At 49.5% G+C, this 137,491-nt stretch overlaps 2 protein-coding genes across 2 annotated transcripts in view; both read right to left on the bottom strand.

Moving 5' to 3' along the window:
• Positions 1–10,040, bottom strand: part of LOC137332622 (uncharacterized) — a 17,203-nt gene extending 7,163 nt beyond the window's left edge. The window contains exon 1 of the mRNA XM_067996579.1: positions 9,973–10,040. Coding sequence (XP_067852680.1) covers positions 9,973–10,040 — 68 coding nt within the window. The remainder of the gene's footprint in view (positions 1–9,972) is intronic.
• Positions 10,041–42,929: 32,889 nt separating this feature from the next.
• On the bottom strand, positions 42,930–120,154 carry LOC137332243 (15-hydroxyprostaglandin dehydrogenase [NAD(+)]-like). Its single transcript, XM_067995935.1, has 7 exons — positions 119,975–120,154; positions 102,603–102,726; positions 101,768–101,874; positions 96,002–96,098; positions 90,673–90,749; positions 61,700–61,860; positions 42,930–44,754 (listed from the first exon to the last, which is right to left on the bottom strand). Exons 1-7 carry the CDS (start codon positions 120,065–120,067, stop codon positions 44,625–44,627), a joined length of 789 nt encoding a protein of 262 aa, XP_067852036.1. The 5' UTR covers positions 120,068–120,154; the 3' UTR covers positions 42,930–44,624.
• Positions 120,155–137,491: the final 17,337 nt, after the last annotated feature.

Raw genomic sequence — 137,491 nt, forward strand, 5'->3', positions numbered from 1 at the left:
TAACTGAGATGAGGAGAAACTTCTTCACTCAGAGGGTGGTGGGTCTGTGGAATTTGCTGCCCCAGGAAGCTGTGGAAGCTACATCATTAAATACATTTAAAACAGAAATCGACAGTTTCCTGGAAGTAAAGGGAATTAGGGGTTACGGGGAGCGGGCAGGAAATTGGACATGATTTTAGATTTGAGGTTAGGATCAGATCAGACATGATCTTATTGAATGGCGGAGCAGGCTCGAGGGGCCAATTGGCCTACTCCTGCTCCTATTTCTTATGTTCTTATGTTCTTAAAGGGAGTAACTAACGAGCTTAATCTAAGGCAAGTCATGGCAGCAGAGCTCGCACCCGTGAGATGCTCTTCCTGCACGATGTGGGAAGTCACGGACACTACAGGTGTCCCTGGTGACCATGTGTGCAGGTAAAGATTACGCAGGCAGAAAGGAAATGGGTGACCACCAAGCAGAGTAAAAGGAGGAGGCAGGTAGAGGAGGAGTCCCCTGGGGCCATCTCCCTCTCAAACAGATATACCGCTTTGGATACTGTTGGGGGAGATGGCTTATCAGGGGAAAGCAGCAAGAGCCAGGTTCGGGGCACCACGGATGGCTCTGCTGCACAGGAGGGGAGGAAGAAGAGTGGCAGGGCTATAGTGATAGGGGATTCAATTGTAAGGGGAACAGATAGGCGTTTCTGCGGCCGCAAACGTGACTCCAGGATGGTATGTTGCCTCCCTGGTGCTGGGGTCAAGGATGTCACGGAGCGGCTGCAGGGCATTCTGGAGGGGGAGGGTGAACAGCCAGTAGTCATGGTCCATATCGGTACCAACGACATAGGTAAAAAAAGGGATGAGGTCCTGCAAGGTGAATTTAAGGAGTTGGAGATAAATTAAAAAGCAGGACTTCAAAGGTAGTGATCTCAGGATTACTACCGGTGCCACGTGCTAGTGAGTATAGGAACAGGAGAATAGACTGGATGAATGCGCGGCTGCAGGGATGGTGTAGGAGGGAGGGATTTAGATTCCTGGGACATTGGGACCGATTCTGGGGAAGGTGGGACCTGTACAAGCGGGACGGGTTACACCCGAGCAGGACCGGGACCGATGTCCTCGCGGGGGTGTTTGCTGGTGCTGTTGGGGAAGGTTTAAACTAGAATGGCAGGGGGATGGGAACCTGAGCAGGGAGACAGAGGAGGGGGAAACAAGGATAGAAACAAAAGACAGAAAGGGAAGAAGCAATAGTGGAAGGCAGAGAAAACAAGGGCGAAAAACAAATAGGGCCATAGTGCAAAATAAAACTAAGATGACTAGCAATCTTAAAAAAACAAGTCTAAAGGCATTGTGTCTTAATGCGCGGAGCATTCGCAATAAGGTCGATGAATTAACAGCGCAGATAGATATTGACGGTTATGATATAGTTGCGATTACGGAGACATGGCTGCAGGGTGACCAAGGATGGGAACTGAACATCCAGGGGTATTCAATATTTAGGAAGGACAGGAAAAAAGGGAAAGGAGGTGGGGTAGCGTTGTTAGTAAAGGAGGAAATCAATGCAATAGTGAGGAAGGATATTGGCTCGGAAAATCACGATGTGGAATCTGTATGGGTGGAGCTAAGAAACACCAAGGGGCAGAAAACGTTGGTGGGGGTTGTCTATAGGCCCCCAAACAGTAGTGGAGATGTAGGGGAGGGCATTAAACAGGAAATTAGAGATGCATGCAAGAAGGGTACAACTATAATCATGGGTGACTTTAATCTGCACATAGATTGGTCAAACCAAATTAGCAATAATACTGTGGGGGAGGAATTCCTGGAGTGTGTACGTGATGGTTTTCTAGACCAATATGTTGAGGAACCAACTAGAGAACAGGCGATCCTAGACTGGGTATTGTGCAATGAGAAAGGATTAATTAACAATCTTCTTGTGCGGGGTCCCTTAGGGAAGAGCGACCATAACATGATAGAATTCCTCATTAAGATGGAGAGTGAAGGAGTTGAATCCGAAACTAGAGTCCTGAATCTAAATAAAGGAAATTACGAAAGTATGAGGTGTGAGTTGGCTATGATAGATTGGGAAACTTTACTAAAAGGGATGACGGTGGATAGGCAATGGCTAATATTTAAAGAACGTGTGCAGGAATTACAACAATTATTCATTCTTGTCTGGTGCAAAAATAAAACAGGAAAGGTGGCTCAACCATGGCTTACAAAAGAAATTAGGGATAGTATTAGATCCAAAGAGGAGACATATAAAATTACCAGAAAAAGCAGCAAACCTGAGGATTGGGAGCAGTTCAGAATTCAGCAAAGGAGGACAAAGAGATTGATTAAGAGGGGAAAAATAGAGTATGAGAGTAAACTAGCAGGGAACATAAAAACTGACTGTAAAAGCTTCTATAAATATGTCAAGAGAAAAAGATTAGTGAAGACAAATGTAGGTCCCTTACAGTCAGAAATGGGGGAAATTATAATGGGGAACAAAGAAATGGCAGAACAATTAAACACATACTTTGTTTCTGTCTTCACAAAGGAGGACACAAATAACCTCCCAGAAATGTTAGGGAACCAAGGGTCTAGTGAGAGGGAGGAACTGAAGGAAACCAGTATTAGTAAAAAAATAGTGCTCGGGAAATTAATGGGGCTAAAGGCTGACAAATCCCCAGGGCCTGATAATCAACATCCCAGAGTACGAAAGGAAGTGGCCCTGGAAATAGTGGATGCATTGGTGATCATCTTCCAAAATTCTATAGACTCTGGAACAGTTCCTACAGATTGGAAGGTGGCAAATGTAACCCCACTATTTAAAAAAGGAGGGAGAGAAAAAACAGGGAATTACAGACCAGTTAGCCTAACATCAGTAATGGGGAAAATGCTAGAGTCTATTATAAAAGATGTGAGAACAGAACACTTGGAGGGCATTAACGGGATTGGACAAAGTCAGCATGGGTTTATGAAAGGGAAATCATGCTTAACAAATCTACTGGAGTTTTTTGAGGATGTAACTAGTAGAATAGATAGGGGAGAACCAGTGGATGTGGTGTATTTGGATTTTCAGAGGCATTTGATAAGGTCCCACACAAGAGGTTAGTGTGCAAAATTAAAGCACATGGGATTGGGGGGAATATACTGGCATGGATTGAGAATTGGTTATAGAATCATAGAATCATAGAAGTTTACAACATGGAAACAGGCCCTTCGGCCCAACATGTCCATGTCGCCCAGTTTATACCACTAAGCTAGTCCCAATTGCCTGCACTTGGCCCATATCCCTCTATACCCATCTTACCCATGTAACTGTCCAAATGCTTTTTAAAAGACAAAATTGTACCCGCCTCTACTACTGCCTCTGGCAGCTCGTTCCAGACACTCACCACCCTTTGAGTGAAAAAATTGCCCCTCTGGACCCTTTTGTATCTCTCCCCTCTCACCTTAAATCTATGCCTCCTCGTTATAGACTCCCCTACCTTTGGGAAAAGATTTTGACTATCTACCTTATCTATGCCCCTCATTATTTTATAGACTTCTATAAGATCACCCCTTAACCTCCTACTCTCCAGGGAAAAAAGTCTCAGCCTATCCAACCTCTCCCTATAAGTCAAACCATCAAGTCCCGGTAGCATCCTAGTAAATCTTTTCTGCACTCTTTCTAGTTTAATAATATCCCTTCTATAATAGGGTGACCAGAACTGTACACAGTATTCCAAGTGTGGCCTTACTAATGTCTTGTACAACTTCAACAAGACATCCCAACTCCTGTATTCAATGTTCTGACCAATGAAACCAAGCATGCTGAATGCCTTCTTCACCACCCTATCCACCTGTGACTCCACTTTCAAGGAGCTATGAACCTGTACTCCTAGATCTCTTTGTTCTATAACTCTCCCCAACGCCCTACCATTAACGGAGTAGGTCCTGGCCCGATTCGATCTACCAAAATGCATCACCTCACATTTATCTAAATTAAACTCCATCTGCCATTCATCGGCCCACTGGCCCAATTTATCAAGATCCTGTTGCAATCCTAGATAACCTTCTTCACTGTCCACAATGCCACCAATCTTGGTGTCATCTGCAAACTTACTAACCATGCCTCCTAAATTCTCATCCAAATCATTAATATAAATAACAAATAACAGCGGACCCAGCACCGATCCCTGAGGCACACCGCTGGTCACAGGCCTCCAGTTTGACAGACAGGAAACAGAGAGTAGGAATAAACGGGTCTTTTTCCGGGTGGCAGGCAGTGACTAGTGGGATATCGCAGGGATCAGTGCTTGGGCCCCAGCTATTCACAATATATATCAATGATTTGGATGAGGGAACTGAATGTAACATTTCCAAGTTTGCAGACGACACAAAGCTGGGGTGGAATGTGAGCTGTGAGGAGGATGCAAAGAGGCTCCAATGTGATTTAGACAAGTTGGGTGAGTGGGCAAGAACATGGCAGATGCAGTATAATGTGGATAAATGTGAGGTTATCCACTTTGGTTGTAAAAACAGAAAGACAGATTATTATCTGAATGGTGATAGATTGGGAAAAGGGGAGGTGCAACGAGACCTGGGTGTCCTTGTACACCAGCCACTGAAATTGAGCATTCAGGTGCAGCAAGCAGTTAGGAAGGCGAATGGTATGTTGGCCTTCATTGCAAGAGGATTTGAGTACAGGAGCAGGGATGTTTTACTGCAGTTATACAGGGCCTTGGTGAGACCACATCTGGAGTATTGTGTGCAGTTTTGGTCTCCTTATCTGAGGAAGGATGTCCTTGCCATGGAGGGAGTGCAACGAAGGTTTACCAGACTGATTCCTGGCATGGCAGGACTGACGTATGAGGAGAGATTGGGTCGACTAGGCCTATATTCAGTAGAGTTTAGAAGAATGAGAGGGGATCTCATCGAAACATATAAAATTCTAACAGGACTGGACAGACTAGATGCAGGGAGGATGTTCCTGATGGATGGGGAGTCCAGAACGAGGGGTCGCAGTCTCAGGATACGGGGTATGCCATTAGAACCGAGATGAGGAGAAATTTCTTCACTCAGAGGGTGGTGAACCTGTGGAATTCTCTACCACAGAAGGCAGTGGAGGCCAAGTCATTAGATGTATTCAAGAAGGAGATAGATATATTTCTTAATGCTAAAGGGATCAAGGGATATGGGGAAAAAGCAGGAACAGGGTACTGAGTTAGACGATCAGCCATGATTATTTTGAATGGCGGAGCAGACCCGAAGGGCCGAATGGCCTACTCTTGCTCCTATTTTCTATGTTTCTATGTTCATTCACTCACTCACTGACATTCTCTGACGTTCACTCACACCCACTCACTGACACACACCCACTCACTGACACACACCCACTCACTGACACACACCCTGACGCACTCTCACTGACACACACCCACTCACTGACACACACCCACTCACTGACACACACCCACTCACTGACACACACCCTGACGCACTCTCACTGACACGCTCTTTCATATTCACACACACTCACTTACTGGGGTGTAAGTCAGTGAGTGTGTGTCAGTGATTCACAATCACTCCCTCACTCAGTCTTTTACACAATCACTCAATCACACTTTCTCTCACTCACTCACTGATTGACTCACTCACTCCCACGCCCTCTCAGTAACTCACCCCGTTACTTATTCAGTTACTCTCTCACACTCATTCACTGTTACTCTCTCTCTCACTCACTGTTATTCTCTCTCACTCACTGTTACTCTCTCACTCACTCACTGTTACACTCTCTCACTCACTCACTTACTCTCTCTCACTCACTGTTACTCTCTCACTCACTCACTGTTACTCTCTCTCACTCACTGTTACTCTCTCACTCACTCACTGTTACACTCTCTCACTCACTGTTACTCTCTCTCTCACTCACTCTTACTCTCTCACTCACTCACTGTTACACTCTCTCACTCACTCACTGTTACACTCTCTCACTCACTGTTACTCTCTCTCTCACTCACTCTTACTCTCTCACTCACTCACTGTTACACTCTCTCACTCACTCACTGTTACACTCTCTCTCTCACTCACTCTTACTCTCTCTCTCTCTCTCTCACTCACACATTCTCCAGGCCCCTCAGTGAATCCAAATCATGAGCAACAGCACTGAGTTTCGGAGAATGAGAAGTGATCTCACTCTGAGAGGGTTTGACAGGGTCGATCCTGAGAGGATGTTTCCCCCGGCAGGAGAGTCTAGAACTAGGGGGCATGGTCTTCGGAAGAATTTCTTCACTCAGAGGGTTGTGAATCTTCGGAATTCTCTACCCCAGGGGGCTGTGGATGCTCAGTCATTGAAAATATTCAAGGCTGAGATCGATAGATTTTTGGACTGTCGGGGAATCAAGGGATATGGGGATCGGGCAGGAAAGTGGAGTTGAGGTCAAAGATCAGCCATGATCTTATTAAATGGCGGGGCAGGCTCGAGGGGCCGAATGGCCTACTCGTGCTCCTATTTCCCATGTTTTTATGTGTTAAGAGATTCAGTCCTGGGAGGGGAATGATTGAGGGGGCCGTGGTCAGTGAGTTTCAATATAGGAAGGAGTAGAGATGGATGTGAGGGGGGGTGGGGTAGAGATCAGTGTGGGGGGTAGAGATGGGTGTGGGGGGTAGAGATGGGTGTGGGGGTAGAGATGGGTGTGGGGGTAGAGATGGGTGTGGGGGGGTAGAGATGGGTGTGGGGGGTAGAGATTGACGTGGGGGGTAGAGATGGGTGGGGGGGTGTAGAGATGGGTGGGGGGGGGTAGAGATGGGTGTGGGGGGGTAGAGATGGGGGTGGGGGTAGAGATGGATTTGGGGGGGTGTAGAGAGGGGGTGTAGGAATCTTCTGGTTAGTGAAACACGAGAAACTCTCTGCTGTTTGTGCTAAAATCATGAACAAAGACTTGATGCTGAGTCACTGAGGATATTCAAGGCCGAGATCGATAGATTTTTGGACTCTCGGGGAATCGAGGGATATGGGGATCGGGCGGGAAAGTGGAGTTGAGGTCGAAGATCAGCCATGATCTGATTGAATGGGGGAGCAGGCTCGAGGGGCCGAATGGTCTACTCCTGCTCCTATTTCTTATGTTCTTATATTCTTATAAAGACTGAAAAATAAAATTATTTCATCAATCTTTCACGACCCAAATAACTCGTTAATATAGTTTGCAGGAGGGATTGAGATAGAGTGCAGGAAGGCATCTCACAATTGTTGGAAACAGCCAGAGTGACCACAGAACTCAATTCTGGTTTGTACATTTGATGTTCCAACATGTAGCTCTGCAGTCCTGCCACATCCAGTCTTGAATGGTGGTGGACAATTAAACAACTAACGGGAGGAGGAGGTTCTGTAAACATCCCCATCCTCAATGATGGCGGAGTCCAGCACGTGAGTGCAAAAGACAAGGCTGAAGTGTTTGCAACCATCTTCAGCCAGAAGTGCCGAGTGGATGATCCATCTCAGCCTCCTCCCGATATCCCCACCATCACAGAAGCCAGTCATCAGCCAATTCGATTTACTCCACATGATATCAAGAAACGGCTGAGTGCACTGGATACAGCAAAGGCTATGGGCCCCGACAACATCCCGGCTGTAGTGCTGAAGACTTGTGCTCCAGAACTAGCTGCGCCTCTAGCCAAGCTGTTCCAGTACAGCTACAACACTGGCATCTACCCGACAATGTGGAAAATTGCCCAGGTATGTCCTGTCCACAAAAAGCAGGACAAATCTAATCCGGCCAATTACCGCCCCATCAGTCTACTCTCAATCATCAGCAAAGTGATGGAAGGTGTCGTCGACAGTGCTATCAAGCGGCACTTACTCACCAATAACCTGCTCACTGACGTTTGGGTTCCGCCAGGACCACTCGGCTCCAGGCCTCATTACAGCCTTGGTCCAAACATGGACAAAAGAGCTGAATTCCAGAGGTGAGGTGAGAGTGACTGCCCTTGACATCAAGGCAGCGTTTGACCGAGTGTGGCACCAAGGAGCCCGAGTAAAATTGAAGTCAATGGGAATCGGGGGAAAACTCTCCAGTGGCTGGAGTCATAACTAGCACAAAGGAAGATGGTAGTGGTTGTTGGAGACCAATCATCTCAGCCCCAGGACATTGCTGCAGGAGTTGCTCAGGGCAGTGTCCTAGGCCCAACCATCTTCAGCTGCTTCATCAATGACCTTCCCTCCATCATAAGGTCAGAAATGGAGATGTTCGCTGATGATTGCACAGTGTTCAGTTCCATTCACAACCCCTCAGATAATGAAGCAGTCCGTGCCCACATGCAGCAAGACCTGGACAACATCCAGGCTTGGGCTGATAAGTGGCAAATAACATTCGCACCAGATAAGTGCCAGGCAATGACCATCTCCAACAAGAGAGAGTCTAACTACCTCCCCTTGATTTTCAATGGCATTACCATCGCCGAATCCCCCACCATCAACATCCTGGGGGTCACCATTGACCAGAAACATAACTGGGCCAGCCATATAAATATTGTGACTGCAAGAGCAGGTCAGAGGCTGGGTATTCTGTGGCGAGTGACTCACCTCCTGACTCCCCAAAGCCTTTCCACCATCTACAAGGCACAAGTCAGGAGTGTGATGGAATACTCTCCACTTGCCTGGATGAGTGCAGCTCCAACAACACTCAAGAAGCTCAACACCATCCAGGACAAAGCAGCCCGCTTGATTGGCACCCCATCCACCACCCGAAACATTCACTCCCTTCACCATCGGCGCACAGTGGCTGCAGTGTGTACCATCCACAGGATGCACTGCAGCAACTCGCCAAGGCTTCTTCGACAGCACCTCCCAAACCCGCGACCTCTACCACCTAGAAGGACAAGGGCAGCAGGCACATGGGAACAACACCACCTGCACGTTCCCCTCCAAGTCACACACCATCCCGACTTGGAAATATATCGCCGTTCCTTCATCATCGCTGGGTCAAAATCCTGGAACTCCCTTCCTAACAGCACTGTGGGAGAACCTTCACCACACGGACTGCAGCGGTTCAAGAAGGCGGCTCACCACCACCTTCTCAAGGACAATTAGGGATGGGCAATAAATGCCGGCCTCGTCAGGGACCCCCACATCCCGTGAACGAATAAAAAAAAACATTATTTTCACCCAGACCTGTGAGGATTTCAGATCTGTCACCTGTAAAGGAAGCTGACTCAGAGAGGCAGTACTGTATGAAATCGCTGTGGTCAATCAGATAAATGTAAGGAGTCACACAACACCAGGTTATAGTCCATCACCGGCATCTCCACATCATGTCAATCAGATAGACACACACACATTTTAAAATCTCAAAATCACAATGGATTCAAATCGCAGATCCACAGGAGCTGCTGATTATGAAGAACACCATTAACTGTATATAAGTACTGCCGATTTAATTACTCTCAAACTGAATTAGTTCCCATAAAAGGTCTCCGTCTGCACCTTCCTGCTTCCAGCTGAATGTGATGGCAATTAATTCAACTCAATGGTGTCTGTGTTATATTATTTCAGCGGCAGGTTAATTGCAGCTATATTTTGAACACGTTGCTTTTTAAATAATGAATAACATGAAGTGGCCGTTTCATTTCTTTCCATTGCCTGTAGTGCTGAGCAAACACCATTATTCCATTAACTAACCCATTGTAAATTTTCCAAAGTAATGAAAAGTGTGTGGGCTGGTTGGTCATTTAATGGGAGGGCAATAAACACAATTTCAAAAACAAACTCTCTTTGCTAGTGACATGGTGTATTGTGGGTGTATTTATGTATTTTTGTTTCTGGGCAGTGGGAGGTCAGTTACAGCATGGATAAGATACAGTTAAGTTAGCCACGGTGATAATGATAGTTTCTCCATCATTGCTGATGACGACAGCCAATGATTCAGCTCCAATGAATACAGGTTTAAGGCTCTCACGTGACCGAGCTCTGATTTGTTCAGGGATATTTCCCACACACGACATCACAAGGGCTGATCTTTCCTGATTTACTTTGGACTCTTTTCTTTGACTAACTGGATGCGACTTGCTTCGAGCTTTGTCATGCCATTGTGAATCATCTTTTCTCACTTTTTCCTGTCGCAAACATCATGTGTCAGTTTAGATGCCACATATTTTAGATTGGTCTTTAGGCACCTTTGCATCTGAAGAGCTGTGACCTGCAGGGCTACGGACCAAATGCAGGGAAGTGGGATTCGGCTGAGTGGCTCGTGTCTCAGCTGGCGCGGACACGATGGGCCGAATGGCCTCCTTCCGTGCTGTAGATTTTCTATAATTCTATGATTCTATGAAACAATACAAGATCTAAAATAGCCTGTTCCCTGGTTGGTTCCATGACGCATTGCTCTAGGAAACTGTCTCGAATGCATTCCATGAACTCATCCTCCAAACTACCTTTGCCGATTTGATTTGCCCAGTCTATATGAAGTTTAAAGTGCCCCACGATTATTGCATTACCTTTGTTACAAGCTCCTATTATTTCATGATTAATACTCTGTCCAATGGTATTGTTACTGTTCGGGGGCCTGTAAACTACTCCCAGTGTTCTCTGCCCCTTGTTAATTCTTATTTCCACCCCGACTGATTCTACTTCCTGATTTTCCGAGCCGAGATCCTTTCTCACCACTGTCCTTATCTCATCCTTTATTATCAGGGCTACACCCCCTCAATTCCATTCTGCCCGTCTTTTCTAAACATCGTGAACCCTGGAATATTTAGTTCCCAATCTTGATCACTTTGCAACCATGTCTCTGTAATGGCGATTGGATCAAACCCACTTATCTCTATTTGTGCAACAAATTCCTCGATCTTGTTACGAATGCTCTGTGCATTCTGATAAAGAGAATTTCATTTTAACTTTTTACCATTTTTTCCTGCTTTGACATTATTTGCTGTTGCACCATTATTGGTAAACTCTCTGTCACTTCCTGCCACACTCTGCTTACCTTTACCCAAATCACTACACTGTTCTATTTCCTTGACTTCCCGATCAGATTTCTAAATTTCCCCTCACCTGACACCCACCCTTTTTAGTTTAAAGCCCTAACTACAGCTCTAGTTATTCGATTCGCCAGAACGCTGGTCCCAGCTCCCAGTTAAGTGGAGCCCGTCCCATCGGAACAGCTCCCTCTTTCCCCAGTCCTGGTGCCAGTGCCCCATGAATCGAAACCCCTGTCTCCCACACCACTCTTTCAGCTACACATTTAACTCTCTGATCTGTTTGTCCCAATGCCAATTTGTACGTGGCTCAGGTAGTAATCCAGAGATTATTACCTTTGAGGTTCTGCTTATTAATTTAGACCCTCGTTCCTCAAACTGTCTCTCAGAACCCCATTCTTAGTTCTATCGATATCATTGGTTTCTACGTGGACCACGACAACTGGATCCTCCCCCCTCATGCTCCAAGTTCTTTTCCAGCCGTGATGAGATGTCCTTAAACTCGGCACCGGGCAGGCCACACAGCCTTCGGGACTCTCGGTCGCGGCTGCAGAGAACAGAGTCTATCCCCCTGACTATACTATCCCCTACCATTACCACATTCCTTTTACTCCCCCGACTTGAATGGCCCCCTGTACCACGGTGCTGTGGTCAGTTTCTCCATCCTCCCCACAGTTCTTGTTCTTATCCGTACAGTTAGCAAGTACCTTGTACCTGTTGGACAAGGTCAAAGGTTGAGGTTCCTCCATCACTGGATCCTGTCCCCAGACCTGCCTGACTCGCAGTCACACCCTCCTCTCCCTGACCACTCAACGAATCGAAACCACTGCCTGACCCAAGGGGTGTGACAGCCTCCTGGATCAAAGTGTCCCGATAACTCTCCCCCTCCCTGGTGCATTGCAATATCTGCAGCTCGGACTCCAGCTCAATAACTCTGAGCCGAAGCTCCTCGAGTTGCAGACACTTCCTGCAGATGTGGTCACTCGGGATCTCGCTGGTCTCCACAAACTCCCACAATGCTGCAGTTACGACACATCACCTGCCCGGCCATCGCTTTCAAACATCGTTTTATATATTTAATTAGTTAAAGTTTTTATTCAAGTGTTTATTTTTTAATTTTATTAACTAATTAGTTTATCTAGTTTAAGTTATTATTTAATAAAATATTAGCAAGTTATAGTTTACCAGCTCTGAGTTTAACCCAATCCCTGAACTCACAGAACAAAAAAATACGGTTATACTCACAGCCAATCACCTCCCTGCTGTCCTGTGACATCACGCCTTGATTCATCGAATTAACGGCCCGTCCGCTCTCTCCCCCCGACCCCCGACCCCCGACCCCCAGACCGCTCTCTCCCCCCGACCCCCGACCCCCAGACCGCTCTCTCCCCCCGACCGTGCTCTCCCCCCGACCCCCGACCCCCGACCCCCAGACCGCTCTCTCCCCCCGACCCCCCGACCCCTCTAACCCCCCGACCGCTCTAACCCCCCGACCGCTCTAACCCCCCGACCGCTCTAACCCCCCGACCGCTCTAACCCCCCGACCGCTCTAACCCCCCGACCGCTCTCTCCCCCCGACCGCTCTCTCCCCCCGACCGCGCTCTCCCCCCGACCGTGCTCTCCCCCCGACCGCTCTCTCCCCCCGATCGCTCTCTCCCCCCGACCGCTCTCTCCCCCCGACCGCTCTCTCCCCCCGATCGCTCTCTCCCCCCGATCGCTCTCTCCCCCCGACCGTGCTCTCCCCCCGACCGCTCTAACCCCCCGATCGCTCTCTCCCCCCGACCGCTCTCTCCCCCCGACCGCTCTCTCCCCCCGACCGTGCTCTCCCCCCGACCGCTCTCTCCCCCCGACCGCTCTAACCCCCCGACCGCTCTCTCCCCCCGACCGCTCTCTCCCCCCGACCGCTCTCTCCCCCCGACCGCTCTCTCCCCCCGACCGCTCTCTCCCCCCGACCGCTCTCTCCCCCCGACCGCTCTCTCCCCCCGACCGCTCTCTCCCCCCGACCGCTCTCTCCCCCCGACCGCTCTCTCCCCCCGACCGTGCTCTCCCCCCGACCGCTCTCTCCCCCCGACCGCTCTAACCCCCCGACCGCTCTCTCCCCCCGACCGCTCTCTCCCCCCGACCGCTCTCTCCCCCCGACCGTGCTCTCCCCCCGACCGCTCTCTCCCCCCGACCGCTCTAACCCCCCGACCGCTCTCTCCCCCCGACCGCTCTCTCCCCCCGACCGTGCTCTCCCCCCGACCGCTCTCTCCCCCCGACCGTGCTCTCCCCCCGACCGCTCTCTCCCCCCGACCGTGCTCTCCCCCCGACCGCTCTCTCCCCCCGACCGCTCTCTCCCCCCGACCGCTCTCTCCCCCCGACCGCTCTCTCCCCCCGACCGCTCTCTCCCCCCGACCGTGCTCTCCCCCCGACCGTGCTCTCCCCCCGACCGCTCTCTCCCCCCGACCGCTCTCTCCCCCCGACCGCTCTCTCCCCCCGACCGCTCTCTCCCCCCGACCGTGCTCTCCCCCCGACCGTGCTCTCCCCCCGACCGCTCTAACCCCCCGACCGTGCTCTCCCCCCGACCGCTCTCTCCCCCCGACCGCTCTCTCCCCCCGACCGCTCTAACCCCCAGACCGCTCTCTCCCCCCGACCGCTCTCTCCCCCCGACCGCTCTCTCCCCCCGACCGCTCTCTCCCCCCGACCGCTCTCTCCCCCCGACCGCTCTCTCCCCCCGACCGTGCTCTCCCCCCGACCGCTCTCTCCCCCCGACCGCTCTCTCCCCCCGACCGTGCTCTCCCCCCGACTGTGCTCTCCCCCCGACCGCTCTAACCCCCCGACCGCTCTCTCCCCCCGACCGCTCTAACCCCCCGACCGCTCTCTCCCCCCGACCGCTCTAACCCCCCGACCGCTCTCTCCCCCCGACCGCTCTCTCCCCCCGACCGTGCTCTCCCCCCGACCGCTCTCTCCCCCCGACCGCTCTCTCCCCCCGACCGCTCTCTCCCCCCGACCGCTCTCTCCCCCCGACCGTGCTCTCCCCCCGACCGCTCTCTCCCCCCGACCGCTCTCTCCCCCTGACCGTGCTCTCCCCCCAACCGCTCTCTCCCCCCGACCGCTCTCTCCCCCCGACCGCTCTAACCCCCCGACCGCTCTAACCCCCCGACCGCTCTCTCCCCCCGACCGCTCTCTCGCCCCGACCGTGCTCTCCCCCCAACCGCTCTCCCCTGACCACTCTACCCTGACCGTTCTACCCTGACCGCTCTCCCCCTGACCGCTCTCCCCCTGATCGCACTCTCCCCCGACCGCTCTCCCCTGACCGCTCTCCCCTGACCACTTTCCTCCTGACCGCTCTCTCCACTGACCGCTCTCTCCCCGACCGCTCTCCCCCGACCGCTCTCCCCCGACCGCTTTCCTCCTGACCGCTCTCCCCTGACCGCTCTCCCCTGACCACTCTCTCCCCTGATCGCTCTCTCCCCTGACCGCTCTCTCCCCTGACCGCTCTCCCCTGACCGCTCTCTCCCCCGACCGCTCTCCCCTGACCGCTCTCTCCCCGTCCATCCGCCGCTACTGTGCCGCCTCTCAGGTCTGCCTTCGATGATCTGTTTAATGAATCCCTCTTTTCTTAAGAAACACGTCTCCCTGTGTAACCGTCGCAGTCGGGGGTCTTGGTGATGGAGTCGATATGGGGTCGGAAGTTCATCTCAGGGTCAAATAGGAGGCCAAGATTGCGAACGGTCTGGTTGAGCCTCAGACTGTGGCCGGGGAGAGCGATGGAGTGGGTGTTTGGGGAGAGGGATGGAGTGGGTGTTTGGGGAGAGGGATGGAGTCGGTGTTTGGGGAGAGGGATGGAGTGGGTGTTTGGGGAGAGGGATGGAGTCGGTGTTTGGGGAGAGGGATGGAGTCGGTGTTTGGGGAGAGGGATGGAGTCGGTGTTTGGGGAGAGGGATGGAGTCGGTGTTTGGGGAGAGGGATGGAGTCGGTGTTTGGGGAGAGGGATGGAGTCGGTGTTTGGGGAGAGGGATGGAGTCGGTGTTTGGGGAGGGATGGAGTCGGTGTTTGGGGAGAGGGATGGAGTCCGTGTTTGGGGAGGGATGGAGTCGGTGTTTGGGGAGGGATGGAGTCGGTGTTTGGGGAGAGGGATGGAGTCGGTGTTTGGGGAGAGGGATGGAGTCGGTGTTTGGGGAGAGGGATGGAGTCGGTGTTTGGGGAGAGGGATGGAGTCGGTGTTTGGGGAGAGGGATGGAGTCGGTGTTTGGGGAGAGGGATGGAGTCTGAGTTTGGGGAGAGGGATGGAGTCGGTGTTTGGGGAGAGGGATGGAGTCTGAGTTTGGGGAGAGGGATGGAGTCGGTGTTTGGGGAGAGGGATGGAGTCGGTGTTTGGGGAGAGCGATGGAGTCGGTGTTTGGGGAGAGGGATGGAGTCGGTGTTTGGGGAGAGGGATGGAGTGGGTGTTTGGGGAGAGGGATGGAGTCGGTGTTTGGGGAGAGGGATGGAGTCGGTGTTTGGGGAGAGGGATGGAGTCGGTGTTTGGGGAGGGATGGAGTCGGTGTTTGGGGAGAGGGATGGAGTCGGTGTTTGGGGAGAGGGATGGAGTCGGTGTTTGGGGAGAGGGATGGAGTGGGTGTTTGGGGAGAGGGATGGAGTCGGTGTTTGGGGAGGGATGGAGTCGGTGTTTGGGGAGAGGGATGGAGTCGGTGTTTGGGGAGAGGGATGGAGTCGGTGTTTGGGGAGAGGGAAGGAGTCGGTGACCAGGGAGAGGGATGGAGTCGGTGTTTGGGGAGAGGGATGGAGTCGGTGACCAGGGAGAGGGATGGAGTCGGTGTTTGGGGAGAGGGATGGAGTCGGTGTTTGGGGAGGGATGGAGTCGGTGTTTGGGGAGGGATGGAGTCGGTGTTTGGGGAGAGGGATGGAGTCGGTGTTTGGGGAGAGGGACGGAGTCGGTGTTTGGGGAGAGGGATGGAGTCTGAGTTTGGGGAGAGGGATGGAGTCGGTGTTTGGGGAGAGGGATGGAGTCGGTGTTTGGGGAGAGGGATGGAGTCGGTGTTTGGGGAGAGGGATGGAGTCGGTGTTTGGGGAGAGGGATGGAGTCGGTGTTTGGGGAGAGGGAAGGAGTCGGTGACCAGGGAGAGGGATGGAGTCGGTGTTTGGGGAGAGGGATGGAGTCGGTGACCAGGGAGAGGGATGGAGTCGGTGTTTGGGGAGAGGGATGGAGTCGGTGTTTGGGGAGGGATGGAGTCGGTGTTTGGGGAGGGATGGAGTCGGTGTTTGGGGAGAGGGATGGAGTCGGTGTTTGGGGAGAGGGACGGAGTCGGTGTTTGGGGAGAGGGATGGAGTCGGTGTTTGGGGAGAGGGATGGAGTCGGTGACCAGGGAGAGGGATGGAGTCGGTGTTTGGGGAGAGGGACGGAGTGGGTGTTTGGGGAGAGGGATGGAGTCGGTGTTTGGGGAGAGGGATGGAGTGGGTGTTTGGGGAGAGGGATGGAGTCGGTGTTTGGGGAGAGGGATGGAGTCGGTGTTTGGGGAGAGGGATGGAGTCGGTGTTTGGGGAGAGGGATGGAGTCGGTGTTTGGGGAGAGGGATGGAGTCGGTGTTTGGGGAGAGGGATGGAGTCGGTGTTTGGGGAGAGGGATGGAGTCGGTGTTTGGGGAGAGGGATGGAGTCGGTGTTTGGGGAGAGGGATGGAGTCGGTGTTTGGGGAGAGGGATGGAGTCGGTGTTTGGGGAGAGGGATGGAGTCGGTGGCCGGGGAGAGGGATGGAGTCGGTGTTTGGGGAGGGATGGAGTCGGTGTTTGGGGAGAGGGATGGAGTCGGTGTTTGGAGAGAGGGATGGAGTCGGTGTTTGGGGAGAGGGATGGAGTCTGAGTTTGGGGAGAGGGATGGAGTCGGTGTTTGGGGAGAGGGATGGAGTCGGTGTTTGGGGAGAGGGATGGAGTGGGTGTTTGGGGAGAGGGATGGAGTCGGTGTTTGGGGAGAGGGATGGAGTCGGTGTTTGGGGAGAGGGATGGAGTCGGTGTTTGGGGAGGGATGGAGTCGGTGTTTGGGGAGAGGGATGGAGTCGGTGTTTGGGGAGAGGGATGGAGTGGGTGTTTGGGGAGAGGGATGGAGTGGGTGTTTGGGGAGAGGGATGGAGTCGGTGTTTGGGGAGGGATGGAGTCGGTGTTTGGGGAGAGGGATGGAGTCGGTGTTTGGGGAGAGGGATGGAGTCGGTGTTTGGGGAGAGGGAAGGAGTCGGTGACCAGGGAGAGGGATGGAGTCGGTGTTTGGGGAGAGGGATGGAGTCGGTGACCAGGGAGAGGGATGGAGTCGGTGTTTGGGGAGAGGGATGGAGTCGGTGTTTGGGGAGAGGGATGGAGTCGGTGTTTGGGGAGGGATGGAGTCGGTGTTTGGGGAGGGATGGAGTCGGTGTTTGGGGAGAGGGATGGAGTCGGTGTTTGGGGAGAGGGACGGAGTCGGTGTTTGGGGAGAGGGATGGAGTCGGTGACCAGGGAGAGGGATGGAGTCGGTGTTTGGGGAGAGCGATGGAGTCGGTGTTTGGGGAGAGGGACGGAGTCGGTGTTTGGGGAGAGGGATGGAGTCGGTGACCAGGGAGAGGGATGGAGTCGGTGTTTGGGGAGAGCGATGGAGTCGGTGTTTGGGGAGAGGGACGGAGTCGGTGTTTGGGGAGAGGGATGGAGTCGGTGTTTGGGGAGGGATGGAGTCGGTGTTTGGGGAGAGGGATGGAGTCGGTGTTTGGGGAGAGGGATGGAGTCGGTGTTTGGGGAGAGGGATGGAGTCGGTGTTTGGGGAGAGCGATGGAGTCGGTGTTTGGGGAGAGGGACGGAGTCGGTGTTTGGGGAGAGGGATGGAGTCGGTGTTTGGGGAGAGGGATGGAGTGGGTGTTTGGGGAGAGGGATGGAGTCGGTGTTTGAGGAGGGATGGAGTCGGTGTTTGGGGAGAGGGATGGAGTCGGTGTTTGGGGAGAGGGATGGAGTCGGTGTTTGGGGAGGGATGGAGTCGGTGTTTGGGGAGAGGGATGGAGTCGGTGTTTGGGGAGAGGGATGGAGTCGGTGTTTGGGGAGAGGGAAGGAGTCGGTGACCAGGGAGAGGGATGGAGTCGGTGTTTGGGGAGAGGGATGGAGTCGGTGACCAGGGAGAGGGATGGAGTCGGTGTTTGGGGAGAGGGATGGAGTCGGTGTTTGGGGAGAGGGATGGAGTCAGTGTTTGGAGAGGGATGGAGTCGGTGTTTGGGGAGAGGGATGGAGTCGGTGTTTGGGGAGGGATGGAGTCGGTGTTTGGGGAGAGGGATGGAGTCGGTGTTTGGGGAGAGGGATGGAGTCGGTGTTTGGGGAGAGGGATGGAGTCGGTGTTTGGGGAGAGCGATGGAGTCGGTGTTTGGGGAGAGGGACGGAGTCGGTGTTTGGGGAGAGGGATGGAGTCGGTGTTTGGGGAGAGGGATGGAGTGGGTGTTTGGGGAGAGGGATGGAGTCGGTGTTTGGGGAGGGATGGAGTCGGTGTTTGGGGAGAGGGATGGAGTCGGTGTTTGGGGAGAGGGATGGAGTCGGTGTTTGGGGAGAGGGAAGGAGTCGGTGACCAGGGAGAGGGATGGAGTCGGTGTTTGGGGAGAGGGATGGAGTCGGTGACCAGGGAGAGGGATGGAGTCGGTGTTTGGGGAGAGGGATGGAGTCGGTGTTTGGGGAGAGGGATGGAGTCAGTGTTTGGAGAGGGATGGAGTCGGTGTTTGGGGAGAGGGATGGAGTCGGTGTTTGGGGAGAGGGATGGAGTCGGTGTTTGGGGAGGGATGGAGTCGGTGTTTGGGGAGGGATGGAGTCGGAGTTTGGGGAGAGGGATGGAGTCGGTGACCAGGGAGAGGGATGGAGTCGGTGTTTGGGGAGGGATGGAGTCGGTGTTTGGGGAGAGGGATGGAGTCGGTGTTTGGGGAGAGGGATGGAGTCAGTGTTTGGAGAGGGATGGAGTCGGTGTTTGGGGAGAGGGATGGAGTCGGTGTTTGGGGAGAGGGATGGAGTCGGTGTTTGGGGAGGGATGGAGTCGGTGTTTGGGGAGAGGGATGGAGTGGGTGTTTGGGGAGAGGGATGGAGTCGGTGTTTGGGGAGAGGGATGGAGTCGGTGTTTGGGGAGGGATGGAGTCGGTGTTTGGGGAGAGGGATGGAGTCGGTGACCAGGGAGAGGGATGGAGTCGGTATTTGGGGAGAGGGATGGAGTCGGTGTTTGGGGAGAGGGATGGAGTCGGTGTTTGGGGAGGGATGGAGTCGGTGTTTGGGGAGAGGGATGGAGTCGGTGTTTGGGGAGAGGGATGGAGTCGGTGTTTGGGGAGAGGGATGGAGTCGGTGTTTGGGGAGAGGGATGGAGTCGGTGTTTGGGGAGAGGGATGGAGTCGGTGTTTGGGGAGAGGGATGGAGTCGGTGTTTGGGGAGAGGGATGGAGTCGGTGTTTGGGGAGAGGGATGGAGTCGGTGTTTGGGGAGGGATGGAGTCGGTGTTTGGGGAGAGGGATGGAGTCGGTGTTTGGGGAGAGGGATGGAGTGGGTGTTTGGGGAGAGGGATGGAGTCGGTGTTTGGGGAGGGATGGAGTCGGTGTTTGGGGAGGGATGGAGTCGGTGTTTGGGGAGAGGGATGGAGTCGGTGTCTGGGGAGAGGGATGGAGTCGGTGTTTGGGGAGAGGGATGGAGTCGGTGTTTGGGGAGGGATGGAGTCGGTGTTTGGGGAGAGGGATGGAGTGGGTGTTTGGGGAGAGGGATGGAGTGGGTGTTTGGGGAGAGGGATGGAGTGGGTGTTTGGGGAGAGGGATGGAGTCGGTGTTTGGGGAGAGGGATGGAGTCGGTGTTTGGGGAGAGGGATGGAGTCGGTGTTTGGGGAGGGATGGAGTCGGTGTTTGGGGAGAGGGATGGAGTCGGTGTTTGGGGAGAGGGACGGAGTCGGTGTTTGGGGAGAGGGATGGAGTCGGTGTTTGGGGAGAGGGATGGAGTCGGTGTTTGGGGAGAGGGATGGAGTCGGTGACGAGGGAACAGAGTTTGTGGTGGGGACCAAAGACAGTGGCCTCGGTCTTTCCAATATTTAATTGGTGGTAATTTTTGCTCGCAGACCAGCATTGTGACAAATGAGAGAGGCCGAGGGAGGTGGTCAGTGAGGTCGAGCTCGGGGTCGTCAGTGTACATGAGGTTCCAATGGGGTGAAATGGCACTGGCCCTGAAGCAGGGGGTCAGGAGCTTGAGTCTCGAGTCTGTGTTGTGTTCTACACACAACGACTTTTTCAGATTCTCTGCGGATTGTGTGAGAAGCAGGTTACGTGAGGCAGATACACAGATCTTAAAAGCTTCTCAATGCTGCTGTTGAGGGATTTAAATGAATTACTGACATCAATAAATGGGAAACAGTTGGAGCTTTAAGATTCTATGACCGACGGTGACTTCCTGTAAACCCAGTCGACATTTCCCGCTGTCAAAGTACATGACAGAATATTAGTGCAGTGTGTCGGATATATCTCCACATTGTTGAATTATTTGACCCATTCAGTTATTGAACATTCAGATTTTTGCTGCCGTTTGTTGCAAATGACAAAATATTTGTTTTTAATAACCCGAGGGCCTAATAATAGCCGACTGGTCCTCGATCCCAAGGCCCAGCGCTGTATTACAGTCACATTTCAGTGAAAATCGTTTCAATCCCCGACTGAACTGATAAACATTCGGACAATCGAGGGGTCGAATTGTCAAATCACAGCTTTTGATGTGAGAATCAGGAGGAGCCTGAGTCTCTAAATGAATTTTCCTGATGTGAACATTTCATTCATTGGTGTAATGTTCCTCTGTAATGGGCACTAAACTATTTAAAATAAGCAGCTCAGTGATTCTGTAAAAACAGCAGACAGAATTCGTCTGTAGCAGTGACCCTGCTCTGCCTGTCCATGCGGGTCCCCACTCTCCACGATGGTCTGTTCCTGGCCCCCCCTCCAGGATGTTTCTGTTCCTGGCCCCCACTCTCCACGATGGTCTGTTCCTGGCCCCACCTCTCCAGGATGGTCTGTTCCAGCGCCCCCCCCTCCAGGATGGTCTGTTCCAGGCCCCCCCACCTCCAGGATGGTCTGTTCCAGCCCCCCCCCCCCTCCAGGATGGTCTGTTCCAGGGCCCCCCCCCCCCCACCTCCAGGATGGTCTGTTCCGGGCCTCCCCCCCCCACCTCCAGGATGGTCTGTTCCGGGCCCCCTCTCCAGGATGGTCTGTTCCAGGCCCCCCCCCCCTCCAGGATGGTCTGTTCCGGGCCCCCTCTCCAGGATGGTCTGTTCCAGGCCCCCCCCCCCCTCTCCGGGATGGTCTGTTCCGGCTGTCTGACAAGGGGCCAGCGCTACAGATCCCTTTAACCAATGGCGGACCAGCGCTACAGATCCCTTTAACCAATGGCGGACCAGCGCTACAGATCCCTTTAACCAATGGCGGACCAGCGCTACAGATTCCTTTAACCAATGGCGGACCAGCGCTACAGATCCCTTTAACCAATGGCGGACCAGCGCTACAGATCCCTTTAACCAATGGCGGACCAGCGCTACAGATCCCTTTAACCAATGGCGGACCAGCGCTACAGATCCCTTTAACCAATGGTGGGCCAGCGCTACAGATCCCTTTAACCAATGGCGGGCCAGCGCTACAGATCCCTTTAACCAATGGCGGGCCAGCACAGCTCTGATATTCCACACGCATAGTTCAGACCATCAGACCAGAGCAAATCATGACCCCTGACCCCAACCTCCGACCCCGACCCCGACCCCAACCCCCCACGCTGACTATGACCCCAGATTCCAAACCCCAAACCCAACCCCCAACTCCCACCCCCAATCCCGACCACCCCACCAGTCGGGGCCCGACCCCCAACCTCCAACCCCGACCCCGTCCCCGACCCAAACCCCAAACCCCTGACCCTGATCCCAGCCCCAACCCCTGCACGATGTCGGGGCCAGGGTCAGTGCTGGGATCGGGGTCGGGGTCAAAGCCGGGGTCAGGGTCGGGGCTGGGGTCAGGGTCGGGGCTGGGGTTCGGGGTTGGGAGTCGGGGTCAGAGCCAGGGTCGGGGTCAGGAGTCAGGGGTTGGGGACTGGGTCGAGGGTTAGGGTTGAGGGTCGGGTGTCAGGGTGGGGTGTCGGGGATCATGGCTGGAGTTGGGCCGGGGTCAGGGGTCGGGGCCGGGGGTTGAGGGTCATGGGTTGGGGTCAAGGTCAGGGTCAGGGTTGAAGGCCGGGGTCTAATGGTAAGATGGGCTCCCATATTCCCCAAAATAAAGCAGTTTCCCATCAGGTTCAATCATCACGGGGGACAGAGCCTTTGGAGAGGCCCAGGGGGACCCCGACCCTGACCCTCCTCTCGACCTGAGGGACTCACACTGATTCCGGTGTCAGAATCCAGTCGGAGTCCCAATGGAAGACGTGGGTGCCAGTGACTTGTTCATAAGTCGCCCAGAATTAGGAAGTGTGGTGAGAGGTTCACGTAGACGCCATTCTGTAATATGAAGAAATATTCAGACAGCCCTGATCCCCGAGGCCCTTTCACTATCAGTCATCGCAGAAACTCACCAAATAAATTCCAACCTAATCACCCGAGGTTTGCTGAACAATATGATTTGCTGATAGGCCTTTCATTGCTTATTTACTGTTTTGACCTGTGAAAGGTCTGTGCAGACTCCATCCCATAATGAAACCTGCTTGAAATCTGTTCGATATTAGAGTATTCAGCAGCAACAAATGAAAAGCAAGACAGACTGAGCTTGTACGCGATTTCCACAAGGATGGGAATATCTTAATGCTTTTCATTCATAAAACGCCATGCAGTTCTTGGCATTTTATTGAACAGAAAAACTAATGATTTCTGTGTAAACACAGCCCAGGAACCCAGGTTAATTCTGGCCAGGGAGCATTTTGTTCAAACTTGAGTCTAATGGAGCCAAACAAGGAGCTAGGTCTGTGAGCTCTTGAGAACACAAGCAACATTCAAATTATGGAAATAAAAAGACTATTTCATGCTGCTCCAGATTGGCCACATCTTCAGCCTATTAACATTCCTTTAAGGTTTTACAGCTTGCAGCATGGACCCTGACTTCAATATCACCTCATAAAAACACAAACATCAATTCAGGCAAACCATTACTGTCATTATAATCGCATTAAAGCAACATGCCCAGGAGTTACTGCACAGCTCTAAGACAAAACAGATGAGATTGGAGGAACCGGCAAGTGTTCCTGTGACTCACTCAGATACGAATAGATCGCATTGTTGCAATACATGTTGAACAAGATGACCCCTTATCTCTGGGGTTGCTCTGAAGCTTGGCTTTGCAGACTGATAGCACAGTGTGTGCAGCTGCCTGACGCTCCCTCACTGTTATCTGTGAGCTGCGGACCTGTCACTGGTTAAACAGAGGAAGGAAAGTCCTGTTAGAACAGATTTAATAATGTGTGTGGGTCACAGGTCATGGCCTAATAGCTCACATCTTTATTTTGTCAGAGCTTCTAAACTATTTGGAAAAAGTAAAATGATTCTGGATATTGTAGCACGAGAACAAACAAACTTCAGCTTAATTCAAGGCGCCAGTTTCCCAATCCTGCCCCTTGCTGGGGACAAACAGCACCTCACATTCCAGCGTGATCAACTATGCAAGGCAGCATGGGTCGATCGTAGGATGGGTCGATTACAGGAATGGCCGATCGTAGGATGGGTCGATTGCACGAATGGTTGATCGTAGGATGGGTCAATCGAAGGCTGGGTCAATCGTAGGATGGGTCAATTGAAGGCTGGGTCAATCGTAGGATGGGTCAATTGAAGGCTGGGTCAATCGTAGGATGCGTTGATTGTACGAAGGGTCGATCGTAGGATGGGTCCATCGTCGGATGGATCAATCAAAGGATAGATAGATGGTAAGTTGGGTCGAGCGTAGAATGGGTCGGTTGTAGGATGGGTCGATCATAGGATGGATCAATCGAAGAATAGATCGATTGTAAGTTGGGTCGAGCGTAGAATGGGTCGAGTGTAAGATGGGTCAATCTAACGATGGGTCGGTCATGGGTTGGGTCGATCGTAGGATGGGTTGAATATAGGGCAGGTCGAATGGAGGGTGGTTCAGTGGAGGATAGGCTGATCGTAGGATAGGTCGATTGTAACAATGGGCCAATTGTACGATGGGCTGATCATAGGGTGGATCGATCGTAGGATGGGTCAATCTAGGATGGGTCGATCGTAGGATGGGTCGATCATAGGATGGGTCGATTGAAAGATAGATTGATTGTAAGATGGGTCAATCATATGATGGGTCAATCGTGGGATGGGTTGATCATACATAGGGTCAATAGTAGAATGGGTCAATCGTATGATGGGTCGATCGTAGGATGGGTCGATCGTAGGATGGGTCGATCGTAGGATGGGTCGAGTGGAGGGTGGGTCGAGTGGAGGGTGGGTCGATGGTAGGGTGGGTCGATCGTAGGATGGGTCGATCGTAGGATGGGTCGATGGTAGGATGGGTCGAGTGGAGGATGGGTCGAGTGGAGGATGGGTCGATCGTAGGATGGGTCGATCGTAGGATGGTTCGATCGTAGGATGGGTTGATCGTAGGATGGTTCGATCGTAGGATGGTTCGATCGTAGGATGGGTCGATGGTAGGATGGGTCGATCGTAGGATGGGTCGATCGTAGGATGGGTCGATCGTAGGATGGGTCGAGTGGAGGATGGCTTGATCATAACATGAGTCAATCGTAGCATGGGTCAATCATCAGATAGGTCGATCATAGGATGGGTCAATCGTAGGATGGGTCGATCGTAGGATGGGTCGAGTGGAGGATGGGTCGATCATAGGATGGGTTGATGGTAGGATGGGTCGATCGTAGGATGGTTCGATCGTAGGATGGGTTGATGGTAGGATGGGTCGATCGTAGGATGGTTCGATCGTAGGATGGGTCCAGTGGAGGATGGATCGATCGTAGGATGGGTCGATCGTAGGATGGGTCGATCATAGGATGGGTCGATCGTAGGATGGGTCGATGGTAGGATGGGTCGATGGTAGAATGGATCGATCGTAGGATGGATCGATCGTAGGATGGGTCGAGTGGAGGATGGCTTGATCATAACATGAGTCAATTGTAGCATGGGTCAATCATCAGATAGGTCGATCATAGGATGGGTTAATCGTAGGATGGGTCGATGGTAGGATGGGTCGATGGTAGGATGGGTCGATGGTAGGATGGATCGATCGTAGGATGGGTCGAGTGGAGGATGGCTTGATCATAACATGAGTCAATTGTAGCATGGGTCAATCATCAGATAGGTCGATCATAGGATGGGTCAATCGTAGGATGGGTCGATCGTAGGATGGGTCGATTGCACGAATGGCCGATCGTAGGATGGGTCGATTGCACGAATGGTTGATCATAGGATGGGTCAATCGAAGGCTGGGTCAATCGTAGGATGCGTTGATTGTACAAAGGGTCGATCGTAGGATGGGTCCATCATAGGATGGATCAATCAAAGAGTAGATAGATTGTAAGTTGGGTCGAGCGTAGAATGGGTCGGTTGTAGGATGGGTCGATCATTGGATGGATCAATCGAAGAATAGATCGATTGTAAGTTGGGTCGAGCGTAGAATGGGTCGAGTGTAAGATGGGTCAATCTAACGATGGGTCGGTCATGGGTTGGGTCGATCGTAGGATGGGTTGAATATAGGGCAGGTCGAATGGAGGGTGGTTCAGTGGAGGATAGGCTGATCGTAGGATAGGTCGATTGTAACAATGGGCCAATTGTACGACAGGCTGATCATAGGGTGGATCGATCGTAGGATGGGTCAACCTAGGATGGGTCGATCATATGATAGGTCGATCTTAGGATGGGTTGAGTGTAGAATGAATCGATTGTAGGATGGTTCAAGCAGAGGATGGATCGATCGTAGTGTGGGTCGAACGTAGAATGGGTCGATCGTAGGATGGGTCGATCGAAAGATAGATCGATTGTAAGATAGGTCAATCATATGATGGGTCAATCGTGGGATGGGTTGATCGTACAGGGTATGGTAGCGTAGTGGTTATGTTACTGGACTAGTAATCCAGAGGCCTGGACTGTAATCCAGAGGCCTGGACTAAAATCCAGAATCACGAGTTCAAATCCCGCCACGGCGGCTGGAGAATTTAAATTCAATTAATTAAATAAAAATCTGGAATTAAAATACTAGTATCAGTAATGATGGCCATGAAACTACCGGATTGTCGTAAAAATCCATCTGGTTCACTAATGTCCTTTAGGGAAGGAAACCTGCCGTCCTTACCCGGTCTGGCCGATATGTGACTCCAGACCCACAGCAATGTGGTTGATTCTGAAATGGCCGAGCAAGCCACTCAGTTGTAAAAATCTTGCTAGGGATGGGCAATAAATGCCGGCCTTGCCAGTGACGCCCACATCCTGTGAACGAATAAAAAAAAAACATTGGGTCGATGGTAGGATGGGTCGATGGTAGGGTGGGTCGAGTGGAGGATGGGTCGAGTGGAGGATGGGTTGAGTGGAGGGTGGGTCGAGTGGAGGACGGCTTGATCATAGGATGGGTCGAGTGGAGGGTGGGTCGAGTGGAGGGTGGGTCGAGTGGAGGGTGGGTCGAGTGGAGGGTGGGTCGAGTGGAGGGTGGGTCGAGTGGAGGGTGGGTCGAGTGGAGGGTGGGTCGAGTGGAGGGCAATCACAATGACATGAGGACAGTGCTGGATAAAGTGGGCTGGGTAAATGGTTTGATGGTCTGATGGTGGATAATGAGAGGCAAACGTTTAAAAATATATTCTATGATTCTCAACAAAAATATATCCCTGTGAGGAGGAAAGACTCCATGAGATGGCTAACTAAGAAAGTTAACGACGGTACCAAGTTAAAAGATTACTGGAAAGCCCGAAGATTGGGAAAACATTAGAATCAGCAAAGGATGACTAAAAAAATAATAAAGAAGGAGAAAATAAATTATGAGAGTAAACTAGCCAGAAATATAAAAACTGACAGTAAAAGCTTGTACAAGTATATAAAAAGGAAGAGGGTAGCTAAAGTAAACATTGGTCCCTTAGAGGATGAGACTGGGGAAATAATAATGGAAAACAAGGAAATGGCAGAGGAATTGAACAGATATTTTGTATCTGTCTTCACAGTAGAAGACACTAATAACATACCAATAATAGTAGAAAATCAAGGGGCAAAGGGGAGGGAGGAACTAAAAACAATCACTATCACTAGAGAAAAAGTACTAGGTAAACTAATGGGTCTAAAGGCTGACAAGTCCCCTGGACCTGATGGCTTGCATCCGAGGGTCTTAAAGGAAGTGGCTACAGAGATAGTGGTTGTAATCTTCCAGAATTCACTAGATTCTGGAAAAGTCCCAGCGGATTGGAAAACCACAAACTTAACACCCCTATTCAAGAAGGGAGTCATGATGTGGAGATGCCGGTGATGGACTGGGGTTGACAATTGTAAACAATTTTACAACACCAAGTTATAGTCCAGCAATTTTATTTTAAATTCACAAGCTTTCGGAGGCTTCCTCCTTCCTCAGGTGAACATCGTTCACCTGACGAAGGAGGAAGCCTCTGAAAGCTTGTGAATTTAAAATAAAATTGCTGGACTATAACTTGGTGTTGTAAAATTGTTTACAAGAAGGGAGTGAGACAGAAAGCAGGTAACTATAGACCAGTTAGCCTAACATCTGTCATTGGGAAAATGCTAGAATCCATTATTAAGGAAGTAGTAGCAGGACATTTGGAGACTCATAATACAATCAAGGAGAGTCAACATGGTTTTATGAAGGGGAAATCATGTCTGACAAATTTATTAGAGTTCTTTGAGGAAGTAACAGGCAGGGTGGATAAAGGGGAACCAATGGATGCAGTATATTTGGATTTCCAAAAGGCTTTCGATAAGGTGCCACATAAAAGATTACTGCACAAGATAAGAGCTCATGGTGTTGGGGGTAATATACTGGCATGGATAGAGGATTGGCTAACTAACAGAAAACAAAGAGTCGGGATAAAAGGGTCATTTTCAAAATGGCAATCTGTAACTAGTGGGGTGCCGCAGGGCTCAGTGCTGGGGCCTCAACTATTTACAATCTATATCAATGACTTGGATGAAGTTACCTGCTTTCTGTCTCACTCCCTTCTTGAATAGGGGTGTTACATTTGCGATTTTCCAATCCGCTGGGACCTTTCCAGAATCTAGTGAATTTTGGAAGATTACAACCAGAGTGTCTTGTGGCCAAATTTGCTGATGATACAAAGACAGGTGGAAAAGTAAATTGTGATGAGGAAACAAAGTGTCTGCAAAGGGATATTGACAGGTTAAGCGAGTGGGCAAAAATTTGGCAGATGGAATCTAATGTGGGAAAATGTGAAGTCATTCACTTTGGTAGGAAGAATAAAAAAACAAAATATTATATAAATGGGGAAAGACTACAGAATGCTGCGGTACAGAGGGATTTGGGTGTCCATGAGACACAGAAAGTTAGCATATAGTGCAGCAGGTAATTGGGAAGGCAAACGGAATATTGGCCTTTATTTCTAGGGGGATGGAGTATAAAAGCAGGGAAGTCATGCTACAACTGTACAGGGTGCTGATGAGACCACACCTGGAGTACTGCGTACAGTTCAGGTGCCCTTATTTAAGGAAGGACATACTTGCATTGGAGGCAGTTCATTAGGTTGTTTCCGGATATGGAATGGTTTTCTTATGAGGAAAGATTGAGCAGGTTGGGCCTATGGGTGGATGGGTCAATCGTAGGATGAGTCGATCAAAGGATAGATCAATCGTGTGATGGATTGAGTGTAGAATGGTTTAGAAAGGTTCGAGTGTAAGATGGGTCAATCATTGGAGGGTACGGTAGTTCAGTGGTTAAATTACTGGACTTGTAATCCAAAGGCCTGGGCTAATAATCCAGAGAATGTGAGTTCAAATCCCACCATGGCAGTTTGAAGATTTGAATTCAGTTTTCTGAGGATCATTTTCCAATCCTCACTCGATACAGGGGAGGTACCGGAGGACTGGAAGACTGCAAACATAGTACCATTGTTTAAAAAGGGTACGAGGGAAAGGCCGAACAATTATAGAAACATAGAAACATAGAAAATAGGAGCAAGAGTAGGCCATTCGGCCCTTCGGGCCTGCTCCACCATTCAAAATGATCATGGCTGATCGTCTAACTCAGTACCCTGTTCCCGCTTTTTCCCCATATCCCTTGATCCCTTTAGCATTAAGAAATATATCTATCTCCTTCTTGAATACATCTAATGACTTGGCCTCCACAGCCTTCTGTGGTAGAGAATTCCACAGGTTCACCACCCTCTGAGTGAAGAAATTTCTCCTCGTCTCGGTTCTAAATGGCATACCCCGTATCCTGAGACTGTGACCCCTGGTTCTGGACTCCCCAGCCATCGGGAACATCCTCCCTGCATCTAGTCTGTCTAGTCCTGTTAGAATTTTATATGTTTCGATGAGATCACCTCTCATTCTTCTAAACTCTAGTGAATATAGGCCTAGTCGACCCAATCTCTCCTCATACGTCAGTCCTGCCATCCCAGGAATCAGTCTGGTAAACCTTCGTTGCACTCCCTCCATGGCAAGGACATCCTTCCTCAGATAAGGAGACCAAAACTGCACACAATACTCCAGATGTGGTCTCACCAAGGCCCTGTATAACTGCAGTAAGACATCCCTGCTCCTGTACTCAAATCCTCTTGCAATGAAGGCCAACATACCATTCGCCTTCTTAACTGCTTGCTGCACCTGAATGCTCACTTTCAGCGACTGGTGTACAAGGACACCCAGGTCTCGTTGCACCTCCCCTTTTCCCAATCTATCACCATTCAGATAATAATCTGCCTTTCTGTTTTTACAACCAAAGTGGATAACCTCACATTTATCCATGTTATACTGCACCTGCCATGTTCTTGCCCACTCACCCAACTTGTCTAAATCACATTGGAGCCTCTTTGCATCCTCCTCACAGCTCACATTCCACCCCAGCTTTGTGTCTGCAAACTTGGAAATGTTACGTTTAGTTCCCTCATCCAAATCATTGATATATATTGTGAATAGCTGGGGCCCAAGCACTGATCCCTGCGGTACCCCATTAGTCACTGCCTGCCACCCGGAAAAAGACCCGTTTATTCCTACTCTCTGTTTCCTGTCTGTCAACCAATTCTCAATCCATGCCAGTATATTCCCCCCAATCCCACGTGCTTTAATTTTGCACACTAACCTCTTGTGTGGGATCTTATCAAAAGCCTTCTGAAAATCCAAATACACCACATCCACTGGTTCTCCCCTATCTATTCTACTCGTTACATCCTCAAAAAACTCCAGTAGATTTGTTAAGCATGATTTCCCTTTCATAAACCCATGCTGACTTTGTCCAATCCTGTTAATGCCTTATTATAGGCTGGTCAGTCTTACCTCGGTGGTGGGCAAACTATTAGAATCAATACTGAGAGATAGGATAAACTGTCACTTGGAAAGGCATGGTTTAATCAGGGATAGTCAGCATGGATTTGTTCAGGGAAGGTCATGCCTTACAAATCTGATTGAATTCTTTGAGGAAGTGACAAGGAGGATTGATGAGGGTAGTGCAGTGGATGTTGTCTACATGGATTTTAGTAAGGCATGTGACAAGGTCTCACATGGCAGACTGGTCAGAAAGGTAAAAGCCCATGGGATACAGGGAAATGTGGCGAATTGGATCCAAAATTGGCTCAGTAACAGGAAACAAAGGGTAAAAGTCGATGGATGTCTTTGCGAATGGAAATCCGTTTCCAGTGGTGTGCCACAGGGCTCAGTGTTGGGTCCCTTGCTGTTTGTGGTATATATTAATGATTTGGACTTGAATGTAGGGGGCATGATTGGCAAATTTGCAGACGACACAAAAATTGGCCGTGTAGTTGATAGTGAAGAGGATAGCTGTAGACTCCAAGAAGATATCAATGGGTTGGTGGAGTGGGCAGAAAAGTGGCAAATGGAGTTCAACCCGGAGAAGTGTGAGGTAATGCACTTAGGGAGGGCAAACAGTAAAAGGGAATACGCAGTAAACGGGAATATATTGAGAGGGGTAGAGGAAGTGAGAGACCTTGGAGTGCATGTGCACAGGTCCCTGAAGGTGGCAGTACAGGTAGATAAGGTTGTGAAGAAGGCATACGGAATGCTCTCGTAGGATGGGTCGATCGTAGGATGGGTCGATCGTAGGATGGGTCGATCGTAGGATGGGTCGATCGCAGGATGGGCCAATTGTAGGGTGAGCCGAGTGTAGCACGGCTCGAGTGTCGGATGGGCCGAGTGTAGGGTGAGCCGAGTGTAGCATGGCTCGAGTGTCGGATGGGCCGATTGTAGGGTGAGCCGAGTGTAGCATGGCTCGAGTGTCGGATGGGCCGAGTGTAGGGTGAGCCGAGTGTAGCATGGCTCGAGTGTCGGATGGGCCGAGTGTAGGGTGAGCCGAGTGTAGCATGGCTCGAGTGTCGGATGGGCCGATTGTAGGGTGAGCCGAGTGTAGCATGGCTCGAGTGTCGGATGGGCCGAGTGTAGGGTGAGCCGAGTGTAGCATGGCTCGAGTGTCGGATGGGCCGATTGTAGGGTGAGCCGAGTGTAGCACGGCTCGAGTGTCGGATGGGCCGATTGTAGGGTGAGCCGAGTGTAGCATGGCTCGAGTGTCGGATGGGCCGATTGTAGGGTGAGCCGAGTGTAGCATGGCTCGAGTGTCGGATGGGCCGATTGTAGGGTGAGCCGAGTGTAGCATGGCTCGAGTGTCGGATGGGCCGATTATACGATGGGTCAATTGTAGGATAGGTTGATCATAGGATGGGTTGGGTAGAGGATGGATAGGCCATAAAGTGGGTCGATCGTAGGCTGGTGAATCGCATGAAGGGTCCATCGTAGCATGAGTCCATTGTACGATGGGTATAACGAAGGCTGTGTCAATTGTAGGATGCGTTGATCGTAGGATGGATTGAACTTAGGATTGGTCGGTCATAGGATGAGGCGATCGTACAATGGTCGATCGTAGGGTGGGTCGAGTGGAGGATGAGTCGATGTTAGGATGGATTGATTGAAGGATAGATCAATCATAGGATGGGCTGAGTGTAGAATGGGTCGAGTGTAAGATGGGTCAATCATAGGAGGAGTCGATCATAGGATGGGCTGATCATAGGATGGGTCAATCGTAGGATGGGTTGATCGTAGTAGAGGTCGATTGTAGGATGGGTCAATGTTACAATGGGTCATTCGTAGGATGGCGTGAACGTACGATGGGTCTGGATGGATCGATTGTAGAATGGGTCGATCATAGGATGAGACGATCATGCAATGGGTCGATCGTAGGATGGGTCGATCATAGGATTGGTCGATCGTACGATGGGTCAAGTGTAGGATGGTCGATCATAAGATGGGTTGAGTGGAGGATGGATAGAACGTAATGTGGGTCGATCGTAGGTTGGGTCAATCGCATGAAGGCTCCATCATAGCATGAGTCCATTGTACGATGGATGTATCTAAGGCTGAGTCGATTGTAGGATGCGTCAATCGTAGGATAGATTGAACATAAGATTGGTCGATCATAGGATGAGGCGATCATAGGGTGGGTCGAGTGAAGGATGGGTCGATGGCAGGTTGAGTCGATTGAAGGGTAGATCGATCATAAGATGGATTGAGTGTAGAATGAGTCGAGTGTAAGATGGGTCGATCATACGATGGGTCTGTGTTATGATAGGTCGATCGTAGGAAGGGGTGATCGTGCAATAGGTCAATTGTAGGATGGGTTAATCATAGGATGGGTCGAGTGTGGAATGGGTCGAGTGCAAGGTGGATCATTCATACGATGGGTCGATCGTAGGATGGGTCGAGTGTAGAATGGGTCAAGTGTAGGATGGGTTAATCATAGGATGGGTCGAGTGTAGAATGGGTCAAGTGTAGGATGGACCAATCATAGCACGGGTTCATCGTACCATGGGTCCATCATAGGCTGAGTCGATTGTAGGATGCATTGATCGTACGAAGGGTCGATCGAAGGATGAGTCCATCAAGGGCAATTAGGGATGGGCAATAAATGCCGGCCTCGCCAGTGATGCCCACATCCCATGGACGAATAAAACAAAAGGATGGGTCAAAGGTAGGATGGAGCGATCACAGGATGAGGCGATTGTACGATGGTTCAATTGTAGGATGGGTCGAGTGGAGGCTGGGTCGATCGTAATATGCATCGTTTGTAGGATGGGTCAATTGTAGGATGGGTCAAGTGTAGGATGGGCCGATTGTAGGATGGGTTGAGTGTAGAATGCGTCGATCATAGGATGGGATTATGTTATGGTGGGTCGACATAGGATGGGTCCATCGTAGCACGAGTCCATTGTACGATGGGTCCATCGTAGGCTGAGTCGATTGTAGGATGTGTTGATTATACAAAGGGTCAATCATAGGTTGGGTCGATCATGCAATAGGTCGATTGTAGGGTGGGTGAGTTTAGGATGGGGTGAGTGTAGGATGGACCAATCGTAGCATGGGTTCATCGTACGATGGGTCCATCATAGGCTGAATCAATTGTAGGATGCATTGATCATACGAAGGGTCAATCGAAGGATGGATCCATCATAGGATGGGTCAAACTTAGAATGGGGCGATCACAGATGAGGCAATTGTACGATGGTTCAATTGTAGGATGGGTCGAGTGTAGGATGGATTGAGTGTAAGATGGGTCAATCATAGGATGGATCGATCAGAGGATGGGTCAATCGTAGGATGGATCGATCAGAGGATGGGTCAATCGTAGGATGGGTTGAGTGTAGGATGGGTCGAGTGTAGAATGGGTCGAGTGTAGGATGGACCAATCGTAGCATGGGTTCATCGTACGATGGGTCCATCATAAGCTGAATCAATTGTAGGATGCGTTGATCGTACGAAGGGTCGATCGAAGGATGAGTCCATCATAGGATGGGTCAAAGGGAGGATGGGGTGATCACAGGATGAGGCGATTATACGATGGTTCAATTGTAGTATGGGTCAAGTGGAGGATGGGTCAATCGTAGGATGGGTCGATTGTACGAAGGGTCGATTGAAGGATACGTCCATCTTAGGATGGATCGAACGTAGCATGGGGCAATCGTAGGATGGGTCGGGTGGAGGATGGGTCGATCGTAGTATGTGTCAATCGTAGGATGGGTCGATCGTAAATGGGTCGATTGTAGAATAGGTCAATGATAGGATATGCCGATCTTAGGATGGGTTGAGTGTGGAAAGGGTCAATTGTAGGATGGGTCGATTGTAGAATGGGTCAATCGTAGGATGGGTCAATCGTAGGATGGGTCGATTGTAGAATGGGTCAATCGTAGGATGGGTCGATTGTGGGATGATCGAGTGCAGGATGAGTTGATCATAATATCGGTCAATCGTAGGATGGGTCGATGGTACGATGGGTCTATTGTAGGATGTGTCGATCATAGGATAGATCGACCTTAGGATCGGTTGAGTGTAGAATGGGTCAAGTGTAAGATTGGCCAATCAATAGGATGGGTCGATCGCATGATGGTCGATCGTAGGATGGGGTAATCGTATGATGGGTCGATTGTAGGTTGGGTCGATTGTAGGATGGGCCAAGTGTAGGATGGTTCGAGTGAAGGATGGGCCGATCGTAGTATGTGTCGTTCATACGATGGGTCGACTGTAGCATGGGTCAAGTGGAGGATGGGTCAATTGTAGTATGGGTCAATCATAGGATGGGTTGATCATAGGATGGGTCGTTCATACGATGGGTCCATTGCAGGGTGGGTCGAGTGTAAGATGTGTCGAGTGTTGGATGGGTCGATCGAAGGGTGGGTCAAGTGAAGGATGGGTCAATTGTAGTTTGAGTCGATCGTAGGCTGGGTCAATCACAGGATGGGTTCATCGTAGCATATGTCCATCAAATGATGGGTCCATCACAGGCTGACTCGATTGTTGGTTGCGTCGATCGTATGATTCAATCATACGATGAGGTGATCGTAGAATGGGTCGATTGAAGGATATTTCGATCGTAAGCTGGGTTGAGTGTGGAATGGGTCGAGTGTAAGATGGGTCAATCGTAGGATGGGTTGGTGTTACAATGGGTTGATCATAGGATGGGGCGATCGTTTGATAGGTTGATCGTAGGATGGGTTGAGTGTAGAATGGGTTGAGTGTAGGTTCGGCCAATCGTAGGATGGGTCAATCGTAGGATGGGTCAATCGTAGGATGGGTCGAGTGTGGAATGGGCCGAGGGGAGGATTGTGACCACCCAATGTCCAGTGCTGACCCCCCCGTGTCCAGTGCTGACCCCCCGTGCCCAGTGCTGACCCCCCCGTGCCCAGTGCTGACCCCCCGTGCCCAGTGCTGACCCCCCGTGCCCAGTGCTGACCCCCCGTGCCCAGTGCTGACCACCCCGTGCCCAGTGCTGACCCCCCGTGCCCAGTGCTGACCCCCCGTGCCCAGTGCTGACCCCCCGTGCCCAGTGCTCAGGACCCAGGGCCTGGTGATCAGTAACCGGAAGATTTTAGTGGATTTGGTGCCATCTGCTGGTGGTGGAGGGGAACTGCCTTTACCAAGAGGCTCGAAATCGACCGGAATCTTCCCATCCCCTCGATTCCTCGGCACCTCCGCCGAGATTCACCACAAGCCTCACTCCCTCCCTCACACTTCCCACCACCCACGGACTGCACCGACTCCATTCCCTTCAACTAGTTTCTCCCTCACATCTGCTCCATATCCCGAGCCCCTCACCCTCAACTCCCACTCCCTCCTCTCCCTCCACTCTCCCCACTCCCTCCACTCTCCCCACTCCCTCCACTCTCCCCACTCCCTCCACTCCCTCCACTCTCCCCACTCCCTCCACTCTCCCCACTCCCTCCACTCTCCCCACTCCCTCCACTCCAACCACTCTCCCCACTCCCTCCACTCTCCCCACTCTCCCCACTCCCTCCACTCCCTCCACTCTCCCCACTCCCTCCACTCTCCCCACTCCCTCCACTCTCCCCACTCCCTCCACTCCCTCCACTCTCCCCACTCCCTCCACTCTCCCCACTCCCTCCACTCCAACCACTCTCCCCACTCCCTCCACTCTCCCCACTCCCTCCACTCCAACCACTCTCCCCACTCCCTCCACTCTCCCCACTCCCTCCACTCTCCCCACTCCCTCCACTCTCCCCACTCCCTCCACTCCATCCACTCTCCCCACTCCCTCCACTCCATCCACTCTCCCCACTCCCTCCACTCCAACCACTCCATCCACTCTCCCCACTCCCTTCACTCTCCCCACTCTCCCTCCACTCTCCCCACTCCCTCCACTCTCCCCACTCCATCCACTCTCCCCACTCCCTCCACTCTCCCCACTCCCTCCACTCTCCCCACTCCCTCCACTCCATCCACTCTCCCCACTCCCTCCACTCTCCCCACTCCCTCCACTCCATCCACTCTCCCCACTCCCTCCACTCTCCCCACTCCCTCCACTCTCCCCACTCCCTCCACTCCATCCACTCTCCCCACTCCCTCCACTCTCCCCACTCCCTCCACTCCATCCACTCTCCCCACTCCCTCCACTCCAACCACTCTCCCCACTCCCTCCACTCTCCCCACTCACTCCACTCTCCCCACTCCCTCCACTCCAACCACTCTCCCCACTCCCTCCACTCTCCCCACTCCCTCCACTCTCCCCACTCCCTCCACTCTCCCCACTCCCTCCACTCTCCCCACTCCATCCACTCTCCCCACTCCCTCCACTCCAACCACTCTCCCCACTCCCTCCACTCTCCCCACTCCCTCCTCTCCGTCCACTCTCCCCACTCCCTCCACTCTCCCCACTCCCTCCACTCTCCCCACTCCCTCCACTCCATCCACTCTCCCCACTCCCTCCACTCCAACCACTCTCCCCACTCCCTCCACTCTCCCCACTCCCTCCACTCTCCCCACTCCCTCCACTCTCCCCACTCCCTCCACTCCATCCACTCTCCCCACTCCCTCCACTCCATCCACTCTCCCCACTCCCTCCACTCCAACCACTCCATCCACTCTCCCCACTCCCTTCACTCTCCCCACTCCCTCCACTCCATCCACTCTCCCCACTCCCTCCACTCCCTCCACTCCCTCCACTCTCCCCACTCCCTCCACTCCAACCACTCCATCCACTCTCCCCACTCCCTTCACTCTCCCCACTCCCTCCACTCCATCCACTCTCCCCACTCCCTTCACTCTCCCCACTCCCTCCACTCCCTCCACTCCCTCCACTCTCCCCACTCCATCCACTCCAACCACTCTCCCCACTCCCTCCACTCTCCCTCCACTCTCCCCACTCCCTCCACTCTCCCTGCACTCCCTCCATTCTCCCCACTCCCTCCACTCTCCCCACTCCCTCCACTCTCCGCACTCCCTCCACTCCATCCACTCTCCCCACTCCCTCCACTCTCCACACTCCCTCCACTCCAACCACTCTCCCCACTCCCTCCACTCTCCCTCCATTCTCCCCACTCCCTCCACTCTCCCCACTCCCTCCACTCTCCGCACTCCCTCCACTCCATCCACTCTCCCCACTCCCTCCACTCTCCCCACTCCCTCCACTCTCCGCACTCCCTCCACTCTCCCCACTCCCTCCACTCTCCCCACTCCCTCCACTCTCCCCACTCCCTCCACTCCATCCACTCTCCCCACTCCCTCCACTCTCCCCACTCCCTCCACTCTCCCCATTCGTTCTGCTCCCTCCACTCTCCCCACTCCCTCCACTCCATCCACTCTCCCCACTCCCTCCACTCTCCCCACTCCCTCCACTCTCCCCATTCGTTCTGCTCCCTCCACTCTCCCCACTCCCTCCACTCCATCCACTCTCCCCACTCCATCCACTCTCCCCACTCCCTCCACTCTCCCTCCACTCTCCCCACTCCATCCACTCTCCCCAGTCCCTCTGCTCCCTCCACTCTCCCCACTCCCTCCGCTCCCTCCACTCTCCCCACTCCCTCCACTCCATCCTCTCCCCACTCCCTCCACTCTCCCCACTCCATCCACTCTCCCCACTCCCTCCACTCTCCCCACTCCCTCCACTCTCCCCACTCCCTCCACTCTCCGTACTCCCTCCACTCTCCCCACTCCCTCCACTCTCCCCACTCCCTCCACTCTCCCCACTCCATCCACTCTCCCCACTCCCTCCACTCTCCCCATTCGTTCTGCTCCCTCCACTCTCCCCACTCCCTCCACTCTCCCTCCACTCTCCCCACTCCATCCACTCTCCCCAGTCCCTCTGCTCCCTCCACTCTCCCCACTCCCTCCGCTCCCTCCACTCTCCCCACTCCCTCCACTCCATCCTCTCCCCACTCCCTCCACTCTCCCCACTCCCTCCACTCCATCCTCTCCCCACTCCCTCCACTCTCCCCACTCCATCCACTCCCTCCACTCTCCCCACTCCCTCCACTCTCCGCACTCCCTCCACTCTCCCCACTCCCTCCACTCTCCCTGCACTCCCTCCACTCTCCCCACTCCCTCCACTCTCCGCACTCCCTCCACTCTCCCCACTCCCTCCACTCTCCCCACACCCTCCACTCTCCGCACTCCCTCCACTCCATCCACTCTCCCCACTCCCTCCACTCTCCCCACTCCCTCCACTCTCCGAACTCCCTCCACTCTCCCCACTCCCTCCACTCTCCCTGCACTCCCTCCACTCCATCCACTCCCTCCACTCCCTCCACTCTCCCCACTCCCTCCACTCTCCCCACTCCCTCCACTCTCCCCACTCCCTCCACTCTCCCCACTCCCTCCACTCCAAACCCCTTCCACTCCCTCCAGTCCTCTAAGTCTGGGCTATTCCCTGACCCCAGCCTCTTCATCCTGCTCCTTGGGTCTGTTTGGTTCTGTTGCCACTTTTAATTCAGTCTCGGGATTTATTGCCCGTCCCTAGTTGCCACAACTAAGTTTCTTGCTAGACCATTTCAGAGGGCAATTGAGAATCAACCACATTGTTGTGGGTCTGGAGTCACATATAGGCCAGACTGGGTAAGGACGGCAGGTTTCCTTCCCTAAAGGACATTAGTGAACCAGATGGGTTTTTACAACAATCTGACAGTTTCATGGTCACTTTTACTGAGACCAGATTCATCAAACCGAATTCAAATTCTGAAACTATCATGGCTGGATTTGAACTCCCGGTCTCTGGATTACTGGTCTTTGGATTACTGGTCTCTGGATTACTGGTCCCAGTCTTTGGATTACTGGTCCCTGGATTACTGGTCCCAGTCTCTGGATTACTGCTCTCTGGATTACTGGTCCCAGTCTCTGGATTACTGGTCTCTGGATTACTGGTCTCTGGATTACTGGTCCCAGTCTCTGGATTACTGGTCTCTGGATTACTGGTCCCAGTCTCTGGATTACTGGTCTCTGGATTACTGGTCCCAGTCTCTGGATTACTGCTCTCTGGATTACTGGTCCCAGTCTCTGGATTACTGGTCTCTGGATTACTGGTCCCAGTCTCTGGATTAATGGTCTCTGGATTACTGGTCCCAGTCTCTGGATTACTGGTCCATGTCTCTGGATTACTGGTCAATGGATTACGGGTCTCGATCTCTGGATTACTGGTCCCTGTCTCTGGATTACTGGCCTCTGGATTATTGGTCCCTGTCTCTGGATTACTGGTCTCTGGATTACTGGTCCCTGTCTCTGGATTACTGGTCTCTGGAATACTGGTCCCTGTCTCTGGAATACTGGTCTCTGGATTACTGGTCCCTGTCTCTGGATTACTGGTCTCTGGATTACTGGTCCCTGTCTCTGGATTACTGGTCCCTGTCTCTGGATTACTGGCCTCTGGATTATTGGTCCCTGTCTCTGGATTACTGGTCAATGGATTACGGGTCTCGATCTCTGGATTACTGGTCCCTGTCTCTGGATTACTGGCCTCTGGATTATTGGTCGCTGTCTCTGGATTACTGGTCTCTGGATTACTGGTCCCTGTCTCTGGATTACTGGTCTCTGGATTACTGGTCCCTGTCTCTGGATTACTGGTCCCTGTCTCTGGATTACTGGCCTCTGGATTATTGGTCCCTGTCTCTGGATTACTGGTCAATGGATTACGGGTCTCGATCTCTGGATTACTGGTCCCTGTCTCTGGATTACTGGCCTCTGGATTACTGGCCTCTGGATTACTGGTCCCTGTCTCTGGATTACTGGTCTCTGGATTACTGGTCTCTGGATTACTGGTCTCTGGATTACTGGTCCCTGTCTCTGGATTACTGGTCTCTGGATTACTGGTCCCTGTCTCTGGATTACTGGTCCCTGGATTACTGGTCCCTGTCTCTGGATTACTGGTCTCTGGATTACTGGTCCCTGTCTCTGGATTACTGGTCCCTGGATTACTGGTCCCTGTCTCTGGATTACTGGTCTCTGGATTACTGGTCCCTGTCTCTGGATTACTGGTCTCTGGATTATTGGTCTCTGGATTACTGGTCCCTGTCTCTGGATTATTGGTCTCTGGATTACTGGTCCCTATCTCTGGATTACTGGTCTCTGGATTACTGGTCCCTGTCTCTGGATTAATGGTCCCTGTCTCTGGATTACTAGTCTCTGGATTACTGGTCCCTGTCTCTGGATTACTGGCCTCTGGATTATTGGTCCCGGTCTCTGGATTACTGGTCTCTGGATTACTGGTCCCTGTCTCTGGATTACTGGTCTCTGGATTACTGGTCCCTGTCTCTGCATTACTGGTCCCTGTCTCTGGATTACTGGTCTCTGGATTACTGGTCTCTGTCTCTGGATTACTGGTTTCTGGATTACTGGTTTCTGGATTACTGGTCCCTGTCTCTGGATTACTGGTCTCTGCATTACTGGTCCCTGTCTCTGGATTACTGGTCTCTGAATTACTGGTCCCTGTCTCTGGATTACTGGTCTCTGGATTACTGGTCCCTGTCTCTGGATTACTAGTCCCTGTCTCTGGATTACTGGTCTCTGGATTACTGGTCCCTGTCTCTGGATTACTGGTTTCTGGATTACTGGTCTCTGGATTACTGGTCTCTGGATTACTGGTCTCTGGATTACTGGTCCCTGTCTCTGGATTACTGGTTTCTGGATTACTGGTCCCTGTCTCTGGATTACTGGTCTCTGGATTACTGGTCCCTGTCTCTGGATTACTGGTCTCTGGATTACTGGTCTCTGGATTATTGGTCCCTGTCTCTGGATTACTGGTCCCTGTCTCTGGATTACTGGTCTCTGGATTACTGGTCTCTGGATTACTGGTCCCTGTCTCTGGATTACTGGTCCCTGTCTCTGGATTACTGGTCCCTGTCTCTGGATTACTGGTCTCTGGATTACTGGTCCCTGTCTCTGGTTTACTGGTCTCTGGATTACTGGTCCCTGTCTCTGGATTACTGGTCTCTGGATTACTGGTCTCTGGATTACTGGTCCCTGTCTCTGGATTACTGGTCTCTGGATTACTGGTCCCTGTCTCTGGATTAATGGTCCCTGTCTCTGGATTACTAGTCTCTGGATTACTGGTCCCTGTCTCTGGATTACTGGCCTCTGGATTATTGGTCCCTGTCTCTGGATTACTGGTCAATGGATTACGGGTCTCGATCTCTGGATTACTGGTCCCTGTCTCTGGATTACTGGCCTCTGGATTATTGGTCCCTGTCTCTGGATTACTGGTCTCTGGATTACTGGTCCCTGTCTCTGGATTACTGGTCCCTGTCTCTGGATTACTGGTCCCTGTCTCTGGATTACTGGTCTCTGGATTACTGGTCCCTATCTCTGGATTACTGGTCTCTGGATTACTGGTCTCTGGATTACTGGTCCCTGTCTCTGGATTACTGGTTTCTGGATTACTGGTCCCTGTCTCTGGATTACTGGTCTCTGGATTACTGGTCCCTGTCTCTGGATTACTGGTCTCTGGATTACTGGTCCCTGTCTCTGGATTACTGGTCCCTGTCTCTGGATTACTGGTCTCTGGATTACTGGTCTCTGGATTACTGGTCCCTGTCTCTGGATTACTGGTCCCCGTCTCTGGATTACTGGTCTCTGGATTACTGGTCTCGATCTCTGGATTACTGGTCCTTGTCTCTGGATTACTGGTCTCTGGATTACTGGTCCCTGTCTCTGGATTACTGGTCTCTGGATTACTGGTCCCTGTCTCTGGATTACTGGTCCCTGTCTCTGGATTACTGGTCTCGATCTCTGGATTACTGGTCTCTGGATTACTGGTCTCTGCATTACTGGTCCTGGTCTCTGGATTACTGGAGTGCCACGTTCAAGGTGTTACTGGTCCAGTAACTGAACCACTGCACTATCGAACCAAACAAATTCCCTCCCTGCCTGTCAAAACCCCTTCAACTCTGCTGATGGCCCTTCCCAAACCCTAACTCTCTCCTTTTCCCTTTCTCCCCCTAGTTTCGTCTTGTTAGCTAAAATTAAAGCTCATGGAATTGAAGGCAAATTATTGGCCTGGTTAGGAGACTGGTTCGGCGGTTATTGGCCTGGTTAGGAGACTGGTTCGGCGGTTATTGGCCTGGTTAGGAGATTGGTTTGGCGGTTATTGGCCTGGTTAGGAGATTGGTTTGGCGGTTATTGGCCTGGTTAGGAGATTGGTTTGGCGGTTATTGGCCTGGTTAGGAGATTGGTTTGGCGGTTATTGGCCTGGTTAGGAGATTGGTTTGGCGGTTATTGGCCTGGTTAGGAGACTGGTTCGGCGGTTATTGGCCTGGTTAGGAGATTGGTTCGGCGGTTATTGGTCTGGTTAGGAGATTGGTTTGGCGGTTATTGGCCTGGTTAGGAGATTGGTTTGGCGGTTATTGGCCTGGTTAGGAGATTGGTTCGGCGGTTATTGGTCTGGTTAGGAGATTGGTTTGGCGGTTATTGGCCTGGTTAGGAGATTGGTTTGGCGGTTATTGGTCTGGTTAGGAGACTGGTTTGGCGGTAGAAGACAGAGAGTGGGGATAATGGGTCTGTGCTCAAATTGGAAGGAAGTGACTAGTGGTGTCCCACAAGGATCTGTGCTGGGGCCTCAACTATTCACTATATTTATTAATGTAAGGAATCTTACAACACCAGGTTATAGTCCAACAGTTTTATTTGAAAATTACAAGCTTTCGGAGCTTACCTCCTTCGTCAGGTGAGTGAGACACCACAATAGAGAGCCAGATATCCAAGTTTGCCAATGATACAGAGATTGGTGGCACATTAAGTAGTGCAGACGGGAGCATAAAATTACAAAGAGACATTGATAGATTAAGTGAGTGGGCAAAACTGTGGCAGATGGATTTCAACACAGGTCGTCCATTTTGGACCAAACAAGGATAAATCCGAGTATTTTTTAAATGGTGAAAAGCTCGAAACATTAATAAATATAGTGGGGGTCCAAAGAGATTTAGGGGTCCATGTACACAGATCACTGAAATATAATAGTCAGGTACGGAAAATAATTAAAAAGGCTAATGGAATGTTAGCCTTTATAACTAGAGGGCTAGAATATAAAGGAGAGGATGTTTTGCTACAGCTGCATAAAGCCCTGGTTAGACCACATCTGGAGCACTGGGTACAGTTCTGGGCACCGCACCTTCGGAAGGATATATTGGCCTTGGAAGGAGTGCAGTGCAGATTCACCAGAATATTACCAGGCTCCAAGGGTTAGATTATGAGGAGAGATTCCATAAACTCGGCTTGTATCCCCTGGAATATAGAAGGTTAAGGGGTGATTTGATTGAGGTTTTTAGGATTTTGAAAGGAATTTATTGGGTAGAGAGAAACTTTTTCTGCTGGTGGGGGAGTCTAGGACAAGGGGACATAACCTTAAAATCAGAGCCAGGCCATTCAGGAGAGAAGTTCGGAAACACTTCTTCACACAAAGGGTGGGAGAAGTGTGGAACTCTCTCCCACTAAAAGCAGTAGATGCTCAATTAATAATTTTAAATCTGAGATCGATGGATTTTTGCTAACCGAGGGTATCAGGGATATGGGACCAAGGTGGGTGGATGGAGTTAGGATACAGATCATCCATGATTTGACTGAATGGCAGAACAGGCTCAAGGGGCTGAATGGCCTCCTCCTGTCCAGTGTGCCTCTTGTGTTTGTCTCCTCCTTGATATAAAGCCCAGTGCTGATTGTAACATTAAATTTGATCAGTTGAAGCCATGGACCTGAGATTCCGATTGGTTTGTTGTGCTGCAGATGGGGCAGGGTGGTCCTATAGCATGTTGATGCCTGACGATGAGGGAGGGGAGTGCTGTCGATGTACCCTGAGGAGGTGGTCTGCAACAATAAGGGTCAATCAGGGCCGCATGTTCTGATAGAGGCCAGAAAATCTGCGGTGGCCAGTGCTGGATCAAGTTCAGGGTCTCTCGTTGAGCAGAGCAGGTGTGGGAAACTTCTCCCCTTCACCGCGAGAGGGAATCGACCCCTCCTCCCCCACACCCGAGTCATTCCGGAGCTTTCACTGGGCCTCTCTTCATTGGGCTGCACAGGTGGTGGGCTTGGCATTCCTGGGGATCCTGGTCCCAACATGCCCCTCAAGGTGGGTGGAGTGGGGGGGAGTGGGACTGGTGGGAGATCCACACTGTCCCCCCCTCCCCGCCCACCCCAAATTTCCCGGCCTCCTCCCCAATAATCCAATCACAGGTTCAGGTTCCAAATCCCTCAATGTGTAAACAGTAAAAGCTCCAATGCAATTAAAGGGTTAATCATTTAAATCCCGACAGATTCTGAACATTCCATTATTATCAGTGATTCGTTGCTCGAGCTTGTGAGATCTTTACTGAGATTTCTGAATTTCTGCAGGGATCTCATACTCGTTCTTGCCATCTCTCAAGATCTTCAACATTGCCCCATTCCTGGTCTGGTCCATCACCACCTGCAAGAATCCTGCTGCCACCTGGGAGGGCCTGGAAAATCAGAAAGGATTCCTGAACATTCACCCAATCACTTTAAAAATGCCCCACAGAAACGATCTCAGCACCTTCCGGATTCCAGGAGCTGTTGCTCACTCTGCGGTCGGGTCGGATTATTGAGGACATCATCAGGCAACTTCCTCGATGTAAACATTCAACTTCAGGGGTTAATTCCAGAGGAATGTTCAAACAGTTCTGTGTCCATCTTAATCCCTTCAAGGACACCGGCCCAGAAAGTACAGTGTGATATTTGTGGACAAATGCTTCAAACGGTGCTTATTAATCACGATTTTAAATTAGCTGCTGAGAATGGGGGTTCATGGCTGTTCAAATAACACAGAGCCAAATGCACAGGGATACAGTGACTGGGGTATCGCACACAGGGATACAGTGACTGGGGTATCACACACAGGGATACAGTGACTGGGGTATCACACACAGGGATACAGTAACTGGGGTATCACACACAGGGATACAGTGACTGGGGTATCACACACAGGGATACAGTGACTGGAGTATCAGACACAGGGATACAGTGACTGGGGTATCACACACAGGGATACAGTGACTGGAGTATCAGACACAGGGATACAGTGACTGGGGTATCACACAGGGATACAGTGACTAGGGTATCGCAAACAGGGATACAGTGACTGGAGTATCACACACAGGGATACAGTGACAGGGATATCACACACAGGGATAAAGTGACAGGGATATCATACACAGGGATACAGTGACAGGGGTATCATACATAGGGATAAAGTGACAGGAATATCACAACCAGGGATACATTGACAGGAATATCACAACCAGGGATACAGTGACAGGGATATCACACACAGGGATAAAGTGACAGGGATATCACACACAGGGATACAGTGACAGGGATATCACACACAGGGATACAGTGACAGGGATATCACATACAGGGATACAGTGACAGGGATATCACACACGGGGATACAGTGACAGGGATATCACACACAGGGATACAGTGACTGGGGTATCGCACAGGGATACAATGACTGGGGTATCGCACACAGGGATACAGTGACTGGGTTATCACACCCAGGGATACAGTGACAGGGATATCATAAACAAGGATACAGTGACAGGGATATCACACACAGGAATACAGTGACAGGGATCTCACACACAGGGATACAGTGACAGGGATATCACACACAGGGATACAGTGACAGGGATATCATACACAGTGATACAGGGACAGGGATATCACACACAGGGATACAGTGACAGGGATATCACACACAGGGATACAGTGACAGGGATATCACATACAGGGATACAGTGACAGGGATATCACACACAGGGATACAGTGACTGGGGTATCGCACAGGGATACAATGACTGGGGTATCGCACACAGGGATACAGTGACTGGGGTATCACACAGGGATACAGTGACTGGGGTATCGCACACAGGGATACAGTGACTGGGGTATCACACCCAGGGATACTGTGACTGGAGTATCACACACAGGGATACAGTGACTGGAGTATCACACACAGGGATACAGTGACTGGGGTATCAGACACAGGTTTACAGTGACTGGAGTATCACACACAGGGATACAGTGACTGGGGTATCACACACTGGGATACATTGACTGGAGTATCGTACACAGGGATACAGTGACTGGAGTATCACACAGGGATACAGTGACAGGGATATCACATACAGGGATACAGTGACAGGGATATCACATACAGGGATACAGTGACTGGAGTATCACACACAGGGATACAGTGACTGGAGTATCACACAGGGATACAGTGACAGGGATATCACACACAGGGATACAGTGACAGGGATATCACATACAGGGAGACAGTGACAGGGATATCACACACAGGGATACAGTGACTGGGGTATCACACACAGGGATACAGTGACAGGGATATCACACACAGGGATACAGTGACAGGGATATCACATACAGGGATACAGTGACAGGGATATCACACACAGGGATACAGTGACAGGGATATCACACACAGGGATACAGTGACTGGGGTATCGCACACAGGGATACAGTGACTGGGGTATCACACAGGGATACAGTGACTGGAGTATCGCACCCAGGGATACAGTGACTGGGGTATCGCACACAGGGATACAGTGACTGGAGTATCACACACAGGGATACAGTGACTGGGGTATCAGACACAGGTTTACAGTGACTGGGGTATCACACACAGGGATACAGTGACTGGGGTATCACACCGGGATATAGTGACTGGAGTATCACATACAGGGATACAGTGACTGGGGTATCATACACAGGGATACAGTGACTGGGGTATCAGACACAGGTTTACAGTGACTGGAGTATCACATACAGGGATACAGTGACTGGGGTATCATACACAGGGATACAGTGACTGGGGTATCAGACACAGGGATACAGTGACTGGAGTATCAGACACAGGAATACAGGGACTGGAGTATCACAACCAGGGATACAGTGACAGGAATATCACACGCAGGGATAAAGTGACAGGGATATCATACACAGTGATACAGTGACAGGGATATCACACGCAGGGATAAAGTGACAGGGATATCACACACAGGGATACAGTGACAGGGATATCACACGCAGGGATAAAGTGACAGGGATATCATACACAGTGATACAGTGACAGGGATATCACACACAGGGATACAGTGACAGGGATATCACACACAGGGATACAGTGACAGGGATATCACATACAGGGATACAGTGACAGGGATATCACACACGGGGATACAGTGACAGGGATATCACACCCAGGGATACAGTGACAGGGATATCATAAACAAGGATACAGTGACAGGGATATCACACACAGGAATACAGTGACAGGGATCTCACACACAGGGATACAGTGACAGGGATATCAAATACAGGGATACAGTGACAGGGATATCACACACAGGGATACAGTGACAGGCATATCATACACAGTGATACAGGGACAGGGATATCACACACAGGGATACAGTGACAGGGATATCACACACAGGGATACAGTGACAGGGATATCACATACAGGGATACAGTGACAGGGATATCACACACAGGGATACAGTGACTGGGGTATCGCACAGGGATACAATGACTGGGGTATCGCACACAGGGATACAGTGACTGGGGTATCATACACAGGGATACAGTGACTGGGGTATCGCACAGGGATACAATGACTGGGGTATCGCACACAGGGATACAGTGTCTGGGATATCGCACACAGGGATACAGTGACTGGGGTATCACACCCAGGGATACTGTGACTGGAGTATCACACACAGGGATACAGTGACTGGGGTATCACACACAGGGATACAGTGACTGGAGTATCACACACAGGGATACAGTGACTGGGGTATCACACAGGGATACAGTGACTGGAGTATCACACACAGGGATACAGTGACTGGGGTATCAGACACAGGGATACAGTGACTGGAGTATCACACACAGGGATACAGTGACTGGGGTATCACACACAGGGATACAGTGACTGGAGTATCACACACAGGGATACAGTGACTGGGGTATCACACACAGTGATACAGTGACTGGAGTATCACACACAGGGATACAGTGACTGGAGTATCACACACAGGGATACAGGGACTGGGGTATCACACACAGGGATACAGGGACTGGAGTATCACACACAGGGATACAGGGACTGGAGTATCACACACAGGGATACAGTGACTGGAGTATCACACACAGGGATACAGTGACTGGAGTATCACACACAGGGATACAGTGACTGGGGTATCACACACAGTGATACAGTGACTGGAGTATCACACACAGGGATACAGTGACTGGAGTATCACACACAGGGATACAGGGACTGGGGTATCACACACAGGGATACAGGGACTGGAGTATCACACACAGGGATACAGTGACTGGAGTATCACACACAGGGATACAGTGACTGGAGTATCACACACAGGGATACAGTGACTGGGGTATCACACACAGTGATACAGTGACTGGAGTATCACACACAGGGATACAGTGACTGGAGTATCACACACAGGGATACAGGGACTGGGGTATCACACACAGGGATACAGGGACTGGAGTATCACACACAGGGATACAGTGACTGGGGTATCACACACAGGGACACAGTGACTGGAGTATCACAGCCAGGGATACAGTGACTGGAGTATCACACAGGGATACAGTGACTGGGGTATCGCACACAGGGATACAGTGACTGGAGTATCACACACAGGGATACAGTGACTGGGGTATCGCACACAGGGATACAGTGACTGGAGTATCACACAGGGATACAGTGACTGGGGTATCGCACACAGGGATACAGTGTCTGGGGTATCATACACAGGGATACAGTGACTGGAGTATCGTGCACAGGGATACAGTGACTGGGGTATCATACACAGGGATACAGTGACTGGAGTATCAGACACAGGGATACAGTGACAGGGATATCATAAACAAGGATACAGTGACAGGGATATCACACACAGGGATACAGTGACAGGAATCTCATTCACAGGGATACAGTGACAGGGATATCACACACAGGGATACAGTGACAGGAATCTCACACACAGGGATACAGTGACAGGGATATCACATACAGGGATACAGTGACAGGGATATCACACACAGGGATACAGTGACAGGGATATCATACACAGTGATACAGTGACAGGGATATCACACACAGGGATACAGTGACAGGGATATCACACACAGGGATACAGTGACAGGGATATCATACACAGTGATACAGTGACAGGGATATCACACACAGGGATACAGTGACAGGGATATCACACACAGGGATACAGTGACAGTGGTATCATATAAAAACTTAAGAAATAGGAGCAGGAGTAGGCCAATCGGCCCCTCGAGCCTGCTCCGCCATTCAATAAGATCATAGCTGATCTTCAACCTCAACTTCACTTTCCTGCCCGATCCCCATATCCCTTGATTCCCCTAGAGTCCAAAAATCTATCGATCTCAGCCTTGAATATCCTCAATGACTCAGCATCCACAGCCCTCTGAGAATTCCAAAAATTCACAACCCACTCAGTGAAGAAATTCCTTCTCATCTCAGTCCTAAATGGCCGACCCCTTATCCTGAGACTATGCCCTCTCGTTCTAGACTCTCCAGCCAGGGGATACAGCCTCTCAGCATCTACGCTGATAAGCTCCCTCAGAATCTTATATGTTTCAATGAGATCACCTCTCATTCTTCTAAACTCCAGAGAGTACAGGTCCACACAGGGTTACAGTGACTAGGGTATCACACAGGGATACAGTGACTGGGGTATCACACAGGGATACAGTGACTGGGGTATCACACAGGGATACAGTGACTGGGGTATCACACAGGGATACAGTGACTGGGGTATCGCACACAGGGATACAGTGACTGGGGTATCACACAGGGATACAGTGACTGGGGTATCACACAGGGATACAGTGACTGTAGTATCACACACTGGGTACCAGACTGGGTACGGTAGCATAGTGGTTATGTTACTGGGCTAATAATCCAGAGGCCTGGACTAAAATCCAGAGTCATGAGTTCAAATCCCGCCACGACAGCTGGAGAATTTAAATTCAATTAATTAAATTCAATTAATTAAATAAAAATCTGGAATTAAAATACTAGTATCAGTAATGATGGCCATGAAACTACAGGATTGTCGTAAAAACCCATCTGGTTCACTAATGTCCTTTAGGGAAGGAAACCTGCCGTCCTTACCCGGTCTGGCCAAGATGTGACTCCAGACCCACAGCAATGTGGTTGATTCTTAATTGCCCTCTGAAATGGCCCAGCAAGCCACTCAGTTGTAAAATCTCGCTACGAAAAGTTATAAGAATAAAACCGGACGGACCACAAGGCACCGGACACGACAACGGCAAAACACCAAGCCCAGTCGACCCTGCAAGGTCCTCTGCACGAACATCTGGGGACTTGTGCCAAAATTGGGAGAGCTGTCCCACAGACGAGTCAAGCAACAGCCTGACATAGCCATACTTACAGAATCATATCTTTCAGCCAACGTCCCAGACTCTTCCATCACCATCCCTGGGTATGTCCTGTCCCACCGGCAGGACAGACCCACCAGAGGTGGCGGTACAGTGATATACAGTCAGGAGGGAGTGGCCCTCGGAGTCCTCAACATTGACTCTGGACCCCATGAAATCTCATGGCATCAGGTCAAACATGGGCAAGGAAACCTCCTGCTGATTACCACCTACCGTCCTCCCTCAGCTGATGAATCAGTCCTCCTCCATGTTGAACACCACTTGGATGGAAGCACTGAGGGTAGCAAGGGCACAAAATGTACTCTGGGTGGGGGACTTCAATGTCCATCACCAAGAGTGGCTCGGTAGCACCACTACTGACCGAGCTGGCCGAGTCCTGAAGGACATAGCTGCGAGACTGGGCCTGCGGCAGGTGGTGAGCGAACCAACACGAGGGAAAAACTTACTTGACCTCGTCCTCACCAATCTACCTGTCGCAAATGCATCTGTCCATGACAGTATTGGTAGGAGTGACCACCGCACAGTCCTCGTGGAGATGAAGTCCCGTCTTCGCACTGAGGACACCATCCAACGTGTTGTGTGGCACTACCACCGTGTTAAATGGGATAGATTCAGAACAGATCCAGCAGCTCAAAACTGGGCATCCATGAGGCGCTGTGGGCCATCAGCAGCAGCCGAATTGTATTCCAGCACAATCTGTAACCTCATGGCCCGGCATATTCCTCACTCTACCATTACCAACAAGCCAGGGGATCAACCCTGGTTCAATGAGGAGTGCAGAAGAGCATGCCAGGAGCAGCACCAGGCGTACCTAAAAATGAGGTGCCAACCTGGTGAAGCTACAACTCAGGACTACATGCATGCTAAACAGCGGAAGCAACATGCTATGGACAGAGCTAAGCAATTCCACAACCAACGGATCAGATCAAAGCTCTGCAGTCCTGCCACATCCAGTCGTGAATGGTGGTGGACAATTGAACAACTAACGGGAGGAGGAGGCTCTGCAAACATCCCCATTCTCAATGATGGCGGAGTCCAGCACGTGAGTGCAAAAGACAAGGCTGAAGCGTTTGCAACCATCTTCAGCCAGAAGTGCCGAGTGGATGATCCATCTCAGCCTCCTCCCGATATCCCCATCATCACGGAAGCCAGTCTTCGGCCAATTCGATTCACTCCACGTGATATCAAGAAACGGCTGAGTGCACTGGATACAGCAAAGGCTATGGGCCCCGACAACATCCCAGCTGTAGTGCTGAAGACTTGTGCTCCAGAACTAGCTGCGCCTCGAGCCAAGCTGTTCCAGTACAGCTACAACACTGGCATCTACCTGACAATGTGGAAAATTGCCTAGGTATGTCCCGTCCACAAAAAGCAGGACAAATCCAATCCGGCCAATTACCGCCCCATCAGTCTACTCTCAATCATCAGCAAAGTGATGGAAGGTGTCATCGACAGTGCTATCAAGCGGCACTTACTCACCAATAACCTGCTCACCGATGCTCAGTTTGGGTTCCGCCAGGACCACTCGGCTCCAGACCTCATTACAGCCTTGGTCCAAACATGGACAAAAGAGCTGAATTCCAGAGGTGAGGTGAGAGTGACTGCCCTTGACATCAAGGCAGCATTTGACCGAGTGTGGCACCAAGGAGCCCTCGTAAAATTGAAGTCAATGGGAATCAGGGGGAAAACTCTCCAGTGGCTGAGTCATACCGAGCACAAAGGAAGATGGTAGTGGTTGTTGGAGGCCAATCATCTCAGCCCCAGGGCATTGCTGCAGGAGTTCCTCAGGGCAGTGTCCGAGGCCCAACCATATTCAGCTGCTTCATCAATGAACTTCCCTCCATCATAAGGTCAGAAATGGGGATGTTCGCTGATGACTGCACAGTGTTCAGTTCCATTCGCAACCCCTGACTAATTTGATTGAATTTTTTGAGGGGGTGACTAGGCGTGTGGATGAGGGTAACGCAGTGGATGTGGTGTACATGGATTTCAGTAAGGCCTTCGATAAAGTCCCCCACAGGAGACTGGTCAAGAAGGTACGAGCCCATGGAATCCAGGGTGCCTTGGCACTTTGGATACAAAACTGGCTTAGTGGCAGAAGGCAGAGGGTGATGGTCGAAGGTTGTTTTTGTGACTGGAAGCCTGTGGCCAGTGGGGTACCACAGGGATCGGTGCTGGGTCCCTTGCTGTTTGTGGTCTACATTAATGACTTGGATATGAGGTTTTCATTTTCACATCGTTCACCTGACGAAGGAGGAAGCCTCCGAAAGCTTGTGAATTTAAAATAAAATTGCTGGACTATAACTTGGTGTTGTAAAATTGTTTACAATTGGATATGAATGTAAAAGGTATGATCAGTAAGTTCGCTGATGATACAAAAATTGGTAGGGTGGTAAATAGCGAGGAGGATAGCCTCAGTCTGCAGGACGATATAGATGGGTTGGTCAGATGGGCGGAACAGTGGCAAATGGAATTTAACCCGGAAAAGTGCGAGGTGATGCACTTTGGAGGGACTAACAAGGCAAGGGAATACACAATGAATGGGAGGACCCTAGGCAAGACAGAGGGTCAGAGGGATCTTGGTGTGCAAGTTCACAGATCCCTGAAGGCGGCGGAACAGGTAGATAAGGTGGTAAAGAAGGCATATGGGATACTTGCCTTTATTAGCCGAGGCATAGAATATAAGAGCAAGGAGGTTATGATGGAGCTGTATAAAACACTGGTTAGGCCACAGCTGGAGTACTGTGTGCAGTTCTGGTCGCCACACTACAGGAAGGATGTGATCGCTTTGGAGAGGGTGCAGAGGAGATTCACCAGGATGTTACCAGGGCTGGAGCGCTTCAGCTATGAAGAGAGACTGGGAAGATTGGGTTTGTTTTCCTTGGAGCAGAGGAGGCTGAGGGGGGACATGATTGAGGTGTACAAAATTATGAGGGGCATAGATAGGATGGATACTAAGGAGCTTTTTCCCTTCGTTGAGGGTTCTATAACAAGGGGACATAGATTCAAGGTAAAAGGCGGGAGGTTTAGAGGGGATTTGAGAAAGAACTTTTTCGCCCAGAGGGTGGTTGGAGTCTGGAACTCACTGCCTGAGAGGGTTGTGGAGGCAGGAACCCTCACAACATTCAAGAAGCATTTGGATGAGCACTTGAAATGCCATAGCATACAAGGCTACGGACCAAATGCTGGAATATGGGATTAGAGTAGACAGGGCTGATGGCCGGCGCGGACACGAAGGGCCGAAGGGCCTCTATCCGTGCTGTATAACTCTATGACTCGATGACTCTATGACCCTCAGATAATGAAGCAGTCCGAGCCCACATGCAGCAAGACCTGGACAACATCCAGGCTTGGGCTCATAAGTGGCAAGTAACATTCGTGCCAGATAAGTGCCAGGCAATGACCATCTCCAACAAGAGAGAGTCTAACCACCTCCCCTTGACATTCAACGGCATTACCATCGCCGAATCCCCCATCGTTAACATCCTGGGGGTCACCATTGACCAGAAACTTAACTGGACCAGCCATATAAATACTGTGGCTACGAGAGCAGGTCAGAGGCTGGGTATTCTGCGGCGAGTGACTCACCTCCTGACTCCCCAAAGCCTTTCCACCATCTACAAGGCACAAGTCAGGAGTGTGATGGAATACTTTCCACTTGCCTGGATGAGTGCAGCTCCAACAACACTCAAGAAGCTCGACACCATCCAGGACAAAGCAGCCCGCTTGATTGGCACCCCATCCACCACCCTAAACATTCACTCCCTTCACCACCGGCGCACTGTGGCTGCAGTGAGCACCATCCACAGGATGCACTGCAGCAACTCGCCAAGGCTTCTTCGACAGCACCTCCCAAACCCGCGACCTCTACCACCTAGAAGGACAAGAGCAGCAGGCGCATGGGAACACCACCACCTGCACGTTCCCCTCCAAGTCACCATCCTGACTTGGAAATATATCGCCGTTCCTTCATCGTCGCTGGGTCAAAATCCTGGAACTGCCTTCCTAACAGCACTGTGGGAGAACCTTCACCACACGGACTGCAACGGTTCAAGAAGGCGGCTCACCACCACCTTCTCGAGGGCAATTAGGGATGGGCAATAAATGCCGGCCTTGCCAGCGACGCCCACATCCCGTGAACGAATAAAAAAAAAACACAGGGATACAGTGACTGGAGTATCAGACACAGGGATACAGTGACTGGGGTATCACACACAGGGATACAGTGACAGGGATATCACACACAGGGATACAGTGACTGGGGTATCACACAGGGATACAGTGACAGGGATATCACACACAGGGATACAGTGACTGGGGAAACACATTCAGTCATTGCCAGGATACTAGCCCTAACTTGCAAATTAAAGCATACACTCGTCGATTTGCGTAAGGTGACACATGGGGAATCGAGACCAGAGGCAGGCTTCTGGTACGAGGGGTTAAGCAGGTGGGGGTTAATTAGTCAAGGGTCAAATGGGGGCTGGACACTGGAGGCCAGAGCGCAGAAGGGAAGGTGGAGCAGTGAGGGGGTTGGGGCGAGGTACAGGGGGAGGTGAGAGATGGTAGAATGGGCAGGGGAGGTGGGGAATGGGGGAAGGTGGAGCAGAATGGGAGAGGAAATAAGTAAAGTGGGGAAAGGGTGGCGTTGAATTAGAGTGGGTGGGGAGGTCATGTTTAGAGGTTGGAGGAGAGTTTGGGGCTGGGGTGGGAGGGGAGCTGGAACCAGTTACACAAGAACAGTGATCCCAGTAATCAGAAGATGGGGGAGGGTCTGAGGGGCAGAGATGGAGAGGGGATAGGAGTAGGGAGAGGGGGTGGCTGAGGGGTGAGAGGGGGAGGCAAAGAGAGAGACTGGGAAAGGGAGGGTGCTCGCTGGTGAGGAATGGTGAAAGTACAAACACCATCCACCCGACAGTCAGTAATTGTTGAACAGTGGGGTCGGAATCAGCCGGGCCGACAAAGGACTCAAAACGAGCACTGACCGAGGGCGGTGGGAGTCACTGGCCCAATACAGGGGTAAGAGTTGACCATTACAGGGGGCACTGGCACGTTACAGGGGGCACTGCCTCATTACAAGGGGCACTGCCCCATTACAGGGGGCACTGGCCCATTACAGGGGGCACTGGTTTTTTACAGAGGGGGCACTGCCTCATTACAAGGGGCACTGGCCCATTACAGGGGGGCACTGGTCCTTTACAGGGGGCGCTGGCCCATTTCAGGGGGCACTAGCCCATCACTGGCCCACCAGAGGCCAAGATAAAAGGGAATCCAAAAGGTTTCTTTGGCATGTAAACATTAAACGGATAGTAAGCGGAGGGGCGGGGCCGATCAGGGACCAAAAAGGAGATTGACGCATGGAGGCAGAGGGCATGGCCGAGGTACTAAATGAGTCTTTACCAAGGAAGAAGATGCTGCCAGAGTCTCAGTGAAGGAAGATGTAATTGGGATGCTGGATGGGCTAAAATTGATAAGGAAAAGTTACTGGAAAGGCTGGCTGTATTTAAAGTAGATAAGTCACCCGGTCCGGATGGGATGCATCCTAGGTTGATGAGGGAAGTAAGGGTGGAAATTGCGGAGGTACTGGCCATAATCTTCCAAACATCCTTAGATACAGGGGTGGTGCCAGAGGACTGGAGAATTACAAATGTTACACCCTTGTTCAAAAAAGGGTGTAAGGATAAACCCAGCAACTACAGGCCAGTCAGTTTAACCTCGGTGGCGGGAAAACTTTTAGAAACGATAATCCGGGACAGAATTAACAGTCACTTGGACGAATGTGGATTGATTGGGGAAAGCCAGCACGGATTTGTTTAAGGCAAATCGTGTTTAAATAACCTGATAGAATTTTTTGATGAAGTAACAGAGAGGGTAGATGAGGGCAATGCGGTTGATGTGGTGTTTACGGACTTTCAAAAGGCGTTTGATAAAGTGACACACGGTAGGCTTATCATCAAGATTGCAGCCCATGGAATAAAGGGGGCTGTAGCAACATGGATACAGAATTGGCTAAGGGACAGGAAACAGAGAGTAGTGGTGAACGGTTATTTTTCGGACTGGAGGGAGGCGTACAGTGGTGTTCCCCAGGGGTCGGTGCTGGGACCACTGCTTTTCTTGATATATATTAATGACTTGGACTTGGGTGTACAGGGCACAATTTCCAAATTTGCAGATGATACAAAACTTGGAAGTGTAGTGAACAGTGAGGAGGATAGTGATAGACTTCAAGAGGATATAGACGGGCTGGTGGAATGGGCGGACACGTGACAGATGAAATTTAACGGAGAAAAATGCAAGGCAATACATTTCGGTAGGAAGAACGAGGAGAGGCAATATAAACTGGAGGGCACAATTCTAAAAGGGGTACAGGAACAGAGAGATCTGGGGGTATATGTGCACAAATCGTTGAAGGTGGCAGGGCAGGTTGAGAAAGTGGTTAAAAAAGCATACAGGATCCTGGGCTTTATAAATAGAGGCATAGAGTACAAAAGTATGGAAGTCATGATGAACCTTTATAAAACACTGGTTCGGCCACAACTGGAGTATTGTGTCCAGTTCTGGGCACCGCACTTTAGGAAAGATGTGAAGGCCTTAGAGAGGGTGCAGAAGAGATTTACTAGAATGATTCCAGGGATGAAGGACTTTAGTTATGTGGATAGACTGGAGAAGCTGGGATTGTTCTCCTTGGAACAGAGACGGTTGCGAGGAGATTTGATCGAGGTATTCAAAATCATGAAGGGTCTAGGCAGAGTAGATAGAGAGAAACTGTTCCCATTGGCGGAAGGGTCAAGAGCCAGAGGGCATAGATTTAAGGTGATTTGCAAAAGAACCAAAAGTGACATGAGGAAAAGTTTTTTTTACACAGCGAGTGGGCAGGATCTGGAATGCACTGCCCGAGGGGGTGGTGGAGGCAGATTCAATCATGGCCTTCAAAAGGGAACTGGATAAGTACTTGAAAGGAAAAATATTTGCAGGGCTACAGGGATAGGGTGGGGGAGTGGGACTAGCTGGATTGCTCTTGCATAGAGCCGGCATGGACTCGATTGGCCGAATGGCCTCCTTCCGTGCTGCAACCTTTCTATGATTCTATGATCTTATTGAATGGCAGAACAGGCTCGAGGGGCCATATGGCCTAGTCCTGCTCCTATTTCTTATGTTCTTATGTTCAAAATTATGAGGGGTCTTGACAGAGCAAGTAGGGAGAAACAGTTTCCTCTGGCAAATCTCCTCTCAACCTTCTCTGTTCCAAGGGAGAACAACCCCAGCTCCTCCAGTCTATCCACATGACTGAAGTCCCTCATCCCTGGAATCATTCCAGTAAATCTCTTCTGCACCCTCTCTAAGGCCTTCACATCTTTCCTAAAGTGCGATGCCCAGAACTGGACACAATGCTCCAGTTGTGGCCGAACCAGTGTTTTATAAAGGGTCAGTAATCAGAGGTCGTAGATTTAAAATAATTGGCAAAAGAACTAGAGAGGAAATTAGGAAACATCTTTCACACAGAGGGCTGTTAAGATCTGGAATTAACTCCCTGAAAGGAACCAGATTCCATCGGAACTTTCAAAAGGCAATTGGCCATGTGCTTGAAGAGGATTAATTTGCAGGGTTATGGGGGAAAAAGCTGTGGTGTGGGACTAAATTGGACAACTCTTTCAAAGAGCCAGCACAGGCATGATGGGCCGAATGGCCTCCTTCTGGGCTGTAGGATTCTATGATTCTAAGGACTGGATGAAGAATGGAGGGAGGAGGCTCGTGTGGAGCATAAACACCGGCATGGACCAGTTGGGCCGAATGGCCTGTTTCCGTGCTGTACATTCTCTGTAATTCGATGTGACATTTCCACCCATTTTCAAGTAGACATTCGGCTCTGACCACTGCGTGTCTGTAAAACACAGACTGGGGACAGATTGTTTGTATCAATATGGCTCCCCTCAGCTTTCCCAATCAAAATTCATGTAAACATACAGCACTGAAGGAGGCCGTCCGGCCCATCGTGCCTGTGCCGGCTCTTTGAAAGAGCTATCCAATTAGTCCCACTCCCCTGCTCTTTCCTCATATACCTGTAAATTATCCCCGTGAAGCATTTATCCAATTCCCTTTTGAAAGTTATTATTGAATCTGCTTCCACCGCCCTTTCAGGCAGCGCATTCCAGATCAGAACAACTCGCTGTGTAAAAAAAATTCTCCTCATCTCCCCTCTGGCTCTTTTGCCAATTAACTTAAATCTGTGTCCTCTGGTTACCGACCCTTCTGCCACTGGGAACAGTTTCTCCTTATTTACTCTATCAAAACCCTTCATGATTTTCTCCTCTTAATCTTCTCTGCTGTAAGGAGAACAATCCCAGCTTCTCCAGTCTCTCCACGTAACTGAAGTCCCTCATCCCTGGAACCATTCCAGTAAATCTCCTCTGCACCCTCTCTATGGCCTTCACATCCTTCCTAAAGCGACTGAACACAATACTCCAGCAGGGGGCCTAACCAGTGTTTATAAAGGTTCAGCATAACTTCCTTGTTTTGTACTCTGTGCCTCTATTAATAAAGCCCAGGATCCCATTTGCTTTTTAACAGCCTTCTCAACTTCTCCTGCCACCTTCAAAGATTTGTGTACATTCACCCCCAGGTCTCTCTGTTCCTGCACTACCTTTAAAATTGTACCATTTAGTTTGTATTGCCTCTCCTCATTCTTCATGCCAAAATACATCACTTCACAATTCTCTGTGTTAAGAATCATCTGCCATGTGTCTGCCTATTTCTAGAAACAATCTGCTTCTATCTAACTTATCCCGTCCTTTCATAATTTTAAACATTTCCATCACATCACTCCATAATCTGTGTTGTTCGAACAAGAAAAAGCTACAATTTTTCCAAGTCTTTCTTTGTATCTGCATTTCATTTTTCCTTCCAAAGTGTATCACTTCACACTTCTCATGGAATCATAGAATCATAGAAAAGTTACAGCACGGAAGGAGGCCATTCGGGCAACAATCCCATGCCAGCTCTATTAATGAGCAATCCAGCTAGTCCCACTCCCCCGCCCTATCCACTTAGCCCTGCAAATTTTTTCCATTCAAGTACTTATCCAGTTCCCTTTTGAAGGCCATGATTGAATCTGCCTCCACCACCCCCTCGGGCAGTGCATTCCAGATCATAACCACTCGCTGAGTAAAAAAGTTTTTCCTCATGTCACCTTTGGTTCTTTTGCTAAACACCTTAAATCTATGTCCTCTGGTTCTTGACCCTTCCGCCAATGGGAACAGTTTCTCTCTATCTACTCTGTCTAGACCCTTCATGATTTTGAATACCTCGATCAAATCTCCTCGCAACCATCTCTGTTCTAAGGAGAACAACCCCAGCTTCTCCAGTTTATATTGCCTCTCCTGCATCAACTGCATTGTCCTCATCTACCCTCTCTGCTACCTCATCAAGAAACTCTATCAGGTTAGTTAAACACGATTTGCCTTTAACAAATCCGTGCCGGCTTTCCCCAATCTGCATTAAATTGAATCAGCCATGTGTCTGCCCATTTAGCCCGTCTGTCTATGTCCTTCCTAGTGAAATATATCACTTTGCATTTTTCTGCGTTAAATTTCATCTGTAACTAAAGTCCCTCATCCCTGGAACCATTCTGGTAAATCTCTTCTGCACCCTCTCTAAGGCCTTCACATCCTTCCTAAAGTGCGGCGCCCAGAACTGGACACAATACTCCAGGCCGAACCAGTGTTTTATAAAGGTTCATCATGACTTTGATACTTTTGTACTCTGTGCCTCTATTTATAAAGCCCAGGATCCCGTATACTTTTTTAACCGCTTTCTCAACCTGCCCTGCTACCTTCAACGATTTGTGCACATATACCCGCAGATCTCTCTGTTCCTGTACCCCTTTTAGATTTGTACCCTCTAGTTTATATTGCCTCTCCTCGTTCTTCCTAGTGAAATGTATCACTTTTCATTTTTCTCCGTTAAATTTCATCTGTCACGTGTCAGCCCATTTCACCAGCCTGTCTATATCCTCTTGAAGTCTATCACTATCCTCCTCACTGTTCACTACCCTTCCATGTTTTGAGTCATCTGCAAGTTTTGAAATTGTGCCCTGTACACCCAAGTCATTAATATATACCAAGAAAAGCAGTGATCCCAGCACTGACCCCTGGGGAACACCACTGTACACCTCCCTCCAGTCTGAAAAACAACCGTTCACCACTACTCTCTGTTTCCTGTCCCTCAGCCAATTCTGTATCCATGTTGCTACAGCCCCCTTTATTCCATGGGCCACAATCTTGATGATAGGCCTACAATGCGGCAAACACTTTTTGAAAATCCATATACACATCAACTGTATTGCCCTCATCTACCCTCTCTGTTACCTCATCAAGAAACTCTATCAGGTTAGTTAAACACGATTTGCCTTTAACAAATCCGTGCCGGCTTTCCCCAATCTGCATTAAATTGAATCAGCCATGTGTCTGCCCATTTAGCCCGTCTGTCTATGTCCTCCTGAAGTTTGCAACTGTCCTCCACATTGTTTACTAAATTTCATGTTTACTTTCTTCCCCAATATCACATGATAAGCACAGATTGAGCAGGCCAAGTACAGGGTTCAGCTCCATTGCTCTGAAGGGAGGCATCTTTTTTAATCAACGTGTAAAGTTACATCGGAAACGTCAGCTTTAAAATGCAATTAAGTTCAGATATTACACATGGGAAATAAACTGATAGAAATGAGTTCAGTTAACAAAGGTCCCATTGGTGAATGTCAGGACTGAGGGGGACTGAGTGAGCGAACTAACCCTGGTGAATTTCTGGAGCATTCATCTGAACGGTGTCTATCCAGGAATTAACTCGCACCTTTCTGATTGCTTTTATACTCACTTTACTACTCCAAAGTCTGCAATGAGACTATTAACTTTCTCCTTCAGGAATGCAAACTGAGCCAAATTCTCATCCGATTGCAGATTTTCCAAAAGTAAAGTATCAACAAAAGTGGGGCACACGGCATTGATTCGAACTCCGTGCTTCTCCAGGCAGCTCATCTGAAAACAGAAATTCTGTAATGTCACAAAGTCTCTGATCTTAATAGAATCAGACAAGTGAGGGAGAAACCAGGAAACGACAGACCTGTCAGTTTAACATCCCTTGTGGGGAAGTTACTGGAATCTATCATCAGAGACAGAGAGATTGAGACTTGGACAAGTATAATCTGATCAGTGTGAGTCAGCGTGGATTTGTGACGGGGAGGTCACATCTGGCTAATCCAGATGAATGTTTTGAGGAGGTCACTAACATGGTAGATAAGGGAGTGTCTACGGATGTTGTCTATATGAACTTCCAGAGGGCATTTGATAAGGTTCCACACAAGAGATTATTAGCAAAAATGAGAGTGCAAGGAATTGGAGGTAACCTTGCCACACAGGTTAGTATTTGGTTGGGAGGTAGGAGACAGAGAGTGGGGAATAAAGGGTTCGTTCTCTGATTAGAATCATAGAATCATCGAAAGGTTACAGCACAGAAGGAGGCCATTTGGCCCATCGAGTCCATGCTGGCTCTATGCAAGAGCAATCCAGCTGGTCCCACTCCCCCGCCCTTTCCCCGTAGTCCTGAAAATTTTTTCCTTTCAAGTCTCGGAGCGGCTGCAGGACATTCTGGAGGGGGAGGGTGAACAGCCAGTTGTCGTGGTGCATATAGGTACCAACGATATAGGTAAAAAACAGGATGAGGTCCTACAAGCTGAATTTAGGGAGTTAGGAGTTAAACTAAAGAGTAGTACCTCAAAGGTAGTAATCTCAGGATTGCTACCAGTACCACGGGTTAGTCAGAGTAGGAATGACAGGATAGCTAGGATGAATACGTGGCTTGAGAGATGGTGCAAGAGGGAGGGATTCAAATTCCTGGGCCATTGGAACCGGTTCTGGGGGAGGTGGGACCAGTACAAATTGGACGGTCTGCATCTGGGCAGGACTGGAACCAATGTCCTAGGGGGAGTGTTTGCCAGTGCTGTTGGGAGGGTTTAAACTAATGTGGCAGGGGGATGGGAACCGATGCAGGAAGTCAGTGGGAAGTAAAGTGGTGACAGAAACAAAAGGCAGTAAGGGAGAATGTACAGAACATGACCGGACAGATGGTCTGAGAAAGCAGGGCAAAGACCAAGGGAAGTCTAGATTAAACTGCATTTATTTCAATGCAAGAAGTCTGATGGGCAAGGCAGATGAACTCAGGGCATGGATGGGTACATGGGACTGGGATGTTATAGCTATTACTGAAACATGGCTAAGGGAGGGGCAGGACTGGCAGCTCAATGTTCCAGGGTACAGATGCTATAGGAAAGATAGAGCAGGAGGTAAGAGAGGAGGGGGAGTTGCGTTCTTGATTAGGGAGAACATCACGGCAGTAGTGAGAGGGGATATATCCGAGGGTTCGCCCACTGAGTCTATATGGGTAGAACTGAAAAATAAGAAAGGAGAGATCACTTTGATAGGATTGTACTACAGACCCCCAAATAGTCAACGGGAAATTGAGGAGCAAATATGTAAGGAGATTACAGACAGCTGCAAGAAAAATAGGGTGGTAATAGTAGGGGACTTTAACTTTCCCAACATTGACTGGGACAGCCATAGCATTAGGGGCTTGGATGGAGAGAAATTTGTTGAGTGTATTCAGGAGGAATTTCTCATTCAGTATGTGGATGGCCCGACTAGAGAGGGGGCAAAACTTGACCTCCTCTTGGGAAATAAGGAAGGGCAGGTAACAGAAGTGTTAGTGAGGGATCACTTTGGGACCAGTGATCACAATTCCATTAGTTTTAAGATAGCTATGGAGAATGATAGGTCTGGCCCAAAAGTTAAAATTCTAAATTGGGGAAAGGCCAATTTTGATGGTATTAGACAGGAACTTTCAGAAGTTGATTGGGAGAGTCTGTTGGCAGGCAAAGGGACGTCTGGTAAGTGGGAGGCTTTCAAAAGTGTGTTAACCAGGGTTCAGGGTAAGCACATTCCTTATAAAGTGAAGGGCAAGGCTGGTAGAACTAGGGAACCTTGGATGACTCGGGAGATTGAGGGCCTAGTCAAAAAGAAGAAGGAGGCATATGACATGCATAGGCAGCTGGGATCAAGTGGATCCCTTGAAGAGTATAGAGATTGCCGGAGTAGAGTTAAGAGAGAAATCAGGAGGGCAAAAAGGGGACATGAGATTGCTTTGGCAGATAAGGCAAAGGAGAATCGAAAGAGCTTCTACAAGTACATAAAGGGCAAAAGAGTAACTAGGGAGAGAGTAGGGCTTCTTAAGGATCAACAAGGTCATCTATGTGCGGAACCACAAGAGATGGGTGAGATCCTGAATGAATATTTCACATCGGTATTTACGGTTGAGAAAGGCATGGATGTTAGGGAACTTGGGGAAATAAATAGTGATGTCTTGAGGAGTGTACATATTACAGAGAGGGAGGTGCTGGAAGTCTTAACGCGCATCAAGGTAGATAAATCTCCGGGACCTGATGAAATGTATCCCAGGACGTTATGGGAGGTTAGGGAGGAAATTGCAGGTCCCCTAGCAGAGATATTTGAATCATCCACCGCTACAGGTGAGGTGCCTGAAGATTGGAGGGTAGCAAATGTTCTGCCTTTGTTTAAGAAGGGCGGCAGGGAAAAGCCTGGGAACTACAGACCGGTGAGCCTGACATCTGTAGTGGGTAAGTTGTTAGAGGGTATTCTGAGGGACAGAATCTACAGGCATTTGGAGAGGCAGGGACTGATTAGGAACAGTCAGCATGGTTTTGTGAGAGGAAAATCATGTCTCACGAATTTGATTGAGTTTTTTGAAGGGGTAACCAAGAAGATAGATGAGGGCTGTGCAGTAGACGTGGTCTACATGGACTTCAGCAAAGCCTTTGACAAGGTACCGCATGGTAGGTTGTTACATAAGGTTAAATCTCACGGGATCCAAGGTGAGGTAGCCAATTGGATACAAAATTGGCTTGACGACAGAAGACAGAGGGTGGTTGTAGAGGGTTGTTTTTCAAACTGGATGCCTGTGTCCAGCGGTGTGCCTCAGGGATCGGTGCTCGGTCCGCTGTTATTTGTTATTTATATTAATGATTTGGATGAGAATTTAGGAGGCCTGGTTCGTAAGTTTGCAGATGACACCAAGATTGGTGGCATTGTGGACAGTGAAGAAGGTTATCTAGGATTGCAGCAGGACCTTGATAAATTGGGCCAGTGGGCCGATGAATGGCAGATGGAGTTTAATTTAGATAAATGTGAGGTGATGCATTTTGGTAGATCGAATCGGGCCAGGACCTACTCCGTTAATGGTAGGGCGTTGGGGAGAGTTATAGAACAAAGAGATCGAGGAGTACAGGTTCATAGCTCCTTGAAAGTGGAGTCACAGGTGGATAGGGTGGTGAAGAAGGCATTCGGCATGCTTGGTTTCATTGGTCAGAACATTGAATACAGGAGTTGGGATGTCTTGTTGAAGTTGTACGGGACATTAGTAAGGCCACACTTGGAATACTGTGTACAGTTCTGGTCACCCTGTTATAGAAAGGATATTATTAAACTAGAAAGAGTGCAGAAAAGATTTACTAGGATGCTACCGGGACTTGATGGTTTGACTTATAGGGAGAGGTTAGATAGACTGGGACTTTTTTCCCTGGAGAGTAGGAGGTTAAGGGGTGATCTTATAGAAGTTTATAAAATAATGAGGGGCATAGATAAGGTAGATAGTCAAAATCTTTTCCCAAAGGTAGGGGAGTCTATAACGAGGGGACATAGATTTAAGGTTAGAGGGGAGAGATACAAAAGGGTCCAGAGGGGCAATTTTTTCACTCAAAGGGTGGTGAGTGTCTGGAACGAGCTGCCAGAGGCAGTAGTAGAGGCGGGTACAATTTTGTCTTTTAAAAAGCATTTGGACAGTTACATGGGTAAGATGGGTATAGAGGGATATGGGCCAAGTGCAGGCAATTGGGACTAGCTTAGTGGTATAAACTGGGCGACATGGACATGTTGGGCCGAAGGGCCTGTTTCCATGTTGTAACTTCTATGATTCTATGATAAGTACTTATCCAGTTCCCTTTTGAAGGCCATGATTGAATCTGCCTCCACCACCCCCTCGGGCAGTGCATTCCAGATCCTAACCACTCGCTGTGTAAAAAAGATTTTCCTCGTGTCACCTTTGGTTCTTTTGCCAATCACCTTAAATCTATGTCCTCTGGCTCTTGACCCTTCCGCCAATGGGAACAGCCTCTCTCTATATACTCCGTCTAGACCCTTCATGATTTTGAACACCTCGATCAAATCTCCTCGCAACCGTCTCTGTTCCAAGGAGAACAACCCCAGATTCTCCAGTCTATCCGGGTAAATAAAGTCCCTCATCCCTGGAATCATTCTAGTAAATCTCTTCTGCACCCTCTCTAAGGCCTTCATAACTTTCCTAAAGTGCGGTGCCCAGAACTGGACACAATGCTCCAGTTGTGGCCGAACCAGTATTTTATAAAGATTCATCATGACTTCCATACTTTTGTATTCTGTGCCTCTATTTAAAAAGCCCAGGACCCCTTTTGCGTTTTTAATTGCTTTCTCAACCTGCCCTGCCACCTTCAATGATTTGTGCACATATAACCCCAGATCTCTCTGTTCCTGTACCCCTTTTAGAATTGTGCCCTCTGGTTTATTTTGCCTCTCCTCCTTCTTCTACCAAAATGTATCACTTCGCATTTTTCCACGTTAAATTTCATCTGTCGCGTGTCTGTCCATTCCACCAGCCTGTCTATATCCTCTTGAAGTCTATCACTATCCTCCTCACTGTTCACTCCTCTTCCAAGTTTTGTGTCATCTGCAAATTTGGAAATTGTGCCCTGTACACCCAAGTCCAAGTCATTAATATATATCAAAAAAAGCAGTGGTCCCAGCACCGACCCCTGGCGAACACCACTGTGCACCTCCCTCCAGTCCGAAAAACAACCGTTCACCACTACTCTCTGTTTCCTGTCCTTTAGACAATTCTGTATCCATGTTGCTACAGCCCCCTTTATTCCATGGGCTTCAATCTTGATGATAAGCCTACCATGCAGCACTTTATCAAACACCTTTTGAAAGTCCATATACACCACATCAACTGCATTGCCCTCATCTACCCTCTCTGTTACCTCATCAAAAAATTCTATCAGGTTAGTTAAACACGATTTGCCTTTAACAAATCCGTGCTGGCTTTCCCCAATCAATCCACACTCGTCCAAGTGCCTGTTAATTCTGTCCCGGATTATTCTTTCTAAAAGTTTCCCCACCACCGAGGTTAAACTGACTGGCCTGTAGTTGCTGGGTTTATCCTTACACCCTTTTTTGAACAAGGGTGTAACATTTGCAATTCTCCAGCCCTCTGGCACCACCCCCGTATCCATGGATGTTTGGAAGATTATGGCCAGCACCTCAGCTATTTTCACCCTTACTTCCCTCAGCAACCTCGGATGCATCCCATCCGGACCGGGTGACTTATCTACTTTAAGTACAGCCAGCCTTTGTAGTACCTCCTCTTTATCAATTTATATCCCATTCAGAATCTCAACTATATCTTCCTTTACTGAGACTCTGGCAGCATCTTCTTCCTCGGTGAACATACTCATTTCGTATCTCGGCCATCCCCTCTGCCTCCATGAGTAGATCACCTTTATGGTCCCTAATCAGCCCCACCCCTCCTCTTACTACACATTTACTATTTATATGCCTGTCGAAGACTTTTGGATTCCCTTTTATGTTTTCCGCCAGTCTATTCTCATATTCTCTCTTTGCCCCTCTTATTTCCTTTCTCACTTCCCCTCTGAGCTTTCTATATTCTGCCTGGTTCTCACTTGTGTTCTCAACCTGACACCTGTCATACGCCCCTTTTTTCCATTTCATCTTACTCACTGTCTCTTTTGTTATCCAGGGAGCTCTGGCTTTAGTTGCCCTCCTTTCCCCCTCGTGGGAATGTATCTAGACTGTACCCGAACCATCTCCTCTTTAAAGGCCGCCCATTGTTCAATTACAGTTTTGCCTGCCAGTCTTTGATTCCAATTTACCCGGGCTAGATCTGTTCTCATCCAATTGAAATTGTCCCTCCTCCAATTAAATATTTTTACTTTAGAGTGGTCCATGTCCTTTTCCATAGCTATTCTAAGGTTAAGAAAGTTATGCTGAACACATTTCAAAAATTCCTCCCCCTCTTTGCCCCTTATATTATTCTTGTTATCCCAGTCAATATTAGGATATTTGAAGTCCCCCATTATCACTACTGGGACTTCAACCAATTGGCGGAATGTGACCAGCTGTGTCCACCAGGGGCCTCGACTGGGGCTTCAGTTTTTCATTAATATTAATTAATGACTTGGAAGAAGGAATAGAGAGTTGGATATCCAAGTTTACAGATGACCCTGAATCAAGAGGGACTGTAGTTTTTGTAGATGTGAGCAGGAGGTTAAAAAAGGACATTGATAGATTAGGCGAGTGGGAAAAACTGTGGCAGATGGAGTTCAATGAGGGAATGTGTGAGGTCACTTTGGACCCAAGAAAGATAAATCGGTTATTTTTTAAATGGTGAGAAGCTCGGAACTGTGGAGGAGCAGAGAGATTTAGGGGTCCAGGTACAGAAATCACTAAAAGCCAGTAGACAGACACAAAAAATAATTAAAAAGGCTAATGGAATGTTGGCCTTTATCTCGGGGGCTGGAATACAAAGGGGAGGAAGTTATGTTCCAGCTGCACAGAGCTCTGGTCAGACCACATCTGGAGACTGGGTTCAGTTCTGGGCACCGCACCTCAGGAAGGATATATTGGCCTTGGAGGGGGTGCAGCACAGATTCACCAGAATGATAAAGGATTAAATTGTGAGGACAGGTTGCATAAACTTGGCTTATATTCCCTCGAGTATATAAGGTTAAGGGGTGATCTAATTGAGGTAATTAAAATGATTAAAGGATTTGACAGGGTCGATGGAGAGAAACTATTTCCTCTGGTGGGGGGAGTCCAGAACAAGGGGGCAGAACCTTAAAATTAGAGCCGGGCCGTTCAGGGGTGATGTCAGGAAGCATTTCTTCACACAAAGGGGAGTGGGAATCTGGAACTCTCTCCCCCAAAAAAGCTTTTGTAAACAATTTTACAACACCAAGTTATAGTCCAACGATTTTATTTTTAATCCCACAAGCTTTCGGGGGCTTTCCCCTTCCTCAGGCGGTGTGGAAGTGACAATTTCGAATCCTTCGCATTTTAAGATCACATAACAAAGCCTGGTGATTACTGCCCGTTGCCAAGGCAATCACAGTGAGCAGACAGAAAGGTGTCATCTAAAAGGCCACTGAATATACAACCCCCCAAAAAAAAAGGAAAAAAAAAGAAAAAAAAAGGAAAAAAAAAGAAAAAAAAAAGAGACAGAACGAAGACAGTCAATGACCCGTTATATTAAAAACAGATAACATTTGTTCGCTGGTGGGGTTACGTGTAGTGTGACATGAACCCAAGATCCCGGTTGAGGCCGTCCTCATGGGTGCGGAACTTGGATATTAATTTCTGCTCGACGATTTTGCGTTGTTGTGTGTCTCGAAGGCCGCCTTGGAGTACGCTTACCCGAAGGTCGGTGGCTGAATGTCCATGACTGCTGAAGTGTTCCCCGACAGGGAGAGAACCCTCCTGTTTGGCGATTGTTGCGCGGTGTCTGTTCATCCGTTGTCGCAGCGTCTGCATGGTCTCGCCAATGTACCATGCTCTGGGGCATCCTTTCCTGCAACGTATGAGGTAGACAACGTTGGCCGAGTCACAGGAGTATGAACCATGCACCTGGTGGGTGGTGTCCTCTCGTGTGATGGTGGTATCTGTGTCGATGATCTGGCGTGTCTTGCAGAGGTTACCGTGGCAGGGTTGTGTGGTGTCGTGGACGCTGTTCTCCTGAAGGCTGGGTAATTTGCTGCGAACGATGGTCTGTTTGAGGTTGGGTGGCTGTTTGAAGGCGAGTAGTGGAGGTGTGGGGATGGCCATAGCGAGGTGTTCGTCATCATTGATGACATGTTGAAGGCTGCGGAGAACATGACGTAGTTTCTCCGCTCCGGGGAAGTACTGGACGACGAAGGGTACTCTGTTGGTTGCGTCCCGTGTTAGTCTTCTGAGGAGGTCTACGCGATTTTTCGCTGTGGCCCGTCGGAACTGTCGATCGATGAGTCGAGCATCATATCCCGTTCTTACTAGGGTGTCTTTCAGCGTCTGTAGGTGTCCATCGCGTTCCTCCTCGTCTGAGCAGACCCTGTGTATTCGCAGGGCCTGTCCATAGGGGATGGCCTCTTTGACGTGGTTAGGGTGGAAGCTGGAAAAGTGGAGCATTGTGAGATTGTCCGTGGGCTTGCGGTAGAGTGAGGTGCTGAGGTGCCCGTCTTTGATGGAGATTCGTGTGTCCAAGAAAGAAACTGATTCTGAGGAGTAGTCCATGGTGAGCTTGATGGTGGGATGGAACTTGTTGATGTTATCGTGTAGTCTCTTTAGTGATTCCTCACCGTGGGTCCATAGAAAGAAAATGTCGTCGATGTATCTGGTGTATAGTGTTGGTTGGAGGTCCTGTGCAGTGAAGAAGTCCTGCTCGAACTTGTGCATGAAAATGTTGGTGTATTGGGGTGCGAATTTGGTCCCCATGGCTGTTCCGTGTGTTTGGGTAAAGAACTGGTTATCGAAGGTGAAGACATTGTGATCCAGGATGAAGCGGATGAGTTGTAAGATGGCGTCTGGAGATTGGCTGTTGTTGGTGTTGAGTATTGACGCTGTCGCAGCGATGCCGTCATCGTGGGGGATACTGGTGTAGAGTGCCGAGACGTCCATCGTGGTGAGAAGTGTTCCTGGTTCAACAGGTCCGTGGGTACTGAGTTTTTGTAGAAAGTCTGTAGTGTCGCGACAGAAGCTGGGGGTTCCCTGCACGATGGGTTTCAGGATGCCCTCGATGTATCCAGAGAGGTTCTCACACAGGGTTCCATTGCCTGATACGATAGGACGTCCGGGTGTGTTGGCTTTGTGTATCTTTGGGAGGCAGTAGAAGTCTCCCACGCGGGGAGTACGTGGGATGAGAGTGCGTAGGATGTTTTGAAGGTCTGGATCGAAGGTCTTGATCAGTTTGTTGAGCTGATGGGTGTGTTCTTTGGTCGGGTCTGCGGGTAACCGTCTGTAGTGTTCCTGGTTGTCCAGTTGTCGGTATGCTTCTTTGCAATAGTCCGTTCTGTTCTGTATGACGATGGCTCCTCCTTTGTCCGCTGGTTTGATGACGATGTTGCGGTTGGTCTTGAGAGCTTTGATTGCGTTGCGTTGTGCTCGGGTGACATTCTGGACTGTCTTCTGAGTGCGCCTGATGAATCTGGCATAGACGCATTTCCTGACAGCTTGAGCATACATGTCAAGCTGAGGGCAGCGACCCTCTGGAGGAGTCCAGTGAGACTCTTTCCTCTTCGGTTGCTGTATCGCGGATCCCTCTGTCTGCTGTTCCGGATCGTTGATTGTCTCATTGGGTTCGCTGCTGAAATTTTGTGGTTTGTGGTAGAATTACCGGACCCTCATTCTCCTGATGAATTCCTCTGTGTCTGCCGCAAGACTAGTGGGGTCCATTTTGGTAGTGGGGCAGAAATTGAGCCCTCGGCTGAGAACTTCGATTTCGTCTGGTTGAAGGGTGTGGTCGGACAAATTGACGATAGACTTCCCTGTGGTTGCAACCGTGGTACCAGGGGAAGCTTGGTCGATGCTGGTGGTGATGCCGAGTTTCTCAAGCTTCCTGCTCTTGGTTTTCATGTAGGCAGCGTAGTTCCATTGCCTCGTCTGTCTGGCGGTATCTCGTAGCTGGTCTGCTGTGTCCTGAGTACAGGTTGAGAGTATGGACTCTATCTTAGTTTCGAGGTTGTGGCGTCTGCTGTAGAGTTGGTGTATGAGATGGTTGCGGAGTGTGCGAGAGGTACGGCGGCAGAGTCTCTCAGCGTAATCCGAGTTGTATGTGGACCTGAGTGGGTTCGTGATCTGTAGTCCTTTCGGGATCTTGTCTGCATTCTTGCAGCTCTGTAAAAACTTGATGTCTGTGTCTAAATGCGCGATCTTCTTGGATATCCTTTCCACTGTGAGACGGCAGTTTGTGGTGTCGATGGTAGCCATGATGTGGAGATGCCGGTGATGGACTGGGGTTAACAATTGTAAACAATTTTACAACACCAAGTTATAGTCCAACGATTTTATTTTTAATCCCACAAGCTTTCGGGGGCTTTCCCCTTCCTCAGGCAGTGTGGAAGTGACAATTTCGAATCCTTCGCATTTTAAGATCACATAACAAAGCCTGGTGATTACTGCCCGTTGCCAAGGCAATCACAGTGAGCAGACAGAAAGGTGTAACCTAAAAGGCCACTGAATATACAACCCCCCAAAAAAAAAAGGGAAAAAAAAGAAAAAAAAAGGGAAAAAAAAGAAAAAAAAAGAGAGACAGAACGAAGACAGTCAATGACCCGTTATATTAAAAACAGATAACATTTGTTCGCTGGTGGGGTTACGTGTAGTGTGACATGAACCCCAAAAAAGCAGTTGAGGCTGGGGGTCAATTGAAAATTTCAAAACTGAGATTGATAGATTTTTGTTAGGCGAGGGATTTAAGGGTTACGGAACTAAGGCGGGGAGATGGAGTAAAGATATAGATCAGCCATGGTCTGATTGAATGGTGGAACAGGCTTGAGGGGCTGAATGGCCTATTCCTGTTCCTATGTTCCTATACAGGGTTGACACACACTGTGCTTGTTATACATGAATTGACGCATGTGGTTAATTGTACAGGATTAATACACACAATGCTAGAGGGGATGAGAATGGAACTCGGGAAGGTAAACGGGAAAAAATGTTGATCGACAAAGAGATCGAAGAGCAGTGGGAAATATTTAAAACTGTGAACAATAGGGTTCAGGAGAAATATATTCCTCTAAAAAACAAGAACAAACTCATCAATAATGAAACACCCTGAATGAATAAAGAGATACGGGTAAAATTAAAACTAAAGTAAAAGGCAGACACTAAGAACAGAGACAATAAAGGAGAGGATGGGAAAAGGGAATATGAAGAGGTTAGGAAAGAAATCAAAAAACAATTAGGAAAGCAAAGAGGAATTATGAAATTAAATTATCAAAGAATATAAAAAGAAATATAATGTATTCTACAGACACAAATAACAAAAGAAAAATCAGGATAGGGATCGGGCCACTATGGGATACACAAGATAAACTCACAGGTAACGACAGTGAAATGGCAGAAATGTTGAAGTTACTTTGCCTCAGTATTTACCAGGGAGACTAACACGGTGAGAAGGACATTAGAAGAAGAGATCAACAAAGATATAAAGACATTTAAGATAGAAAGGGGGGAGATAATTAATAAACTGATCAAACTTAGAGAAGATAAAACCCCTGGTCCGGATGGATTGTATCCGCAAATATTAAAAGAAATTGGGAGGAGATAACAGAGGCACTATTACATATATATAAAAATTCATTATAAAAGGGAATGGTGCCAGAGGACTGGCAGACAGATAATGTGATTCCCATATTTAAAAAGGGAACTAGAACAACCTATTAGCTTAATGTTGGTGGAAGGAAAGATAATGGAATCTTTACTCAAAGATGTAATAGAAAAACATCTAGAAACTGAAAATATAATAAAGAATAGTCAGCACGGATTTCAGAAGGGAAAGTCAGGCTTGACCAACCTTATTGAATTCTTTGAAGAAGTAACAGAAAGAGTAGACAAGGGTAATGTAGTAGATGTAATATATTTGGATTTTCAAAAGGTCTTTGATAAGGTACCGCATTGTAGACTCCAGACTAATTCAGAACATGTGGAGTCAGGGGCCAGGTAGCAGAATGGATAGCAAACTGGCTACAAAACAGAAAACAGAGAGTAGGGGTTAAGGGTAGTTACTCAGACTGGCGAACGGTGGGAAGTGGTGTTCCACAGGGATCGGTGCTGGGACCACTGTTGTTCACCATTTACATAAATGATTTGGACTCGGGAATTGGAAGTACAATTTCCAAAATTTGCGGACAACACAAAATTGGGGGTGTAATTAATACAAAGGAAGAATGCGTTAAAATGTAAGAAGTCATTAATAAACTTGCAGAATGGGCGTGTATTATATATAAGTGTCAGGAAGAATAAGGAGGCCACACACTGCTTGGATAATAAGAGTCTAAATGGGGTAGAGGAGCAGAGGGATCTGGGGGAACAGATACACAAATCACTAAAAGTAGCGACACAGGTTAATAAGGTTATATAAAAAATAATCCTAGCACTGGGGTTCATTTCTAGAGGGATAGAATTGAAAGCAGAGAAGTTATGTTAAACTTGTATCGAACCTTGGTTAGACCACACTTGGAGTATTGTGAACAGTTCTGGTCTCCATATTATAGAAAGGATATAGAGGCACTGGAGAAGGTGCAAAAAAGATTCACAAGGATGATACCAGAACTGAGAGGATATAATTATCAGGAAAGGCTGAACAGGCTGGGGCTCTTTACTTGAGGAAAGAGAAGTCTGGGGGTGACCTGATAGAGGTCTTTAAGATAATGAAAGGGTTTGATAGGGTAGAAATAGGGAAAATGTTTCCACTTGTGGGGGAGTTTAAAACCAGAGATCATAAATATAAAATAGTTGCTAATAAATCCAATGGGGAATTTGGGAGAAACTTCTGTATCCAAAGAGTGGTTAGAATACCACAAGGAGCACTTGAGACAAAAAACATAATTGCATTCAAGGGGTAGCTAGATAAGCACAGGAGGGATAAAGGAAAAGAAGGATATGCAGATTGGGTGAGATGAAGTAGGGAGGGAGGAGGCTCGTGTGGAGCATAAACACCGGCACGGACCAGTTGGGCCGAATGGCCTGTTTCTGTGCTGTAGACTTGACGTAACTCAATGTAATACACACAATGCTAGCTAAACAGGATCAACACGCACAATAAAAACAGAAAATGCTGGAAATACCCAGTAAGTCAGGCAGCATCTGTGGAGAAAGAAACAGGGTTAACGTTTCAGGTCGATGACCCTTCGTCAGAACTGCAAGAAGTTGAAGATTAGAGAGTTTTAAAGCAATTTGAGTTTTTTGATGAGGTAACCGAGGGGGTCGATGAAGGCAATGCAGTTGATGTGGTGTATATGGGCTTTCAAAAGACGTTTGATAAAGTGCTGCATGATGGGCTTATCATCAAGACTGAAGCTTATGGAATAAGGGGGGCAGTAGCAGCATGGATACAAAACTGGCTAAGTGACAGGAAGCAGAGAGTAGTGGTGAACGGTTGTTTTTCGGACTGGAGGGAGGTGTACAGTGGTGTTCCCCAGGGGTCAGTGCTGGGACCACTGCTTCTCTTGATATATATTAATGACTTGGGCTTGGGTGCAGAGGGCAGAATTTCCAAATTTGCAGAAAACACAAAATTTGGAAGTGTAGTGAACAGTGAGGAGGATAGTGATAGACTTCAAGAGGATATAGACAGGCTGGTGGAATGGGCAGACACGTGACAGATGAAATTTAACGCAGAAAAATGTGAGGTGATACATTTCGGTAAGAATGAGGAGAGGCAATATAAACTAAAGGGCACAACTCTAAAAGGGGTACGGGAACAGAGAGGTCTGGGGGTATATGTACACAAATCATTGAAAGTGGCAGGGCAGGTTGAGAAAGTGGTTAAATAAGCATACGGGATCCTGGGCTTTATAAATAGAGGCACAGAGTACAAAAGCAAGGAAGTCATGATGAACCTTTATAAAACACTGGTTCGGCCACAACTGGAGTATTGTGTCCAGTTCTGGGCACCGCACTTTAGGAAATATGTGAAGGTCTTAGAGAGGGTGCAGAAGAGATTTACTGGAATGATTCCAGGGATGAGTAACTTTGGTTACGTGGATAGACTGGAGAAGCTGGGGTTGTTCTTGGAACAGAGAAGGTTGAGAGGAGATTTGATTGAGGTATTCAAAATCATGAAGGGTCCAGACAGAGTAGATAGAGAGAAACTGTTCCCATTGGCGGAAGGGTCAAGAACCAGAGGACACAGATTTAAGGTGATTGGCAAAAGAAACAAAGGTGACATGAGGAAAAACTTTTTTACTCAGTGAGTGGTTATGATCTGGAATGCACTGCCCGAGGGGGTGGTGGAGGCAGATTCAATCATGGCCTTCAAAAGGGAAGTGGATAAGTACTTGAAAGGAAAAAATTTGCAGGGCTACGGGGATAGGGCGGGGGAGTGGGACTAGCTGGATTGAATCTGCCGTACACGGGTCATAACCACTCGCTGTATAAAAAAGTTTTTCCTCATGTCACCTTTGTTTCTTTTGCCAATCACCTTAAATCTATGTCCTCTGGTTCTTGACCCTTCTGCCAATGGGAACAGTTTCTCTCTATCTACTCTGTCTAGACCCTTCATGATTTTGAATACCTCGATCAAATCTCCTCACAACCGTCTCTGTTCCAAGGAGAACAACCCCAGCTTCTCCAGTCTATCCGCGTAACTGAAGACAACCATCCCTGGAATCATTCCAGTAAATCTCTTCTGCACCCTCTCTAAGGCCTTCACATCTTTCCTAAAGTGCGGTGCCCAGAACTGGACACAAAACACCAGTTGTGGCCGAACCAGTGTTTTATAACAGTTTATCATGACTTCCATACTTTTGTACTCTATGCCTCTATTTATAAAGCCCAGGATCCCGTATGCTTTTTAAACCACTTTCTCAACCTGTCCTGCCACTTTCAACGATGGGCTGAATGGCCTCCTCCCATGGTGTAATCTTTCTATGATTCTACGATTCAATTCTAAGTACAGAGCCAGGAAATGGTGGTGGGGGAAGGGTAGGAAAGAACAGAAGGGAAGGTCTGTGATATGGTGGAGGGCAGGAGTGATTAAATGACAAAAGGGATGGATGGTCCAAGGCAAGGAAGGTGATAATGGGACACCCTGTCAGAGACCTACCTTTTTGTTCTGGGGACTAAATTAAAAAGCAGAACCACAAAGGTGATAATCTCCGGATTTTTCCTGAGCCACGAGCAAATTGGCACAGGGTCAATAAGATCAGAGAGATGACTGCGTGGCTCATAGATTGGTGTGGGAGAAGTGGGTTTCGATTCATGGGGCACTGGCACCAGTACTGGGGAAAGAGGGAGCTGTTCCGCTGGGGCGGGCTTCACCTGAACCATGCTGGGACCAGTGTTCTGGCAAACCGAATAACTAGTGCGGTAGAAAAAGCTTTAAACTAAATAGCGGGGGGGAGGGCTCAGGTGGGGCGAAGTTTAGATTTATAAAGAGAAAAGACAAGGAAGTAGTACAGGAAAATGATGGGGGTAATGATAAACAGAGTGTGTCAGGAAGGGACAGAGCGTACAAATATAAGCGTGCACTAGCAAATGGGGCCGGGGTAGGAAAGAATGGTAAAAAGACAAAATTAAAGGTTGCTTATCTGAATGCGCGCAGCATTCGTAATAAGATCGATGAATTGACGGCACAAATAGAAACAAATGGGTCTGATCTCGTGGCCATTACAGAGACGTGGTTGCAAGGTGACCAAGGTTGGGAACTAAATATTCAGGGTTATTTAACATTTCGGAAAGATAGGAAAAAAGGTAAAGGTGGTGGGGTAGCTCTGTTAATAAAGGATGAAATTGGTATAATAGTGAGAAATGATCTTGGCTCAGAAGATCAAGATGTCGAATCAATTTGGGTGGAGGTAAGAAATCACTGGTGGGAGTAGTATAGAGGCCCCCTAACAGTAGCTACACTGTAGGGCAAAATATAAATCAGGAAATAAGGGGGGCTTGTAAAAAAGGTAATGCAATAATCATGGGCGATTTTAACTTTCACATAGATTGGACAAATCAAATTGGCAAAAATAGCCCCGAGGAGGAGTTCATAGAATGTATTAGGGACTGTTTCTTAGACCAATACGTCAGGGAACCAACCAGGGAACAGGCCTTTTTAGATCTGGTAATGGGTAACGAAACAGGATTAATGAATGATCTCAAAGTAAAGGATCCCTTGGGAAGCAGTGATCATAACATGATAGAATTTCACATCCAGTTTGAGAGCGAGGATCTTGGGTCTGAAACTATTGCATTAAAATTAAATAAGGGCAATTATAAAGGAATGAGGGTGGAATTGGCTAAAGTGGACTGGGTAAACAGATTAGATGGTATGATGGTGGATAAGCAGTGGCAAACATTTAAAAAGATATTTTATGACTCGCAACAAAAATATATCCCTGTGAGGAGGAAAGAGTCCACAAAAAAGGTGAACCAACCATGGCTAACTAAGGAAGTCAAGGATAGTATCAGGTTAAAAGAAAAAGCAGACAACATGGCAAAGATTATTGGTAAGCCCGAAGATTGGGAAAACTTTAAAAACCAGCAAAGGATGACTAAAAGAATAATAAAGAGGGAGAAAATAAATTATGAGAGTAAACTAGCAAGAAATATAAAAACTGACAGTAAAAGCTTGTACAAGTATATAAAAAGGAAGAGGGTAGCTAAAGTAAACATTGGTCCCTTAAAGGATGAGACTGGGGAAATAATAATGGAAAACAAGGAAATGGCAGAGGAATTGAACAGATATTTTGTATCTGTCTTCACAGTAGAAGACACTAATAACATACCAATAATAGTAGAAAATCAAGGGGCAAAGGGGAGGGAGGAACTAAAAACAATCACTATCACTAGAGAAAAAGTACTAGGTAAACTAATGGGTCTAAAGGCTGACAAGTCCCCTGGACCTGATGGCTTGCATCCGAGGGTCTTAAAGGAAGTGGCTACAGAGATAGTGGATACATTGGTTCTAATCTTCCAGAATTCACTAGATTCTGGTAAGGTCCCAGCGGATTGGAAAACCGCAAACGTAACACCCCTAGAAAGTCCTACAAGAGAGGGGGCGGTACTGGACCTAATTCTAGGGAATGTGGCCGGCCAAGTGGAAGAAGTGCTAGTAGGTGAGCACTTTGGTGACAGTGACCATAATTCGGTGAGATTTAAGGTGGTCATGGAAAAGGACAGGGAGGGGCCGGAAATAAAGGTTCTAAATTGGGGGAAGGCCGATTTTAATAGGATAAGGCAGGATCTGGCCAAAATGGACTGGGATCAGCTGCTTGTAGGAAAATCCGCATCGGAGCAATGGGAGTCTTTCAGAAGGGAGATTGAGACCATACAATGGCAACATGTTCCCGTAAAGGTCAAGGGTGGTTCCAAGAACTCCAGGGAACCTTGGATGTCAGGGGATATACGAGAATGGATTAGGAAAAAAAGGAGGGCTTTTGGCAGATACAAAAGGCTAAAGACGGAGGAAGCCCCAGAGGAGTACAAAAAGTGCAGGGGGATACTTAAAAAAGAAATTAGGAGATCAAGGAGGGGCCATGAAATAACACTGGCGAGCAAAATAAAGGAAAATCCTAAGATGTTTTATAAGTATATTAAGGGTAAGAGGATGACTAGGGAAAAAATAGGGCCCATTAGGGACAAAAATGGCAATCTGTGTGTGGAGCCGGCAGATGTAGGAGGGGTTCTAAATGAATTTTTTGCATCTGTTTTCACTATGGAGAAGGACGATGCAGACATAGAAATACGGCAGGGGGACTGTGATATACTCGAACATATTAACATCGAGCGGGAGGAGGTATTGGCGGTTTTAGCAGGCCTAAAAATGGATAAATCCCCAGGCCCGGACGAAATGTATCCCAGGCTACTGTGTGAGGCAAAGGAGGAGATTGCGGGGGCTCTGACACATATATTCAGAACCTCTCTGGCCACAGGGGATGTGCCAGAGGACTGGAGAACCGCTAATGTAATACCATTATTCAAGAAGGGGAGTAGGGAAAAACCGGGGAACTACAGGCCAGTGAGCCTAACATCAGTGGTAGGAAAATTATTGGAAAAAATTGTGAAGGACAAAATTAGTCTCCACTTGGAGAAGCAAGGATTAATCAGGGATAGTCAACATGGCTTTGTCAAGGGAAGATCATGTCTGACTAATTTGATTGAATTTTTTGAGGGGGTGACTAGGCGTGTGGATGAGGGTAACGCAGTGGATGTGGTATACATGGATTTCAGTAAGGCGTTCGATAAAGTCCCCCACAGGAGACTGGTCAAGAAGGTACGAGCCCATGGAATCCAGGGTGCCTTGGCACTTTGGATACAAAACTGGCTTAGTGGCAGAAGGCAGAGGGTGATGGTCGAAGGTTGTTTTTGTGACTGGAAGCCTGTGGCCAGTGGGGTACCACAAGGATCGGTGCTGGGTCCCTTGCTGTTTGTGGTCTACATTAATGACTTGGATATGAATGTAAAAGGTATGATCAGTAAGTTCGCTGATGATACAAAGATTGGTAGGGTGGTAAATAGCGAGGAGGATAGCCTCAGTCTGCAGGACGATATAGATGGGTTGGTCAGATGGGCGGAACAGTGGCAAATGGAATTTAACCCGGAAAAGTGCGAGGTGATGCACTTTGGAGGGACTAACAAGGCAAGGGAATACACAATGAATGGGAGGACCCTAGGCAAGACAGAGGGTCAGAGGGATCTTGGTGTGCAAGTTCACAGATCCCTGAAGGCGGCGGAACAGGTAGATAAGGTGGTAAAGAAGGCATATGGGATACTTGCCTTTATTAGCCGAGGCATAGAATATAAGAGCAAGGAGGTTATGATGGAGCTGTATAAAACACTGGTTAGGCCACAGCTGGAGTACTGTGTGCAGTTCTGGTCGCCACACTACAGGAAGGATGTGATCGCTTTGGAGAGGGTGCAGAGGAGATTCACCAGGATGTTACCAGGGCTGGAGCGCTTCAGCTATGAAGAGAGACTGGGAAGATTGGGTTTGTTTTCCTTGGAGCAGAGGAGGCTGAGGGGGGACATGATTGAGGTGTACAAAATTATGAGGGGCACAGATAGGATGGATACTAAGGAGCTTTTTCCCTTCGTTGAGGGTTCTATAACAAGGGGACATAGATTCAAGGTAAAAGGCGGGAGGTTTAGAGGGGATTTGAGAAAGAACTTTTTCACCCAGAGGGTGGTTGGAGTCTGGAACTCACTGTCTGAAAGGGTTGTGGAGGCAGGAACCCTCACAACATTCAAGAAGCATTTGGATGAGCACTTGAAATGCCATAGCATACAAGGCTACGGACCAAATGCTGGAATATGGGATTAGAGTAGACAGGGCTGATGGCCGGCGCGGACACGATGGGCCGAAGGGCCTCTATCCGTGCTGTATAACTCTATGACTCTATGACCAGTTAGCCTAACATCTGTCATTGGGAAAATGGTAGAATCCGTTATTAAGGAAGTAGTAGCAGGACATTTGGAGACTCATAATACAATCAAGGAGAGTCAACATGGTTTTATGAAGGGGAAATCGTGTCTGACAAATTTATTAGAGTTCTTTGAGGAAGTAACGGGCAGGGTGGGTAAAGGGGAACCAATGGATGCAGTATATTTGGATTTCCAAAAGGCTTTCGATAAGGTGCCACATAAAAGATTACTGCACAAGATAAGAGCTCATGGTGTTGGGGGTAATATACTGGCATGGATAGAGGATTGGCTAACTAACAGAAAACAAAGAGTCGGGATAAAAGGGTCATTTCAAAAATGGCAATCTGTAACTAGTGGGGTGCCGCAGGGCTCAGTGCTGGGGCCTCAACTATTTACAATATATATCAATGACTTGGATGAAGGAACAGAGTGTCTTGTGGCCAAATTTGCTGATGATACAAAGATAGGTGGAAAAGCAAGTTGTGATGAGGACACAAAGTGTCTGCAAAGGGATATTGACAGGTTAAGCGAATGGGCAAAAATTTGGCAGATGGAATCTAATGTGGGAAAATGTGAAGTTTCCACTTTGGGAGGAAAAATAAAAAAGCAAAATATTATTTGAATGGAGAAATTCTACAAAATGCTGCGGTACAGAGGGATCTGGGTGTCCTCGTACATGAAACACAAATAGTCAACATACAGGTGCAGCAGATAATCCGGAAGGCAAACGGAATATTGGCCTTTATTTCTAGGGGGTTGGAATATAAAAGCAGGGAAGTCATGCTACAACTGTACAGGGTGCTGGTGAGACCACACCTGGAGTACTGCGTACAGTTCTGGTGCCCTTATTTAAGGAAGGACATACTTGCATTGGAGACAGTTCAGAGACGGTTCACTCGGTTGATTCCGGGTATGGAAGGGTTGTCTTATGAGGAAAGATTGAACAGGTTGGGTCTATACTCATTGGAGTTTAGAAGAATGAGAGGAGATCTTATTGAAACATACAAGATTCTGAGGGGACTCGATAGGGTAGATGCTGAGAGGATGTTACCCCTCATGGGGGAATCTAAAACTAGGGAGCATAGTCTCAGAATAAGGGGTCGCCCGTTTAAGATGGCAATGAAGAGGAATTTCTTCTCCCAGAGGGTCGTGAATGTTTGGAATTCTTAGTAGGGAAAATGCTAGAATCTATTATAAAGGATGTGATAACAGGTCACTTAGAAAATAATAATAGGATTTGGCAGAGTCAACATGGATTTATGAAAGGGAAATCATGTTTGACAAACCTATTGGAGTTCTTTGAGGATGTAACTAGTAGACTAGATAAGGGGGAACCAGTGGATGTGGTGTATTTGGATTTTCAGAAGGCTTTCGATAAGGTCCCACACAGGAAGTTGGTGAACAAAGTTACAGCACGTGGGATTGGGGGTAATATACTGGCATGGATTGAGAATTGGTTAACAGACAGAAAACAGAGTAGGAATAAACAGGTCTTTTTCAGGTTGGCAGACTGTGACTAGTGGGGTACCGCAGGGATCAGTGCTTGGACCCCAGCTATTCACAATATATATCAATGATTTGGATGAGGAGACCAAATGTAATATTTCCAAGATTGCTGATGACACAAAACTAGGTGGGAATGTGAGTTGTGAGGAGGATGCAAAGAGGCTTCAAGGGGATATGGACAAGTTGAGTGGGCAAGAACATGGCAGATGGAATATAATGTGGAAAAATGTGAAGTTATCCACTTTGGTAGGAAAAACAGAAATGCAGAGTATTTTTTAAATGGTGAGAGATTGGGAATTGTTGCTGTTCAAAGGGACCTGGGTGTATTTTTTTTTATTCGTTCTTGGCATATGGACGTCCTGGCGAGGCCGGCATTTACTGCCCATCCCTAATTGCCCTTGAGAAGGTGGTGGTGAGCCGCCTTCTTGAATCGCTGCAGTCCGTGTGGTGAAGGTTCTCCCACAGTGCTGTTAGGAAGGGAGTTACAGGATTTTAGAATCATAGAATCATAGAAGTTTACAACATGGAAACAGGCCCTTCGGCCCAACATGTCCATGTCGCCCAGTTTATGCCACTAAGCTAGTCACAATTGCCTGCACTTGGCCCATATCCCTCTATACCCATCTTACCCATGTAACTGTCCAAATGCTTTTTAAAAGACAAAATTGTACCCGCCTCTACTACTGCCTCTGGCAGCTCGTTCCAGACACTCACCACCCTTTGAGTGAAAAAATTGCCCCTCTGGACGCTTTTGTATCTCTCCCCTCTCACCTTAAATCTATGCCCCCTCGTTATAGACTCCCCGACCTTTGGGAAAAGATTTTGACTATCTACCTTATCTATGCCCCTCATTATTTTATAGACTTCTATAAGATCACCCCTAAACCTCCTACTCTCCAGGGAAAAAAGTCCCAGTCTATCCAACCAGTGACCCAGTGACGATGAAGGAACGGCGATATATTTCCAAGTCGGGATGGTGTGTGACTTGGAGGGGAACGTGCAGGTGGTGTTGTTCCCAAATACCTGCTGCCCTTGTCCTTCTAGGTGGTAGAGATCGTGGGTTTGGGAGGTGCTGTCAAAGAAGCCTTGGCGAGTTGCTGCAGTGCATCCTGTGGATGGTACACACTGCAGCCACAGTGCGCCGGTGGTGAAGGCAGTGAATGTTTAGGGTGGTGGATGGGGTGCTAATCAAGCGGGCTGCTTTATCCTGGATGGTGTCGAGCTTCTTGAGTGTTGTTGGAGCTGCACTCATCCAGGCAAGTGGAGAGTATTCCATCACACTCTTGACTTGTGCCTTGTAGATGGTCGAAAGGCTTTGGGGAGTCAGGAGGTGAGTCACTCACCGCAGAATACCCAGCCTCCGACCTGCTCTTATATCCGCAGTATTTACTTGGCTGATCCAGTTAAGTTTCTGGTCAATGGTGACCCCCCAGTATGTTGATGGTGGGGGATTCGACGATGGTAATGCTATTGAATGTCAAGGGGAGGTGGTTAGACTCTCTCTTGTTGGAGATGGTCATTGCCTGGCACTTGTCTGGCGCAAATGTTACTTGCCACTTATCAGCCCAAGCCTGGATATTGTCCAGGTCTTGCTGCATGCGAGCTCGGACTGCTTCATTATCTGAAGGGTTGCAAATGGAACTGAACACTGTGCAATAATCAGCGAACATCCCTATTTCTGATCTTATGACAGAGGGAAGGTCATTGATGAAGCAGATGAAGATGGTTGGGCCTAGGACACTGCCCTGAGGGTCTCTTGCAGCAATGTCCTGGGGCTGAGATGATTGGCCTCCAACAACCACTACCATCTTCCTTTGTGCTAGGTATGACTCCAGCCACTGGAGAGTTTTCCCCCTGATTCCCATTGACTTCAATTTTACGAGGGCTCCTTGGTGCCACACTCGGTCAAATGCTGCCTTGATATCAAGGGCAGTCACTCTCACCTCACCTCTGGAATTCAGCTCTTTTGTCCATGTTTGGACCAAGGCTGTAATGAGGTCTGGAGCCGAGTGGTCGTGGCGGAACCCAAACTGAGCATCGGTGATCAGGTTATTGGTGAGTAAGTGCCGCTTGATAGCACTGTCGACGACACCTTCCATCACTTTGATGATGATTGAGAGTAGACTGATGGGGCGGTAATTGGCCGGATTGGATTTGTCCTGCTTTTTGTGGACAGGACATACCTGGGCAATTTTCCACATTGTCGGGTAGATGCCAGTGTTGTAGCTGTACTGGAACAGTTTGGCTAGAGGCGCAGCTAGTTCTGGAGCACAAGCCTTCAGCACTACAGCCAGGATGTTGTCGGGGCCCATAGCCTTTGCTGTATCCAGTGCACTCAGCCGTTTCTTGATATCACGTGGAGTGAATCGAATTGGCTGAAGACTGGCTTCTGTGATGGTGGGGATATCGGGAGGAGGCTGAGATGGATCATCCACTCGGCACTTCTGGCTGAAGATGGTTGCAAACGCTTCAGCCTTGTCTTTTGCACTCATGTGCTGGACTCTGCCATCATTGAGGATGGGGATGTTTACAGAGCCTCCTCCTCCCATTAGTTGTTTAATTGTCCACCACCATTCACGACTGGATGTGGCAGGACTGCAGAGCTTTGATCTGATCCGTTGGTTGTGGAATCGCTTGGCTCTGTTGATAGCAATCTATAATGTCCTTGTACATGAGTCACTGAAAGCTAACATGCAGGTGCAGCAAGCAATTAGGAAGGCAAATGGTATGTTGGCCTTTATTACAAGAGGATTTCAGTACAGGAGTAAAGATGTCTTACTGCAATTATACAGGGCCTTGGTGAGACCGCACCTGGAGTATTGTGCACAATTTTGGTCTCCTTACCTAAGAAAGGATATACTTGCCATAGAGGAAGTGCAACAAAGGTTCACCAGACTGATTCCTGGGATGGCGAGATTGACGTATGAGGAGAGATTGGGTCGACTAGGCGTGTATTCACTAGAATTTAGAAGAATGAGAACTGATCTCATCCCAGTCAGGGAACGGTGGGAAAGAGCGAGAGCAGAGCGGGGATATAAACAGCGCGGAGAGAGCGAGAGTTGAGTCAGGGAACGGCGGGAAAGAGCGAGAGCAGAGCGGGGATATAAACAGCGCGGAGAGAGCGAGAGTTGAGTCAGGGAACGGCGGGAAAGAGCAAGAGCAGAGCGGGAATATAAACAGCGCGGAGAGAGCGAGAGTTGAGTCAGGGAACGGCGGGAAAGAGCAAGAGCAGAGCGGGGATATAAACAGCGCGGAGAGAGCGAGAGTTGAGTCTCTGCCAGTCAGAACGCACCCACCACGTCCTGAGAAAAATCCAAGTGTGACGTCACAGGGAAAAACGTAAGTGATTGGTTGGTGAGTAATTGACTCGTTTAACTTTCAAAACAAGTGTAACTTAGTAATTGTCAGGTTTTGGTGGGAGTGGAAAGTTACTAGCACTTGTAAAGTTTATTGGGAGTAGAAGGGTTTATAAATTATAAATTTAATTAAGAAGAATTTAAGAAAGGAGAGGGAAACCAGGGAATTATAGACCAGTTAGCCTAACATCTGTTGTGCGGAAAATGCTGGAGTCTATACAAGATCTGTTCTGAACCTATCCCATTTAGCACGGTGGTAGTGCCACACAACACGTTGGATGGTGTCCTCAGTGTGAAGACAGGACTTCGTCTCCACAAGGACTGTGCGGTGGTCACTCCTACCAATACTGTCATGGACAGATGCATCTGCGACAGGTAGATTGGTGAGGACGAGGTCAAATAAGTTTTTCCCTCGTGTTGGTTCGCTCACCACCTGCCACAGGCCCAGTCTGGCAGTTATGTCCTTCAGGACTCGGCCAGCTCGGTCAGTAGTGGTGCTACCGAGCCACTCTTGGTGATGGACATTGAAGTCCCCCACCCAGAGTCCATTTTGTGCCCTTGCTACCCTCCGTGCTTCCTCCAAGTGGTGTTCAACATGGAGGAGGACTGATTCATCAGCTGAGGGAGAAAGCAGTCGGTGGTAATCAGCAGGAGGTTCCCTTGCCCATGTTTGACCTGATGCCGTGAGATTTCATGGGGTCCAGAGTCAATGTTGAGGACTCCCAGAGCCACTCCCTCCTGACTGTATATCACTGTACCGCCACCTCTGGTGGGTCTGTCCTGCCGGTGGGACAGGACATACCCAGGGATGGTGATGGAAGAGTCTGGGACGTTGGCTGAAAGGTATGATTCTGTGAGTATGGCTATGTCAGGCTGTTGCTTGAATAGTCTCCCAATTTTGGCACAAGTCCCCAGGTGTTAGTGAGGAGGACTTTGCAGGGTCGACTGGGCTTGGTTTGCCTTTGTCGTGTCCGGTGCCCAGTGGTCCATCCGGTTTTATTCTCATTATGACTTTTTTTCGCGAGATTTTACAACTGAGTGGCTTGCTAGGCCATTTCAGAGGGCAATTAAGAATCAACCACATTGCTGTGGGTCTGGAGTCACATATAGGCCCAGACCGGGTAAGAACGGCAGGTTTCCTTCCCTAAAGGACATTAGTGAACCAGATAAATTTTTATGACAATCTGGTAGTTTCATGGCCACCATTACTGATAGTAGTTTTTTATTCCAGATTTTATTTAATTAATTGAATTGAAATTCCCAGCTGCTGTGGCGGGATTTAAACTCATGACTCCAGATTATTCGTCCAGGCCTCTGGATTACTCGTCCAGTAACATAACCACTATGCTACCGTAAAGGCTATTACACAAAATAAAATTCAGGTTGGCAAGATGTAACGAGTGGAGTGCCACAGGGATCAGTGCTTGGGCCTCAACTATTTACAATCTATATCAATGACTTGGATGAAGGGACCGAATGTATGGTTACTAAATTTGCTGATGACACAAAGGTAGGTAGGAAAGTAAGTTGTGAAGAGGACATAAGGAGTCTGCAAAGGGATATAGATAGGTTTAGTGAGTGGGCAAAAATTTAGCAGATGGAGTATAATGTGGGAAAATGTGAACTTGTCCACTTTGGCAGGAGGAATAGAAAAGCAGTATATTATTTAAATGGAGAGAGATTGCAGAACTCTGAGGTACAGAGGGATCTGGGTGTCCTCGTACATGAATCACAAAAAGTTAGTATGCAGGTACAGCAAGTGATTAGGAAAGCAAATGTGAGCTGTGAGCAGGATGTAAAGAGGCTCCAATGTGATTTAGACAAGTTGGGTGAGTGGGCAAGAGCATGGCAGATGCAGTATAACGTGGATAAATGTGAGGTTATCCACTTTGGTTGTAAAAACAGAAAGGCAGATTATTATCTGAATGGTGATAGATTGGGAAAAGGGGAGGTGCAACGAGACCTGGGTGTCCTTGTGAGAATCCCTACGTGGTCAGTTTTCGGTAAAATATTAAGATGCCTATGTGGCAAAGAAGCAGAATGCAAAATGGTTAGAAAGGGTTAATTAGTTAGTAACTGAGATTGGTACAGGTGGCCTGGCCTCCTGCTGGGCCATATGTTTGCGTAGTCAGCAGGTTTGCATGGTCTTATCAATGTAGAGTCTTTGATGTGATTCAAGGACTGGTCTGAATGTCTCCATGTTTATGGCAGATCAATATAGGTAACGAGCTTAGCCAAAGTTGAAAGACATTCCAGGTTGGGAGATAAGGAACAGAAGGAACAGGGAAGAACATTCCAAGTTGGAAGGTGAGGAAGTATCCCCTTTGATGTCTAACAGCAGCATGATCAGCACATGGACGATTTATGATTGGCCGGAAATAATGTAACCCCGCATGGCAACCTATGCCCGGCTTATGATTGGTGTTGACCCTCGTTAAGTATGTTCCAACCCTATTGATTTGTATAAAAACGTGTGGATTTCTGTATGTTTTTGTTCTTGCTCTGCCAGCATAGAGGGACTCTATCAGATGTCCAAATCAATGCTGCAGACTAAGACCTGCTATTAAAGTTGTGATGAACTTTAAAATGTATTCGACTTCAGTTTTTACTGAACCAGACTGAGGGGAAAGAATCCGGATCGTCATTTGTACACCAGTCGCTGAAAGTGAGCATTCAGGTGCAGCAAGCAGTTAGGAAGGCGAATGGTATGTTGGCCTTCATTGCAAGAGGATTTGAGTACAGGAGCAGGGATGTCTTACTGCAGTTGTACAGGGCCTTGGTGAGACCACATCTGGAGTATTGTGTGCAGTTTTGGTCTCCTTATCTGAGGAAGGATGTCCTTGCCATGGAGGGAGTGCAACGAAGGTTTACCAGACTGATTCTTGTGGTGGCAGGACTGACGTATGAGGAGAGATTGGGTCGACTAGGCCTATATTCACTAGAGTTTAGAAGAATGAGAGGTGATCTCATTGAAACATATAAAATTCTAACAGGACTAGACAGACTAGATGCAGGGAGGATGTTCCTGATGACCGGGGAGTCCAGAACCAGGGGTCACAGTCTCAGGATACGGGGTATGCTATTTAGAACTGAGATGAGGGGAAATTTTTTAAGGCTGAGTTAGATCGATTCCTGATTAACAAGGGAGTCAAAGGTTATAGTGGGTAGATGGGAAAGTAGGGTTGAGGTCACAATCAGATCAGCCATAATCTTATCAAATGGCAGAGCAGGCTCGAAGGGCCGAATGGCCTACTCCTGCTCTTAATTCATATGTTCATACATATGTTCGTATTCAGGCTCGACAGGGTAGATGCAGGGAGGATGTTTCCCCTGGCTGGTGAGTCTAGAACCAGGGGTCACAGTCTCAGAATACGGGGTAGGCCATTTAGGATTGAGATGAGGAGAAATTTCTTCACTCAGAGGATGGTGAAACTTTGGAATTCTCTGCCCCAGGGCTGTGGAGGCTCAGTCATTGAGTACACTCAAAACAGAGATCGACAGATTTCGAGATATTAAAGGTATCAAGGGATATGGGGATAGTGCAGGAAAATGGGGTTGAGGTAGAAGATCAGCCATGATCTCATTAAATGGCGGAGCAGGCTCGAGGGGCCAAATGGCCTCCTCCTGCTCCTGTCTCTTCTGGTCTTATGGTTCGTTCCTCCCCTCCTCCCCTTTCCCTGGCTCTGTACTCGCTTATAAACTGTTTCATCTTTAACTTCTTCCAGTTCTGACAAAAGGTCTTTGACCTGAAACATTAATTCTGTTTCTCTCTCCACAGATGCTGCCTGACCTGCTGAGTGTTTCCAGCATTTTCTGCTTTTATTTCAGATTTCCAGAACCTGCAGTATTTTGCTTTTAACACACACAACGCTAGTTAATCAGGATTAACACACACAACGCTAGTTAATCAGGATTAACACACACAACGCTAGTTAATCAGGATTAACACACACAACGCTAGTTAATCAGGATTAACACACACAACGCTAGTTAATCAGGATTAACACACACAACGCTAGTTAATCACGATTAACACACACAACGCTAGTTAAACAGGATTAACACACACAACGCTAGTTAATCAGGATTAACACACACAACGCTAGTTAAACAGGATTAACACACACAACGCTAGTTAATCAGGATTAACACACACAACGCTAGTTAAACAGGATTAACACACACAAGGCTAGTTAATCAGGATTAACACACACAACGCTAGTTAATCAGGATTAACACACACAACGCTAGTTAAACAGGATTAACACACACAACGCTAGTTAATCAGGATTAACACACAACGCTAGTTAATCAGGATTAACACACACAACGCTAGTTAAACAGGATTAACACACACAACGCTAGTTAATCAGGATTAACACACACAACGCTAGTTAATCAGGATTAACACACACAACGCTAGTTAAACAGGATTAACACACACAACGCTAGTTAATCAGGATTAACACACACAACGCTAGTTAAACAGGATTAACACACACAACGCTAGTTAAACAGGATTAACACACACAACGCTAGTTAAACAGGATTAACACACACAACGCTAGTTAAACAGGATTAACACACACAACGCTAGTTAAACAGGATTAACACACACAACGCTAGTTGTACAGAAATTCACACACACAGACAGTATGTAACGATACAAGGATTATCTCACACACACCCACTGAACAATACTTACAGCCAATGATTTTGTGAACCCCAACACTGCGTGCTTGGAGGCTGCATAAACCGGTCCAGCGACAAAGGGGAGAAGTCCTGTGGGCCACAAGGCAGCAGAGAGAGGAAGGTATCAGAGAGAAACATGTGACAACAACATAGACAATCAAAGAGCACAAATCAAATTGATCTCACAACCGTTGTCTGTCACTGCGCTCCGACACTGGGCTCCGACACTGCGCTCCGACACTGGGCACTGACACTGCGCTCCGACACGGCACCGACACTGGGCACTGACACTGCGCTCCGACACGGCACCGACACTGGGCACCGACACTGCGCTCCGACACTGGGCACTGACACTGCGCTCCGACACGGCACCGACACTGGGCACCGACACTGCGCTCCGACACTGCGCTCCGACACGGCACCGACACTGCGCTCCGACACTGCGATCCGACACGGCACCGACACTGCGCTCCGATACTGCGATCCGACACGGCACCGACACTGCGCTCCGACACTGCGCTCCGACACGGCACCGACACTGGGCATCGACACTGCGCTCCGACACTGGGCACTGACACTGCGCTCCGACACGGCACCGACACTGGGCACCGACACTGCGCTCCGACACTGCGCTCCGACACGGCACCGACACTGCGCTCCGACACTGCGATCCGACACGGCACCGACACTGCGCTCCGACACTGCGATCCGACACGGCACCGACACTGCGCTCCGACACTGCGCTCCGACACTGCGCTGATACTGGGCACCGACACTGCGATCCGACACTGCACCGACACTGGGCACCGACACCGCGCTCCGACACTGCGCTCCGACACTGCGCTTCGACACTGAGCTCCGACACTGGGCTCCGACACTGCACTCCGACACTGCGCTCCGACACTGCGCTCCGACACTGCGCTCCGACACTGCACCGACACTGCGCTCCGACACTGCGCTCCGACATTGCGCTCCGACACTGCGCTCCGACACGGCACCGACACTGGGCACCGACACTGCGCTCCGACACTGCACCGACACTGCGCTGATACTGGGCACCGACACTGCGCCCCGACACTGCACTGACACTGCGCTGATACTGGGCACCGACACTGCGCTCCGACACTGCGCTCCGACACGGCACCGACACTGCGCTCCGACACTGCGCTCGAACACGGCACCGACACTGCGCTCCGACACTGCGCTCCGACACTGCGCTCCGACACTGCGCTGATACTGGGCACCGACACTGGGCACCGACACTGCGCTCCGACACGGCACCGACACTGCGCTCCGACACTGAGCTCCGACACTGAGCTCCGACACTGCACCGACACTGCGCTCCGACACTGCGCTCCGACACTGCGCTCCGACACTGCGCTCCGACACTGCGCTCCGACACTGAGCTCCGACACTGCACCGACACTGCGCTCCGACACGGCTCCGACACTGCGCCGACACTGCGCTGATACTGGGCACCGACACTGCGCTCCGACACGGCACCGACACTGCGCTCCGACACTGCGCTCCGACACTGCGCTCCGACACGGCACCGACACTGCGCTCCGACACGGCACCGACACTGCGCTCCGACACTGCGCTCCGACACTGCGCTCCGACACGGCACCGACACTGCGCTCCGACACGGCACCGACACTGCGCTCCGACACTGCGCTCCGACACTGCGCTCCGACACGGCACCGACACTGCGCTCCGACACTGCGCTCCGACACTGCGCTCCGACACGGCACCGACACTGCGCTCCGACACGGCACCGACACTGCGCTCCGACACTGCGCTCCGACACTGCGCTCCGACACGGCACCGACACTGCGCTCCGACACTGCGCTCCGACACGGCACCGACACGGCACCGACACGGCACCGACACTGCGCTCCGACACTGCGCTGATACTGGGCACCGACACTGCGCTCCGACACTGCGCTCCGACACTGCGCTCCGACACGGCACCGACACTGCGCTCCGACACGGCACCGACACGGCACCGACACTGCGCTCCAACACTGCGCTCCGACACGGCACTGACACTGCGCTCCGACACTGCACCGACACTGCGCTCCGACACTGCGCTCCGACACTGAGTTCCGACACTGCACCGACACTGCGCACCGACACTGCGCTCCGACACTGCGCTCCGACACTGAGTTCCGACACTGCACCGACACTGCGCTCCGACACTGCGCTCCGACACGGCACCGACACTGCGCTCCGACACTGCGCTCCGACACTGCGCTCCGACACTGCACCGACACTGCGCACCGACACTGGGCACCGACACAGCGCTCCGACACTGCGCTCCGACACTGCACCGACACTGGGCACCGACACAGCGCTCCGACACTGCACCGACACTGCGCTGATACTGGGCACCGACACTGCGCTCCGACACGGCACCGACACTGGGCACCGACACTGCGCTCCGACACTGCACCGACACTGCGCTGATACTGGGCACTGACACTGCGCTCCGACACTGGGCACCGACACTGCACCGACACTGCGCTGATACTGGGCACCGACACTGCACCGACACTGCGCTCCGACACTGGGCACCGACACTGCGCTCCGACACGGCACCGACACTGCACCGACACTGCGCTCCGACACTGCGCTCTGACACTGCGCTCCGACACTGCACCGACACTGCGCTCCGACACTGCGCTCTGACACTGCGCTCTGACACTGCGCTCCGACACGGCACCGACACTGCGCTCTGACACGGCACCGACACTGCGCTCTGACACTGCGCTCCGACACGGCACCGACACTGCGCTCCGACACTGTGCTCTGACACTGCGCTCCGACACGGCACCGACACTGCACCGACACTGCGCTCCGACACTGCGCTCCGACACTGCACCGACACTGGGCACCGACACAGCGCTCCGACACTGCACCGACACTGCGCTGATACTGGGCACCGACACTGCGCTCCGACACGGCACCGACACTGGGCACCGACACTGCGCTCCGACACTGGGCACCGACACTGGGCACCAACACTGGGCACCGACACTGCACCGACACTGCGCTGATACTGGACACCGACACTGCGCTCCGACACTGGGCACCGACACTGCGCTCCGACACGGCACCGACACTGCGCTGATACTGGGCACCGACACTGCGCTCCGACACAGCACCGACACTGCGCTCCGACACGGCACCGACACTGCACCGACACTGCGCTCCGACACTGCGCTCCGACACTGCGCACCGACACTGCGCTCCGACACGGCACCGACACTGCGCTGATACTGGGCACCGACACTGCGCTCCGACACTGGGCACCGACACTGCGCTCCGACACTGGGCACCGACACTGCGCTCCGACACTGCACCGACACTGCGCTCCGACACTGGGCACCGACACTGCACCGACACTGCGCTCCGACACTGAGCTCCGACACGGCACCGACACTGCGCTCCGACACTGCGCTCCGACACTGCGCTCCGACACTGCACCGACACTGCGCTCCGACACTGCGCTCCGACACTGCGCTCCGACACTGCGCTCCGACACGGCACCGACACTGCGCACCGACACTGCGCTCCGACACTGGGCACCGACACTGGGCACCGACACTGCGCTCCGACACTGGGCACCGACACTGCACCGACACTGCGCTGATACTGGGCACCGACACTGCACCGACACTGCGCTCCGACACTGGGCACCGACACTGCGCTCCGACACGGCACCGACACTGCACCGACACTGCGCTCCGACACTGCGCTCCGACACGGCACCGACACTGCGCTCCGACACGGCACCGACACTGCGCTCTGACACTGCGCTCCGACACGGCACCGACACTGCGCTCTGACACGGCACCGACACTGCGCTCTGACACTGCGCTCCGACACGGCACCGACACTGCGCTCCGACACTGCGCTCCGACACGGCACCGACACTGCACCGACACTGCGCTCCGACACTGCGCTCTGACACTGCGCTCCGACACGGCACCGACACTGCGCTCTGACACGGCACCGACACTGCGCTCTGACACTGCGCTCCGACACGGCACCGACACTGCACCGACACTGCGCTCCGACACTGCGCTCCGACACTGCGCTCCGACACTGCACCGACACTGGGCACCGACACAGCGCTCCGACACTGCACCGACACTGCGCTGATACTGGGCACCGACACTGCGCTCCGACACGGCACCGACACTGGGCACCGACACTGCGCTCCGACACGGCACCGACACTGGGCACCGACACTGGGCACCGACACTGCGCTGATACTGGGCACCGACACTGCGCTCCGACACTGGGCACCGACACTGCGCTCCGACACGGCACCGACACTGCGCTCCGACACTGCGCTCCGACACTGCGCTCCGACACTGCGCTCTGACACTGCGCTCCGACACGGCACCGACACTGCGCTCCGACACTGCGCTCCGACACTGCGCTCCGACACGGCACCGACACTGCACCGACACTGCGCTCCGACACTGCGCTCCGACACTGAGCTCCGACACTGGGCACCGACACTGCGCTCCGACACTGCGCTGATACTGGGCACCGACACTGCGCTCCGACACAGCACCGACACTGCGCTCCGACACGGCACCGACACTGCGCTCCGACACTGCGCTCCGACACTGCGCTCCGACACTGCGCTCCGACACTGCACCGACACTGCGCTCCGACACTGCGCTCTGACACTGCGCTCCGACACGGCACCGACACTGCGCTCCGACACTGCGCTCCGACACTGCGCTCCGACACTGCACCGACACTGCGCTCCGACACTGCGCTCCGACACTGAGCTCCGACACTGGGCACCGACACTGCGCTCCGACACTGCGCTCCGACACGGCACCGACACTGCGCTCCGACACTGCGCTCCGACACTGCGCTCCGACACGGCACCGACACGGCACCGACACTGCACCGACACTGCGCTCCGTCACTGCGCTCCGACACTGCACCGACACTGCGCTCTGACACTGCACCGACACTGCGCTCTGACACTGCGCTCCGACACAGCACTGATACGGGGCACCGACCCCCCAACTTGTCCCGTTCTCATTGGGTGCAGGGTAATTAAATCGGGGCTAAGTTTTCTGTGGAACTCTAAACAGAGCAGTTAAATTACACAGCTCGTCAGCAGCCAGAGCAGACCCATGCAGAGGAGGATTTCACACTGAAATGGCTCTCGACAGTTATTATTGTAGAAATAAAACACTCTTATTGCCTTTGAAACTGTAATTTGTTCTAAGTAGGTTTCCAACACAGTATCCTCATGGAACGCAATATACATCACATGTTCACTGATAAACATTGTTCCTCCACTGATTTACCTGCCATGGAGGCAACGTTAACAATCACTCCTCCGGAACCTCCATTCTCTTTGCTCATGTGCTGAAGCCCCAAATAGGTTCCTTTGATCACACTGATCTGCAATACAGGAAGCAAGTACAAGAATCACCAGAGTACAGGCACAGTCAGCTAACAAAGAACAGGTATTAAAGTACAGACATGTACAGGCAGCAGCAGAACACAGCCATCAGACTTCCAGCATTTACAGGCTGCATCAGAATACAGACAATAGCAGAACACAGGTTATACAGGAAATAGCAGAATACAAATACATACAGGCAATAGCAGAGTACAGGTACATACAGGCAATAGCAGAGTACAGGTACATACAGGCAATAGCAGAGTACAGGTACATACAACCATCTTCAGCCAGAAATGCCAAGTGGATGATCCATCTCGGCCTCCTCCCGATATCCCCACCATCACAGAAGCCAGTCTTCAGCCAATTCGATTCACTCCACGTGATATCAAGAAACAGCTGAGTGCACTGGATACAGTAAAGGCTATGGGCCCCAACAACATCCCAGCTGTAGTACTGAAGACTTGTGCTCCAGAACTAGCTGTGCCTCTAGCCAAGCTGTTCCAGTACAGCTACAACACTGGCATCTACCCGACAATGTGGAAAATTGCCCAGGTATGTCCTGTCCACAAAGAGCAGGACAAATCCAATCCGGCCAATTACCGCCCCATCAGTCTACTCTCAATCATCAGCAAAGTGATGGAAGGTGTCGTCGACAGTGCTATCAAGCGGCACTTACTCACCAATAACCTGATCACCGATGCTCAGTTTGGGTTCTGTCAGGACCACTCGGCTCCAGACCTCATTACAGCCTTGGTCCAAACATGGACAAAAGAGCTGAATTCCAGAGGTAAGGTGAGAGTGACTGCCCTTGACATCAAGGCAGCATTTGACCGAGTGTGGCACCAAGGAGCCCGAGTAAAATTGAAGTCAATGGGAATCAGGGGGAAAACTCTCCAGTGGCTGGAGTCATACCTAGCACAAAGGAAGATGGTAGTGGTAGTTGGAGGCCAATCATCTCAGCCCCAGGACATTGCTGCAGGAGTTCCTCAGGGCAGTGTCCTAGGCCCAACCATCTTCAGCTGCTTCATCAATGACCTTCCCTCCATCATAAGGTCAGAAATAGGGATGTTCGCTGATTATTGCACAGTGTTCAGTTCCATTCGCAACCCCTCAAATAATGAAGCAGTCCGAGCCCGCATGCAGCAAGACCTGGACAACATCCAGGCTTGGGCTCATAAGTGGCAAGTAACATTCACGCCAGATAAGTGCCAGGCAATGACCATCTCCAACAAGAGAGAATCTAACCACCTCCCCTTGACATTCAACGGCATTTCGATCGCTGAATCCCCCACCATCAACATCCTGGGGGTCACCATTGACCAGAAACTTATCTGGACCAGCCATATAAATACTGTGGCTACGAGAGCAGGTCAGAGGCTGGGTATTCTGCGGCGAGTGACTCACCTCCTGACTCCCCAAAGCCTTTCCACCATCTACAAGGCACAAGTCAGGAGTGTGATGGAATACTCTCCACTTGCTTGGATGAGTGCAGCTCGAACAACACTCAAGAAGCTCGACACCATCCAGGACAAAGCAGCCCGCTTGATTGTCACCCCATCCACCACCCTAAACATTCACTCCCTTCACCACCGGCGCACTGTGGCTGCAGTGTGTACCATCCACAGGATGCACTGCAGCAACTCGCCAAGGCTTCTTCGACAGCACCTCCCAAACCCGCGACCTCTACCACCTAGAAGGACAAGAGCAGCAAGCACAGGGGAACAACACCACCTGCACATTCCCCTCCAAGTCACACACCATCCCGACTTGGAAATATATCGCCGTTCCTTCATCGTCACTGGGTCAAAATCCTGGAACTCCCTTCCTAACAGCACTGTGGGAGAACCTTCACCACACAGACTGCAGCGGTTCAAGAAGGCGGCTCACCACCACCTTCTCAAGGTCAATTAGGGATGGGCAATAAATGCCGGCCTCGCCAGCGACGCCCACATCCCATGAACGAATAATTTTTAAAAAGCCAATAGCAGAGTACAGGTACATACAGGCAATAGCAGAGTACAGATACATACAGGCAATAGCAGAGTACAGGTACATACAGGCAATAGCAGAGTACAGGTACATACAGGCAATAGCAGAGTACAGGTACATACAGGAAATAGCAGAGTACAGATACATACAGGCAATAGCAGAGTACAGGTACATACAGGCAATAGCAGAGTACAGATACATACAGGCAATAGCAGAGTACAGGTACATACAGGAAATAGCAGAGTACAGGTACATACAGGCAATAGCAGAGTACAGGTACATACAGGCAATAGCAGAGTACAGATACATACAGGCAATAGCAGAGTACAGGTACATACAGGAAATAGCAGAGTACAGGTACATACAGCCAATAGCAGAGTACAGGTACATACAGGCAATAGCAGAGTACAGGTACATACAGGCAATAGCAGAGTACAGGTACATACAGGAAATAGCAGAGTACAGGTACATACAGGAAATAGCAGAGTACAGGTACATACAGCCAATAGCAGAGTACAGATACATACAGGAAATAGCAGAGTACAGGTACATACAGCCAATAGCAGAGTACAGGTACATACAGCCAATAGCAGAGTACATAGGAACATAGGAACAGGAGGAGGCCATTTAGTCCCTCGAGCCTCTTCTGCCATTCAATGAGATCATGGCTGATCTGTGACCTAACTCCATATGCCCGTCTTAGCCCCATATCCCTTAATACCTTTGGTTAACAAAAATCTATCAATCTCAGATTTAAAATTAACAATTGAGCTAGTATCAACTGTTGTTTGTGGAAGAGAGTTCCAAACTTCTACCACCCTTTGCGTGTGGAAGTGTTTCCTAACTTCACTCCTGAAAGTCCTGGCTCTAATTTTTAGGCTGCATCCCCTAGTCCTAGACTCCCCAACCAGCGGAAATAGTTTCTCTCTGTCTATCCTTTCAGTTCCCCTTAATAACCTGAAAAATTCGATCAAATCGGAGCGGAGCTACAGGCGGGAGCGGACCTGGGAGAGAGCGCAGGACTCGGAGACTAATAAAGGCCCAGGCTCGAAGGCCTACCCGCACTCGGAGCGGAGCTACAGGCGGGAGCGGACCTGGGAGAGAGCGCAGGACTCGGAGACTAATAAAGGCCCAGGCTCGAAGGCCTACCCGCACTCGGAGCGGAGCTACAGGCGGGAGCGGACCTGGGAGAGAGCGCAGGACTCGGAGACTAATAAAGGCCCAGGCTCGAAGGCCTACCTGCACCTATAAGACATAAGGAAAGGGCATACATAAAGGTAAAAAATGGCACAGATCCTGGCAAATGGGAAAGATACAAAGATCAACAAAGGGTCACAAAACAGATAGTAAGTGCTACAAAAGGAGAGTATGAAAAGAAACTTGCAAGGGATATCAAAACCAATACGAAGAACTTTTATAGTCACATTAGGAAAAAGAGGGTGGTCAGGAGCAGTGTTGGCCCCTTAAAAACTGAAAGTGGGGATACTATCATTGACAATGGGGAAATGGTGGACATGTTGAATAATTACTTTGCGTCAGTATTTACAGTAGAGAAAGAGGATAGCATGCCGGAAATCCCAAGAAAACTAATATTGAATTGGGGACAGGGACTCAATAAAATTAACATAAGAAAAGCAACAATAATGAAGAAAATAATAGCACTAAAGAGTGACAAATCCCCAGGACCAGATGGTTTCCATCCCAGAGTTTTAAAGGAAGTAGGTGAGCAGATTGCAGATGCCCTAACTATAATCTTTCAAAGTTCTCCAGATTCAGGAACTGTCCTTCTAGATTGGAAAATTACACATGTCACTCCGCTTTTTAAGAAAGGAGAGGGAAACCAGGGAATTATAGACCAGTTAGCCTAATATCTGTTGTGGGGAAAATGCTGGAGTCTATAATTAAGGATAGGGTGACTGAACACCTCGAGCATTTTCAGTTAATCAGAGAGAGCCAGCATGGATTTGTGAAAGGTAGGTCGTGCCTGACAAACCTGATTGAATTTTTTGAAGAGGTGACTAAAGTAGTGGACAGGGGAATGTCAATGGATGTTATTTATATGGACTTCCAGAAGGCATTTGATAAGGTCCCATATAAGAGACTGTTAGCTAAGATAGAAGCCCATGGAATCAAGGGAAAAGTACGGACTTGGTTAGGAAGTTGGCTGAGCGAAAGGCGACAGAGAGTAGGGATAATGGGAAGGTACTCACATTGGCAGGATGTGACTAGTGGAGTCCCGCAGGGATCTGTCTTGGGGCCTCAATTATTCACAATATTTATTAACAACTTAGATGAAGGCATAGAAAGTCTCATATCTAAGTTTGCCGATAACACAAAGATTGGTGGCATTGTAAGCAGTGTAGAGGAAAACATAAAATTACAAAGCGATATTGATAGATTAGGTGAATGGGCAAAACTGTGGCAAATGGAATTCAATGTAGACAAATGTGAGATCATCCACTTTGGATCAAAAAAGGATAGAACAGGGTACTTTCTAAATGGTAAAAAGTTAAAAACAGTGGATGTCCAAAGGGACTTAGGGGTTCAGGTACATAGATCATTGAAGTGTCATGAACAGGTGCAGAAAATAATCAATAAGGCTAATGGAATGCTGGCCTTTATATCTAGAGGACAAGAGTACAAGGGGGCAGAAGTTATGCTGCAACTATACAAAACCCTGGTTAGACCGCACCTGGAGTACTGTGAGCAGTTCTGGGCACCGCACCTTCGGAAGGACATATTGGCCTTGGAGGGAGTGCAGCGTAGGTTTACTAGAATGATACCCGGACTTCAAGGGTTAAGTTACGAGGAGAGATTACACAAATTGGGGTTGTATTCTCTGGAGTTTAGAAGGTTAAGGGGTGATCTGATCGAAGTTTATAAGATATTAAGGGGAACGGATAGGGTGGATAGAGAGAAACTATTTCCGCTGGTTGGGGATTCTAGGAGTAGGGGGCACAGACCAAATTCCCTTAAAGTGCGAGTGCAGGAAGATAAAACATGAAAAAGGGCAACAGCATTTATAAACCGGGTGTAGAGGGCAAGACAACAGTTAGGCCCCTGTTAGAGGACAGTGTGCAGCTCTCGGCCCTCCTCATAGAATGGTCCTTTGAGCCATGGAGAGCGAACAGTGTCGATGATGCCAGGGGTGAGAAGCTGGGGTGTATTCCCAGAATTGCATCCATCAACCAACATCCCAGACTCTTCCATCACCAGCCCTGCGACAAGGCGGGTCCATCATCATCATCATCAGCATCATCATCATCCCTGAGGCCCCTCTCCTTCCCCTCCCCACCCTCCTCCCGTTTCCCTCCCCTGCCCCCTCCCTTCCCTGTCCCTTCCCTTCCCCCTCCCCACTCCCCCTGCTCCCCCTCCCGCCACCCTCCCCCCCCCTCATCCATCCCCCTCTCCCTCCCCCTCTCCCTCCACCCCCCTCCCCCACCACCTCTCCCTCCACCCTCCCTCCCTGTCCCCCTCTCCCTCCCTCTCCCTCCACCCGCCCTCCCCCTCCCTGTCCCCCTCACCCACCCCCCTCCCGTTTCCCTCCCCTGCCCCCTCCCTTCCCTGTCCCTTCCCTCCCCCCTCCCCACTACCCCTCCCCTCACCCTCCCCACTCCCCTCACCCTCCCCCTCGCTCCCCCCCTCCCCCCCGGTGCGGAGTTGCTATAACACGTACCAGGTTCACACTGATGCATTTCTCCCAGTTCCCTTCTTCAAAGATCCCAGCATTGTTGCAAACAATGTCCAGCCTCTTAAACTTGTCAAGAGTTTTACTGAAAGAATCTGGAACAAATGGTTTGTAAAGATTAGAGTGCCCGGGACCTGAGCTTCCTGCACTGAGTGAGACAGAAATTCACCAAACACTTTACTCAGAGAGTAACTCACTGTCTGGAACACGATACGTGTGAATAATTGGGGCAAGTTTTGTGACCTTTGCCCCAAAAAGACAGGAAAATGGGTGGGCGGGACATTCCCAGAATTCCACCCATTTTCCCTGGATTGGCAGCTGTTGGGAGCCCAAAAAACTAGTGGTGGGTTAGGACAAGGAGGCTCAGGGCATCCTGTAAAACTGGGGGGCGAGGGGAGGTCAGCAGAAGGTCATTGAGGAGCTCTGAGATCAACCGTCCGACCCCGCTCTCCAGTAACAGCCAAAGGTCCTGAGGCCCAAACCAGATGCACAGGATCCAGTTGCTGACCCAGTACAGTCTGAGGGTGGAATCTGGCCCCTTCAGTACGAATGGTCAGTCTCACACCAGGCTGTACACTTACCCACTGAGCCATCGGACTGTCGGGAACAACACTCTTTGTTCATTATATTTAATTATATTGTAACGCAGGAATTAGTTCCTTAATCTCGACAGTTCCAACTCCCTTTGACCTATCTCTCGACCTCTACAAGCAGAGGGAATCGTTTTGAGGGGAGAATGAGGAAGAATTTGTGTTTCAGAAACCAGGCAGTCACTTCGAGCAGGTCCAGGGGATGTTGTTAAGATAAAAGTTTGTGTCTGTACCTTTCAGCTGACTCTCAGACGTCACATCACAGGGAAGGAACAAAATGTTCTCGGCTCCATAGACTTGTTCAAACGCTGTTTTAGTGGCTTCACCGCCTGCTATGTTGGCATCCAGCAGGCTCACCTAAAGGAGGTCAAAACAAGGTTTCACAAGGAAATTAGAGACACATGCAAGAAAGGTACAACTATAATCATGGGTGACTTTAATCTACATATAGATTGGTCAAACCAAATTAGCAATAATACTGTGGGGGAGGAATTCCTGGAGTATGTACGTGATGGTTTTCTAGACCAATACGTTGAGGAACCAACTCGAGAACAGGCGATCCTAGACTGGGTATTGTGCAATGAGAGGATTAATTAACAATCTTGTTGTGTGGGGTCCCTTAGGGAAGAGTGACCATAACATGATAGAATTCCTCATTAAGATGGAGAGTGAAGTAGCTGAATCCGAAACTAGGGTCCTGAATCTAAATAAAGGAAATTACGAAAGTATGAGGTGTGAGTTGGCTATGATAGATTGGGGAACTTTACGAAAAGGGATGATGGTGGATAGGCAATGGCTAATATTTAAAGAACGTGTGCAGGAATTACAACAATTATTCATTCCTGTCTGGCGCAAAAATAAAACAGGAAAGGTGGCTCAACCGTGGCTTACAAAAGAAATTAGGGATAGTATTAGATCCAAAGAGGAGGCATATAAAATTGCCAGAAAAAGCGGCAAGCCTGAGGATTGGGAGCAGTTTAGAATTCAGCAAAGGAGGACAAAGAGATTGATTAAGAGGGGAAAAATAGAGTATGAGAGTAAACTAGCAGGGAACATAAAAACTGACTGTAAAAGCTTCTATAAATATGTCAAGAGAAAAAGATTATTGAAGACAAATGTAGGTCCCTTACAGTCAGAAATGGGGGAAATTATAATGGGGAACAAAGAAATGGCAGAACAATTAAACACATACTTTGGTTCTGTCTTCACAAAGGAGGATACAAATAACCTCCCAGAAATGTTCGGGAACCAAGGGTCTAGTGAGAGGGAGGAACTGAAGGAAACCAGTATTAGTAAAAAAATAGTGCTAGGGAAATTAATGGGGCTAAAGGCTGACAAATCCCCAGGGCCTGATAATCTACATCCCAGAGTACTAAAGGAAGTGTCCCTGGAAATAGTGGATGCATTGGTGATCATCTTCCAAAATTCTATAGGCTCTGGAACAGTTCCTACAGATTGGAAGGTGGCAAATGTAACCCCACTATTTAAAAAAGGGGGTAGAGAGAAAACAGGAAATTACAGACCAGTTAGCCCAACATCAGTAGTGGGGAAAATGCTAGAGTCTATTATAAAAGATGTGATAACAGAACACTTGGAAGGCATTAACGGGATTGGACAAAGTCAGCATGGGTTAATGAAAGGGAAATCATGCTTAACAAATCTACTGGAGTTTTTTGAGGATGTAACTAGTAGAATAGATAGGGGAGAACCAGTGGATGTGGTGTATTTGGATTTTCAGAAGGCTTTTGATAAGGTCCCACACAAGAGGTTAGTGTGCAAAATTAAAGCACATGGGATTGGGGGGAATATACTGGCATGGATTGAGAATTGGTTGACAGACAGGAAACAGAGAGTAGGAATAAACGGGTCTTTTTCCGGGTGGCAGGCAGTGACTAGTGGGGTACCGCAGGGATCAGTGCTTGGGCCCCAGCGATTCACAATATATATCAATGATTTGGATGAGGGAAGTAAATGTAACATTTCCAAGTTTGCGGACGACACAAAGCTGGGGTGGAATGTGAGCTTTGAGGAGGATGCAAAGAGGCTCCAATGTGATTTAGACAAGTTGGGTGAGTGGGCAAGAATATGGCAGATGCAGTATAATGTGGATAAATGTGAGGTTAACCACTTTGGTTGTAAAAACTGAAAGGCAGATTATTATCTGGTGATAGATTGGGAAAAGGGGAGGTGCAACGAGACCTGAGTGTCCTTGTACACCAGTCGCTGAAAGTGAGCATTCAGGTGCAGCAAGCAGTTAAGAAGGCGAATGGTATGTTGGCCTTCATTGCAAGAGTATTTGAGTACAGGAGCAGGGATGTCTTAGTGCAGTTGTACAGGGCCTTGGTGAGACCACATCTGGAGTATTGTGTGCAGTTTTGTTCTCCTTATCTGAGGAAGGATGTCCTTGCCATGGAGGGAGTGCAACAAAGGTTTACCAGACTGATTCCTGGGATGGCAGGACTGACGTTTGAGGAGAGATTGGGTCGACTCGGCCTATATTCACTAGAGTTTAGAAGAATGAGAGGTGATCTCATCGAAACATAGAAAATTCTAACAGGACGAGACAGACTAGATGCAGGGAGGATGTTCCCGATGGCTGGGGAGTCCAGAACCAGGGGTTACAGAGATGAGGAGAAATTTCTTCCCTCAAAGGGTGGTGAAACTGTGGAATTCTCTCCCACAGAAGGCAGTGGAGGCCAAGTCATTCGATGTATTCAAGAAGGAGATCGATATATTTCTTAATGCTAAAAGGATCAAGGGATATGGGGAAAAAGCGGGAACAGGGTACTGAGTTAGACGATCAGCCATGATCATTTTGAATGGCGGAGCAGGCCCAAAGGGCCGAATGGCCTACTCTTGCTCCTATTTTCTACGTTTCTATGTTAATCCAAAAGACTTTTATTTCAAGGACTTTCTAGTACAGGCTGAGGGCTCTGCATTACAATATAATTAAACATAATTAAAAGAGCATTCTCACTGCTGTGCCCTCTATACGAGCTGCACCAGAGTCCAAAAGTCCCAGAGTCTGAGGGTTCGAAGTCCCAGAGTCCCAGAGCCTCAGGATCCAAGAATCCCAGGGTCCAAGAGTCCCAGGGTTCCAGAGCCTGAGAGTCCCAGAATCCCAGCGTCTCAGAGTCCCGGAGTCCAAGAGTCTCAAAGCCCGAGAGCCCAAAAGTCCCAGAGTCCCAGAATTCCAGAGCCTGAGACTGTTTTTTCATTCATTCATGGGATGTGGGCGTCGCTGGCGAGGCCGGCATTTATTGCCCATCCCTAATTGCCCTTGAGAAGGTGGTGGTGAGCCGCCTTCTTGAACCGCTGCAGTCCGTGTGGTGAAGGTTCTCCCACAGTGCTGTTAGGAAGGGAGTTCCAGGATTTTGACCCAGCGACGATGAAGGAACGGCGATATATTTCCAAGTCGGGATGGTGTGTGACTTGGAGGGGAACGTGCAGGTGGTGTTGTTCCCATGTGCCTGCTGCCCTTGTCCTTCTAGGTGGTAGAGGTCGCGGGTTTGGGAGGTGCTGTTGAACAAACCTTGGCGAGTTGCCGCAGTGCATCCTGTAAATGTACACACTGCAGCCACAATGCGCCGGTGGTGAAGGGAGTGAATGTTTAGGGTGGTGGGTGGGGTGCCAATCAAACGGGCTGCTTTGTCCTGGATGGTGTCGAGCTTGTTGAGTGTTGTTGGAGCTGCACTCATCCAAGCAAGTGGAGAGTATTCCATCACACTCCTGACTTGTGCCTTGTAGATGGTGGAGAGGCTTTGGGGAGTCAGGAGGTGAGTCACTAGCCGCAGAATACCCAGCCTCTGACCTGCTCTTGTAGCCACAGTATTTACGTGGCTGGTCCAGTTAAGTTTCTGGTCAATGGCGACCCCCAGGATATTGATGGTGGGGGAGTCGGAGATGGTAATGCCGTTGAATGTCAAGGGGAGGTGGTTAGACACTCTCTTGTTGGAGATGGTCATTTCCTGGCATTTGTCTGGCGCGAATGTTACTTGCCACTTATCAACCCAAGCCTGGATGTTGTCCAGATCTTGCTGCATGCGGGCACGGACTGCTTCATTATCTGAGGGGTTGCGAATGGAACTGAACACTGTGCAATCATCAACGAACATCCCCATTTCTGACCTTATGATGGAGGGGTCATTGATGAAGCAGCTGAAGATGGTTGGGCCTAGGACACTGCCCTGAGGAACTCCTGCAGCAATGTCCTGGGGCTGAGATGATTGGCCTCCAACAACCACTACCATCTTCCTTTGTGCTGGGTATGACTCCAGCCACTGGAGAGTTTTCCCCCTGATTCCCATTGACTTCAATTTTACTCGGGCTCCTTGGTGCCACACTCGGTCAAATGCTGCCTTGATGTCAAGGGCAGTCACTCTCACCTCACCTCTGGAATTCAGCTCTTTTGTCCCTGTTTGGACCAAGGCTGTGATGAGGTCTGGAGCCGAGTGGTCCTGGCAGAACCCAAACTGAGCATCTTCCAACCCCTTCCATCACTTTGATGATGATTGAGAGTAGACTGATGGGGTGGTAATTGGCCGGATTGGATTTGTCCTGCTTTTTGTGGACAGGACATACCTGGGCAATTTTCCACATTGTCGGGTAGATGCCAGTGTTGTTGCTGTACTGGAACAGTTTGGCTCGTTTTGGAGCACAAGTCTTCAGCACGACAGCTGGGATGTTGTCGGGGCCCATAGCCCTTGCTCTATCCAGTGCACTCAGCCATTTCGTGATATCACGTGGAGTGAATCGAATCGGCTGAACACTGGCTTCCGTGACGGTGGGGATATCGGGAGGAGGCCGAGATGGATCATCCACTCGGCACTTCTGGCTGAAGATGGTTGCAAACGCTTCAGCCTTGTCTTTTGCACTCACGTGCTGGACTCAGCCATCATTGAGGATGGGGATGTTCACAGAGCCTCCTCCTCCCGTTAGTTGTTTAATTGTCCACCACCATTCACGACTGGATGTGGCAGGACTGCAGAGCTTTGATCTGATCCGTTGGTTGTGGAATCGCTTAGCTCTGTCTATAACATGTTGCTTCCGCTGTTTAGCATGCATGTTGTCCTGAGTTGTAGCTTCACCAGGTTGGCACCTCATTTGTAGGTACGCCTGGTGCTGCTCCTGGCATGCTCTTCTGCACTCCTCATTGAACCAGGGTTGATCCCCTGGCTTGTTGGTAATGGTAGAGTGAGGAATATGCCGGGCCATGAGGTTACAGATTGTGCTGGAATACAATTCTGCTGCTGCTGATGGCCCACAGTGCCTCATGGATGCCCAGTTTTGAGCTGCTAGATCTGTTCTGAATCTATCCCATTTAGCACGGTGGTAGTGCCACACAACACGTTGGATGGTGTCCTCAGTATGAAGACGTGACTTCATCTCCACGAGGACTGTGCGGTGGTCACTCCTACCAATACTGTCATGGACAGATGCATCTGCGACAGGTAGATTGGTGAGGACGAGGTTAAGTAGGTTTTTCCCTCGTGTTGGTTCGCTCACCACCTGCCGCAGGCCCAGTCTGGCAGCTATGTCGTTCACGACTCGGCCAGCTCGGTCAGTAATGATGCTACCGAGCCACTCTTGGTGATGGACATTGAAGTCCCCCAATCAGAGTACATTTTGTGCCCTTGCTACCCTCAGTGCTTCCTCCAAGTGGTGCTCAACATGGAGGAGGACTGATTCATCAGCTGAGGGAGGACGGTAGGTGGTAATCAGCAGGAGGTTTCCTTGCCCATGTTTGACCTGATGCCATGAGAATACATGGGGTCCAGAGTCAATGTTGAGGAGTCCCAGGGCCACTCCCTCCTGACTGTATATCACTGTACCACCACCTCTGGTGGGTCCGCCCTGCCGGTGGGACAGGACATACCCAGGGATGGTGATGGAAGAGTCTGGGACGTTGGCTGAAAGATATGATTCTGTGAGTATGGCTATGTCAGGCTGTTGCTTGACTAGTCTGTGGGACAGCTCTCCCAATTTTGGCACAAGTCCCCAGATGTTAGTGAGGAGGACTTTGCAGGGTCAACTGGGCTTGGTTTGCCGTTGTCGTATCCGGTGGTCCGATGCCGGGTGGTCCGTCCGGTTTTATCCTTCTTGTGACTTTCTGTAGCGAGATTGTAACAACTGAGTGGCTTGCTTGGCCATTTCAGAGGATGTTTAAAAATCAACCACATTGCTGTGGGTCTGGAGTCACATGTAGGCCCAGAACAGGTAAGGACGGCAGGTTTCCTTCCCTGAAGGTCCCAGAGCCCGAGAGCCTCAGTTTCCCAGACCCTCAGTGTCCCAGTGTCCCAGAGCCCCAGAGCCCCAGTGTCCTAGAGCCTCAGTGTCCCAGTGTCCCAGAGCCCCAGTGTCCCAGAGCCCCAGTGTCCCAGAGCCCCAGTGTCCCAGAACCCCAGTGTCCCAGAACCCCAGTGTCCCAGAGTCCCAGTGCCTCAGAGCCCCAGTGTCCCAGAGCCCCAGTGTCCCAGAGCCCCAGTGTCCCAGTGTCCCAGAGCCCCAGTGTCCCAGAACCCCAGTGTCCGAGTCCCAGTGCCCCAGAGCCCCAGTGTTCCAGTGTCCCAGAGCCCCAGTGTCCCAGAGCCCCAGTGTTCCAGTGTCCCAGAGCCCCAGTGTCCCAGAGCCCCAGTGTCACAGCGCCCCAGTGTCACAGCGCCCCAGTGTCACAGCGCCCCAGTGTCCCAGTGTTCCAGAGCCCCAGTGTCACAGCGCCCCAGTGTCCCAGAGCCCCAGTGCCCCAGTTCCAGTGTCCCAGAGCCCCAGTGTTCCAGTGTCCAAGAGCCCCAGTGTCCCAGAGCCTGTGTCCCAGTGTCCCAGAGTCCCAGTGTCCCAGAGCCCCAGTGTTCCAGTGCCCCAGTGTTCCAGTGCCCCAGTGTCCCAGAGCCCCAGTGTCCCAGAGCCCCAGTGTCCCAGAGTCCCAGTGTCCCAGAGCCTCAGTGTCCCAGAGCCCCAGTGTCCCAGTGCCTCAGTGTCCCAGAGCCCCAGTGTCACAGTGTCCCAGAGCCCCAGTGTCCCAGAGCCCCAGTGTCCCAGAGCCCCAGTGTCCCAGTGCCCATGAGCCCCAGTGTCCCAGAGCCCCAGTGTCCCAGTGTCCCAGTGCCCCAGAGCCCGTGTCCCAGAGCCCCAGTGTCCCAGAGCCCCAGTGTCCCAGAGCCCCAGTGTTCCAGTGTCCCAGAGCCCCAGTGTTCCAGTGTCCCAGAGCCCCAGTGTCCCAGTGCCCCAGTGTTCCAGTGCCCCAGTGTTCCAGTGCCCCAGTGTCCCAGTGTTCCAGAGCCCCAGTGCCCCAGTGTCCCAGAGCCCCAGTGTCCCAGAGCCCCAGTGTCCCAGAGCACTCCACCTCACAGGATCCTGGCTCCCACCATCTACATCTCTTAACTCAGGATCTACAGGTAAATCCGGTTGACAGAGTCACAGATCTGGGGGGGACTCCCCTCTTTGAGGTACAGTTACAGTGAAAGGAGGGACGGTGACATCCACCTACCCCTCCGTATCCATCTTCACGACCCCCACCCCCCCACCATGGCTCGACCCATGTTCCTGTCTGGAAGCTCATTAAGTCTACCTGGTGGGCTTGGGGGGATTCCAGCCCTCAGGAATTAGATAAAGCAACAGACGGATCTATGTTTCTATATGTGGGAAGTAATAAGAGGTGCAATAGTGGATATGCAAAAGAGATTTCAAAACTAACAGTAACATTTTTTATAAATATATGAAGAGAAAGAGAGTGGTAAAGTGGAATGTGGGCCCATTAAAGACAAGTGCAGGAGAGACTATAATGGATCATGATTGGATGGCAGACTTGTTATCTGTTTTCACAGTGGAGGAAGCGGACAAAATACCAGCAGTACGAGGGAACCAAAAAATAAACCAAGGGGATGAACTTAGTGGATTTAATATAAGTTTTTTTTAAATGGTAATGGAGAAAAAAACAGGACTTAAGATAGACAAATTGCTGAACTGTGCTTTCCCTCCAAAGTCCTCGAACATATTGTTGCCTCCCAAATCTGTGATCATCTTTCCCGCAACTCCATGTTTGAATCTCTCCAATCAGATTTCCGCCCCTGCCACAGTGCTGAAATGGCCTTTATCAAAGTCACAAATGACATCCTCTGTGACTGTGACCGTGGTAAACTCTCCCTCCTCATCCTCTGTGACTGTGACCGTGGTAAACTCTCCCTCCTCATCCTGTGACTGTGACCGTGGTAAACTCTCCCTCCTCATCCTGTGACTGTGACCATGGTAAACTCTCCCTCCTCATCCTCTGTGACTGTGACCATGGTAAACTCTCCCTCCTCATCCTGTGACTGTGACCGTGGTAAACTCTCCCTCCTCATCCTGTGACTGTGACCATGGTAAACTCTCCCTCCTCATCCTTCTCGACCTGTCTGCAGCCTTTGACACATTGACCACACCCTCCTCCTCCATCGCCTCTCCTCCATCGTCCAGCTGGTGGGACTGCACTCACCTGGTTCCATCCTTATCTATCCAGTCAGTGCCAGAGAATCACCTGCAATGGCTTCTCTTCCCACTCCCGCACCATTACCTCTGGAGTCCCCCAAGGATCTATCCTTGGCCCCTCCTATTTCTCATCTAAATGCTGCCCCTCGGCGACATCATCCGAAAACACACCATCAGATTCCACATGTAGGCTGACGGCCCCCAGCTCTACCTCACCACCACCTCCCTCGACCCCTCCACTGTCTCTCATTTGTCACACTGTTTGTCCGACATCCAGTAATGCATGAGCAAAAATTTCTTCCAACTAAATATTGGGAAGACCGAAGCCACTGTCTTTGGTTCCCGCCACAAACTCTGTTCCCCAGCCACCGACCCCATCCCTCTCCCTGACCACTGTCTGAGACTGAACCAGACCATTCGCAATCTTGGCCTCCCATTTGACCTTGAGCTAAGCTTCCGACCCCATATCCGCTCCAGCACCAAGACCGCCTACTTCCACCTCCATAACATCACCCGTCTCCGCCCCCTGCTTCAGCTCATCCGCTGCTGAAACCCTCACCCATGCCTTTGTTACCTCTAGACTTGACTATTCCAATACTTTCCTGCCCGGTCTCCCATCTTCCACCCTCCATAAACTTGAGCTCATCCAAAACTCTGCTGCCCGTATCCTAACTCGCACCAAGTCCCGTTCTCCCATCACCCCCTGTGCTCCCAGTCCGGGAAAACCTCAATTTTAAAATTCTCATCTTTGTTTTCAAATCCCTCCATGGCCCTCGCCCCTCCCTATCTCTGTGACCTCCTCCAGCCCTACAACCCTCCGAGATCTCTGCACTCCTACAATTCTTGCCTCTTGCCCATACCCGATTTCCATCGCTCCACCATTGGCGGCCGTGCCTTCAGCTGCCTGGGCCCTAAGCTCTGGAATTCCCTCCCTGAACCTCTCCACCTCTCTCTCCTCCTTGGCCACAGGGGATGTGCCAGAGGACTGGAGAACCGCTAATGTAGTACCATTATTCAAGAAGGGGAGTAGGGAAAAATCGGGGAACTACAGGCCAGTGAGCCTAACATCAGTGGTAGGAAAATTATTGGAAAAAATTCTGAAGGACAAAATTAGTCTCCACTTGGAGAAGCAAGGATTAATCAGGGATAGTCAACATGGCTTTGTCAAGGGAAGATCATGTCTGACTAATTTGATTGAATTTTTTGAGGGGGTGACTAGGCGTGTGGATGAGGGTAACGCAGTGGATGTGGTATACATGGATTTCAGTAAGGCCTTCGATAAAGTCCCGCACAGGAGACTGGTCAAGAAGGTACGAGCCCATGGAGTCCAGGGTGCCTTGGCACTTTGGATACAAAACTGGCTTAGTGGCAGAAGGCAGAGGGTGATGGTCGAAGGTTGTTTTTGTGACTGGAAGCCTGTGGCCAGTGGGGTACCACAGGGATCTGTGCTGGGGCCCTTGCTGTTTGTGGTCTACATTAACGACTTGGATATGAATGTAAAAGGTATGATCAGTAAGTTCGCTGATGATACAAAAATTGGTAGGGTGGTAAATAGCGAGGAGGATAGCCTCAGTCTGCAGGACGATATAGATGGGTTGGTCAGATGGGCAGAACAGTGGCAAATTGAATTTAACCCGGAAAAGTGCGAGGTGATGCACTTTGGAGGGACTAACAAGGCAAGGGACTACACAATGAATGGGAGGACCCTAGGCAAGACAAAGGGTCAGAGGGATCTTGGTGTGCAAGTTCACAGATCCCTGAAGGCGGCGGAACAGGTAGATAAGGTGGTAAAGAAGGCATATGGGATACTTGCCTTTATTAGCCGAGGCATAGAATATAAGAGCAAGGAGGTTATGATGGAGCTGTATAAAACACTGGTTAGGCCACAGCTGGAGTACTGTGTGCAGTTCTGGTCGCCGCACTACAGGAAGGATGTGATCGCTTTGGAGAGGGTGCAGAGGAGATTCACCAGGATGTTACCAGGGCTGGAGCGCTTCAGCTATGAAGAGAGACTGGGAAGATTGGGTTTGTTTTCCTTGGAGCAGAGGAGGCTGAGGGGGGACATGATTGAGGTGTACAAAATTATGAGGGGCACAGATAGGATGGATACTAAGGAGCTTTTTCCCTTCGTTGAGGGTTCTATAACAAGGGGACATAGATTCAAGGTAAAAGGCGGGAGGTTTAGAGGGGATTTGAGAAAGAACTTTTTCACCCAGAGGGTGGTTGGAGTCTGGAACTCACTGCCTGAGAGGGTTGTGGAGGCAGGAACCCTCACAACATTCAAGAAGCATTTGGATGAGCACTTGAAATGCCATAGCATACAAGGCTACGGACCAAATGCTGGAATATGGGATTAGATTAGACAGGGCTGATGGCCGGCGCGGACACGATGGGCCGAAGGGCCTCTATCCGTGCTGTATAACTCTATGACTCTATGAGTCTCTAAGACGCTCCATAAAACCTACTTCTTTGACCAAGGTTTTGGTCACCTGTCCTAATATCTCTTTATGTGGCTCAGTATCAAATTTTGTTTGATAATCGCTCCTGTGAAGCACCTTGGGACATTTTACAATGATAAAGGGGCAAAATAAATGTGAGTTGTTGTTGTTGTTGTTGTTGTTTCCACCCCGGGGTATTAAACGAAACCTGTGAGCAAATCACAGATGAGTTGCTCATCATTTTCCAAAGCTCTCCAGATTCAGGAATTGTGCCTTTTGGATTGGAAAATTGCAAATGTTACTCCATTGTTTAAGATGGGAGGGAGGCAGAAACTAGAAAACTACAGGCCTGTCAGTTTAACATCCCTTGTGGGGAAGTTACTGGAATCTATCATCAGAGACAGAGAGATTGAGACTTGGACAAGTATAATCTGATGAAAGAGAGTCAGCGTGGATTTGTGACAGATAGGTCACATCTGATTAATCTAGTTGATTTTTTTGAGGAGGTCATTAATGAGGTAGATAAGGGAGTGTCTACGGATGTTGTCTATATGAACTTCCAGAGGGCATTTGATAAGGTTCCACACAAGAGATTATTACCAAAAATGAGAGTGCAAGAAATTGGAAGCAATCTTGTGACACAGGTTTGTAATTGGTTAGAAGGTAGGAGACAGAGAGTGGGGATAAAGGGAAAGATCTCTGATTAGAGGGATGTGAGGGGTGGTGTTCCCCGGGGATCTGGACTGGAGTTTCAACTTTTCATCACATACATCAACGATTTGGATGAAGGAACAGTTTAGAAGGTTGAGGGGTGATCTAGTCGAGATGAATAAAATGATAAAGGGATTCAATAGGGTAGATACGGAGAAACTATTTCCTCTGATGGGGGAGTCCAGAACAAGGGGGAATAATCTTAAAATTAGAGCCAGGCCGTTTAGGAGTGAAATCAGGAAGCATTTTTCATGCAAAGGGCAGTGGAAATCTGGAATTCTCTCACCCAAAATGCTGTGAATACTGGGGGACGATTGGAGCTTTGAAGACAGAGATAGATGTTTGTTGGGTAAGGGTATCGAGGGATATGGAGCTAAGGAGGGAAAATGGAGTTGAGATACAAATCAGCCATGATCTAATTGAATGACAGAACAGGTTTGATGGGCTGAATGGCCTCCTCCTGTTCCTATGTTCCAAAGTACACTTCTACAGAGGCTAAAACAACAGCCTCTCACTTTAACAATGACTCGAAAGTGGGTCAGGTCCAAGTTGCAGTCCATGAGGCCAGTTTAGACATTGGGGATTCACGATGTCACGCCTGCTTCTCCACCCAGTTAGAAACTGAGAAAGACTCCGAGTCTCCACCTCCCACACGCCCTGTCTGTTCATTGGTTGGGATTAAAGGTTAAGGACGCTAAATTGGGCCGTGTTGCGCCTTTTGTTTCAGCGCTACACGGCCTCTCCAACATCCAAGATGGCGTCTTGGATGCGCAAGCACGTTTCCCGTGTGACGTGCGCCGGACGCCATCTTGGTATAGGAGTTAGCGCAGGCGCAGATAACGAACACTGGAATCATGTAAAGTCGAGAGAAAATGGCTTCAATCAGTGTGCAACGCTGATTTAAAGTGATGGACACCATTTTGGGACTTAACGCTCAACTCAACGCAAAGTCTTAATCCCGACCATCTGAACGTGTCTGAGAGTGCCTGGAGGACCCCACACAAAGGGATCATGCAGGATTTACAGGTTAGTGGCTGGATTATTGCTTCTGGCTACTGGGATATTTGTAACTGTTTTTGGAGGTCTCCTAGACTTCAATATTAGGACGTGGGGATATAGCCTAACATTTAGAGCCAGGACGTGCAGGAGTGAAGTTAGGAAATGCTTCTACACGCAAAGGGTGGGAGACGTTTGGAATGCTCTTCTGCAGACGGCAGCTGATGCTAGCTCACTTGTGAATGTTAAATCTGAGATTGAAAGATTTCTGTGAACCAAGGGTATTAATCATAGAAGTTACAACATGGAAACAGGCCCTTCGGCCCAACATGTCCATGTCGCCCAGTTTATACCACTAAGCTCGTCCCAATTGCCTGCACTTGGCCCATATCCCTCTATACCCATCTTACCCATGTAACTGTCCAAATGCTTTTTAAAAGACAAAATTGTACCCACCTCTACAACTGCCTCTGGCAGCTCGTTCCAGACACTCACCACCCTTTGAGTGAAAAAATTGCCCCTCTGGACCCTTTTGTATCTCTCCCCTCTCACCTTAAATCTATGTCCCCTCGTTATAGACTCCCCTGCCTTTGGGAAAAGATTTTGACTATCTACCTTATCTATGCCCCTCATTATTTTATAGACTTCTATAAGATCACCCCTTAACCTCCTACTCTCCAGGGAAAAAAGTCCCAGTCTATCTAACCTCTCCCTATAAGTCAAACCATCAAGTCCCGGTAGCATCCTAGTAAATCTTTTCTGCACTCTTTCTAGTTTAATAATATCCTTTCTATAATAGGGTGACCAGAACTGGACACAGTATTCCAAGTGTGGCCTTACTAATGTCTTGTACAACTTCAACAAGACATCCCAACTCCTGTATTCAATGTTCTGACCAATGAAACCAAGCATGCCAAATGCCTTCTTCACCACCCTATCCACCTGTGACTCCACTTTCAAGGAGCTATGAACCTGTACTCCTCGATCTCTTTGTTCTATAACTCTCCCCAACGCCCTACCATTAACGGAGTAGGTCCTGGCCCGATTCGATCTACCAAAATGCATCACCTCACATTTATCTAAATTAAACTCCATCTGCCATTCATCGGCCCACTGGCCCAATTTATCAAGATCCCGTTGCAATCCTAGATAACCTTCTTCACTGTCCACAATGCCACCAATCTTGGTGTCATCTGCAAACTTACTAACCATGCCTCCTAAATTCTCATCCAAATCATTAATATAAATAACAAATAACAGCGGACCCAGCACCGATCCCTGAGGCACACCGCTGGTCACAGGCATCCAGTTTGAAAAACAACCCTCCACAACCACCCTCTGTCTTCTGTCGTCAAGCCAATTTTGTATCCAATTGGCTACCTCACCTTGGATCCCGTGAGATTTAAACTTATGTAACAACCTACCATGCGGTACCTTGTCAAAGGCTTTGCTGAAGTCCATGTAGACCCCGTCTACTGCACAGCCCTCATCTATCTTCTTGGTTACCCCTTCAAAAAACTCAATCAAATTCGTGAGACATGATTTTCCTCTCACAAAACCATGCTGACTGTTCCTAATCAGTCCCTGCCTCTCCAAATGCCTGGAGATCCTGTCCCTCAGAATACCCTCTAACAACTTACCCACTACAGATGTCAGGCTCACCGGTCTGTAGTTCCCAGGCTTTTCCCTGCCGCCCTTCTTAAACAAAGGCACAACATTTGCTACCCTCCAATCTTCAGGCACCTCACCTGTAGCTGTCGATGATTCAAATATCTCTGCTAGGGGACCCGCAATTTCCTCCCTAACCTCCCATAACGTCCTGGGATACATTTCATCAGGTCCCGGAGATTTATCTACCTTGATGCGCGTTAAGACTTCCAGCACCTCCCTCTCTGTAATATGTGCACTCATCAAGACATCACTATTTATTTCCCCAAGTTCCCTAACATCCATGCCTTTCTCAACCGTAAATACCGATGTGAAATATTCATTCAGGATCTCACCCATCTCTTGTGGTTCCGCACATAAATGACCTTGTTGATCTTTCAGAGGCCCTACTCTCTCCCTCGTTACTCTTTTGCCCTTTATGTATTCATAGAAGCTCTTTGGATTCTCCTTTGCCTTATCTGCCAAAGCAATCTCATGTCCCCTTTTTGCCCTCCTGATTTCTCTCTTAACTCTACTCCGGCAATCTCTATACTCTTCAAGGGATCCACTTGATCCCAGCTGCCTGTACATGTCATATGCCTCCTTCTTCTTTCTGACTAGGGCCTCAATCTCCCGAGTCATCCAAGGTTCCCTACTTCTACCAGCCTTGCCCTTCACTTTATAAGGAATGTGCTTACCCTGAACCCTGGTTAACACACTTTTGAAAGCCTCCCACATACCAGACATCCCTTTGCCTGCCAACAGACTCTCCCAATCAACTTCTGAAAGTTCCTGTCTAATACCATCAAAATTGGCCTTTCCCCAATTTAGAATTTTAACTTTTGGGCCAGACCTATCATGCTCCATAGCTATCTTAAAACTAATGGAATTATGATCACTGGTCCCAAAGTGATCCCTCACTAACACTTCTGTCACCTGCCCTTCCTTATTTCCCAAGAGGAGATCAAGTTTTGCCCCCTCTCGAGTCGGGCCATCCACATACTGAATGAGAAATTCCTCCTGAATACACTCAACAAATTTCTCTCCATCCAAGCCCCTAATGCAATGGCTGTCCCAGTCAATGTTGGGAAAGTTAAAGTCCCCCACTATTACCACCCTATTTTTCTTGCAGCTGTCTGTAATCTCCTTACATATTTGCTCCTCAATTTCCCGTTGACTATTTGGGGGTCTGTAGTACAATCCTATCAAAGTGATCTCTCCCTTCTTATTTTTCAGTTCTACCCATATAGACTCAGTGGGCGAACCCTCGGATATATCCCCTCTCACTACTGCCGTGATGTTCTCCCTAATCAAGAACGCAACTCCCCCTCCTCTCTTACCTCCTGCTCTATCGTTCCTATAGCATCTGTACCCTGGAACATTGAGCTGCCAGTCCTGCCCCTCCCTTAGCCATGTTTCGGTAATAGCTATAACATCCCAGTCCCATGTACCCATCCATTAAGGGATATGGGGCTAAGGCGGGTATATGGAGTTAGGTCACAGGTCCGCCACGATCTCACTGAATGGTGGAAGAGGCTCGAGGGGCTAAATGCCACGGCCACTTGCTGCCTCTTGATATGCGCCACCTTCTCCTGCAAGAAAACGGGACGTGTGATTGGGTGATATGCCTGTCATGGTTGAATAGCTGCCAGTGTGTGTGGCCTGTGAGTTGTGGGTGGGCAGCTTGAAACAGTGGTAATGTGTAAGGGTGAGAGGAAGCATCTGATTGGAATAGTTGAGTACTGATGGAGAGAGTTTGTTGGTATGTGGGTGATGGGGGTGTAGTCCGTGGAGCAGTTGGTCGGAGACGCCACTCGACAGTTGACCTCACTCACCTTGACCACTCATGTCAAAGCATTGAACTCCTTCCTGCACTGCATCCATGTTCATGATGCTGTGCCCCTGGCATTGACTTCGTCCCCCGCTGCCTCCCACTGCCTTTTGAGTATATGTCTGGAGGGCCTCTTGCCCCCCCACCCCCCCGCGGATATAGGATGTCCCTCCTTCTGTCCACCTCTTGCACCAAGGCCTCTAGTGCATCAGCAGAGAACCTTGGTGCATGGACTCTCGCAGGCCTGGTACCAACTCAGATCGGCAGATTGGTGAGGTCTGTTGTGCAGATTGGAGGATGTGGGATTTAGTGGTGCACAACCTTTATTCAATATTTTAACATAACTCATCAGTGTGTAAACATAGGGATGGGACCCGCATCTGTGTTTTACGTGTGCGATGTCTGATCTCCGTTCAGACAGTAGGCTGTTATTTTCAGCAAATAACAGGTACCAGCTCCCTTTAAGAGATTTCTAAGAAACATCCTTCCTCCCTTTAAGAGATTGGGCTCCCCTGGTGGTGGACAGTGTGAATTACATTGATTCCAGGTACAAGGCGGGAAATGGACGCGGGGCAGGAGGCGGCTGTTCGCGCCTCGCGTTCCCTGCGCCCAAAACAGACCCGTCTCCAAATTTAGCCCCTGAGCCGGCGAACTTGTGGTCAGATTCAGACTGGAGGAAAATCAGCAACTTGTGTCTGGTGAAGATTTTTACAGCGAGAGATCGGAGCGGAACCAACAATCGGAAAATAAACTCCGTCCCCTGGAGCCTTTCCTCGGCCCAGTGTCTCAGGTCAGAGGCACAGAAAGAGGTTTAAACAGGGCGGGAGCAATTTTAACAACAAAACCCATCGACCGAAAGTGGATTTACAGCCACTCGCTGTTACTCATTACTCGATATTACTCGATATTAATTACTCGATATTAATTACTCGATATTAATTACTCGATATTAATTACTCGATATTACTCGATATTAATTACTCGATATTACTCGATATTAATTACTCGATATTAATTACTCGATATTACTCGATATTAATTACTCGATATTACTCGATATTAATTACTCGATATTAATTACTCGATATTACTCGATATTAATTACTCGATATTAATTACTCGATATTACTCACCCTGATTTCTATCAGTGGGTCGGACAGGGTGTGAAGCCGGTCCCACCTGAGCGGGCGGTTTCGGGTGATTGATCCCGGAGCCGGGATCCGGTGACCGGCTCGGACCCCGCCCCCCGTGCCCCCTCCCCCCCCCCCCCCCTCCCCGCCCCCGGTCCCCCCCCGTGCCCGCCCCTCGGTCCCCCCCCCTCCCCGCCCCCGGTCCCCCTCCCCGCCCCCGGTCCCCTCCCCCCCCGTGCCCCCTCCCCGCCCCCGGTCCCCGCCCCTCGGTCCCCCTCCGTCCCCTCCCCGTGCCCCCTCCCCCCCCGGTACCCTTCCCCTCCCCCTCGGTCCCCCGTGCCCCCCCCCGTGCCCCCTCCCCCCCGGGATTAAGAGAGAGTTCGCGTTACCTTCGCCCCATTCGCCAGTAATGTTTCCGTCACCACTTTCCCGATGCCCTGAGCCGCTCCCGTCACCAGCGCGACTTTCCCGCCCAGCTCCATTCTCGGGAATCACTTCGCTCCGTGACCGTGGGGAAAAGGTCAGCAAATGTCCGGGATCAGTGAACAAGGCAACAGGCCCAGGGGGAGGAGACCGACCGCCTCCCAATCTCATCAAATGGCAGTCTCTCCTCCCCCTTCCTCCTCCCTTCCCTCCTCCCCCCTTCCTCCCTCCCTCACCCTCCCCTCCCTCCCCCCTCACCCCCTCCTCCCCCCTCCCTCACCCTCCCTCCTCCCTCCTCCCTCACCCTCCCCTCCCTCCCCCCTTCCCCCCTCACCCTCCCCTCCCCTGACCCTCCCTCCTCACCCTCACCCTGACTCACCCCCCCCCCCCCCGCTCCTTGCACAGGGCGGGCAGATTGGATCGAGAAACATACTTTGCCTTTAAACCAATCAAACATGTCCAAGTTTGATAAAGGGAGAGGTTTCGGCTTTAATATTAACGTTTATTTTGCTGGTTCCTGTCCGGTGGGGTTTTGCTCCCACATAACACAGAGCATTGGTCGCATTTTCTCTCTTTACTTCCTGGCTTCTCTTCTGCTTTGAAATCCTTTCAGTGTCAGCAGTGTCCCTGTTCACCAAACTGACAGCAGGGAATGGGGAACTGGTTTAACTGCATTAAAGTGGCACCACTCACCTCACACAACCCCTTTCCAGCAGCACATTACATAGAATCACACAGAATGTACAGCACAGAAACACGCCATTCGGCCCAACTGGTCTGTACCGGTGTTTATGCTCCACACGAGCCTCCTCCCTCCCAACTTCACGGTGCTAGTTTGCTGGTAGTGCTCATAATTTAGTCAGATTTAGCATAGTTATCAAAAAGAACAAAAATAGAACAGGAGTATAAGTTCTAAATCGGGGAAAGGCCAATTTTACTAAGCTAAGAAGTGTTTTAGCAAAAGTAGACTGGAAACAGCTACATAGAACATAAGAAATAGGAGCAGGAGTGGGCCATCCAGCCCTTGAGCCTGCTCCACCGTTCACCAAGATCATGGCTGATCTTCTACCTTTTTTTTTATTCGTTCATGGGATGTGGGCGTCGCTGGCGAGGCCGGCATTTAGTGCCCATCCCTAATTGCCCTTGAGAAGGTGGTGGTGAGCCGCCTTCTTGAACCGCTGCAGTCCGTGTGGTGAAGGTTCTCCCACAGTGCTGTTAGGAAGGGAGTTCCAGGATTTTGACCCAGCGACGATGAAGGAACGGTGATATATTTCCAAGTCGGGATGGTGTGTGACTTGGAGGGGAACGTGCAGGTGGTGTTGTTCCCATGTGCCTGCTGCCCTTGTCCTAGATGGTAGAGGTCGCGGGTTTGGGAGGTGCTGTCGAAGAAGCCTTGGCGAGTTGCTGCAATGCATCCTGTGGATGGTACACACTGCAGCCACAGTGCGCCGGTGGTGAAGGGAGTGAATGTTTAGGGTGGTGGATGGGGTGCCAATCAAGCGGGCTGCTTTGTCCTGGATGGTGTTGAGCTTCTTGAGCGTTGTTGGAGCTGCACTCATCCAGGCAAGTGGAGAGTATTCCATCACACTCCTGACTTGTGCCTTGTAGATGGTGGAAAGGCTTTCGAGAGTCAGGAGGTGAGTCACTCGCCGCAGAATACCCAGCCTCTGACCTGCTCTTGTAACCACAGTATTTATATGGCTGGTCCAGTGTCGAAAAGAACTTAATTACCTATTATACACAATGCATTAACTCCAAAACACTTATTTTCAGACAAGTAAGAATTTATTACCAAGAAGCTTGTATACAAGGGAAGTCCACCTCAATCAAAGGTTGAGGCTACGACTTCGAAAGACAAAGGATTTAGCTTTCTTTTTATACACTTACTTTAGTAATGTTTGTCTATCATTGAATATAGGCGTACATGTACAATCTCATTGGTTCAAGTGTTTTAGTCAATCAAAAATAGGGACCCAACCCCCAGGCCCCCATCCCCCTCGGTGGCCCCTCTCAGGATCTGGGAAAGGTACGTTGCTTTAGCAACACAGCTCCCTTATCAGTAGAGACTGTCTTGGTCTCAAGGTTATGTGGTCATTAATTTCTGTTAGTTAGACAGTTATCTCATAAGCAAAGACAATAGCCCTTCTGTGTGTCTTTGCTGGGAAAGTGTCTTTGCTGGGAAAGTGTACACTTCAAGCTTCTCATTATATTCAGCTGGTTAGCTAACATGGTCAACTTATTCCATCATGCTTTGCTTCTTTAATGGTTCAATATTTCTACATTAGTATGGTCAGCTTTAATGTTTAAGTGTATTAGAAAGTCAATTTAGTAAGGCAAAGCTTATAGTTTTCCACACCAGTTCTGGTCAATGGTGACCCCCAGGATGTTGATGGTGGGGGATTCGGCGATGGTAATGCCGTTGAATGTCAAGGGGAGGAGGTTAGACACTCTCTTGTTGGAGATGGTCATTGCCTGGCACTTGTCTGGCGCAAATGTTACTTGCCACTTATCAGCCCAAGCCTGGATGTTGTCCAGGTCTTGCTGCATGCGGGCACGGACTGCTTCATTATCTGAGGGGTTGCGAATGGAACTGAACACTGCAATCATCAGCGAACATCCCCATTTCTGACCTTATGATGAAGGGAAAGTCATTGATGAAGCAGCTGAAGATGGTTGGGCGTAGGACACTGCCCTGAGGAACTCCTGCAGCAATGGCCTGGGGCTGAGATGATTGGCCTCCAACAACCACTACCATCTTCCTTTGTGCTAGGTATGACTCCAGCCACTGGAGAGTTTTCCCCCTGATTCCCATTGACTTCAATTTTACCAGGGCTCCTTGGTGCCACACTCAGTCAAATGCTGCCTTGATGTCAAGGGCAGTCACTCTCACCTCACCTCTGGAATTCAGCTCTTTTGTCCATGTTTGGACCAAGGCTGTAATGAGGTCTGGAGCCGAGTGGTCCTGGCGGAACCCAAACTGAGCATCGGTGAGCAGGTTATTGGTGAGTAAGTGCCGCTTGATAGCACTGTCGATGACACCTTCCATCACTTTGCTGATGATTGAGAGTAGACTCAATGCCATTTTCCTGCACCATCCCCATATCCCTTGATGCCTTTAATATCTAGAAATCTATCGATCTGTTTTGAATGTACTCAATGACTGAGCCTCCACAGCCCTCTGGGGTAGAGAATTCCAAAGATTCGCCACCCTCTGAGTCCTTAAATGTATTTACCTCAATGCAAGGAGTATGGGAAATAAGGCAGATGAGCTGAGGGCACAGATAGACACGTGGCAGTATGATATCATCGCTTTACAGAAACATGGCTTGAAGAGGGGCAGGACTGGCAGCTCAACGTCCCTGGTTACAGGGTTTTCAGATGCGATAGAGAGGGGAAAAAAGGAGAGGGGGGTGGCAATTTTGGTTTAAGGAAACAATTACAGTTGTGAGGAGGGATGATATGTCAGAAGGATCAACAAATAAGGCCTTATGGGTTGAGCTAAAAAAACAAAAGGGGCAGTCACACTGCTGGGAGTGTGTTATAGACCCCCAAACAGTCAGAGGGAGATAGAGGAGCAAATATGTCAGCAAATTTCTGAGAAGTGCAAAAACAATAGGGCAGTAATATTCGGGGATTTCAACTCCCCGAATATTAACTGGGACACAGTGTGAAGGATATAGAGGGTGCAGAATTCTTAAATTGCATACAGGAGAACTTTTTTAGCCAGTACATAGCAAACCCAACAAGAGTGGGGGCAGTTCTGGATTTAGTTTTAGGGAATGAAACTGGGCAGGTGGAAGGAGTATCAGTGGGTGTATTTTGGTGGTAGTGATCATAATTCAGTTAGTTTTAGCATAGTTATGGAAAAGTACAAAGTACAAAGACAGAGCAGGAGTTAAAGTTTTCAATTGGGGAAAGGCCAATTTTACTAAACTGAAAAGTGATTTAGCAAAAGTAAACTGGAAACAGCTACTTGAAGGTAAATCAGTGTCGGGGCAGTGGGAGAGATTCAAGGGGAAGATTCAAGGGATTCAGAGTAAACATGTTCCCACAAAGAAAAAGGGAGGGGCTGCCAAATCTAGAGCCCCCTGGATGACAAGGAGCATTCAGGGTAAGATAGGGCAAAAAAAGAAAGCCTATGATAGACACCGGGAACTCAATACTACGGAAAGCTTAGAGGAGTAGACAAAGTGCAGGGGTGAAGTTAAAAAGGAAATTAGGAAAGCAAAGAGAGGGCATGAAAAAATATTAGCAGGTAAAATCAAAGAAAACCCAAAGATGTTTTATAAATACATTAAGAGCAAGAGGGTAACTAAGGAAAGAGTAGGGCCTATTAGAGACCAAAAAGGTAATCTATGTGTGGAGGTGGAAGATGTGGGTTTGGTTCTTAATGAATACTTTGCATCTGTCTTCACAAAGGAGAGGGACGATGCAGAGATTGAAGTTAAGGAGGAGGAGTGTGAAATATTGGATGGGATAAACATAGTGAGAGAGGAAGTATTAAGGGGATTAGCATCTTTGAAAGTGGATAAATCACCAGGCCCGGATAAAATGTATCCCAGGCTGTTAAATGAAACCAGGGAGGAAATGGTGGAGATTTTAACAATCATTTTCCAAACTTCGCTGGATACAGACGTAGTGCCAGAGGATTGGAGGACTGCTAACGTTGTACTGTTGTTTAAAAAGGGAGCGAAGGATAGACCGAGTAATTACAGGAGAGTCAGCCTAACCTCGGTGGTGGGCAAATTATTGGAATCAATTCTGAGGGACAGGATAAACTGTCACTTAGAAAGGCACGGACTAATCAAGGACAGTCAGCACGGATTTGTTAAGGGGAGGTCGTGTCTGACTAACTTGATTGAATTTTTCGAGGAGGTGATAAGGAGGATCGATGAGAGTAGCACAATTGATGCAGTCTACATGGATTTTAACAAGGCTTTTGACAAGGTCCCACATGGCAGATTGGTCTAAAAAGTAAAGGCCCATGGGATCCAAGGGAATGTGGCAAATTGGATCCAAAATTGGCTCATTGGCAGGAAGCAAAGGGTAATGGTCGACGGGTGTTTTTGTGACTGGAAGGCTGTTTCTAGTGTGGGGGCCGCAGGGCTCGGTACTTGGTCGTTTGCTTTTTGTGGTATGCTTTAACGATTTGGACTTAAACGTAGGGGGCATGATTAAGAAATTTGCGGATGACACAAAGATAGACCGTGTGGTTGATAGTGAGGAGGAAAGCTGTAGACTGCAGGAAGATATCAATGGACTGGTCAGATGGGCAGAAAAGTGTCACATGGAATTCAATCCAGAGAAGTGTGAGGTAATGCATTTGGGGAGAGCAAACAAGGCAAGGGAATACACAATAAATGGGAGGATACTGAGAGGTGTAGAGGAAGTGAGGGACCTTGGAGTGCATGTCCACAGATCCTGAAGGTAGCAAGACAGGTAGATAAGGTGGTTAAGAAGGCATATGGAATACTTTCCTTTATTAGCCAAGGCATAGAATATAAAAGCAGGGATGTTATGCTGGAATCTAGATAAACACAAGAGGGAGAAAGGAATAGAAGGATATGCTGATAGGGTGAGATGAAGAAGGGAGGGAGGAAGCTCTTGTGGAGCATAAATGCCAACCCAGACTAGTTGGGCCGAATGGCCTGTTTCTGTGCTATAGTTTTGATATAACTCAACGTAACTCTCTTCTGCATCTTTCCTAAAGATTTGAACACAATGTGGATGATTTTAAACCCCAAGAGCGGGCGGGTTGGAGTTGAAAATAGTTGTTTTTTGGGTCGCAATCACAACCCGGCTTTATTTCTGGGTTTAACGTTGGCGCAGAAAAGTCCAGGCTTCTCACTGGGAATGCAAAGTCCGAACATTTTGTGGTCGCGACCCAAAAAAACAATTATTTTCAACTCCCAACCACCCCCAACCCACCCGCTCCTGGGGGTTAAAATCACCCCCAATATTCCAGCTGCAGCTGAACCAGTGTTTATAAAGGTTTAGCATAACTTCCTTGCTTTTGTACTCTGTGCCTCTATTAATAAAACCCAGGATCCCGTATGCCTTTTTAAAAGCCTTCTCAACTTGTCCTGCCACCTTCAAAGATTTGTGTACATTCACCCCCAGGTCTCTCTGTTCCTGCACCCCCTTTAAAATTGTACCATTTAGTTTATTTTGCCTCTCCTCATTCTTCCTACCAAAATGTATCACTTCACACTTCTCTGTGTTAAATTTCATCTGCCATGTGTCTGCCCATTTCACCAGTCTGTCTCTGTCCTCCTGAAGTCTGTTACTATCCTCCACATTGTTTACTACATTTCCGAGTTTCGTGTCATCTGCAAACTTTGAAATTATACCCTCTATATCCAAGTCCAGATCATTAATATATCTCAAAAAGAGCAGTGGTCCTAATACTGACCCCTGGGGAACACCACTGTAAACTTCCCTCCAGTCTGAAAAACAACCGTTCACCACTACTCTCTGTTTCCTGTCCTTTAGCCAATTTGTATCCATGCTGCCACTGACCCTTTAGTCCCATGGGCTTTAATTTTGCTAACGAGTCTATTATGTGGTAATTTATCAAATGCCTTTTGAAAGTCCATAAACACAACATCAACCGCACTCCCCTCATCAACCCTCTCAGTTACTGCATCAAAGAACTCAATCAAGTTTGTCAAACATGATTTTCCTTTAACAAATCCGTGCTGACTTTCATTTATTAGCCCAGACTTTTCCAAGTGCCAATGTATTTTGTCCCAGTTTATTGTCTCTAAAAGTTTCCCCACCACCGACATTAGGCTGTCCGGCCTGTAATTGTCGGGTTTATCCTTCTCACCTTTTTTGAACGGGGGTGTAATCCACCAGTTCTCTGGCACTGTCCCCATATGGTGGATTGGAAGCCTAATATTTATGGCCCCTAGTTTTGGTCTCTCCCACAAGTGGAAACATCTTGTCTACGTCTACCCGATCAAACCCTTTTATAATCTTAAAGACCTCTATCAGGTCACCCCTCAGTCTTCCCTTTTCTAGAGAAAAGCACCCCAGTCCTTCCTGATAGCTTTAAACTCTCAGTTCTGATATCATCCTAGTAAATCTTTTTTGCACCTTCTCCAGTGCCTCTATATCCTTTTTATAATATGAAGACCAGAATTGTTTACAGTTCTGCAAATGTGGCCTAACCAAGGTTCTATACAAGTTGAACATAACTTAGAATCATAGAAAGGTTACAGCATAGAAGGAGGCCATTCGGCCCATCGAGTCCGTGCCGGCTCTATGCAAGAGCAATCCAGTTAGTCCCACTACCCCGCCGTAGCCCTGCAAATTTTTTCCTTTCAAGTATTTATCCAGTTCCCTTTTGAAGGCCATGATTGAATCTGCCTCCACCACCCCCTCGGGCAGTGCATTCCAGATCACAACCACTCGCTGTGTAAAAAAAGTTTTTCCTCATGTCGCCTTTGGTTCTTTTGCCAGTCACCTTAAATCTATGTCCTCTGGTTCTTGACCCTTCCGCCAATGGGAACAGTTTCTCTCTATCTACTCTGTCTAGACCCTTCATGATTTTGAATACCTCGATCAAATCTCCTCGCAACCATCTCTGTTCCAAGGAGATCAACCCCAGCTTCTCCAGTCTATCCACGTAATTTAAGTCTCTCATCCCTGGAATCATTCTAGTAAATCTCTTCTGCACCCTCTCTAAGGCCTTCACATCTTTCCTAAAGTGCGGTGCCCAGAACTGAACACAATACTCCAGTTGTGGCCGAATCAGTGTTTTATAAAGGTTCATCATGACTTCCTTGCTTTTGTACTCTATGGCCCCGATATCAGCGGGGAGGTGGGATGGCAGCAGGGGGGCGATTGGGTGCGTGGGTAACCCGCCCAATAAATTCCATCCGTTCCCCACACGATCGCGGGTAAATTGGAGCCACTTAATGTGGTTTCCGGGTTTGGCGTCCGAAACCCACGCAGCGGGCGGACTGCGCACCCACATCACAGGCTGTCAGCTGGAGGAGCTCTATTTAAAGGGGCAGTCCTCCAATGGCAGCTCCTGGAGCAAACACCCACACATCACAATGGAGCACCCAGGGGAAAGGCTGCTCCCAGATTCAGTGATGCCTCACTCCAGGTGCTACTGGATGGGGTGAGGAGGAGGAGGGATGTGTTCTACCTGGCGGACGGGAGGAAGTGGCCTGCCTCTGCCACCAAGAAGGCCTGGCTCGAGGTGGCGGAGGAGGTCACCAGCAGCAGCAACATCTCCTGCACCTGGATCCAGTGCAGGAAGCGTTTCAATTGACAGTTACATGGGTAAGATGGGTATAGAGGGATATGGGCCAAGTTCAGGCAACTGGGACTAGCTTAGTGGTATAAACTGGGCGACATGGACATGTTGGGCCGAAGGGCCTGTTTCCATGTTGTGAACTTCTATGATTCTATGATCTAACCATGTCAGCCAAAGTGAGTACATTTACTCATTCTCCTACACTCCGTCTTCCACATCACCGCCCCCACCTCTCAACTTCTGCACTGCCAACACGACTCTATCACATCACTCCCCACACCCACTCAAAGCTCATCCTCAACTTACCTGCACTCACTCATCTCCCCAGTACTCACCCCACCACTACCACTCAACCCAATCCTCATACAATGTCATGGCTCTGACTCATACTCACCCTCTGATGTATCTCTTTCACGGTCAGCCTCACCCAAACCAATGCATTCAGCGGTTGGCCACGTCACCATCACTCACTCACGCGTCTCTAATTTCTCCCCTTATAGGAGAAGAGAGCCCAGAATGCACGGTGGAGGGCGAGGACCGGAGGGGGGGCCGCAACAGATAGTCGTGCTCACAGACACGGAGCAGGAAGCGCTGGAGCTGAGCCGCGCCCTCGAGTGCCTGTCCATCAGGGTCGCTGAGACTGGCACCCGACAAACAGCTGGTGACAGAACTTTAACATTCAGCACTCACAATATCAATTGATGTTAACATGCTGTGCCATCTTCAGCACCTCAACATCTGTCATCATGCTTGATATTGCCTTCTGTTCTCTTACAGGGCCTTCAGCGACCGCTGTGATGGCGGAGGGCGATTCCTCAGAGGACCTGCCGGCCTCTGAGGGGGTACCGTCACATCTGAGCCAGCCATCCACCAGTGCAGATACACACACCTCGGTGGGTCCCTGTCCGCAATTAGCTGGGGTCGCACATGGTGAGTCACCACACACGTGAGCACGAGCAGACACTGGTGGCAGGGGCAGCTGTGGAGAGTCCGTGTCGGTGGGAGCACTCTTCTCCAGGCTCTGCTCAGCTGGGCACAGATGCTGAACCCTGGGGGCCATCCATTAAAAGGAGAATGATCGAGGGGCAGCAGCACGTTTGCGAAGTGCTGGAACAGGTGCCACGCGCACTCTCCACAATCACGCAGAGGATGGAGGAGTCCAACTCCTGCATGAGTGGAATGGTGGCACAGGTACTGGAGGGAATCTCTGAGATACTGTCACAGGTACATGAGGGCATCTCTGAGATAGTGTCGCAGGTAAGTGCGGGAATGTCTGCGATGGAGGGAAGGCTAGCCTCCATGGAGCTTCAAGCACGGCTCACCAATGAGTCCATTCAGGCCCTGACAATGGCCCTTCGGACTCAGGGTGAACAACATTCTGCCGCCTTAAACAGGTAGGCAGATACACTAGCACTGGCCTTACAAGGCTTCACACATGTCCTCAAACTGTCGTCCAGCAGAGTGGTAGGAGTGGTGTGGACCTGGCCCAGGAGAGGGATGATGGCGAGAAGGGACATGGAAGTGGGGACGCTACTCAAAGTGCCCCCACATCCCACCCGTTGCCCCCCTCTCAACCAGTACCCACAATGCTGCCTCCTCTCCAGGTGGCTGAGTCTGCCCTGCACAGGTGCAGCTGGAGCAGTCTTTGGAGGGGCCCTCACGGGCACCAAAACCCAGAGGGCGTAGGCCCAAAGCATCTAATCAGTCAGGGCATGAACAAGAGCAACCTGCCACTACCTCTGCTGCAACCACAGGGGATGCACCACGTAGGAGTAGTTGGAAGCGAAAGGCGAAGGTTTTGTGAGCACGAAGGGGATGCACAAGGGTGTTTGACGGTTGGTCATGTTTTTTATTTATATTTGCTTTTTGTTAAACGCACATTAAATATTATTATTGTCACCACTACTGCCACGTCTTGGCTATTCTTGACTGGCTTCTGGAATAAGGCCCTTTCATGAGGTTCACCATGAACGCCCACACTTGATGCCACCCATTGGGTCACTCTACAGTGGGTGTATGTGTAATAGCAGGACTGTTTTGTTCAGGGAGTGGGCGGGGGCTGGTGTGGCCGCTGCTCGATCCAGGTGGTGAGGACTGGACTCTTCACGCTGTCTGATGTTAGGAGAACCGTTCACATATCAGTGACTCCCTGGTCTCACGAGCAGCCGCTGTTCTGTCCACAGGTTGCTCCTCATCCTCCTCCTCAAGGTGGGTGGCAGATGTGGATGGAGCCTCCTCAAGTGGCACCCCTTTCTGTTGTGCCATGTTGTTCAGGGCACAATACACGACTATAATGTGTCCTACTCTGTCTGCTGCGTATTGAAGCTCTCCCCCAGAACGATCAAAGCACCTGAAGTGCATCTTGAGCAGCCCTATAACATGCTCAATTGTAGACCTGGTAGCGATGTGGCTGTCGTTACATCGACGCTGTTGCTCGGTGATGGGGTTCCTCAGAGGTGTCATAAGCCACGTGTGTAGGGGGTATCCCTTGTCCCCGAGGAGCCAGCCCTTGCAGGTGTTCAGTGCGTGGAAGAGGGGCGGGATGTTGGATTTCCGGAGGACGAAGGAACCGTGGCAGTGCCAGGGTATCTGGTGCACACGTGAAGGAATCTCTTCCGTTGGTCACAAACGAGCTGAGTGTTGATGGAGTGAAAGCCCTTCCTGTTGATGAACAGTCCTGGCTCGTGTGGAGATGCTCAGATTGCTATATGGGTGCAATCGATTACACCCTGCACCCATGGGAAGCCAGACACAGGGTGGAATCCCACTGTCCTCTCCGTCTGGCTGAGGTCGTCCATGGGGAAGTTGACGTAATGCGAGGCCCTGCGTAACAAGCCGTTGGTGACCTGCCTTATGCCCTTGTGTGCAGACGACTGAGAGACCCCGGTGATATCCCTGGTGGCACCCTGGAATGATCCAGAGGCGAAGAAGTTGAGGGCTGTTGTGACTTTGACAGCGACAGGTAAGGAGATGCTGCTCGGGCCCAGCCGGGAGCAGCTCGGCATGAAGGAGGCTGCAGATGTCTGCGACTACCTGGCGACTGACTCTGAGCCTCCGTATGCACTGCTCCTCAGAGGTCGAGGAAGCTGAGCCTCGGTCTGTAGACCCTGTGGCGAGGGTAGTGCCTCCTGCGATGTCGCTCTCTCTGTTGTTGCCCTCCGTGCTCTTGTGCAGGTGCCTGTGGTGCAGCACTGTGTTGTGGAGCTCCACGTGGCGGAGGTGGACGCCATGCCTGGCGAGGCTGGTGATGTTGCTCGTCCTCGGATGAAGTGGTGAATGCAGACATGGCGTCCCCCATCCTGACGGTGAGAGTTTGAGGGGGTCCGCAAAGTAGGTAAATATGTTTGAACAGCAGAGTTTTAGGTGGAAAGTAAGAATTTTGAGTGGAAACACAAAGGTGTTGCAGCCAAAACTTTGTCTGAAGTGACAGAGTGCCCTGCTGCAATAAATGAGGTTTTCTCCCCACCTGTCAAATAATCCTTTGCATCTCCCACTGGCTGAAACACGTCTGCTCCAACAGGGAGTGTTTCCCACAGCACGAGAAACACGCTGAGGATCCTTCAAAATCGCACCCCTGTCAAAACGTCTACTCAATCAGGTATCTCAAGTACTTTAACAATGTAAATCATTATCCCGCCGGCTTTAATTGCCGGTGGGAGTCCCTCATTCAGGGGCCCGCGCGCACCCGGACGCGTCACTGGGGAACATGGAAGTCAGCGGGTTGGAGCCGGGCTCCGATCCCGCTCCGGATTTCTACGATTTTAGGAGCCCCGCCCCCCACGCACCTGCTCCGCCATCCGAGAATCAGTCCCTATTCCTTTATTTATAAAGCCCAGGATCCTGTATGCTTTTTTAACCACTTTCTCAGCCTGCCCTGCCACCGTCAATGATTTGTGCACATATACCCCCAGATCCCACTGTTCCTCTTTCCCTTTTAGAATTGTTCCCTTTAGTTTATATTGCCTCTCCTCATTTTTCCTGCCAAAATGCATCACCTCACATTTTTCTGGGTTAAACTTCATCTGCCACGTGTCCGCCCATTCCACCAGCCTGTCTACATCCTCTTGAAGTCTATCACTATCCTCCTCACTGTTCACCACCCTTCCAAGTTATGTGTCATCTGCAAATTTTGTAACTGTACCCTGTACACCCAAGTCCAAGTCATTAATATATATCAAGATGACTCAGGATGACTCGGGAGATTGAGGCCCTAGTCAGAAAGAAGAAGGAGGCATATGACATGCATAGGCAGCTGGGATCAAGTGGATCCCTTGAAGAGTATAGAGATTGCCAGAGTAGAGTTAAGAGAGAAATCAGGAGGGCAAAAAGGGGACATGAGATTGCTTTGGCAGATAAGGCAAAGGAGAATCCAAAGAGCTTCTACAAATACATAAAGGGCAAAAGAGTAACTAGGGAGAGAGTAGGGCCTCTTAAGGATCAACAAGGTCATCTATGTGCGGAACCACAAGAGATGGGTGAGATCCTGAATGAATATTTCACATCGGTATTTACGGTTGAGAAAGGCATGGATGTTAGGGAACTTGGGGAAATAAATAGTGATGTCTTGAGGAGTGTACATCTTACAGAGAGGGAGGTGCTGGAAGTCTTAACGCGCATCAAGGTAGATAAATCTCCGGGACCTGATGAAATGTATCCCAGGACATTATGGGAGGTTAGGGAGGAAATTGCGGGTCCCCTAGCAGAGATATTTGAATCATCCACCGCTACAGGTGAGGTGCCTGAAGATTGGAGGGTAGCAAATGTTGTGCCTTTGTTTAAGAAGGGCGGCAGGGAAAAGCCTGGGAACTACAGACCGGTGAGCCTGACATCTGTAGTGGGTAAGTTGTTAGAGGGTATTCTGAGGGACAGGATCTACAGGCATTTGGAGAGGCAGGGACTGATTAGGAACAGTCAGCATGGTTTTGTGAGAGGAAAATCATGTCTCACGAATTTGATTGAGTTTTTTGAAGGGGTAACCAAGAAGATAGATGAGGGCTGTGCAGTAGACGTGGTCTACATGGACTTTAGCAAAGCCTTTGACAAGGTACCGCATGGTAGGTTGTTACATAAAGTTAAATCTCATGGGATCCAAGGTGAGGTAGCCAATTGGATACAAAATTGGCTTGACGACAGAAGACAGAGGGTGGTTGTAGAGGGTTGTTTTTCAAACTGGATGCCTGTGTCCAGCGGTGTGCCTCAGGGATCGGTGCTGGGTCCGCTGTTATTTGTTATTTATATTAATGATTTGAATGAGAATTTAGGAGGCATGGTTCGTAAGTTTGCAGATGACACCAAGATTGGTGGCATTGTGGACAGTGAAGAAGGTTATCTAGGATTGCAACGGGATCTTGATAAATTGGGCCAGTGGGCCGATGAATGGCAGATGGAGTTTAATTTAGATAAATGTGAGGTGATGCATTTTGGTAGATCGAATCGGGCCAGGACCTACTCCGTTAATGGTAGGGCGTTGGGGAGAGTTATAGAACAAAGAGATCTAGGAGTACAGGTTCATAGCTCCTTGAAAGTGGAGTCACAGGTGGATAGGGTGGTGAAGAAGGCATTCGGCATGCTTGGTTTCATTGGTCAGAACATTGAATGCAGGAGTTGGGATGTCTTGTTGAAGTTGTACAGGGCATTGGTGAGGCCACACTTGGAGTACTGTGTACAGTTCTGGTCACCCTATTATAGAAAGGATATTATTAAACTAGAAAGAGTGCAGAAAAGATTTACTAGGATGCTACCGGGACTTGATGGTTTGACTTATAGGGAGAGGTTAGACAGACTGGGACTTTTTTTCCCTGGAGAGTAGGAGGTTATGGGGTGATCTTATAGAAGTCTATAAAATAATGAGGGGCATAGATAAGGTAGATAGTCAAAATCTTTTCCCAAAGGTAGGGGAGTCTATAATGAGGGGGCATAGATTTAAGGTGAGAGGGGAGAGGTGGTGAGTGTCTGGAACGAGCTGCCAGAGGCAGTAGTAGAGGCAGGTACAATTTTGTCTTTTAAAAAGCATTTGGACAGTTACATGGGTAAGATGGGTATAGAGGGATATGGGCCAAGTGCAGGAAATTGGGACTAGCTTAGTGGTATAAAGTGGGCAACATGGACATGTTGGGCCGAAGGGCCTGTTTCCATGTTGTAACTTCTATGATTCTCAGAAAAGCAGTGGTCCCAGCACCGACCCCTGGGGAACACCACTGTACACCTCCCTCCAGTCCGAAAAACAACCATTCTGTGCTTTTCAGTTCTATCCCTCTGGAAATGAGCCTCAGTGATTGACTTGCTTTTATCATGGTCTTATTAACCCCATCACTACTTTTAGTGATTTGTGTATCTGTACCCCTGATCCCTCTGCTCCTCTTATTTGCCAACCAAAATGTACCACCTCACATTTATCTATATTGAAATTCATTTGCCAATAACACGCCCATTCTGCAAGTCTATTAATGTCTTCCTGTATTTTGTCTCAGTCCTCCTTGTAAATTATTAACTACCCCCTCCAATTTGGTGTCATTTGCAAATTTTGAAATTGTACTTCCGATTCCTAAGTCCAAATCCTTGATGTAAATTGTGAACAACAGTGGTCCCAGCACCGATCCGTGTGGAACACCACTTCCCGCCTTTTACCAGTCTGAGTAACTACCCTTAACCCCTACTATCTGTTTTGTTTTGTAGCCAGTTTGCTATCCATTCTGCTACCTGGCCCCTGAAACCACATGCTCTGACCTTAGTCATGAGTCTACAATGCGGTACCTGATCAAAGGCCTTTTGAAGTTCCAAATATATTACATCTACTACATTACCCTTGTCTACTCTTTCTGTTATTTCTTCAAAGAATTCAATAAGATTGGTCAAGCATGATTTTCACTTCTGAAATCTGCATTGACTATTCATTGGGATGAGTTTGGGATTGATACAGGGATATGGGGAGAGAGCGGGGCAGTGGGATTAGTTTGGGATTGATACAGGGCTATGGGGAGAGAGCAGGGCAGTGGGATTAGTTTGGGATTGATACAGGGCTATGGGGAGAGAGCGGGGCAATGGGATTAGTTTGGGATTGATACAGGGATATGGGGTGAGAGTGAGACAGTGGGATTAGTTTGGGATTGATACAGGGCTATGGGGAGAGAGCGGGGCAGTGGGATTAGTTTGGGATTGATACAGGGATATGGGGTGAGAGTGGGACAGTGGGATTAGTTTGGGATTGATACAGGGCTATGGGGAGAGTGCGGGGCAGTGGGATTAGTTTGGGATTGATACAGGGCTATGGGGAGAGAGTGGGACAGTGGGATTAGTTTGGGATTGATACAGGGCTATGGGGTGAGAGCGGGGCAGTGGGATTAGTGGGAATACTCAAACTTGTTCCAATTCTCATCCAGGACATTACCGAGTGACTGGCAGCATTATTCTCCAGGGGTTGGAAAAGTTAAGAGTTAGTGTTACTGGATCAGTTGCACACATACAAGAGTTGTGTAATTGTGAGAGTTGAGCCCCTGAAGATTACCAAAGATTGGTGAGAAGCTGATTTGGGCCGAATGCCCCGCCCCCAGCCTGGACACGCGGGCTCGATTTCTCCACATCTCGAGGCTGGCAGGTATCCAATGTAATAAGTTGGATAGCCAGGTGGTGAAGGTTTGAATACTAGAGCCTGGTCTTCAGTTGCTTCCAAACCTTTATTCACAGATCAACAAAACCCACCCCCGAGATCAGCTGTCTTATAAATGGATACAAAAGAGTCCCCAATTGTTCCGCACCGCCTGACAATTACGCACCACGTTACAATTAACGCTAATTGATATAAATCACATGGATACAATTAACACCCGAGATGCACCCACAGGTGAGGTGGGTACCTACCAGCCCCATGCCAATCAGGACCCCTCCCCCAACTCCATCGCAGGGGTCCATTGGCACAATCCCAACATAAGTCCTGGGGTCACCACCCACTGAACGTCAAGGCCTATAAACACACTATAGCCCCGAGATTGCTCCCGGTTACTTTTTTTTTTATTCGTTCATGGGATTTGGGCATCGCTGGCGAGGCTGGCATTTATTGCCCATCCCTAATTGCCCTGGAGAAGGTGGTGGTGAGCCGCCGCCTTGAACCGCTGCAGTCCGTGTGGTGAAGGTTGTCCCACAGTGTTGTTAGGAAGGGAGTTCCAGGATTTTGACCCAGCGATGATGAAGGAACGGCGATATATTTCTAAGTCTGGATGGTGTGTGACTTGGAGGGGAACGTGCAGGTGGTGTTGTTCCCATTTACTGGCCCTTGTCTAGCATTAATCGGAGCAACTCATGGCTGAGGTCTTCACCATCGAAGACAATGCTGCCATATAGCATTAAAGGAGGTAGTAGAGAAATTGGATAGGCTTGTTAGCAAAATTAAAGCCTATGGGATAAAGGCAGCATGCATACGAGATTGGCTAAGGGACAGAAAGCAGAGAGTAGTGGTGAACGGTTATTTCTCAGACTGGAGGGAAGTATACAGTGGTGTTCCCCAGGGTTCTTTTTGAGATATATTAAATACCTGGACTTGGGTATCGAGAGTATAATTTCAAAGTCTGCAGGTGACATGAAACTTGGAAATGTAGTAAACAATGTGGAGGATCGTAACAGTGTGGGAGAACCATCACCACACGGACTGCAGCGGTTCAAGAAGGCGGCTCACCACCACCTTCTCAAGAGCAATTCGGGATGGGCAATAAATGCCGGCCTCACCAGCGACGCCCACATCCCATGAACGAATTTTTAAAAAAACAGACTTCAGGAGGATAGAGACAGACTGGTGAAATGGGCAGACACATGGCCGATGAAATTTAACGCAGAAAAGTGTGAAGTGATGCATTTTGGTCGGAAGAATGAGGAGAGGCAAAATAAACTAAATGGTACAATTTTAAAGGGGGTGCAGGAACAGAGAGACCTGGAGGTGTATGTACACAAATCTTTGAAGGTGGCAGGACAAGTTGAGAAGACTGTTAAAACGGCATATGGGATCCTGAGTTTTATTAATAGAGGCATCAAGTATAAAAGCAAGGAAGTTATGCTAAACCTTTATAAAACACTGGTTAGGCCCCAGCTGAAGTATTGTGTTCAATTCTGGGCACCGCACTTTAGGAAGGATATCAAAGCCTTAGAGAGGGTGCAGAGGAGATTTACTAGAATGGTTCCAGGGATGAGGGTCTTCAGTTATGTGGAGAGACTGGAGAAGCTGGGA

Source organism: Heptranchias perlo, chromosome 14, assembly GCF_035084215.1.
Source record: "Heptranchias perlo isolate sHepPer1 chromosome 14, sHepPer1.hap1, whole genome shotgun sequence".
Classification (NCBI taxonomy): Eukaryota; Metazoa; Chordata; class Chondrichthyes; order Hexanchiformes; family Hexanchidae; genus Heptranchias; species Heptranchias perlo.

Bases quoted from the DNA above. Each gene is read 5' to 3' on its own strand.
- LOC137332243 (XM_067995935.1), bottom strand. From the start codon at position 120,067: ATGGAGCTGGGCGGGAAAGTCGCGCTGGTGACGGGAGCGGCTCAGGGC. The intron at 61,861-90,672 runs GTAAGTATTGTT...TTCTGTTTTCAG, and splicing joins GGTTCACAAAATCATTGGCT to ATGAGCTGCCTGGAGAAGCA. The intron at 44,755-61,699 runs GTGAGTATAAAA...CTGATTTTCCAG, and splicing joins GCAGACTTTGGAGTAGTAAA to GCCCTCCCAGGTGGCAGCAG.